Below are 144179 nucleotides of genomic sequence, written 5' to 3' on the forward strand. Positions count from 1 at the left end.
TTCTTATCTTGTCCATTTTAAGAGAATCATCAACAGCTTCCTTAATTGCTCTCCTCGCATTTTTACAATCTTTGTCATACCAAGGATTGGTTTTGCTATTTCTTTTATTATTTGAGACTTCAATTGAGAACTTTTTAATAGAATATGAGAGGGTTGTAGTAAAATTATGATATAGGTCTTTTATGTTGTCTATACTAGATAAAGGAGGAAAATTAGTTTTTAATTCATTTAGAAAGAGGTCCTTTTTATTTTTATCAAATATTAAGTTCTTTTGGTTGTAAGTATTATTTTCTATGGGAACTCTATGCATGACAAAATTGAGGGTTATAAGTAAAGGCCTATGATCGGAGTCAGGCTCGTGGTCGTTTAAGATGTCAAAGTTTATCATTTCGTTGTATAATGGAAGATCAGAAATAACGTAGTCTACCACGCTGCTACCAAGTCCATGGATGCAGGTCATCTTGCTGGAATTGGGCCACTTTTTTAGACCGTTGCAAATTATGAGATCCTGAGCACTACAGAGCTTGATTAGCTCTGACCCAAACAAATTTTCCCCGAGGTCTTCAGAGCTCCTTTTGTATCTACTAGCCAGGGTAGGGTCTTCGTCTAACCAAAGAGGATTAGGGTTGGAACGATTGCTTAAAATAATAGCTTGGTTGTTTGAAGTTCGAGCATTGAAGTCACCTATTAAAAGGATATTACCCTCATTCCTTAGGCTAGAAATATCGTTCTCTAAACTATTGTAAGGGTTAGTTTTATCTAGATTCTTCTTCTTATAGAAGTTAGAATTAAAGGGGGGGAAATAACATATTGCTATGTAGGACTTTTTATTATTAATGTCTCTGATCTCTATCCAACTAAATTGGTTGTGAGGGTCGTTTTTATAAATCCTAACATAGGGGGAGATGTTCTTCTTAATGTAACAAGCTATTCCCCCAATGCCTCTACGAGAGGATCGCTTGTTCCACGTAGACCATAGCGTGAAGCCATCTATGTTAGGGACCTTAGATTCTTCGTGCTCCCAAGTTTCAACAAGCAAAATAATATCAACATCATTTGAGATCCAACTTAGCTTGGGGCCTTTGTTCCATGGGAAGCCCCGACAGTTCCAAGAAAGGATCCGGAGCATGTTTAATTGCTATTGATTACTATTTTTTTGGTTTTTGTCTCGAATAAAGGCTTTTCTATTTCTGATTATTGCCCATTTTCCTTCCTTTCTAGCTTCTTTTACCTTTTGAACCTCCTTTCTTAATTCTGCTTGATATTCTGGAATGAGATCTTCATTTATGAATATTCCCGTTCCTTTTAGACTTGAGGTTTTACTAAGTATGTTGTGCTTATGGTCAGTAGAGCTCACCTTTATGCGGATTAATCTTCCTTTATTCTCGGTTAATTTCCCCAACCTTGTTGCTTCTGTGAGACACACTGTTTCAATTTGTAATCTATTATGTAATTCTGTCTAGACTAAGGCTAAAGTATCCTCATCTTCTTCCTCTTTTAAACCGAAGATTATAAGGTTTAAGGTCCTTTTGTTACGTTCGTGGTCTAATTCTATTAATTTTTTTCATTTCGTCTTTAATTGGTTTAATATCTAACTTATCTACCGCACTATTTAGGGTGAGGTGGTTGTTAACTTTTTCTTCTAATTCTTTAATCATGTCTTTCATTTTAAGACCCTCTAAGGTATCAGCGTCTCCTTGCTGGGATGGTTGGTTAGTATCTTGGTTTTGTTTTTCTATAACATGCAATCTAGTCTCCATTGCCTCCATTTTATTCTTCTGGAATGAGATCTTCATTTTTGAATATTCCCATTCCTTTCAGACTTGAGGTTTTACTAAGTATGTTGTGCTTATGGTCAGTAGAGCTCACCTTTATGCGGATTAATCTTCCTGGAATGAGATCTTCATTTATGAATATTCTCGTTCCTTTCAGACTTGAGGTTTTACTAAGTATGTTGTGCTTATCTTCATGTATGACAATAATAACTTGGAGGAAGTGTATTCTTACAAGTACCTAGGAATTGATATCCATCACAAGCTCAACTGGAACCATAGCATTGAGAAAAGGATCAATGGGGGATGGAAAGCTTATTTTGGTCTTGAAAATAATTGTAAAACTGCAAACCTCGTAATGTGGGATAAAAAGAAGTTCCTCTTTGAAACTTTAGTCATTCCTGTTATCTTATATGGCTGTGAAGTTTGGGGCTGCAGCATCTCCAGAGAATCATGGAGAAAGATTGAGCAAATCCAGAAGCGTTTTATAATTTATAACCTGAAAATTAAAAGTAATACACCCTATCCTATTCTCCTTATAGAAGCAGGTCTTTCTCCTATTGAGAGCCTAGCTATGCTCAGGTTTCTGGTGTACAAGCACAAGCTCAATAACATAGACAATCATAGACTTCCTAAGCTAGCTTTAAATTCCAGCCAAAACCACCTAAGGCTTAACCGAGGATGGCATAAGGACACAAGGGCCTGGTTAAACTATTGGGAGATCAATGAGAATGATGCTTTGCAAAACATAAATAACATTAAAGATATTGTTACTTCTAAGTTCAAAGAAAAATTGTGGTGTGAGAAAGATTTAGCGTCTAAAAGAAAATTAAGTTATTATAAGAGGGTCATCAACCCCACCCTTGAAGATCAAAAGTATCTCTCTATTTTAACTAGCTCAAAGAAGAAAATTAATATAGCAAAGATTAGAACGAATTCTCATGAGCTCCATAGTGAAACTGGCCGTTGGGCAGTTCCTAAAACGCCATGGATAGAAAGGATCTGCCATATTTGTGAGAATAGGAGCATCGAGGATGAAAACCACTTCCTCTTAGAGTGCCCTGCATACAACCACATTAGATCTCAATTTCACAACCTTTGTTACAATACTGACCTTCCTAGCCTTTTACAATGCCAAAATTATAGTGAACTCGGGAGGCTTCTCTCCAAGCTTTTTGAGCATAGGAATAAAATCTTAAATCAAAATAAATAATTTGTCTTTTTAGGTCCATAGATCATATATTTTAAATTTTAAATTTTGAATTTATTAAATCAAAATAAATAATATATTTTAAATTTTAAATTTTGTTATTTTTTATTAGTTTTGAATATATGCGTGTTAATTTTTTATTTATAACATAATATTTTTGTTAATTTTTTTTTTTAAACATATATCTAAATTATAAATTTATATATTATACACAATGACAATAGAAGTGATATATATATATATATATATAATATTTCAATAAAATATAAAATAAATATATATAAATTAATTAATTAATTATATAATTATTAAAAAATCGTCACATATATATAATATTTCAATAAAATATAAAATTTAAATAATTATATATATTTATATATTTATAAATAGATATAATAAAAATATATATATATTTTAATAAAATATAAAAGTAAATGTATAAAAAAAACAATAAAATATAAAAGAAATAGATATAAATTAATTAATTAATTATATAATTATTAAAAATGGTCTTATATATAATATTTCAATAAAATATAAAATTTAAATAATTATATATATTTATATATTTATAAATAGATATAATACAAAAAGAATATTTTAATAAAATATAAAAATTAAATGTATAAAAAAAACATATATAATATAAATATATATTTTAAATTTTAAATTTTGTTATTTTTTTTAGTTTTAAATATATATGTGTGTTAATTTTTTATTTATAACATAATATATGTGTTAATTTTTTATTTAAAACATATATATTTATATTATAAATTTATATAGTATAAACGATGACAATAGAAGTGTAATATATATATATATATATATATATATATATATATATATATATATATATTTGTTTTTTAATAGAAGTGTAATATATATATATATTTGTTTTTTTTGTTTTTTTTGTTTTTGTTTTTTTTTTTTTTTTTCGTCCATGTAAAGACTAAAGCTGACCCCAAGGGCTTTCGGGGAGAATTGACCCTGTAAACTCCCGAACGGCGAGGCGCTGACTTGACGAATTGGGCTAACTCTTGGGGCTATATTTGTTTTTTATTATATTGAATGTTTGTATGTTTAAATTTTTTATTTATACCATACATATAAATGTTAATTTTTTATTTATATTATACATATTTAAATTATATAAGTTTATATATTTATCAATTGTTATAGTGAAAGTGTAATATTTGAATAAAATATAAAAATTAAATATATAAAAGAAACACATGTATATTGAAAAAATATTTTAATATTTAAATTTTGTTGTCATTTATTTTTTATGTGTGTATTTATTATCGTGCACATTTAAATTATATAAATTTATAGATATATAACAATTATAATAAAAGTGTAATATTCCAATAATATATAAAAGTTAAATATATACGAGAAAGATATATATATTAAAAAATATTTTAATCTTTAAATTTTGTTGTCATTTAATATTTTTGGATGCATATAAAGAGAGAGTTTTCTGACCATTTCTCATAACAGCTACTTTTATTATTTTAATATTATTCTTTGACGGCTAATTAGTATACTTCTATTAAAGCCTCCAAGGCACTCATTTGTAATCATTCAATTCTCGTAACAACTACTTTTAATATTTTAATATTATTCTTTAATGGCTAATTAGTATACTTCCTTCTATTAAAGCCTCCAAGGCACTCATTTGTAATCATTCAATTCTGGTAACAACTACTTTTATTATTTTAATATTATTCTTTGATGGCTAGTTAGCATACTTCCTTCTATTAAAGCCTCCAAGGCACTCATTTGTAATCATTCAATTCTCTGGTCCTTGATAATGGGTGGAGTGTCCATCTCAAACATTGGACAAATCCCAGAATTAAAATATACAAAATTAAATATATCAACATGTTATTATCAATGAACATATTTACTCAATTAAATATTTGAAAAGAACAACATACATGTGGAGCGACAATAGGCCTTACTAGTGAATATGAAGTTGGTTGTCAGGTTATCCAGACCTCACAGACTACAACAGAGTGTTGGGGATGACTCTCTACCCAACTTTAGATAAGTTGCAGCCAATATTTTTTTGTAGTTGTCACCCTCGATCAACTTACTATTGTCGATGTCATTTGTCTCCTAGCATTCCTCATTTGTCTCCTAGCATTCCTTTCCTTAGAATTGTTTCTCATCTCCCCTTTTTGCCACTAAATAAAACCAACTATTCTAAAAATGGCGAGGGGATTGGAAAGGCTACATGTGCCCAATTCATGTACCATCATGCCAAAAAAATTTATTTTTATTTTTATATATATTTATTCAAAATTTTATTTATTATTACCTTTTCTTTGTTATTTGTTATTTTTTTGTCATTTGTTATTTTATTTATTATTATTTTTTCTTCATTATTTGTTATTTGATTTATTATTATCTTTTCTTTCTTATTTGTTATTTTATTTATTTATATATTATTATTATTTCATTTATTTTATTATTGTTATTATTATTAATTAGTACGAGGTATTACATACTTCTCCCTCTTTAAGGAACTAAGGAACTTCCTCTCGAAGTTAATATATTCATTTATTATTGTATTTATTTATTTATTATCCATGTTTAAACTTCGTGTCAAAGTTAATATATTCATTTATTAGTGTATTTATTTATTTATTTATTTATTACCCCATGTTTGTTATTGGGCCGAGAGACGCTCTACAGCCCGGTTTATTTATTTATTTATTTATTACCCCATGTTTGTTATTGGGCGGAGAAGCGCTCTACAACCCTATTTATTTATTTATTTATTACCCCATATTTTTTATTGTGTCGAGAGGCGCTCTACAGCCAAGTAGGGGTAGATCTCACATAAAAACGTAAATGTAAATGTAAATGTAGGTGTAAACGAATGTAAACAACGCAGTATAGGGTAGATCTCACACATAGAGGCGCTCTACAACCCCGTATGGGGTAGATCTCATGTAAACATGTAAACGTATCTCACACATAGAGGCGCTCTACAACCCCGTATGGGGTAGATCTCATGTAAACATGTAAACGTAAATCTAACACAGTATGGGTAGATCTCATGTAAACCTAAACTTAAATGTAACACGGTATGGGGTAGATGGGGTAGATCTCATGTAAACATGTAAACATAAATGGATGGGGTATCTCATGTAAACATGTAAACGTAAATGTAAACGTAAACGTAAACATAAACATTTAACATGTAATGTTAATATAAATCTAAAATATAAAGAGGTTTATGAAGATTCAAAAAATAGGTATCTTAAATAAATCAAATTTAAATAAACTGCAAGTATGGTAAATAAATAAAAAAATAAATAAATCCTCTTTTTATATTTACTTTGTAAATCTCTTTATATTTACAAAATCCCTAAGAATAAATTTTATTTAGGTGAATCCTATGGGCCAAATACCATTTTAATACTATGCGCCAAATACCATATTTATAAAAGAGGTATGGTAAATAAATAAAAATATAAATAAATGAGACCTTCGATCGGGGTGAGTGCCCGAGGATGCAGGACAGATATGGTTGTCAGGATAACTGAATGCTGGGTACAACCCACCGCAACCCACACACTCATGGCGATGGGTGCGGTGGCCTCCCGCATGATAATGTATAGAGGGGCATGGAGAAGTGGCAGCCAGTGCTAGGGTAGTGACGGAGGTGGGAAGGACAGGACAGGAGGATGGATGGGACAGAGAGGGAAGGAAGGGGATTATGAAGGAATGAAGGGTGATGGGGAGAGCATAGCTGCAGAGGAGAGACGGAGAAACGACGAGGAATATCAACCTAGAGACCTGCAACGACACCTTCGAAGCGACACCGGGTATGTTATCTGGCTCTACTCATCTTTTGCAATGTTGTCTATGAGTTTCCATGGAGGGGGAATGAGGGATATGACCAGAGAGGGGTGTCGGGAAATAGGTGGGAGAGACCTGGGCATGCTGGGAAGGAAGGGGACGAGGGTCGAACCTGTAAGTGGCAAAGAGAGAGACCATCAGGGATGGGACCATGAGGAATCACCCGCAATTAAGCTGGCATGCCTGATAACCAGTGAGGAAGGAGAGCAGGTAGATAAGCAGGTGCGAGGGAGGGTAATTGGGAGTGGCAGAGAGGAGCGGATGGTTGTAGTGGTTATCTGGTTCGAGGGGAGGGCGGTCAGTGCCGAAAGTTTCACTTGAACTGGTCACTAGGCCACTACCCCCGGGCACAGAGCAGAGAGAGGAAAACAACAAAAAGGCAAAGAGGCTATTGCTTGGCAGGGGAGAGGCGCTGATAATCCTGGCAGAGGAGAGGCATTGCAGCCGTGGGCAGAGGGTCACCAGGGTAGAGACGAGTGTGGCAGGAAAGGCGAGGAGAGGGGAAGCAGCAGCATTGTGGAAAGTCCAGAACTTAATGTCTGTGATCTAATCTGAAATGTATGTGAACAGGTTCACACAACAAGAGAAATGGCAAGACCAGCCCATGGAAGAGGACAAGGCAGAAGGGGAAGGGAGCTGCCTCGTGCAGTTGACCCGGGCACCTTGGATCCCAGACATGGAAGAAATCCAGTAGAAAGGCTTATCAATGAAGTGACAACAATGTACAGGGTAGGGACGGATGCAGGCATCAAGAAGATCTTAGAAGATTGGGAGGAATAGATAAAAGAGGAGGCGGATTCAGAAGAGGAAATGGAGGCCTGGCGTGAGGTAATCCCGGACCTAGGGAACACTAGGGGGAGACTCACACAATTCAAGCAGACTCTATACTTGTATTGGCTCATGAAGAGCCTCATGGGGAAGGCAATGGAGCAGCTATCAATGGGAATGGGAATGACCCTCCAAGACATGCCAAATTACAAGAAATACATGCATGCCATCCAATTCCAGTTGTGCAAGCAGGACATTCGCTTAGATCGTATTCAAAGGCATATCCCTTGTATTATCGAGCTAGCAGAAGCACCAGGAGACTCAGCTGAAGACCCGGCCCCGGTTGACTCAACCTCAGAGGATCAAAAGGAATAGTCAGGTTCCTGAATGTTTTTTGGTTTTTAGTGGATAGCATTTACTTTTATTAATGTATGCTTATGATAGACAGAAACTCAGACTCTTATCATGATATAGATGTATATATATCTTGGGTAGATCGCCTTAAACTATATTATTTTTGGATTACATATAACGAGGATAGGTGACCAACAGACTTGGTTCCCACTGGGCAAGTTGAGGCCACCTATCTCATCTATGGTATAAACTTGTCTTTTATAAATAGAAAACAGAAGGTCCTACCAAGCTTTACAAATATATATATATATATATATATATATATATATATATATATATATATATATATATATATATATATATATATATATATATATATATATATAAAGGAGTGGTATGATAAATAAATAAAACCTTTTTTATATTTACTCCATAACCCACTTTATCTTTACAACACTCAAAAAGAGGTTTTATTTAGGTGAAGCCTATAGGCCAAAAATAAAAATAAAGATGGCACATGGTATTGACCCATGGTATTGAGAACCAATGGTATTGACCCATGGTATTCACGTGGAATGTAGCCTATTTAAAAGGGGAAATTAAACCAACATAGATTCATCTTTACTATGGATCTACTAAAAGCAGAGAGGGATCAAATATCTTGATTTACAAACTGGCATTGGTAGATCCGGAGTAAAAATAGATCTATGTTAGTTTATTATTTTTGAATATATATATATATGTGTGTGTTAATTTTTTATTTACAACATATATACTTATATTATAAATTTATATATTTATAAACCATAACAATAAAAGTATAATATTTCAATAAAATAAAATTATATATATATATATATATATATATATATATATATATATATATATATTAATTAATAAATTATATATATAATTATTAAAAAATGGGCTTTTATATATATATATATATATATATATATAATATTTCAATAAAATAAGTTAAATAATTATATATATATATATTTATAAATAGTTATAATATAAAAGGAATATTTTAATAAAATATACCAATTAATTATATATATATATATATATATATATATTAAATTTTAAATTTTGTTATTATTTATTAGTTTTGATATATATGCATGTTAGTTTTTTATTTATAACATAATATATGTGTTAATTTCTTATTTGAAACATATATATTTAAATTATAAATTTATATATTATAAACGATCACAATAGAAGTGTAATATCTCAATAATATATATATATGTTTTTTATTATATTGAATATTTATATGTTTAAATTTTTTTATTTATAGCCTAATTAATTTTTTATTTATATCATACATATTTAAATTATATAAGTTTATATATTTATAAATTGTTATAGTAAAAATATAATATTTCAATAAAATATAAAAATTAAATATATAAAAGAAACATATATCTGTTGAAAAAATATTTTAATATTTAAATTTTGGTGTCATTTATTTTTTATGTGTGTATTTATTATCGTGCACATTTAAAGTATATAAATTTATATATTTATAACAATTATAATAAAAGTATAATATTCCAATAATATATACAAAGAAAATATGTATATTAAAAAATGTTTTAATATTTAAATTTTGTTGTCATTTATTATTTTTGGATACATACAAAGAGAGAGTTTTCTGACCTTTTCTCATAACAGCTACTTTTATTATTTTAATATTATTCTTTGATGGCTAGTTACTATACTTCCTTCTATTAAAGCCTCTAAGGCACTCATTTGTAATCATTCAATTCTCGTAATTTGAAAAGAACAACATACATGTGGAGCAACAATAGGCTTTACTAGTGAATATGAAGCTGTCACGCTATCCAGATCTCACAAACTGCAACAAAGTGTTGGGGATGACTCTCTACCCAACCTTAGATAAGTTGCAGCTAATATTTTTTGTAGTTGTCACCCTCCAGCCCACAATCAACTTCACGCTCCGACCCGCAATCGACCCCGCAATCAACTTATTATTGTCGGTGCCATTTGTCTCCTAGCATTCTTTCCTTAAAATGACTAAATGAATGAATGTTTCTCATCTTCCTTTTTTTCCATTAAATAGAACAAAAATGGTGAAGGGATTGGAAAAGCATCTGCATGTGCGCAGTCCATGCGCCATCATGCCATTATATATATATATATATATATATATATCAAAATTTTATTTATTATTACTTTTTCTTTGTTATTTGTTATTTTATTTATTTGTCATTTGTTATTTTATTTTTTATTATTTTTTCTACATTATTTGTTTTTTGATTTATTATTATCTTCTTCTTTTTTGTAAGCTGGGGCGGAACTCCCTGATTTACATGTCCATTATGTACCCTTCTACGGGAGAGGGGTAGCCCAAGATTTGAACCCAAGACTTCCGGTTCGGTGAGACTTCATTTCCACGGCCCTTACCACTTGAGCTACCCCATTTGATTTATTATTATCTTTTCTTTCTTATTTGTTATTTTATTTATTTATATATTATTATTATTTCATTTATTTTATTATTGTTATTATTATTGATTAGTACGAGGTATTATAGAATGTTATTTTATTTATTTATATATTATTATGCAATTTATATTATTATTATTATTATTATTATTATTATTATCTTTTTAAAGCTGAATTTCAGAGTATCCACAGTAATATTCATACTTGTCAACCTTTCAAATCCCAAGGATCCATCATCATGCCTCGTTGAGAAGATAAATAGTGTTAAGATATTTTGATTGACGTCTGCTTTAAAAAAATTTATATTGTTGTTTTTATTTTAAATTAATTTTTTATTTTATTTATAATAATTATTAACCATGTTTTAAAGTTTTATTATAATCTTTATAATAAATTGTATTTTATTATTTTATTTTTATTAAAAGATTTTTTAATGAATAGTTTTTTATTTTTATTATTATTAATAGATGGTGTATAATGTTATTGTAATGATTAATTAGTTTAATTAATTAATGGATTCTATTAAAAAATTTAAATTATTATTATATACTTAATTCTAATTAATTAATTAATTAGTTAGTTAATAATTATGATAATTATTTTTATTTTATTATTGATAGAAGATAAATTATCAATAATAAAATAAAAATTAATTATCATAATTATTAACTAACTAATTAATTAATTAATGAGAATTAAGATATCATAATAACTTAAATTTTTTAATAGAATCCATTAATTAATTAAACTAATTAATCATTACAATAACATTATACACGATCTATTAATAATAATTAAAATAAAAAACTATTCATTAAAAGATCTTTTAATAAAAATAAAATACAATTTATTATAAAGAATATAATAAAAGATTAGTAATTATTAAAAATAAAATTAAAAATTAATTAAAAATAAAAACAGAAATATTAAAAATTTTAAAGCCAACCTCATCTCCTTGAAATCAAAATATCTTAAACACTATTTATCTTCTCACTGAGCTCTTCTTCTATCATCATTCAGTAATTGTCCTGATGATGGATCCCTGTTGGGATTTGAAACGTTGACAAGTATGAATATTACTGTGGATACTCTGAGATTCAACTTAAAAGAAATGAACCACATATGCCTGAAATCCAATATTGTTATTATTATTTATTAGTACAAGGTATTACATACTTCCCCCTCTTTAAGAAACTTCGTCTCGAAGTTAATATATTCATTTATTATTGTATTTATTTATTTATTTATTACCCCATGTTTAAACTTCGTCTCAAAGTTAATATATTCATTTATTATTGTATTTATTTATTTATTTATTACCCTATGTTTGTTATTGTGCCGAGAGATGCTCTGCAGCCCGGTTTATTTATTTATTTATTTATTACCCCATGTTTGTTATTGCGCCGAGAGGCGCTCTACAGCCCACTACAGCCCGTGCAAATCTCACATAAAAACGTAAATGTAAATGTAAATGTAAACAACCCTAAGTAGATCTCACACATAGAGGCCCTCTACAACCCATGCACTCTACAACCCGGTATGGGTAGATCTCATGTAAACATGTAAATGTAAACTTAAATGTAACCCGGTATGCTAGTATGGAGTAGATGTATGAGGTACGGGTAGATCTCACATAAAAACGTAAATGTAAATGTAAATGTAAACAACCCTAAGTAGATCTCACACATAGAGGCCCTCTACAACCCGGTATGGATAGATCTCATGTAAACATGTAAATGTAAACTTAAATGTAACCCGGTATGCTAGTATGGGGTAGATGTATGAGGTAGATCTCATGTAAACATGTAAACCCGGTATGGGTAGATCTCATGTAAACATGTAAATGTAAACTTAAATGTAACCCGGTATGCTAGTATGGGGTAGATGTATGAGGTAGATCTCATGTAAACATGTAAGCGTAAATGTAAAGTAAACATAAACATTTAACATGTAATGTTAATATAAATTTAAAATATAAAGAGGTTTTATGAACACTCAAAAAATAGGTATAGTAAATAAATAAAATTTAAATAAATTCGAAGTATGGTAAATAAATATAAATATAAATAAACTAGAAGTATGGTAAACAAATAAAACTTATTTTTATATTTACTTCATAAATCTCTTTATATTTACAAAAACCCTTAGGTGAATCCTATGAGCCAAATACCATTTTAATACCATGGCTAAATACCATGGGCCAAATACCATATTTATAAAAGAGGTATGGTAAATAAATAAAAATATAAATAAACGAGAGGTATGATAAATAAATAAAACATTTTTATATTTACTCCATAATCAACTTTATATTTACAACACTGAAAAAGAAGTTTTATTTAAGTGAAGCCTATGGGCCAAATTATTATTTTTTTTTCTAAGTTATACGAATTCTATTAATGAAAAAAAGATATCATACGCTGAGGCTTTAACCTGTACTTAACCATGCCAGAGGAATGGCAACAACCAACAAAGTCTAGATCTGAACTACCCAGAAGGGAAACTAGTCCGTAACAAAAAAGAGTTCAGAGAATTAGCTTGCTGCCCATGCAGGGGAAACTAGCAAAGCATCTAGTTTGTTATCATTGTATCTAATGAGACTAAAAACCAACTAAAGATCTGAAAACTCATAGTTTTTTTCACCAAAACCCCATTGAAACAAAAAAACTAAAAAACAGAGTCCCAAAAAACCTGAGACACGTAGCATGCTGAGTGGCAGACTGTGTGGCGGACGCGTGGCGCGTTGAGTGGTAGCAAGGTGGCAGACAATGAGGCAGACATGCGGCATCAAGGTGGCAAACTAGGAACGTGGCGGAGACGGAGGGTGTTCCTCCACGATGAAGCACCTGTACTCCTCCATGTCGCCACCTGCCAGAAGCGAGGTCTCTGTGTTGCCAGCCTGCAATGCCGGGTGTTCTTCCTCGACGAGATAGCAGTAAGGGTCCATTACCTCGTCTGTATGTTGAGCCTCATTCACCTCCTTCCCTGCACATCTCGTCTTCTGCTCCTGGTTCCGCTCCCCTACTCCTTGGATGCTCGTCTGAGCCAGTTCTGGTATGGCTTTGGTGTGGCTGCACCCTGCTGTGGTGCACCCACCACCAGCAATGTCCGATACTCCAATTGCCCTGGTGGTGCCACCCCCCCGACGTTCCCTGCTCCTCATTTATATTGGTGCGTCCACCAACCTCTATGGCCTATTCCTCAATGATCTGCTCTGCCTCGTGAAAGAGAATGGTTATGGTGGCTGTGATGAGGGGCTTGTTCAGGGTGGAGCGGAAGGTGAATTGGGCATTCTGGGAATGCAGTGGAGGAAGGGGTGGAGTGCCTCTGGGAGATGAGGAAGAAATGGAAGGGAAGCTACTGGGAGGCGAGGTAGGGGCCACCGAGTGGAGGTGACCTCTTCCACTGCGTGTATTTGGGTAACTCCCAGGGATTTGCTCAGCCAGAGAGGAAGTGGTATTGGTATCCGAAGCAGGAGAGTGTTGGGGGTGACTCAGGCTCCCTCGGCTCCCGCCCCTGCGACTGCGCATACGGTGTCGCATTCTTGCCATACTGTCTGCAGGCGTATGCGAATTTCTTCCGGAATTGGGCACAATGGGGTGCAACGACACAATTGAGCTTGCAGACTGCTCAGCAGAGGGATGAGTAGCCAGGGCCGAAGGGAAGATAAAATGACAATCCATGCTATGGGTGAAGTGGATGCCCGGGCCGAAATCAATGTAGCAAAGGAGGTGGCAGCGTTTCCCTGTGGTTGTGCGGGAGCTGGGTACAGTCGCGGCTTGAGGGCAGAGGCATTGCAGTGGCAGAGGTTGCAGAGGTTGATGGGCAGAAGCAGAGGTGAGGTTCTCCTGAGAATGCATGTTTGCACAGAGCCGAGGTTGGTGATAGTTAACAGGTTGGAGGCAGTGCTCGCATGAGGTGCATTTATGGCTATTGTAAATGCCATTTTTGGACCACTGTGCCAACCTGCGGGAGGCCATGTGGTCTCGCCACACACCAACCCAGTTGGTTTCCACCTTACTGTCCTTGATTATCACCCGCATCCGGGAATGGGCCAAATTATTATTAATACCATGCAAAAAAAAACATTATTAACCCTAATATTAATATTAATAAAAATAAATATGGCACATGGTATTGACCCATGGTATTGAGAACCAATGATATTGACCCATGGTATTCACATGGAATGTAGCCTATTTAAAAGGGGAAATTAAACCAACATAGTTCCATCTTTACCATGGATCTACTAAGTGCAAAGAGGGATCAAATATTTTGATTTGCAAACTAGCATAGAGTGAAAAAAATTGATTCCTCTGGGAGCTTTGTAGATCAGGAGTAAAAATGAATCTATGTTAGTTTATTATTTTTGAATATATATGTATGTGTTAATTTTTTATTTACAACATATATACTTATATTGTAAATTTATATATTTATAAACAGTAACAATAAAAGTGTAATGTTTCAATAAAATATAAAAGAAATATATATAAATCAATCGATTAATTATATAATCTTTAAAAAGAATGGTATTTTATTATTTATTTATATATATAAAGAGAGATATAGTAAAAACTATAATAATTTTTTATTTATAACATAATATATGTGTTAATTTTTTATTTATAAAATAATATATGTGTTAATATTTTATTTGTAACATATATATTTAAATTATAAATTTATATATTATAAACAGTGACAATAGGAATGTAATATTTCAATAATATATATATATATATATAAATTAATTTTATATATATATATATATTATTATTATATTGAATGTATATATGTTTTAATTTTTTATTTATAGCATACATATATATAGGTTAATTTTATATTTATATCATATATATTTAAATTATATAATTTTGTATATTTATAAATTGTTATAGTAAAAGTGTAATATTTCAATAAAATATAAAAACTAAATATATAAAAGAAATACATGTATATTGAAAAAAGATTTTAACATTTAAATTTTGTTGTCATTTATTTTTTATGTGTGTATTTATTTTCTATTTATATCGTGCACACTTAAATTATATAAATTTATGTATTTATAAACAATTATAATAGAAGTATAATATTCCAATAATATATAAAAGTTAAATATATATCGGAAAAATATGTATATTAAAAAATGTTTTAATCTTTAAATTTTTTTGTCATTTAGTATTTTTGGATACATATAAAAAGAGAGTTTTCTGACCGTTTCTCATAATAGCTACTTTTATTATTTTAATATTATTCTTTGACCGCTAGTTAGTATACTTCCTTCTATTAAAACCTCCTAGGCACTCATTTGTAATCATTCAATTCTCTGGTCCATGATAATGGGTGGAGTGTCCACCTGAAACATTGGACAGGATCCCATGATTAAAATATAAAAAATTAAATATATCAACATGTTATTATCAATCAACATATCTACTCAATTAATTACCATAGGATTTTCAAAAGATTTGAAAAGAACAACATACATGTGGAGCGACAATAGGCCTTACTAGTGAATATGAAGTTGTCACGCCATCCAGATCTCGTAGACTACAACAAAGTGTTGGGATGACTCTCCACCCAACCTTAGATAAGTTGCAACCAATTTTTTTGTAGTTGTCACCCTCCAGCCCGCAGTCAACTTACTATTGTCGATACGCTTTGTCTCCTATCATTCCCTTCCTTAGAATGAGTGAATGAATGAATGTTTCTCATCTCCCTTTTTTGCCATTAAATAGAACCAACTATTCTAAAAATAGTGAGGGGATTGGAAATGAATCTGCATGTGCACAATCCATGCACCATCATGCCAAAAAAAAATTTATTTTTAATTTATATATATTTATTCAAAATTTTATTTATTATTACATTTTTTTGTTATTTGTTATTTTATTTATTATTATTTTTTCTTCATTATTTGTTATTTGAATTATTATTATCTTTTCTTTGTTCTTTGTTGTTTTATTTATTTATATATTATTATTATTTCATTTAATTTATTATTTTTATTTTATTGATTAGTATGAGGTATTACATACTTCCCCTCTTTAAGGAACTTCATCTCGAAGTTAATATATTCATTTATTATTATATTTATTTATTTATTTATTACCCCATGTTTGTGTGACGCCCTTTGTTGAACTAGCATACCAACAGGCATCGAAAGTTACATCACAACACCAGGGAAATCCTAAAGAATCTCAAGTCTCTTTCTCAACTTTCAGAACCAGACATATAACATCATCCGTTTATACCATAGCCTCAAGACTCGCCTAAGGCTTAGACCTCATCTACCCCAAGGCAAACATCTAGTCCTAGTATTCAATGACTCTGTGCATCTCGCAAGACTATCTCAACTCCCTCCACAACCAACTAAAGTACACAGCCTCAAACATTGAAGTCCTCACACCACTTCTAGACTTTGGCGTCCTAATCTAATACCGGGCACTCAGTCTCCTCAAGATGGTCTCATAGCTTCTTAAGAGTTATCCATCAAGAGTTACATAACACAAAATAACTCTTGCATATGTAGTGTTGATTATGTCCACAACCCATATGGTTTACACATTCTCCATTATAGGTATGGTCTCCCACGAGATCGTCAAATAAACTGACCCTTTCAGCCCATTTGTAAAATTCTTGTCAATCACCACTTCTCAACATGCAACCCATGCATTACTTATAACCATAACATCATAGAAAATAATCCACATGCCAACTCTGACATAACATCATGAGAACATAACATCACTATTATCACAATATTTTGAATAGTAAAACTTCATGTTCATGCATGTCATAAAATATGCATGGAATAAGCACATGCTTCGCATCATCATAAGTTATAACATCAACATATTTGTATCGAATATATTATGACATCACATAATATTTGGAACCACATATCAATATAACCCCATGCCACAATATCATAAATATGACAATCATCTCAATTCTAGAGTAATACTACACTATAAACACTCTTATCATGATTCATCATAAAAAACAATTTCATTAATAAAATTTTTACCATGATAAAATAAATTATGGTCATGAAATTTCTCATACCAAAATCAAATCTACATTTCCTCTATTCAAGCCTCAAAATGTGTTGAAGTCACCTCCCAAGTCAAAAATATTCCTTGTTCTGAACACTTTCTGAAGATTCTTTGACATCCATTTGTAGGTCAATTAAACACACTGAAATGGCTTTTGAGGCAGTTTGAATCATAACCCAAACAATATTGTAAAGTGAGGTATCTATAATGTAGCTATGTAGATATAGATATAGATATAGATAAGATGACTAAAAAAAATGTATATCTATCATTTACTCCATGTCACTAAATCTTTGACTTTGGATTCATGTGTTAGTGTTGGTCTACTAGTCTTATGCTCAAATGACATCAACCTTCCTGGAGGAGAATGGGATTTTAGTTGTCATATCCCATAGGGGATTCGATCAATTGTCTTCGGCAAAGGGTTTCTCGAATAGAGATCTTAGGGGATGTCCATGGCAAGGTCTTATAGGTTCAAATAGTGTTTTTCTTGTACTTGATTGTGATATAGAAAATTACACTATATAAGGATTTATAGTTGGGAGCCATAATCCCAACATAAGCTCTTGGAAGGCCAAGCTCCTTATCTATGACCAGAGGTCAGGCTCCTAACTAACTGTAATACAGATAATATAATGAAATGGACTTGACATTCTAAATGAGAGTGAAGGGAATAATGGATTGGTTTGATTGATCATATCCAACCAAATTACCTAACTTGAATCCATAATTTTGTAGCATGTTTGATTTGTATTACGACTTTTCCTTATCATGGGAGTCAAAAGGTGTAGGATCAATGTTGTTTTTATAAGCATGTATAACTAATACTAATCTAATTAACATATTTCTCAATATTTTCCTTTATCTAATGGAAACTACACAATTGTGATGTCAAGGAAACACTCAGGTGGGATAGTCAGCATGTAAGTTTAAGCACGAGTAAAACCCCAAATTAATGTGAAATTGTGTTCTTGGAGCTTAATCGTTATGATACTTGGATTTATAAAATAAACTTGACCCATTATAAATTATGCTAATTTAAGGTTTATCGTGAGTTTACAAATTAACACCGTAAGATTTGCCAATAAATATCGCATGAAAACCAAACAGATTTGATAACCCAAAATGAGAATAACAGTGATTAAATCCCTAAGTTGAAAGGTAATTGAACAAATAAAGGGATTTAAAGCTCCAAAAAGAACGAACCCAGATTTGGTCTAGTAAATTCACGTTGGAATTTTATCCATTTGATAGGGAATAATTTGATTCAAAAGTCAAAATTATGGGGAATGATCCCAACGTTAGAAACAAAGGATCTTCCAACCTTCTACCATAATATAGACACCCACTCATAGTACTAAACCATTGTATAATTAAATCATTCCTTCATAGAATAAACTATTAGATCTAGGATCGAAGCATCTTAGATTCATGGTTTCCTTTTTAACCCACAATTTCTCCACATTTGAATTGTCCTCCTTGGAAGATCTCAGGTTGCACAATTAGACCTGTAACCATGCAAAACTGAAAATTTTATTAATTGAAACCTATACACTTAATTTAAGTTTAGAATGATAGATCTGGCCTTTTGGTAACCTTTTGGTTCTCTCTCTAAAACCTTTTAAGCTTCTTATGTTCTTCTAGGATTATGCACTTTCTCTCACCTCTCCTTAGAACATTACTTGTTCTTCTGCTTTCCAAATTTAACTAGAATTTGTTTACAGTTGCTTGGTTGTAAAGTTCTTCTACCACATTCTCCTTTCACTTGTCGCTACCTACAAAATTATCAATTTCAAATCATAAATACCATTTACTTAACTGTCAAACCTCAATAAAAATGCATCTTCCAAAAAACTTACAAGTTCTTAATTGCGATTCTTGAAAAGTAATTTTGCTATCGATCTCCTCAAACTTACTTCAAAAATATTACCAATAATTCTACCCAATTCTGCTCCTTAGATGGAATTGCCTTAAATTTATAGGACCTTTACCATATCCTATCCTTCCTTTATGATATGTTCCTTATCTAGGTATCCATCTTTGAAGCTTCTATGCTCTTCTTTATTCGAATCTCCTATTGCAAAAACAATGTATTTTGCAATATTTTGTAAAGAACAACCTCTTATGTATCTCTAAAGAGCATGACTTCTCTTTCTATTACAAATTTCTTTGTCATTGTGACTTGATTTGCATTTTGTATTTAACCTATTAAAACTAACTCACCCTGTATGTGGGAACCTCATCAATCTCTGATTTATTTGTTTAAAGAATAACTTGTTCTGCAATTATCTAGAATTAATCATAAGAAAATACTCAAATAAACCTATGACAAAAAATAGATTTCACCTTCAATTCATTTTTTAAATAAAACGAACTTTCACCTTTAACTGTGGATCAATGCTTTTGGTCTCCTCTTCAAGAGAACTACTATCTCTCCCATTATAGTCAAATCCCAACATGGAGGTGGTGGTTATCAATGTCAAACTTGAAGAATTGGGCTAATGGCACTCTATTCAAAATTTCACTCATATTTAATTAAGTTCGAACTTCAAACTCCTCATGAAGTTCAGAGAATTTCTCCAAACTAGGTGTCTTTTGATCTAGATTTCTTTTGATCATGATACTTCTTTTGAGCACTTTCGACCTAGAGGTCAGATACCTTTTATGCTCACAATAATTTTGGAGGTCATTATGAGGTCGAATACCTTTGAACTCAGATTAACTTTTTAGGCAGATAGATTTTGATGCGAACTCCAAAATTTGGAATCTTTCTCCTTACTATAACTCTCAATTAATTTCAATCTAGATACTTCACAACCCAAATTACTCTTGGGATCTAGATATCCAATTCATAATTGGTTATTCAACCTTTGTTTCAATCGTATAACTTATTCAACCTTATTGATATCAAACTATGATAGAAATTGCCATATTTTTTTCCTTTGGTGAATCTTTTAAAACTTGGAAAATTTGGTTGGTTCTAGAGACCCTTCAAACTACATTGCAACAACATTTGACCAAACTTTCTTGTCGACCAAGGATTGGATGTCGACCAAGCTCCGAAATTCTCAAAACAATTGTTCATGGATTAAATTGGTTGTTTCTTCTTAACACACAAGGATATTCAACTTGTAACACCACCCAACATCTTTGTATATCCCATCAATTACAACTGAAATCACCCATGTTGAGATTTATGTCTACAGTGAAGAGGAAGTATTCCCTACTAGAATTAATCTATGCACATAACTGAGGCGCCTCTTTCAAATGCCCTTGGGGTTGGAACTCATCACATTGCCAAAACTGTTAACAGAGGTTTGGTCCATGGTAACAAGCAGGGCATATATACAATTTCAATTTCTAATGAATTAATCACTAGACGGAATTTCAACTTCTTTATTTTTTGCTTCAACTAATTAGCTTGTGACCCTCATCCTCTGGTGTGAATGGATCTTAGTGGTCCAAGGCTGAGTGTTTCCTATAAATGAAAAACTCTCCTTCTATTTCTACATAGACACTTTGTAAATAAACAATTTTTTTAATTCATAAACATAAATACATAAAGACTATAACGATTCATTTTATTAAAAAAATCAAGGGAAGTCGATTTGGCTTGGAACTCAACAATTCCTCGACCTCAATGAACATAGAATATACCATACAATCTTATGGTGTGCTATTAATAACAAAGGATTCATATATGTATAGGCACTAATGCTTCAGAAGACGATACTCACAAATCTTATATTCGATACTAAAAACAAAGGCACATATTTCAAATGCCTTTGGGGTTACATCACATCTTCAAAACCCAATTTTTATAATTTTAATGGAATATCTCTGCATTATGGGTCTTGTGGATATTTGATTTAGTTATAGAATGATTTGTACTTGGGTCATATCTCATCCCAAAAGGGTCATCAACAAAATAACTAGAATGGTCATCAACAAAATAACTAAAGGAACTACTGAAAATGATAATTAATCCATGATATGTGAACAATAATTTATCTAGAGAGACTTGGTTCCTAGATCTGAATTAGTTCTTAGAGAATAGCCCCCCATTAAAACATGAGCAATAGTTTTCATAATAAATCTAGAAAGACAATATTAAATCCAAAAGTTTAACAATGTTTTTCAAGCATATCTAGAACAATAAAAATAGATTTCAATAGGTCTTGCAGTAATTTTTAATCCCCAAAGGTACTAAGAGTTTGAATCACTTTGATACCAAATGTAATGACCCATAATTAAAATATACAAAATTAAACACATTAACCACGTTATTATCAATCAACATATCTACTCAATTAATTATCATAGGATTTTCAAAAGATTTGAAAAGAACAACATACATGCGGAGTGATGATATGTCTTACTAGTGAATATGAAGTTGCCATGCTATCCAGATCTTGCAGACCATAATAAAGTGTTGAGGATGACTCTCCAACCAATCTTAGACGAGTTTCAACAAATATTTCCCTGTGCCTCCCAACATTCCCTTCCTCAAAGAATGAGCGAATGAATGAATGCTTCTCATCTCTCTTTTTCGCCATTAAATAGAACCAACTATTCTAAAAATGGTAAGGGGATTGGAAATAGACCCGCATGTGCACAATCCATGTGTCATCATGCCAAATTTTATTTCTTTTTATTTTATATATTTTTATTTTAAAAATTATTTATTATTATGTTTTCTTTGTTATTTGTTGTTTTATTTATTATTATCTTTTCTTCATTATTTTATTTTATTTTTTTCTTTTCTTCGTCATTTTTTATTTTATTTATTTATATATTATTAGTATTTCATTTATTTTATTATTATTATTTATTGGTATGGGGCATTACATCCACACAGTTTTATCTAGAAAACTCTCTCTCAATATGAACAGCGGTAGAAATCTATACTCTCTCATACATATATATAATTAAGCTAAAAATACATCTATATCTTCACATCATATATAAAAAAGAGTTACAACAATTCTTAGCATTATATATAAAAGAGTTTAAACAATTTTTAGCTTATATATATATATATATATATATATATATATATATATCGAACTTAATGCCAAATTTTAATTATCAAAAAAAATTCAAACTTTTAAGTCGTCAAACTCAAACATGAACCAGGAGACTTAGGTTAAAATACAAGCAGTACTTGAATAAGGAGGGGGGCCTACCTACTTAGGTGAGATGCTAATTAAATTTATAGCATCGCACTTAAATCATCAACACATTGCATGCACAAGAAATAAAACAAGAACCAAAAGGATTTTATTTAACAAGAATCAATATTACAATAGTCTTTCTTGCTCTCTCTCTTTGTTGCCTACCCAGACTCAAGTAGAGTAGGGTACTTACACAATACTCAATCTCTCAAATTTATCATCAAAATCAAGAGACAAGCATGAGAATCTTTGATTCTCAATTTGTTCTCCTTTTTTACAATAGCGTTGACGATCCTGGATACCGCCAACATGCGGGGGATCTCCCTAATGTGAGGTCCCAATTAGACCTCACATTGTTTGGTGTAGGAGTCCCATATAGCTGTATGGTCTGGCCACCATTGTAAAGGTTTTAAAGATATGGCTTGGTTACAAAACATACACAAGAGATAACAAACACCTCCTTGGGGTAGCAAGTATGTAATCTTTGTGTGACACCAAATGTAAGATGCACAGGGAACTTTAGCAGCTAGTAAAGGGAAATGAGCCTCTGGTTATGGAAGTAATAGTACTATCCTAAGGGAGACCCTAGAGAGAAGGTAAAGGCTTGTTGATTAGATGAAAATTACTTCACATGATAAATAACAATGATGAAATCATAACAACACTCATTCAACAATATATATATCTAATCAATGAAATAGCTCATTAGTCTTAGTATGTAATTAAGCCAACATATACCGCACACATAACAAGAATAGTCCTACTACATCCACGATACATGCATGAAGAAGTGCTAGATAATAGATATTATGATTATAAACGAAAGATTCCAAGTGCGTTGTTACATAGGTGAAACACATGATCCAGTAGTGGAACATGAAGCCATAACTTGCTTCTCAAAAGAATGAGCTATCTCCTATGCACTACAAGAGAAGCCAAGGCAAGACTCCAAGAATCAAAGCCCCTTGCTTGAGTTATGAGGAGCTTTTTATAACAAAAGACAATGACTTATGAGTTTCCTCATGACCCTTCAACACCTATGACCTATGGGCTTCTATACAACTTTTCATATTCTATACATGACCTTTTACATTTCATATGTGCCTTTTCACATTCCACATGTGTCTCTTGGACTCCATTACATACAACTTATTACAAAAGAAAAATTACATATAAGGCAGTGATTATATGAGACCAAACTGCTAATAGGACAAAATGTTATCGAATTGACAAGTCATTTTCGTCCTCATGGAGCTCATTGGTAATGTACGTGTGCCATGCTTTGAACTCCATAGAGATGACTTTTATTGAACGAGCAATTTCGTTGCATACCGCATCTTCACCTCTAGTGATTTTGTTAATATTCCATAGCCATGACAATTTCATGTGGGCCTTAGTTGTTGCAATGGCGTATTGTAGAATAATGTCTTTGGTGATCTCCAAGCCTTCTTGTTCTGATGCTTTCTTGATTTGTTCTATGTACTACCTGATTTCTTGAAAGATGATTTCCTTGCCTCTTATTTCTTCAAGTGATCCTACTGAAGACATCTAATTTTTTTGTGTTAAATAATTAAATCCATTATGCATTCGACTATAAGCGGAAATAGTGTTAGTTGATTGTTCTCCAAGATGGATGTAGTTTTGATCATTGAGTCTCAGTTGTACTATGTTTATCTCAATGGCAATATTTTCCTTTCTAACCAGATGTTGCGAAGCATTCAAATATTTGGCAGCCCATTCCTGGAGGTTGTTAGCAACTTTGTTTGTCACTTTCACGAGTTGTAATACTTCTTGTGCTTTCTTCATAATTCCAACAAGGGGGGCCACTACTTGTTGTAGAAGAATCATTTCATCATACAATTGTGCCATGGTGTTCTCCATTGGCCCCAATTCCTCCTGTATGGTTGACTTCCATTCTGTCGTGTTGAAGTTGTGAGAAGATAGTCATTGATTTTTCGTAGCAAGATGTTCCGCTTTTTTCTTTACCACAGCCAACTCTTTCCTTAATCATGCATTCGCATTTAATAGATACTCTGAGTTGTCCTGTGTTGTTGTAGCAAACGCTACATTGGTCGCCATGATTGTCCTAGGATTCCTCCTAGTATTAGTAGTTATCACCTTTTATGTGGATACTGAGACTGGATTCTGAGGATCATTTGGGAAGTATCTATGCCTTTGTTGCATGATCATTTTCTTCAACTAATCAAACATGACATTACACACATCCATGACTTTGTCTTCAGGTGGAGGTGTGATTTCCATTTCATCAAATGTGATATGAACACCCATAAGAGGAGGTTCTTCCAGAGAACCTGTTCCATCATCTATGGGATGGATGGTATCATCTTCCTCCAACTCTTCCTTTATTTTTTAGGTTAATTGTTCTTCCTCCAACCTCTATTTTTCTTCCTCCTCCTATGACTGTCTCTGTCATTCTTCTTCTACTCTCCTTCTTTCATCTACTTCTTCTTGCTTCTTTTTTAGCAAATCTTCTTGCTTCCTCTTATCATCTTATTCTTGTTGCATATTTGCCTCTAATTCTCTCCTTTCCTCTTCATCTTGGATAGCTCCATTATTTAAAGGATCATCTTTCCACTTCTTGCTACTCTCTCATGTCAACTCATTCTTGATCCTTTTCCTAGGAGTTATACTCTTTGCTTGAGGAGTTGCTTGTGGTGCCTCTTATACCTGTATATCTTGGCGGGAACCAGCTTCAATTCTTGGATGGGTCCTTCTTACGGCATTGTATCAGTTCTTTACCTTTTCATCTTGTGTTGTAGACACTAATGAATAATCCCAAGTGAAACCAATCCTTTCATAATGTTTCTTGCACACTCTTAAGGGGTCATATCCGTGAAAATCCTTGACTACAAAGTGAAAGAATTCCAACTCCTATATTTTTTCCTTCGTTGCCTTATGGCTCTTCAACTCATACAATCTTATCCTCAAAGGAAAAGTGGACAAGGGTATTTATTCCTTCTATGAAGGACTCCTTACAACCCTTTTCTCAACTGATAAGCCACTTCTTGTAGGACCACCTTATTAGTTACATATCACGGCATGATATGAGGATAAATTTGACATCCAAACCATCGTATGCATGTACCTTCAGGCATAGCAAACTAATTTGTGATATCATGTAATGACTCCTTCACTCAGTTAGTCATGTAAGGAGGATTGATCTCATATATCATTTGAAATACGACTGCGAAGAAATGCTCTGCTAATTTGTCGTATGCCCCTCTGAAACCCAAATCTAACAACACCCTATAGTGGAAGTAAATTTGAAACTTATCTAGCGGGGTCCAGTTCCAATACATTCTTGGGAATGCATATCGCGCACAGATCAATTCCAATATAAATGCATACATATAGAATTCTAGTTCCTAGTTTGACCTTAGAGATGCTTTATCCTGCCCAACATGACACTACAACTCAAAAGAAAGTATATCTTCCCAATTGAAGACTTTTCCACGGGTAACTACCATGTTGCATATATACCCAGTTCTCTTCAAATACTTCAATGCTCTTTCACCCATGTAGCCTACAACACACAGCAATGAGATATTAATACACATCCTTGAGAATCCTAGTAGGGTAAATTGTAGATGGGCGGTGTTGGAACTTAGCAAGATCTCAACACCAAGATTTAATGATGTCACTTGTGTCGAGATCATCCCATCTAGTGTAAAATTTGTTGTTGGCATACTTTGTGGGATTTTGCTTCTTTTAATAGGTTTGCATGTCTTCTTCATAATAGGTGGAAATTTGACCACCGCTTTCACTTCGAAGCACCAAATTTGAATCATCCACGCATCTAAGAATCCATTTAATCACTTCTACATAGGAAATGACTAGGAATGTACATGCAATATTGTGTATTCTGGACCTCTTGATATTAATTTACACTTCCAAATATTTCAAGTTTTCAGAGAACAGTTTTTCCATGAATGTTTCTTTGATGCCTTTCCACGTGACCTGAGTAGACTTGTCTATGAAGCATTATGTATCTAAATATATCGGAATGGTAAGCTTTGTAATTTCTATTACTTCTTTGGTGATTTCTTTTGAGGCTTCTTTGGAGGCCACTCAACATGTAGCGGGAGGAATTGTTCCAACAGATTAACAAGTAACAATACTAGCAGCTTGAAAACCTGTATGTGGAAGCATACTCATGTCACCAATGATTAGATTTATGAAATCCTCTATCTATTACGAGAAATAACTTCGAAAATCATATTCATATAGCCATGAAATGTAACTAAGAACATAATCCTATCAATGACGGGACATAGTTACTTGTACAGGCAAGAAATCTTCATAAAAACAAGGAGGGTGTACTATCAAATCACTAAGGAAGTTCAAGGGTCATTTTAGGATTTGAGGTGCACCCATGCGCTCAAGCAAGAGGAAGAGATCATCAAGGGTGTAGGGTGCACTAACAAATCATGAAGGAAAATCATTCAGGCCTTCAAGGTGTGCTCATGCGCTCAAGGAGACTAAGACAGCACAAGGGTGCACTCCGAAGAGATGAATGGGTCAAGCTTCGGGGTGCACTCTGAAGGAGGGAGCATACTGAAGAGATGAAGTTGAAAACATTCAAGCCTTCAAGGTGTGCTCATGCTCTCAAGAAGGGCGTAGTTCTTCGTGACAAAGGAGTGCGCTCTTAAGGAAAACTTCTCTTTATAGGGAGCATTTATACTAGGATAGTCAGGCTTCAACTTCCATAAATGTGCTCTACCTTGAAATGGCTCTAGGACAAGTTCAATGTCAAGATATAATGATAGAAATTTTGAGAGAAAAGATCTACAAGTTTTTATAGATTTTGTCGCAATCATGAATGCAATATCAAGAGTTGAAGAATATGTAGAGTCACAACCTGCGACAGTAGTTTGACACTTGTAGAAGCAAGAACGAATTGAAATGTTGGTAAATAAACTGAAAAGAATTGAAACGTCAGCAATGAAAGAAAGATCTACAGCAAAAACATCAAGGCAACCAATAAAATTGACATGCAAAACTTACTTGGAATGAAGATCAACAAAGATCTTCTTAATCCAAAGATGTGCGCCCAACCCAGATGAGGATGATTATGAGAAAGAATGATTAACAAGGTTGATTATCAATATATTTCATGCAAATCCATTCAGTGCATGCTTACCACTTGTCGATGAGTGAATGATTTAGTTAAGTGAAGTGAAGTGGGCTCCTATTTTCTAGGAGTGCGCCCACATGCAAGAAGAAAGCGCATCCATGAGTTTTGAAAGGGTGCATGTCTTCATGTTGAAGGAGTGCGCTCAAGGAGGGTGCACTAGCTGAGGATGAAAGAGTGTGCTCCAAGGAGGGCGCAGCTATTTAGCCCAAAGGAGTGTGCTCAAAAAGAGAGCAACTTTTCGTGATATTGAAGTGTGCTTTTGCTTTAAAGTGATTTTCTTGCTTTTGTTTTCTTTTTTGTGCTTTTGTGTCACAAATAAGGCTAGTTTCTAAGTCAATAAAATTTATGACTTCACCTAAGCTTGGACAAGATAACCCAAGTGCTTCTAAAGGTAAGGTGATGACACTTAGAAAACATTTAATTAGGAGGATGTGACACTTAGAGAAAACATAAGAATGGAAAATCAAACAATGTGATGACACTAAGTAGCTTGGAACGAAAGTTCACGTAGGCTACAAAATTGAGTTAGGAAAAAAATTTGGAGGGTCATTGTCACAGTGACAACAAATAGTATAACCAAAATATAAAGAACTCTTACATTTGTTGACTCACTCAGTCAATGCAATAGGAAATAGGTTGGGTCAAATCTAATGTGGTCGTGCTCTCCTCTTTAGATGAAAACCTACCCTCTGTTGTTTCCTATATTAGGTGATTGACAGTGATAGGTTGTGTGCATTATAGTTGATTGCGCTTGTACTGCTAGAGTTTTCCACAGTGTGTGAAGGGTAAGACATTGCAATAATTCACAGTTGATGTATTGAGGTGTTGTTACATAAATAATCACTCGTGTTGCAGCATCAATACTCCAATGTATTGAAACATCAAAATACACATGTTACAACATCAATGAGTTGTTGTAGAAACATGAAGGTGATGTAGCAACAACATGTTGGCAATATTGCAGTAACAACATGCTAGAGGTATTGTAGTTGTACAATCCAAGGTGTTGTCACAACTGGACTTCCTCACATCCTTTGATGTCACCTCCAAGAGTACCTATGTGATTTTTTCTTAAATATTCCTCATAGATTCTCATTAGTTAGCATAAAATTAATATTCTTTGCTTAATGCAAATAATGAACACTAAAAGTGACATAAAAATGCATCATTGTGAGCAAAATGTGGTATGGGAATGGGGAAAATGTATCTAAAAGGTAGTGAGTGTGTGTTGAAATCATGCCAATTTTGGCACCCATCATAGCTCATATAGTTGCATATGACATGCCAACTAATAATAAAAATGGTTGCATAAGCTACAACTACAATTAAGTTTTCTAGTTGTACGATTGCTTCCTAAGGTTTGTTGAGTTGTATACCAACCATCAATGAGCTATATGTAGCCCAAAACACTCTATAACTCTATAAGCATATCATAACAACCATGGCATATCACATTTGGATTTTTCATCACTCTTATTAGTCAAATTCATGAGATGAACTAGTTTAAGAAATCCCTACCATATTTCAATGGCTGAATAATCGTGACATGAATCTCCAATTTCCTAAATCAACATATGATAGAGGATAAAGATATAATTTGATGTGTATTTTCTATTATATTATTTCAATGTGAAGGAAAACTCCAATATGACAAATATAAATAAATTCTTAGCTCAATAATTAACACAATATCCATTAAAATTTTCAAAGCAACCAATTAATCCACAAAGAAATCATTAAAAACACACATAATAGCTTCAACAGAATGCAAATGCAAAACAAAACACACAAATAAATCAATGCACATGGAGATATTATTACTTAAGAATCCAAATTGGGAAAACCAATTATAAGTTGGCTTCACCTAGGCTCTTTATCATTCAACAAGCAAGTTACAGGCTCTCTAGTTCATCGTCATGCTCCTCATAGAAGTATAGGCAGAACTTTCCTCACTCTTAGCCGAATAACCCCTCTTAATTCATGGGAAAATGAAAATAGGAAGATGGATCAATTGGGGGTAATTGGAAGGTCAAGAGTCCCCAACCCTCTAGTTTCCCCAATCTCGTTTCTCCTCCATTGTTTTTTATTTATTGTATTGGAGAATAGGTCTAATACTTTTATTTTTTTAATACATGATATTTAAAAATAAATAAATAAAAAATTTCCATGCAAGATTACATTTCATATGATTTCCTTATGATTTTATATTAATTCAAGGGTCTACACTAAGTGTCTGGCATGGGACCCTTCACACCAACAACCTAGTCTCCTTGTTCATCGCTTCAAGCCTTGTTGGTGTTGATCATCATGGAGACTATCTTGATGACCAATTTTATTTGTTATATCATATTTGGACCACAAATAGATAAATTGGATGTAGACTTCAATGTGTTTTATGAATTAATCACAAGTCATAAGGAGAGCTTTCATTCTCTAGTCGCTCTTGCCCCCAAAATATATATGTTGGTTATGCTCAAGCTGTAGTTAAGCATAAGGAAATAGTTAAGTGCGACAAGACATGGCAATCAGAAATTTAAATGTGGAGTACAACCTTCAAGCACATGTCAAAGAAGAAACGCTTAGTAGGAATGTTTTCTTCTAAGTCTATCACCTTAAATTCATTGCATGGTAGTTTAGTCACTGGTTCAGTTTATTAGTCATCATATCTTGGTTGTTTTACTACTTCAATCAGTTTCCATTTGCTCTATTTAGAGCCTAAATTATTTGTAAATGGTAAGTAAATTTCAAGTGTATAAATATAGAACTTTTACCCTAGATTGAAGTCATTCGAGGATTAAAACAATTAAAGGGAAAATATGGTGAAATATTGGGGTTCAAACATTAAAATATTGTAGCTTCTTTTCATAATTATTATGGGTTGGTATATGTTTGAGTTGTGACCCTTATTTGGAATTAAGTAAGGTTGAATTATATGATTGATGTCATGGATTGGAAAAGTTGCTCAGTTGTTTATTTCTGACTATCACATAAGTCGAAAAGTTGGTATTGCAAAGGAATCTGATTCCAAATATAAACCATGTCCCATTCGAAATGTAATGTTGTTGTATTTCACTACCAAAATTATTACCCATATCACTCAGTGTTGAGTTGTCATAGTAAAAAATTGTGATTTTCTATAGTAAAATATGGGAATAGATTAAAAATTATTGAGGGTATTCATTATAAAATGTATATGGAATGTTTGAAGAATGAATGAAATTTAAAATAAATATATAAAATGGTTATAAAGATAAAACCCTAAGTACAAAGATTTACTATTGAGGCATATCTAGTATTGTTTGCCAAAAGTGAGTGACTCGTTATAAAGATTAAGATCATTATACAGTCCCTTCCCTTCCTTTTCCATTTCACGAGTATGATTTATGTATGATTATAAATACTTGTACTTTCCTTTCACTATCATCATCTCACTTTCCATGTATATAGATATTTCACTACTCGTTCCCTTCATGAATTCACTTTAAATTATTAAAATTGGAAATAAAATGAAATGCAATGATACTATAAAAATTTATTGAAAATGCATATGTGAGTCAAAAATGGAATTATGTGACACAGTCTAGTGAGTATATAGTGATCATAAACGATGAATAATTTCATGTGATGTTTTTTCTCCATGTTCTCTTGTATTATATCCATGTTTATGATTGATTGATATGCATTCATCTGAGCCATATTTCATAGATTAAACATAATTACATAATTTGTAATTAGTTTATTGTTTTGTGTATGATTCTTTTTATAATTGATGTTGTGATTTAGATTGTTTTAAATGAGGTTTTTTTCAGCAGGAATAATCGGGGTAACAGAGGAGCAAGAGGTAGAAGGTCTAATATGATTTGGAAAGAAGGCTAAAACAAGAGAATAAATATATTATAATACAATGAGAAGCCTTGTAGCTTCCTTTCATAATGATTTTGGGTTGGTTTATGTTTGAGTCATGACCCATGTTTGGAATAAAGTAAGGTTGAATCATATGATTGATGTCATGGATTGGAAGAGTTGATTTTTTGTTTATTTTTTACTATCACATAAGTTGAAAAGTTGGAATTACAAAAGGACTTCAGTTACAAAGAGAAACATTGTCCCATTCGAAATGAAATATTGTTGCTAAAAATTTGAGATTTAATCTAGTAAAAAGTGGGAATAATTTAAAAATTATTTAGGGTATTCATTATAAAATTTATGTGGAATGTTTGAAGAATAAATGAAGTTTAAATAAAAATATAAAATGGATCTAAAGAGAAAATCGTGAGTACAACGATTTCCTGTTGAGATATATGTAATACTATTTGCCAAATTTTAAAATAATGTCAAAAGTGTGTGAGTGACTTGTTATAAAGATTAAGAACATTATATCGTCCCTTCCCTTCCTTTTTCATTTCACAAGTATGAATTATGTATGATTATCAATACTTGTACTTTTCTCTCATTATCATCATCTCACTTTCCATGTAAATGCATATTTCACTACTTGTTCCCTTCATGAATTCACTTTACCTATGAAGATTGGAAATAAAATGACATGTAGGGATATTATAAAAATTTATTGAAAATGCATATGTCAGTAATAAAAGGAATTATGTGACACCATTTAGTGAATACATAGTGATCATAAAGGATGAATGCTTTCATGTGAGCGCTTTTTTCCAAGTTTTCCTTTATCATATCCATGTTTATGCTTTATTAATATGCACTCATATGAGCCATATTTAATACATTAAATAGAATTTGCAATTAGTTTATTGTTTTGTGTATGATACTTCTTGTGATTTATGTTGTGATTTGGATTGTTTTGGATGATCTTTTTCAACAAGATTCCCTCAAATAATAGAGGAGGAAGAGGAAGGACTAATATGACTTGGCAAGAAAGCCAAAACAAGAGAATCAAATTCTCTATACATTTTGATGCAAACTCATAAGAATTTAATAAAATTCTTCAAACTGGTCAAATTATCCTTAGAGATCAAGTTTCCTTGCCTCCCCCACCAACACAACCAAGTAATGAATTATAGCCTCATCCAAGCATTGTTGATATCCCTACCTCTACCAAGCCACCTGGAAATGATGGTTGGAACCCTGATCCTACTTAGTTTACTAATTCTATTTTTATATGTTGACCTTTTATACATGTTCATGTTGTTGAGAAATGTTGTCATTAATGTTGAAGTTAAGGGGAGATCCTTTGGTGTAATCCAAGGTGGGAGCATGAAGCCAAACCCCATAATTCATTCTAAGTAGAAACGGGAGAAAACAGCAAAATTTGGATGCAAAAAGAAAGGAAGGGATTGAAACCTCAAAATTCAGAGGCAAGCCTCAAAAGTTTTAGGGGAAACCTTAAATTTTAGAAAACAAGGTCGAAAACATAAAATTTAATTATAATGCAAATTTTCCAAAAATCCGATGTTTCTTGATCACCACTGTAAGTTATATAAAACCAAATTTTGTGTTAATTTTTGGTCCATTTATCGGTTCCTTGGTGTATATAAGATTTTATAGCATAGAATTCACTAGAATCATCAATATTCGATTGTGTTAGAGCCCTTAGTCAAGGCCCTAGTCATGGAAGTGTTGAGGTTCAATGCCTAAGGGTTAAGCAACCCTCGACATTTTGGAATATCATCAATTATAATAGGCATAACATTCTATTTTTCTTGGTATCTAGTATATATGGCTCTTGGTCAAAAAGCCCAATCATGCAGTATTAAGGTGTAGCACCTAAGGGATTAATGCCCTTTGGCATATTTCCATATCGATGATTTGGCAAGTGCGTAATGTTTTATTTTTGTAATACTTCAGTATATAGCAACCCCCAGACAAGGTGTCGGGTCACATGATAGGATTTTTAATATTATTGCATTTACTTCCCTCTTGCTTTTCCTAGGCCTTAAAAATCATTTCATTGTCTACCTTGTAGCTCTAAAGTTCATCCATCAAAATCCTAAAATTTTCCATCCAATCAAGAGGGGTCTCCATTACCTTTCTCTCATATGACTCTCCCTTATTGTTTGAAGTGCTCTCAAAGTTGTATTATAAAATTCTGCTAGACATTTCCTTTCTTTCTATTGTTGACAAGTCCTATTATACACTGAAACAACACATAGTTGTTAGTTTAAGACAATAGTAAAATTTCAACATATCTATTTGCCTTGGTTACACTTATGCTAGCGAGAAATTGATGTTTGATTGTTGCTACACATTATATCTATATGGTTAACACTAATCAAATGAAATTCCATTCAACAAAATTACTGCATCAAACCCTTAACCTTAATAACATCTAAATCAATCTTTCTCTCTTAATCCCATTCAGGCCAAGTGTTGAACCTTGGCTCTGATACCACTTTGTAACATACCCATATTCTTAACACCTTATTAAGGTTGCAGGTTACCTCATGGAGATGGGATTATCAAAATTCATCTTGCTTCAAATTCCTTAAAATCCATTTCTAATATTATCATCTTCTTTTGCTCATCAAGAACTTTGCAACAATATAAATTGCATTCAAATGCAAGTTTTGGACACAAAGTTATGCCCATCAAAAAAATTGTCCTCTGAGAGCCATGTTAGCAGTTTGTACCACTGTCACATGGCATACATGTGCCATACCCCCTTCTCTATCATATCACCATGTAAACCACCACTTTTCAAGCTACATCAAGCTTCTTATCATGTTTGAAAATATTAGGAAGAAAGTCTAATAATAGAGGTCATCCCACGGGGTGTAGAGTAGATGGTGATAGGGTGTTATGTTAAGGAACTATATGGTGTAAAGGTCATTAGTTTCAAACTTAGTGGTTTGTAACACCCTCCTCCCACATCTACCCAAGCAACTGGCTAGTCGAGATAAACATGCGACGAGAGGCCACTATGATATGATTCGACCTCCTAAGTCACATTAAGGAAGTAGAGCCGATGGAAACACACCATACAAACATCCAACATCATCAACATAATCCTCAGAGGACAAGTCAGCCACTCAGACAGCCTGTCCCTGGGTCCCACTATTGTTTTAGGTCTCTTGGGCCATATTCGCTCTCATGTTATGGGCAAAGGAGCGACCAACAACCTAAAGTCACTCTCACGGGCCTGCTTGCCAATGACTGTGGACCAAAATTGTTAGTGTTGTGCCAGCGACCCTAAGATTTAAGCCACTTTTTCAGGCTCAGATCCCGGGACACTTCCCAGAACTAATCCATCTCTTCAAATTAATAAAGTAACATGGAAATGAAATTACTAAAAAAAATACATGTTCAAGACCTTGATTGGATCCCTACTAGCCATGAAAGGCATTTTGTCACACATATCATCGACATGTAACCTACATGTGTAAACAACATTATTAAGTGTAGGGATCTCATACTTATCTTAGAATCACTATGAACCATTGTTTCATCATGCCATTTGTTGCATTATCATCTATTAGGTCATAGACATGTTATCCATTCGCATACATGTAAAAACATGTTGAAAGCCATACATAACTGTTGTCATAAAATGTGCATGTAACTAGAATAATAGGAACAGAAATACAATAAACATGATAGTCATCAAATCCATAAATAAATCAGTACCTTTACACATGGAAACCAAGGGAAAGAATTTCTCATTAATGAATGTAATGAACCAACTGGAGATGGGACTACCACGTTCCACCCGACCGTGGAATGGCTGAGCCAAATCTATCTTCAACCATTCACCCTCGTGCCATATTCCAAGCATTAATGTGGGATCTCATAAAACACATCAATCAAAACTCATCTAGGGATTCTAGAGGCCATCCACCTCAACCCATCAAATAGTGATTCCACCTCACAGTCAGACATCACAAAACCATCATCATATCCATATTTATCCAAGCCTTCCAGGGCTCAAGAGCATTTGTCCAACCAAGTCTCCTGGACTAGTAACTCAACCCACAACTTTTACAGGCTCCAGAGCATTTGTCCAACTAAGGCTCCAGGACTAGTAACTCAAACCACCAAGGGCTCTATAGCGTTTTTCCAACCAAGGCTCCAAGACTAGTAACTCAACCTAAGATGGTACAGGGCTCCAGGGAGTTTTTCCAACTAAGGCTCCAGGACTAGTAACTTAACCCAACCTAGGGAAACACAAGAACCAACCAAAAACAAGCAATGAAAGTAAACCCACAATCACCATAGCTATCCAGGAAATGGCAAGGCTAGGCAATCCACTGTCGATCCAGGCAATCCTCCATCCCAATGACATATCACAACCAAGAAACCACATGCATATGCCATGCATGCCAAAACTAGTGAACAAATCATACATGCAACTTGGTACCTGCAAGAAAATATGATGTAGTTGCTGATGTCGATGCCTTCTTGCACTTTCCTGCTCTTCCTTTGCCTTCTTGCTCCAAAAATCCAAGTATGCTACACCCTCCAAGAGTGATCCAAGAAAAATATAAATATCCAAGAGTATGAGAGAGAGATAATAACGAGAGAGAGAGCTCCAACATTGAACTAACAAAAGGTTACCCATTGATCCTCAGAAGCCTTTTTATGAATGAGGCCTCTATTTTCTTCATTTTCCATTATTTCCTTCATTTTCGTCCTCACATGAAACATGTGACCTTTCACCTCCTTTTTCTCCTACTTTCCATTATTTTCGTAAATAAATGTGCCAAAATGCCTTTTAATTCCTTAGCCATTTCCTTTGCCAATTTCCTTAGCCATAAACAACCAAATGAACACCCCCTAGGATGTCTTGCCAAAAATTCATCTTGGAATGAGTGTCCCATTCATCTGTGGTTATTGTTTTTAACTTTATTACATGGAATTTTTACTAGGGTTGTTACAGAACCCTCCCCCTTTGGGGACACCGCCCTCGGTGTTCAATCACACATATACCTCAGCAACCTGCTAAAAGAAGACATGATGCTTATGGAGCTTTATAACACAACTTGGTGCAGTATTTACAATGAAATATCTGCTCAAGACAAAACATCATGACAACATGACAACATACTGCATAGTGGAGCTTTATAACACAGCTCATTACAGTATTTACAATGATCATCCTGTTGAGTGCCAACTCATATGACATCATGACATCATGATAACATAACCACATGATAGCATAGTAACATAACAACATAATCATAATAACATGATACCCATACCGCATAGTGGAGCTTTATAACACAGCTCGTTACGGTATTTACATCCATACACGGGTGCACATATAGCAACATCATCAAAAAATATATATACCAAAACATATGCCAAATCATATACCAAAACATATATCAAACATATACTAACATCATATCTAGGCATATATAAAAACATCATATAGCATGTATCAACTATCATAAAGCATATACGAATCACCATAAAGCATATACTAAACCAACATAAGCAAATACTAAACCACCATAAATCATATACCAATCCATCATAAGCAAATACTAAACCCCCATAAGCAATCACCAAACCACCGTAAGCCATCAGCAAACCACCATATCAAAGTTGATTTGCCTCAACAGGTAAATAAGGAAGGATACATAGGCTGCATATACTCTACCAGCTCCCATGTAGCTTCATTAGGCCCAAATTGCTTCCATTGCACTTTAACTTAATCGATTTATCGGTTTTGGAGCATGAGCACCTTTTTCTGTAATATATACTGAGGTTGCGGCTGGAATTCTCCATATGTTTCTGCCCGCAATACAGACCAGTCAATTACATGATTAGCATCTTTAACATACTTCTTAAGCAATGAGACATGGAAAACATCGTCGACTTTCACTGTCTGAGCCAGTGCAAGTCGATAGGCTACTGGCTGAATCCTCTCAATGATACTGAAAGGTCCACAAAACCATGGTGCCAGCTTGGCACATGAGCCAATCTGCAAGGAGCTCTTCTTCAGTTTGATGCACAAGTACACCTGTTCCCCAACTTGGAATTCCTTGAAAAACATGTTCTTGTCTACATAGCTCTTCTGCCTATCTTGTGTTTCCTTGAGATTCTTCTTGATCACCTGCATCTCCTATTCCATGTCTGCCAACATATCTGGTCCAATCAATACCCTACTAACCGGATCACCAACTAATAGGTTTGTTACAATTTTGCCCATACAATGCCTCAAAAGGACTCGTCCTCAGTGACTCCTGATAGCCCTTGTTGTATGCAAACTCGACTAAAGGGAAATACTCTTCCCACTTCCTTTGTTGATGCATTACATATATCCTCAACATTTCCTCTAATATCCTGTTGACCCTCTCTGTATGTCCATCCGCCTACGGATGATAAGTTGTGTTGAACGCCAACTTGGTGCCCAGACCTGCAAATAACTCCTTCCAAAATTTGCAAGTGAAATTTGCGTCCCTGTCTGACACAATCTTCTTTGGGACACCATGTAGTCTAACCACATCTCGGATGAATACTTGTGCCACATCATTAGCTGAGAACGTAGACGTCACAAGAAAAAAGTGTGCAACCTTTGTTAACCTATCCAAAATGGTCATGATGGAATCATGTTGCTTCACTGTCTTTGGAAACCCTGTTATGAAATCCATGGAAATGACCTCCCATTTCCACTCCAGAATCGTGATCGGTTGTAGCAGTCCACTTGGATGTTTGCACTCTGCCTTCACTCGCTAACAATCGAAACATCTCGCCACAAACTCTGCTACATCCCTTTTTAGATTTGGCCAATAGTAATATCTCTTCACCGTTGTGAGTATCTTCTAATAACTTGGGTGACCTAAATAAGGTTTTGCATTAAACTCCCTCAAGATCACCTTCTTGAGCTTATTGTTATCCACTACATATATCTTGTCTCGGAACCTGACCAATCCCTCTGATGTAAGACAATAGTCCATGCCCTGTGCACATGTACCTGTACCTGTGCATGTACCTGTACTGCCACCTGTACCTGTACCACTACATGTACCTATACATGTACATGTACTATCACCCTGCTGCAACCTGTGCACAATCTCCATATACCTGACATCTTTTTTTATAGCATGCAAGATCCTATCCTATAAATCCGTCCCATAAGAGCTCATAGTTGCCAAGTGATGTATTTGTATCCATCTACTGAGAGCATCTGCCACCCTATTCTCTTTACCTTTGATGTACCTGATCTCGAAGTCAAACTCGTTGATCGTGGCCAACCATCTAGCCTGCCTGGAATTTAGATTCAGCTGGTCAAACAAATACCTCAACCCAATGTGATCACTCATAAGCACAAATCGCCTACCAAGAAGATAGTGCCTCCACATCTTCAGTGCATGTATAATCGCTTCCAACTCGAGATCATGTGTCAAGTAGTTCTTCTCGTGTTCGTTTAGTTTCCGGGATTCATAACATACCACATGTCCATCCTGCATAAGGACTCCACCAAGTCCTCTCTTGACAGCATATGTACATACTGCAAACTCTTTGTCTCGATCTGCAATCTATAGCACTGTTGCATGTGTTAGCAATTGCTTAAGCTGCTCAAATCGAGCCTCACACTCTTATGTCTATTCGAACTTCTTACCTTTCCTCTGCAAGGATGTAATGGGATAAGCAGTCTATGAGAACTTCCTGATGAACCACTTATAATAACCTGCCAAACCCATGAAAGATCTCACTTCATCCACATTCTTAGGAGCTACCCACTCCATGATCACCCTTATCTTCTCTGGATCTACTGCAATGCCTTCCTTAGAGACAACATGTCCCAAGTAGTGCACCTCGGTCTGAAAGAAACTGCACTTGTTGAGTTTAGCATACAACTAATGTTCCCTCAACAACCTCAACACTGTTGCTAAATGCTCAGCATGTTCTTCCTCATTTTTAGAATATACCAATATATCATCAATGAACACAATAACAAACTTATCCAAATATGGACGCAACACACTATTCATCAAACACATGAATGTAGCTAGAGAATTCGTTAAGCCAAATGGAACAACAACAAACCCATAATGCCCATACCTGGTGTTATCACTCAGATTTTCCTTTGAAGTTATTGGAAGAAGGAAAGGATCCGAGGTAACCACAAACCAATCTTTTAAGTACAGAATCTAGCCAATCTGTACTCAGAGAGGGCTCTCTCTTTATGATTTAACTTTGTTTGAAAGATTTTAGGCTAGTTATAAATGTTCAAGGAGGTTGTTTTGTTTGAGAATGGTGGAGTTCTGAAACAAATGGGAAAACTAGGCATTTATTCCATTGGGCTATGGAGTTAAACAGGGATACTTCACTGGAATAAGTCAAATTGCTGAGGTAGGATTTCAACAGGCAAGATAACAGAGTAAAAACAAACTTTGGGGATCGAATGGATGGTTATTCTTCTCAAAACTAGAGGGCAATCAAGAATCCTCAAGTTAAGATAAGAAAGAATAAAGGAAGATAGGTCAACTAGCAGAGGGCAATTAAGAATCCTATACCAGGGACTTATTAGAGGAAAACTACAGGGATAGAGGAGCAATTAAGAATTCCTTTATCAAAATAGTTTAGAAGAAAACATATAAATGGTAGACTGTTGATAGCAGAGAGCTATAAAGCTAATTTTGATATACTTTGACTATTTTACCATTTAGATTTCAGATGCATGAAACATTGAAACATATTGAAAACACATAAAATCACAAGGATAGAATACTTATTTGCAATTAGACTGCACGAGAATCTAATGAAATGTCCTCAACTTTCATTCCTTTTCCAGCAAAAATCCAGATTTGATTACAACAACTTTCTTAACTTTATAGCATAGACTTACAGAGATGTTATAGAATCCACCCTCAATACTTCGAATGGAGAAGTATTTATACAAAAATTACATCAAAATATCTCATAACTACATGAGATTTATTCTAGGAACTACAAAATATCTTTTACAAAAATATAGAGACAGATGTAAAACTGATTGTTGTTGTCCCTTTATTCATGGAAGAGCTGGAGTTTGAAACTCGAATTTGCCTCTTGCTGTTGCTCTAGTAATTGTGTGTTGGATCCTTGTTTACTTTTCCCTACTGATACTCTTTACCTGTTCCTGATACTCTTTACCTGTTTACCAGACTTTACCTCAGTGAATATTTTCTTTTACCTCAGAGTTACCATAGTAACTTACAGGATTAAGAGGATATCAGTCCACCATTCTTCATTGGGTATCTTCATCCTGATCAATTTTCTGTATATTTCATTAGCCTCAGTATGCTTTGCAAAATTGGGTTGAGCTGTGAACAAGTGTTTCACTTCATGCTCAATATAGAAAAGGTTTTCTAAGCCATCATATAACACTTTTCCTGTGGGTAGTGCTTTCACTGTTGAAGAGCTGGCTTGATTTCTGGCCTGTTGGTGCAGTATGTCAATGTAGTCTTCATGCTTCATCAGCTTATCGTTTATGACCAATAAGTTTGGAAGTCCTTTCTCTCTCAGAATGTTATATTTTATCATAAACTCATCAATGTCTTCTTGGATACTTTGACATCTTCTTTCCAGGTTAAGCATCAAGTTCTTTTTGGTCAGAACTCTCTTGATTTCAAGGATGGTACCAGTCCGGTCTTCTATATCCTTTTGTTCCAGTTCTTCCCTGCTTTGGCTATTCAAGAAATTGATTAGTTGGATTGCCTCTTCAGGTTTCTCCCCCAATTCTTCTCTGGTCTTTTGTATGGCCTCTGTAGCTAGTTTCATTAAATCAATTTGTTCAAAGATAATCTGAATAGAAGACCAAATATCATTAATGGAATTAATGATATTGGTCCATAAAATCTCTCTGATATCTCTTAAAGGCCTTTTAAATGTTAAGTCCTTTTCTAATGTTTTTATTTGGTCAGTCATCCTTCTATTCTTTCTCTCCTCTTCAGTGTAATTTATCTGTGATATCTCATAATTGTACTCCAAGCTAGTAACCTTTTCTTTTAATTTTTGTATCTCAGTTGCTTGGATTTTCATTTCTTCAATGGACTTGACTAAGTCCTCTGTTTGATGTGTTGAGGTTGTTGCCGCTTTAGAAGTACCTGCTGTTGCTGTTACTGGAAGAGCTATTGTTAGAGGAACGTTGGGTGCGAAAGCTGATGCAATAGTAGATGGCACTGCTGTAGAAACTATGGGCACTACAGTCTGAGGCATGGTGGTCGACTCACCTTGTTTACACTGCAAAGATTTTTCCAACTCTTGTTATGTTTCTTTCAGTTGTTCATTTAACTTAAGGACCAAGTCCATAAGTTCCTCCTCATTCTATTTCTCAATGACTTCTGCAGTTTGTGGATGTATGAGGGGAGGGAGCTTGAGTTGTTTTCTGAGTGCAACAATATCTTCATTCTTCTTTTTTATCAAACTCTCAACTGCCTTAATATCTTTGGGATTATAACCTAACTCAATCACTAGGTCTTCCAATGACTTTATTCTAGTGTCCTTAGCCTGAGAAGAGGCTTTTTCTAACTGTAATTATGTTGTAGTATTGCTCAAAGAATTTTGCAGTTGATGTGCAATGATGGCTTTACTGGTTAAAGTGGAGTAGACCATCTCACCTGTTTGCTTGTGGAGCTCAATTTGATCAATTGGGTGGATGTCTTTAGCAAGAACTTCAAAATTGGTCTTCAAGTAATCAGCCATGGACTGTGGTTGTTGTATCGTTGGCTTCAAGAAGCTCATCTGCATTTTTCCCTCTTTGATGTCAAAAGCTGACATCAACCTTGTCTGATTTGTGGGAGCCATTTTCATATATTTGGCATAGGTTTGAGCTTTGAGCTGCTCATTCCTAGTCTTGATTTCTTTATACCTTTCCTTCAAATCCTGGCTTTGTTCTGATGCTGCTCTGAATGATGACACTTCCACACTTGGTTGCCTGCTTAATGCCTGAGTTTGGGAGGCAGATGGTGTCTCTCCTACTACTGTGGTTTGTATTGTGTCACTTTTGGTTTCTTCATACTCCTGCTCGGACAGAGGATTCACTCTTGTCCTTTTAACATATACCTAGTCTAGTGGCACTGTTGAGGGACTAGCCTCACTCCTGCTTCTTTTTTGATTTCGTTCCTCATTGAGAGGAGTCTGCAATACTAGAGGATTGCCCATGTTTGTTTCAGTTTGAGTCAATTCCTCATAAATTCTTTGTGACCCTGAATCTTTCCTCAGTTCTGAAGTCTCTGGTTGTCCTGATGACTATGCACTCGGCTCCTATGCTGGTCTCTGTGAAGATTCTGCAGGCACCTGTTCAAAGGAATCAAGATCAAGTCTTTTTTCCAAATATTTCATGACATTTTCTACCTCAACTTGTTCACTATCTTGTTCTATAAGTGTTCCCTCCACCCACTCATTTTGATTTGCATATTGTTCTATCTCTGGAATTCTATGATGGAAGTAGGGGGATAGCTTGTGCTTTTGTCTTCTTTCACAGATGAAGCTGTGAGGATCATAAGGCCAAATAAAACTCTTTTTCAAATGCATTCTCTCAAGGATTTCTTCTGCCTCTTTTCCTGCTTTTCTGTTGTTGCAAACAAATGGGCCTAAGTGATCCTTTATCCTTAACTGAGCTTTCTTCTTGGCTTTCATAAAGTGGATTTGATCAGAATTGATCATTTTCCTGTAGTACTCCAGGGCAAATAATCTCATGGGGACATATTTAGGCAGTTTGAAGGGAGGCAGCTCACACCCATAAATCCTGATCTCGGTATGGTTCTGGTACAAGTACCAGTCCCCAATCTTGTATTGCTTGGATAATTGAAGAATTCTCTTAATATCATCACTGATTCTAGGAGGGGAACTTCCTATCAACATAGTAGTTACAGGATGGACAAACTGATCAATAAAATCTATATAAGAATAAGGAGAAGAAGGAGAATAATGAAAAATCGAAGTCCAGAAGATGACTGACCTAGGGTTCCCTCTGGTGTCAAGATTTTGTACAAATAAAGGGAATTTGTCAGCTTGGTAGTAAAGGAAAAGATGATACAAGACTGAAGAATATTTGAATACCCTCTCATTCTCTAGTCTCATGAACTGGTCATGCATTTTGTCAGCAATGAATGCAGCATAGTCATATTTAGCTGCAGGAGGTTGATCAGGGGTAAAAATAGTCATGAAGGCTAAGGTCAATTCATCTACATACTCACTGGTGGTAAAACCCATAATACAGGCAATCATGGTAACAATATCTTTGCCCAAATCGGTGAAAAAGCATGACATGTAGGGAGGGGGGTCTTTTGGCATGTGCTCCTTATCAATGAAAGTCTGACAAACTCTGCTAATTTCAGAACTAGACATCTTGGTAGATTTCTCAAGTAATTCTGCAATGGAAAGGGGAGTGAGGTTCTGGCCAGGCTGTATTTGCAGCATTTCATTAATAGACTCAGCTGTAATGGTGAAAAGGATTCTTTGGTCCAAGAACATGACAGCTCTTAGATTGGGATTGTAATTTGCATGGCATTGGTGGACAATATCTGGGAAAATGTGGATAGTGGGGAATTGATATTTGGGGAGGTTGGACTCCCAAAGACCTATATTATCAGAGTGGTTCAGGTAATTGTCTCGGTACCTGTAGTAGAATTTCAAGAGGCTATCATCAAAAGTAAGGTCTTTGATCTGAAAATCTTTATCGGCCAAGGGGAGGTAGTCCAAATCCCTGTGGGGAGTAGTGATTGGAGCAATGTTTAGGGAAACAGGAGCTTCCATCCTTGGTTCTTATGTTTTCAAGGAAGAAAGTTGGGGGTTTTCAAGGAATTTCAGGAAAACAGGTGCTTGGGGAAGCTGGGGACTAAGAAAATAGCTTAATTGTACTGAATAATTTGGATTTATATCAATTTAGTGGAAGTTCAGTACAAAACAGGGTTTCTGAGAGGGAAATGCGGTAAATACCTGTTTTTGGTCGATTGTATGGACAAATGGCTACAATGAAGGCGTTCAGGGTGCACACAGTAGTCCACAGTGGTCTGGAGTTCAGTAATTGATGGCAGCTGATGGTTGGAAATCAGTTGTTGGACTGGACGTACTCAGTGTGTGCATGGAAGGCAGAAGTCACTTTCTCGAGAAAAAAGGGAAAACAATGAACATTTTTGTTTTTATGCACAAAGTCAATGATTTTTGGCGGGTGAATGAAAATGACAGTTGGTGGCAACTAATTGATGGTACACGTTGTCGTTTAGTGGAGGCAGTAAACGGGAACAGTAATGGTTTTGGTCGCACTGCTTTTGGGAGGTTGGTGGTTTTGGTGGAGGGTCACGCGATGCCATAGATAGAGTGACACGTAGCACCGGCGAAAATTCAAAACCGCTTGTATCGCGCAGTTAACGCTCGGCCCAAAGGTCTATGCAATATGGGCAAGAACCGTTGGATGTGGGGGGGTTGATCGGACGATAGTCGACAGCGGGAAGTGGTGGGGATTTAATGGAGGGGCCCGATGATAATTAAAATGACTTTAATTACATCGGGGGTGATATGATTGGCGGAGAGGTTATTAATTAATCCAGGTGATTAATTAATCCCTTTTTAATGCATCGGGGGTTTGGCTCAAAATTAATCGCGATTCGATTAATTAATCCAACTGAGTTAACATTATTATATTTTATCTTTCAAACCATCAGGAGGGGATATTTACTTTTTGTGGGATTTAATTAATTAATACGGGAAAGGGTTATTGTTTTTGGGAGTTAAATAATAATAAAAAATAAAAAATAATATGAATATGGAAAGGAAAAAGCGCCAAGTAAATGTTTCCGAAAATACATTTCATCATCCAACATTATGACTTAGGCTAAAATGTGATTGGCAGGTATTTATGTAGAACCTTTATTTTCCTAAGTAAAATAGTGATTTTACTTAGGAAAAGCATTTGAAGGGAATGAGTGAATTATGAAGGGGTTTTAGCACTTAGGCCTTGCAAGTTATTGGGCCGAGGGTCTGGTCCCTCCAGAAGTCAGAGAAATGCTCTGAGCCCCTTTAACTTTCAGGTTGTTGGTGCCTTTAGTACTTATGGGAAATTAGTAAAATTTAGGGAAAAATGAGTGAGGAGGTTAATTAGTTTGACTTTTGTCTCTGATGTAAATGTCTTCATTGTCATCCATACTTTGTCAAAGTGATGAAAGCAAAATATTTAAGCTTTTAACTTAACCATTCATCATACATAATTCTGCAACCAATCATCTACTTACCCACCTACACATCCTACCATTTTTACTTCTTTTATTAGGGTGCACTTAAACTGGCAAACCCTTATCAAACTTTTCTTTTTCTTTTACAATGGAAATCTATCTAAGTCTATCCTTATTACATCCAAGGGCTCATATTAAACTGGTGAGCATCCTTTTATTCATTCTACCTATCTAGTTATCTGCCAAGATTGAACAGTTTGGTCAGATTTTATTCTCTATATCTATAGACATGAAATTCAAAACATGGATAACCAATATTAAGCTATTTGGTTACCATGGATTGTGGCATAAGTAACAAGTTGCACACAATATTTATTCAAAAAGTGAAATAGAAGTGGCATTTGGACTTGTGCACTTTCATGGTCTTTTTTCTTTTTCTTGGGGTTCATTTTCTTTCATTTTTTTTGACCTTTTCATTCTTTTTTCCCTTTGATTTTGTTTTAGGGCATACCCTCTTTACATTTTTTAATTTTTTGATTTTTTACAAATATGGAAAACATTTGCAACAAGCAAAGGTATGTACATATTTCAGAGCTAAACCAAGTCAATCATTGTATATGACACCTATTGGTATAGGAACATAACACCTGGTCCTGAATGCAGTCTTGTATATATCCTCCTCTTTGATGCATACCTGATGGTATCTACATCTCAAGTCAAGCTTCGAGAACACTGCTGCTCCCTTCAACTGATCGAATAAGTCATCAATACTCGGCAAATGATATATGTTCTTGATAGTCACTTTGTTCAACTACCTGTAATCAATGCATAATCTAAGGGTACCATATTTCTTCCTCAAAAACAAGACCGGTGCACCCCACGGTGATACACTTGGCCGAAAGTATCTCGTGTCCAACATTTTCTTCAGCTACAAATTTAACTCAACCAACTCAGGTGTGCTCATCATGTAAGTTGCTTTCGATGTTGGAGCTGCCCCTGGCACTAACTCAATAGAAAATTCTACCTCCCTATGCGATGGAAACTTTGTGATGTCCTCAGGAAATACATCCCTGAACTACTGTAAAACTGGGTATTTGTTCAACACATCTGCATCCTCAACCTCCTTACCCTTATCACTATAAATATGTACTACAAATAGCTTGCACCCTTTCCTGTGGCTACACTTTTCTTGCATAGTTGTCACCATCCTAACTGATGTGGCTTTCTTCTTACCTTGCAAGACTCTTGGTTCCCCATTGTCATCAACACACTCAATATCTTTGTCATAGCAGTCAACCTTGGTTCTATGTAGATACAACCAATCCATGCCTAATAACATATTGTATGAACCCAACGGTAATACATTCAAATTTGTTGTTGTAGGCATACCATTTAAGTCAAATGCGCAAGCTCTTACCCAATGATGAACTCGCTTCTTCGTACTTATAGCCAACTGCACTAACGAAGACATTGCATGCAATTCCTTACTCAAACCACACTTATCCACCAAGTCATGACCAACATAGCTATAATTAGATCCAAGGTCAATCAAAATAGGATTAACTTGATCACGGAGCTTACCGTCCATCTCAATGATAGATGCCTGATGCTCTGCCTGCCTGTTTTCCACGGCTGCATAGTTACGAGGAATACTCTGGCCTACATCTCCAACAGTCTACGCCTCTTATGCACTGTATATCTGAGGTTTACAATTCTAATGATATGGATAACATCTCCTAAGGTTATCTTTGCAACAAGTCCAACAACGCATGGGCTCCTTACTCTACTCCTAAGGTCGATGTCCCTATCCTCTATCTGATGCATTGAACTTCTTAGGCAATGCAACATTCTCCTTGTTATGTGTACCTGTGGCCTTGCTGGCTTTTTATCCCATTTTCCTTTGTTCTTTACATTACCTCTCCAGTCTATCTTAGTCTCAGTTTTGTGCTTTGATTGTTCATAACAATGCTTTATCTTTCGAATGGCCTCCTCTAATGATCTAGGCTCATCGAACTCGATCCTATATTTGAATGCAACTGGTAATCCACTAATGAAACTCTGAAACTTAGCCTTCTCTTCCTTGAGGTAAGGCACATACCTCAATAGCTCAAAGAACTTACTGGTGTACTCGTCATCTGTCATGGATCCCATCTTTAGTTCATATAATTCTTTTTCCATGTCATCGAAGTATCTCTATGAAAAATACTTCTTCTTGAATAGCCGCTCAAATTCACTCCAAGTTAGATCTTCCTTGTTTATATCCCTGATATTCTTCACGTCTTCCCACCAGATCTCTGCTTTACCTTTAGACCAAAAGTAGCCACTCTAGCTTTCATGTTCTCCGAGTAGTCATGCAACCTGAAAAAAAATTTCATACCAAGCAACCATGCCTCTGCATCCTGTGATCTCTTTATCTCTCCATCAAAAGTAGGTGGATTTTCTTTCTTAAACTCATTCAGCAAGTATCCCCTATCATTCCTCCTGTAAGGATGATACCGATGACGATCATAGTGCCTATCTAAATCAGAACTAGAATCATACATGTGTATATCCCTTCTCCTCTCTGGAGTGTCCAAAAATCTTCCATCCCTAACTGTATCATCTCTATTTTATCGACGACCACCATGTGATATACTACCATATGCCCCATTAGATTTATCTTCCTGCTCATGATTGATCCATAGTGGTCCTTGTCGCTGCAAAACCGACAAGCTCTGAAGTATTACTGCATTCACATATGTTAACTTTTCCTGTGACTGTATGAATCTGTCATTATCTGCCTTACAACTCCTTATCTCCTTCTTTAGGCTTCTCAGTGTCGTTGCCAAGTCGGAAGAGATCCCAACACCATACTGCTCTTTAGATCCGTTGGGAGAATCTTTGTATTCAACCATCTTGCTAGCCATTTGATATTTCTTCCTGCAAGGAATAATATGTCAGATAAACCAAATCACAACAAACCAATGTACCTTAGTATATCTTTGGGAGGATACCATGTTTGCAAGATCACCAAATCAACGTGATACATATATAACATAATCATAACAGCATATAGACATACACCAATAAATGTATCAACACATGAACATAACTCTAACTAGGATCCAGCCATCAATGCAAGGTTATATCAACAATGCATGTTATGACCTCATGCATGACAACAACCATTACTCAGTTGCACCCATTTCCACATGCAACCAATAGTATGCATAAGCAATGCCAAATCAACTACACCTACGCATAAACGCATGTAGTCGAACATAAGCGATCAAATCTTGTAATCAACCTACAAGACTGATACATGTAGTCCAAATATTCAAGAATGTAACCTAACATACAAGGATGTAAGTAGGCACCATAAAATCAACATGTAAGCAACATACAATCCATACATAGTCAGTCACATACTTATGACAATGAATTTCATGAAATCAATACCAAATTTTCCATGATAACCATACTACAACCCTAATCAATCATTAATAAAATGTAACAAGTATATAAGTATAAGAGACACACATGGACCTGACATGCATGCATGACCAACACATAGCCCATCCAGTGCGAGGGGTAAACCATGCTCTGATACCACTCTGTAGGACCCTCCTCCCACATCTACCCAAGCAACTAGCCAACTGGGGTAAACATGCGACGAGAGGCCACTATGATAATATTTGACCTCCTAAGTCACATTAAGGAAGTGGAGTCGACGCAAACACACCATACAAACATCCAACATCATCAACAGAACCCTCAGAGCACAAGTCGGCCACTCAGACAGCCTATCCCTAGGTCCCAATGTTGTTTTAGGTCTCTTGGTCCATAGTCGCTCTCATGCTATGGGCAAGGGACCAACCAACAATCTAAAGTCACTCTCACAGGCCTACCTGCCAGTGACTGTGGACCAAAATTGTCAGTGTTGTGCCAGCAACCCCAGGATTTAAGCCAATTTTTCAGGATTAGAGCCTAATACATTGCCCATAACTGATCCATCTCTTCAAATCACTAAAGTAACATGGAAATGAAAGTACTAAAGAAAATACTTGTTCAATACCTTGACTGGATCCCTATTAACCATTATAGGCATTTCATCAAACATATCATCGACATGTAACCTACAAGTGTAAACAATAGAATTAAGTGTAGGGATCTCATACTTATCTAAGAATCACTATGAACTAGTTCCCTCATGCCATTTGCTGCATTATCATCTATTAGGTCATATACACATTATCCATTCACATACAAGTAAAATCATGTTGAAAGCCATACATAATTGTTGTCATAAAATGTGCATATAGCCAGCATAATAAGAACAGAAATACAATAAACATGATAACCATCAAATCCATAAATACATCAGTAACTTTACACATGGAAATCAGGGGAAAGGATTTCTCATTAATGAATGTAATGAACCAACCAGAGATGGGACTACCATGTTCCACCCAACCGTAGAATGACTGAGCCAAATCTCTCTTCATCCATTCACCCCTGTGCCATATTCCGAGCATGAATGTGGGATCTCATAAAAAACATCAATCAAAAATCATCCAGGGCTTCCAAAGGCCATCCACCTCAACCCATCAAACAATGATTCCACCTCACAGTCGGACATCACAAAACCATCATCAGATCAGTCTCTATCCAAGCCTTCCAGGGCTCTAGAGCGTTTGTCCAACCAAGGCTCCAGGACTAGTAACTCAACCCACAGCTTTTACCGGGCTCCAAAGCATTTTTCCAACCAAGGCTCCAAGACTAGTAACTCAACCCACCAAGGGCTCCAAAGCATTTTTCCAACCAAGGCTCCAGGACTAGTAACTCAACCCAAGCTGGTACAGGGCTCCAGAGCGTTTGTCCAACCAAGGCTCCAGGACTAGTAACTCAACCCAAGCTAAGGAAACACGAGAACCAACCAAAAACAAGCAATGAAAGTAAACCCACAATCACCATGGCTATCCAAGAAATGGCAAGGCTAGGCAATCCAATTTTGATCCAAGCAATCCTCCATGCCAATGACAGATCACAACCAAGAAACCACATGCATGCCAAAACTAGTGAAGAAATCATACATGCAACTCGGTACCTACAATCAAATATGATGTAGTTGTTGATTTCGATGCCTTCTTGCTCTTTCCTGCTCTTCCTTTGCCTTCTTGCTCAAAATATCCAAGTATGCCACGCCCTCCAAGAGTGCTCCAAGAAAACTCTAAGCATCCAAGAGTATGAGAGAGAGATAATAATGAGAGAGAGAGCTCCAACACTGAACTAAAAAAAGGTTACCCATTGATCTTCATAAACTTTTTTATGAATGAGGCCTCTATTTTCTTCATTTTCCATTATTTCCTTCATTTTCCTCCTCACATGCAACCTGTGACCTTTCACCTCCTTTTTCTCCTACTTTCCATTATTTTCATAAATAAATGTGCCAAAATGCCTTTTAATGCCTTAGACATTGCCTTTTCCAATTTCCTTAGCCCTAAACAACCAAATGAACACCCCTTAGGATGTCTTGCCCAACATTTAGCTTGTAATAAGTGTCCCATTCATCCATGGTTACTGTTTTTAACTTTATTACATGGAATTTTCTCGAGGTTTGTTACATGGTCAAAAATATAGTCATGGTAAGGGCCAGTGTGGCCCAGGTCATGTGTGATCCCTAGGTGATTTTGATGGCTTAGATTCCCCTGGGTTGCGGCTACTCAAGCCACAAGTTAGGCATGCTATTCATGTCAAGACTCACATAACCTAACAAATAAATAAAAAATAGAGGTCATACCTTCAGACATCCTGACACCTAACCTCCTACCTGTTGACCTCCAAAAACGTCTAGAGGCCAATATCTCAATACACCAAAGGATGATGCTCCAAAAGTTGATATTTGATATCCCAATAAATTAAAACCAACCAATAGAAACATTCTCTGCTATTCGACAAACTTGTCAGGATCTATTAGTATCAGAAGTTGCAACTGGAGGTTGTTTGAGTATTTCCTAACACCCAATAGTATGACATCCCAATATCCAATATCCATGTCACCTTTAACTCGGATAACACCTCGCCTCCCCCTCAATGCCATTGTGCACCTTCATCCATGTCATCCTTCCATGTTGACATGCTATGATAGTTATCAAGGGCCTACTTCATGTCACATCATTATGACATGTCACTTTGTCATGTTAACATGTTATGTTAATTCCATGTCACCTAAACCTACCTCATGACATGTCCATTACCTTATCGGATGTCATCAATATCGGGAGGAAATATCAATAGTTGTGTTATGCAACCAGCTCACAAAATAGAAGAAGAAATAGATCAACGACTTCAAAATAATCATCTTTGAGGGGGAAACCTCCTTTTCATTACACAAATTAAGAATTCTTGGATGGTTCAAATGACAAAACCTCCTTTCTATATATAGGAGTCTAAGGGGTCACAATATAATCAGAGCTGACATAACAATAATAATGTAAGGGCACAACAATAACAATAGTGGGCTTCTATGGGGCACAATAATAACAATATGGGGACTACATGGGCACAACAATAACAATAAGGGGGCTACACTAATAACAATGAGGGAATACACTAGTGTTATAGGGACCTAACATGTCCCTCTCCTTCAAAAAAGTGTTGTCCTCAACGCTTGAGTAGTTCTAAATTCTTCTCTATAAAATTATCATCCTCCCATGTGGAATCTTCCGCGAGTAAGTTCTTCCACTTGATGAGATACTCTTAAATTTATCAATTTCATAGCTATCGAGTTCTTGTTTCCATGATTGCTTCATGTTCCAATATGATTTTTCCTTCCTCATCAAGTTCTGGCAATATTGTTTGAACTAGGAGCTTGTCACCTATAACCTTCTTTAAGCATGAAACATGGAAAACTGGGTGCACTCGGGAAGATGTAGGAAGCTCCAATTTGTATGTCATAGTACCAATATTTTGCAACACCTTGTAAGGACCATAATACTTTGGTGATAATTTATTATCCTTCTTAGCTTGCTTGAGGGGCATTTGTTTGTATGGTTGTAGCCGTAAAAATACCCAGTCGCCTACATCAAAACTTCTTTCATTGCGATGTTGATATGCCTATTGTTTCATTCTATTATGCGCCAAAGTGAGGTTATCCTTTAAGAGTTGGAGAACTTTTTGTTGATGCTCAATGTGATATTCCACTACTTGAACCTTAAAATTTTCTCGTAAAGATGATGTGATGGATAGTGGATGATATCCATAAAGTGCCATAAATGGGGTCATTTTTGCTGCAATATGGAAGGAAGTGTTATACCACCATTTAGCCAGAGGTAACCACTTGACCCATTGTGTTTGATAATATACAAAGAAACGAATATGTCCTTCCAAACATTTGTTCACTATCTCAGTTTTTCCATCTGATTGAGGATGATAAGATGAGCTATGAGATAATTGAGTACCCAGACAAGAAAATAATTTCGTCCAAAAATTTCCAGTGAAAATAGGATCTCTGTTGCTTACAATAATCTTTGGGTTTCCATGTAGCTTTTGAATTGTTTCCATAAATGCAGTAGCAACTGTACTGGCTTTAAATGGATGAGATAATGCACAAAACTGTTCATACTTGGTAAGTCTATCAATTACCACCATGATGACACTCTTTCCTTCAAACTTGGGTAAACATGTGATAAAATCCATTGAAACCTCCTCCCAAAGTTGACTTGGAATGGATAAAGGTTGTAACATACCCGGGGTCTTAATTGTCTCAACTTTATTTTGTTGGCAAACCAAATATTCCACCATAAACTTTTGAATATCAGATTTAAAGTCATCCCAAAAAATTTCCTTCTTAACCCTGTGGTAAGTTTTTAAAAATCCTGAGTACCCTCCTAAGGGAGAGGTGTCCAATTCTAGAAGAATCTTTTGTCTGAGTTGGGAATTCTTACAAAGGTACAAGCGATATTTTTACCATAATGAATGATTATTCCAGCTAAATGTATTAGATGTAATAGGACCTTGTTGTAACTTTTGAATGAGTGCCCACACTTCTTCGTCATTCTTCCATTCATCCCTTGCTTCGGTTATCCAATCTGGTTATATACTAGAAATGGCACAAAGCAATGATTGCATATCCTCATCTTTTCTTGAGAGTGCATCTGCAACAACATTTTGCTTCCCTTTTTTGTAGATGATTTCAAAGTCATAAGCCAACATCTTTGTGGCCCATTTTTGCTTCTCTTCTGAAGATAATCTTTTCTCTAAAAAGTATTTAAGGCTATCATGATCTATTTTTATCTTGAAGTGCCTTCCCATTATGTAAGGTCTCCATTTATTAAGTGCATGTAGTATTTCCAACATTTTCTTCTCATAAATAGCTTTGTGTAAATACTTTCCTTTGATTGGACGACTTTCAAAAGCAATGGGTGTTCCTTCTTGCATTAAAACAACAAAAATTTCATTTCCTGAGGCATCACATTCCACAATAAAGGTTTTTGTGAAGTCTAGTGTAGCTAAGACCGGTGCTTGGCACATTGCCTCTTTAAGATTCTCAAAGGTCTTAGTTGCTCCTAGAGTCCAAGAAAATGCACATTTCTTTAGTAATGTTTGAGGCGATGCTTTTCTCCCATAATTCTTAACAAACTTTCAATAATACCTTATCAACTCGAGAAATCCTCGCAGACGCTTTATGGATGTGGGTATTTTCCATTCCTTAATTGATTTAATTTTGTTATGGTCTACCTTAACACCCTCATGAGATACAATATGACCTAGATATTCCACCTCGTGTACTCCAAAGAAACATTTGGAGATTTTTTCATATAATTGTTTCTCCTCCAATAGCTTGAGCACCCTGTCAACATGTTTAACATGATCCTTCCAAGACTTGTTGTATATTAGTATATCATCAAAAAATACTAGCACAAATTTCTAAGGAAGGGTTTGAAAATGGAATTCATCAAACCTTGAAATGTAGAAGGTGCATTGGTAAGGCCAAAAGTCATGACCAAAAATTCATAATGACCCTCATGAGTTCTAAATGTTTTTTTTTTCAGAACGTCTTTAGTCTTCATTCTTATTTAATGATATCCTAAACAAAAATCCAACTTGGTGAAGTAAATTTATCCATGTAATTCATCCAATAATTCATCAATGACAAGAATGGGAAATTTATCTTTAATAGTTAGCTTGTTTATCTCCCTATAATCTGGACACATGCACCATGATCCATCCTTCTTGTGCACCAATACTACTGGAGCAGAGAAAGAACTTTGACTAGGTTGAATTATACCAGCCTCTAGCATTTATGCAACCATATGTTCAATTTCACTCCTTTGGGCATAGGGATATCTGTAAGTTCTGATGTTTGGAGGAATAATTCCACGAATCAAATGAATAGCATGTTCATGATCACAAATAGGTGGGAGGCATTTGGGAGTCTCAAATACCTTGGAATGATTTTCCAAGACTTTTTGGAGGTTTGGAGAAATATATGATTTCGATGTTTGAGCCTCTAGTGAACATAATTGTGCAATTACGCCCCATTTTTCTTTCTTTAGAAGCTTTTTTATTCCATTAGAGCTGATTATCTTTCTTGGTTTCCCTATGATACCCCTTAATTCAACTTCCTTTCCTTCCCAAAAAAATTCAAGAAAAGTTCTTGAAAATTAAAAGTTATCGTACCCAAAGATTGTAACCATTGGACTCCTAGTACAACATCAGCACCACCAATGTGAATGTAAATCATTAGACTATTCAATATATATTCTCCCATGGATAACTTGATATTATGGCACTTTCCCAAGCAATTTATGGTTCCTCCATTTGAAACCATCACTTGACACTATGGTGCTGGATATGGGAAGCAATTTAATTCCTTGGCTATCTTACAATGAATAAAATTATGGGTACTACCCGAATCAATCAACGTTATTACCCTTTTCTTCTTGATATGTGCTTTTATCTTGACAGTTTTAGAAGTGGTAATTCCTGCCAATGTATTACAAGATATGGTCAGATTCATTTCTTCTTTCTCCGGGGTTGGTTCCTGGTGTATATCTTCTTCTTTTCACGTTTCTTGTTCCTTTTCTTCCTCCTCTTCACATTCGATTTAAAATAATTTCTTCTCATCACACTTATGACCTTTAGTGTATTTGTTATCACAACTGTAACAAAGCCCTTTTTCTCTTTTTTCTTCCAATTGTTTTGGTGTCATCATTATAGGTTGTGGAAGGCTAGGAGCAACCACACTTCCATATTTATAGTTGTGAGTGGTAGGATTCCTGGTTTCCATAATTTTGCTTTTAATTTTTCTTGCCAAGCTGAATGCCTTCTCCAATGAACCAGGTTCCCAAAGGCAAACCTCATGTTGGATGTTATCCTTAGAAGTCCCTATCAAGACATCAATCATATGCTCCTCTAGAATATCATTTACCCTTATATTCAATTTTTGGAAGTCCTCAATGTGCTCCACTATTGAACCCTTTCGTTTGAGATTTATCAATTGGCTAAAGAAGGTGTTTCCCTTTGTATACTCATAGTGTGTTACCATTTCCTTCGTAAAAATTGACCAAGTGACAATTTGTTTAGGAGAGAAAATCCATCGATACCATACAAACTGATTGGGTTCTAAATATAAAGTTGCAATGTGTACCTTTTGTGTATTTTGCACATTATGGAGATCAAAATATTGCTCCATCTGTAGTATCCATGTTACAGGATCCTTGCCATCAAACTTCCTCATATCAATCTTTGGACTATGGTGGGTATTCAATCCACTGTTATAGTCTATGAAATCATGATTAACATTTCTTTTGTTCTCATCGTGAGTTTCCTCTACTACCTTTTCGCCATTAGGAAGCCTTTCTTGTAGCAACTTTGCCAAACCTCCCTTCAAACCTTCCATGTCTTTCTTCAAATCTTCAATATTGCCTTTTGCTTCATTAATTCCATTCTTCAAATCATCCATCTTAGCTTCCATGTCATTCTTCAAACCATCCATCTTAGCTTCTATTACTTTTTGTTAGAGTGAAATTTGTTGCACTTGGTCTCGTAATTTTGATATATCATGTTGCATTTCTTCCTCTTCTTCATGAGTCATAGTAGAGCTTTCACATTGCTTACTAGGTGTTTCCATTTTATTTCTTCGGGGCATCAATTAATGATAATTATGCTTCACTATTCCCTTTGAATCACTTCAAACTAATTTTCAAACAAAACTTATGAAAAATTTTAAAAATACTACACACCTTATTTATTTATTTTGCTTTGTAGGAGCTCGATATTGCATCTGATGTATCTCTGAAATTTCAGATCTCCAAGGTCTGAAATTGCATCTTGTAGTATGCCTTTGAGTCCTCTTTTCAATTCCATAATTCTGATTGAGATTGGATTCTCCAAGAATTATTTATGGCCAATCTCCCAAGATGGCCTGATTATAGACTAGTTCAGTAGAGCGAACTTGTATGAAGTGCCACGTGTCACTGTTTTGACCTTCGGCTCAAAAAAACGGTACCCAAAAAATTTTAGTCTTTTCTCTTTCTATCTCTTTTTATGAAATTTTAATTTGATGCTCAAAGAAAAGTTATGACGATTTTCCTAAGGTCACTTGTTTGAGATGGAATTCGGGAGCCTGCGAAAACCATAACTTCCTCAAATCATATCTCTGAAAATATAGCGAGACAAGATCTAAAATTAGTACACAAGGTTCACCAAGATTTTTTTTCAAATGGGTTTTAATTTCATCTTCTGAAGCTTCGTAGAAAAAAAAATTATAGCGAAAATTCCACGACGACCTGTTTGAAGCAGTGTAACCCTAGAATCCAAAGCTCTGATACCAAATGTTATGCAACCAGCTCACAAAAAAGAAGAAGAAATAGATCGATGACTTAAAAATAAGTCTCTTCGAGGGGGAAAACTCCTTTTCATTACACAAATGAATAATTCTTAGATGATTCAAATGAAAAAACCTCCTTTCTATATATAAGAGTCTGGGGTCACAATATAATCAGAGCTGACATAACAATAATAATGTAAGGGCACAACAATAATACTAGTGGGCTTCTATGGGGAACAACAATAACAATATGGGGACTACATGGGCACAACAATAACAATAAGGGGGCTACACTAATAACAATGAGGGAATACACTAGTGTTATAGGGACCTGTCAAGTTGGTTCTCGGCCTTGTCATTCCTTACCTCTAAAAGCTTGACACCTAATACCCAATATCTCATCACTTGTCGTAACTCCACTTTTCTATCTCTTGACCTTTCAAGTTCCATTGGTATTGGTGGTTTCATTGGTTTTTAGTCATTATATCTCGAAACATCGATCACTTGATAGCTTGATAACCCACCTTCCTATCATTTGTGAGATCATGAATTTATGTTAACCAATGGGAATTTTGGATCTGGTCAGTATCGGTGATTTGCTTAATAGTTTCCATCATGATATCCATAAAGATAATATCCAAATTTTCAATAGCCCCTTTCAGTTAGGCTCTTGTTCATGGCTCATGTTGGCCATGTAATTGAGGGCCAAGTCCAAGATCTTTGATCCCTAAAATTTCTATTTCTGCCTCTATTATAAAATTCCCAAAAGATAAAAGGGGTCAAACCCCAAGTTTCAATACTCCCAACCCAAATTCTAGTAGTTGATAAGTTTATACATGGCACATGACAATTAGTTAATGGGGATATCTCTTTATCCACCGGCGAATATATCATAATTCATTAGTATCAGGATTTTGGGGCAATAATTGTTGATGAATCTTTTGACACTTGGGACTCAATAGCCTCCTTTTAGCTAGGGTCCTGGTCATAGCTCCTATCAGGCCATGTGACTAGAGGTTGAGGCTAAATAATTCCAATCCCAAGTTTGCAAGACTCCCAAAAGGCTTCCCATGCTTATTTCACAAGTATAGAATTGAATCTCATAAGGCAAGAAATTGCCTAAAAAAAGTTTGATAACTAAGAAATATTCAACAACCTCTAGACCCATAAAAAATAATTGCCTTCAACCAAACAACTTCTCCAAGAAATGGGCAAATCCACACTGAACTTCTCCCTGTTAAATGAGAATTCTTCTAACTCCCTTGGGATTACATCTTAAAACTTCGAAATTATAACACCAACAAATAGGGAGGCCATTATCCTAGATTATCTCCATAGGAAAAAAAAACCCTTAAGCAGAGAAGAAATTTCAAGTCTTCTAATTCAAAATAGTAAAAAAATCACAACTATTATATTCCCCCGCTAGACTAGTAAGGCTAGTCACATTATGGGTACATAAGGATCTATGAAGCCCTATTGGATAAACAATTCCACTTTATAACATCACTCATGGGAAACATATTAACGCAAGAAAATGACTTCTTTGTACAGAGGTCATACATAAGGAAATGATAGCTATCAACCAAGTACAATCAAACATTATTCCATCTCTTCATTACTACATACCTCAATGAACCATCATACAAACTTTAACTCATAATTACAAACATACCTAGTAATCCAGCATTACTACAAATAAAGGGACATTGAATAACAATTCATTTCAGTAGCAAGAAGGTATATGCACTTATCATAGTCACTTAAATTTGCTAGAAGTTGGTAGTAAGAGGTAAGGATGGAGATCTCACACGTTTTTGTTTGTAGACGATATTAGAGCAACTAGGGTTCACCCTAGCCACAACCTACAACGTGTCATCGCCAACTAATTTCCATAGAAACTGAGATTTGAGTGTCATCGGAGATATAACTTCTTATCCTATGTTCATGTTGAGGCCATGGTGCAAAGTGGTTCCAATTTTTTCTTGATCGGGGTTTCATTATATGAGGTTATGATTTCAAAGGCTCACCCTTGTTCCTATGTTCAGAATTTGAAGAACCCATTGATATATAATGGGGGATCTTTCCAACACAATTGTTGGAGTTCATGTTTCCTTTCATCATATAGTTTGAGATCCAACCCTTGCCTCGAGTAGTGTTGTTTCCTTCAAGCAAGTTGTGGTTTAGTATTCTACACTTATTTCCTCTGTTTTGGTTCATGAAGCACCATTTGTATTCATTCCCATTGGCTCGAAATCTAAGGAGGAACCTGAGCTCCACATATCTTACAGCCTGGTTTACCACTTTTTTGGGTTTTGGACATGGCTTGTAGATATTCAAGATTGGATTGCTCATAATTTACTTCCCAAGATCAATCAAGAAGCATTCATCCATCCTTGTGCTAAGGGTTTTTTTGTTATTGAGTTTGACAATGTTGAAGATGGGGATTTGATGTTTAACTCAGGTCCTTGGTTTTGTGGAAATTTCAATTTGTGTATCAAACATTGGTCTCCCTCCTTTGATCTAGTATTTTATGCCTCAACTTCTGCTCCTATTTGGGTGTGGCTTCCGAATATGTTGTTGCATTTAAGGCATTTTCCCTCTCTTTAGGATATTGGGTCTACTTTAGGAAAATTCCAGTTTTCCTTCCAGGAAACTCAAAGCAGAATATTTGCTAATTATGTTATAATTTGCGTGGAAATGGATCCTAGCTTTGGGTTTCCAACTAAACAAAGTTTAATAGGAAATATTGTTACTAGACTCAAAAATTAGATTATGAACATGTTTTATTTCAATGTTGGGCTTATTTTAATACAGGACATACAACTACTCATTGTCCTACCAAGTTAAAAAGTGGAAAAAGGAAATAGTGAAAATATACTTGGTGGATTAGATCCACCGAGGATCATAGGTTAGTCCTTCGAGAAAAATCTCCTCTAGATCCTCCTCCTCCCCAAGTGAATCATGCTTCTAAAGAAAAGCATCAATATCACGTCCCCCAAATTCCACCAAAAGTAGATTTGGATCCTCTGGACTTGGGCCATGAATCACATGGGAAGCATGGCCCTTAGATCTCAAAAAGTTGAGCAAATTAGGCTAATGTTGTTGAATCTCAAGAATAAGAAGAATCCTCAACACTTGATACTACAAATGCAACCAATTCTACAAGCACTCCTCCTAATTCATCAAAAGTCTAAAAAAAAAAGTGAGAACAAAGAAGAAGAAATATCTAGTAACTTCTGAGCCAATAGTGATGTTGGAAACATAATCCCCTTAGGTCATGCAAACTTGCTTCGTTCACTTGAATGGAAGGTGAAAAGCCTCAAGTGAAGGCAAACCATCATAGAAGTCTAAGATACCTCTTCGAAGATGAAAACCAAGGTCAATGAATTGTATCAATATGTACATATTTTGATAATTATGCAATCACATGATTTATCTAAATTTGCCTCTATTATTGTTATGTGTGTTTAACATGACATACGAGCAGGTGTATTCCTACCCTTCCCAAGTTTGAGACACGGTTGTATGTCCTTCTTAGAAATCGAATTGCTTTGTGAACTACGGGTGTGTGGCCTTTTCTCAACCATGGGTTTGTGGTATGATCAACCTAGGTGATCTTCATGGGTAGTATGGTAGTCTAAGCAATTCTAAGCATTTATTCTCTACTTATTATACATTCCAAATAATGATGCAAGAACATAGGTAACGCCTCAACACCTGCACACTTCGCCATTTTTAGCATGTAGCTCTGTCTCTAAGATTGCAAACATGCTTGTCCTCTGAAAAAGACCATAATTTCATTTACCTTCGTAGTTAGGTACTCCATGACAACAACCAAGTAAATTGGGGCATTAGAACCAACGTGTTCTATGTAACAACCATGCTTAAGGAATTTGGAAATTTTGCCAATAGAAAATTGCAAGCCTGCCATTACTAGGTGCATAGAAATTCCTCTAAGATCTGGCCTTCCCTCTGCCTGTTCATTTTTGTCTCTCATGACAAGTTCACTCCATGCATTAACTATCCTTATTTCCTATGCCTGAACTATCTACGTCTTTCCTTGTCTCATATTTATGCATTTATGGGCATTAGAGCTTGGAGTGGAGTTTTTTAGTGTGTACATATATCGTGAGGCTTTAGGAAAAACACCATATTATGAAGAACATTTCTTGCAAGTTCTTAATAGGTATTATCTCTTCTTTAGTAGTGCATGTTGGCAAGCATGTGTTGCAATGGACTGCGTACTGATGATTTTGGACAACCTTCATGTATGACTCTTTGAGGAAAAGTTGTAGCATCTATAACATAGAAGAAGCTTATTCTAAGACATGGTTAAGGGGTTAAAAACATTTTAGCACTTAATATAACCATATAGTGGACCTACTTTTGAGGCGAATTGGGACTCACCTTCACACACTTTGTAGTAGTGAATGCCTACAAGTTGCCCAATATTTGAGATACATCACTAACCCTATAAAATTGGAAATAAGATGATGAACAAGGCGAAGGTGTGATTGTGGTTCATTCCAATGAGATTTAATCCATTTTACATTAATGACATGCTCTAGCATGACCCATGATACTTGTTTGGTATCTATTGATTTAGAGGACAAGTGGTGTGCTTTGGATTCATCATGCGTGGAATTTGTTTTTGTATTTCCCATTTCCATGCATTGGAATTTTAATCGGTCTAGCGAGATTTTGATTTTGCTCGGACCATCATTGCTTCATGAGCATCGACATCTAGATGCAGCCTCTTGGCTATGTTAGCCTCTTTTTCAAAAGATATTGAGTTATTCTTGTTGCTTTAGATGGTTGAAGAATGTATCTCACTACTTCTCCTATTAGATTAAGTAATGCAGAAACTGTTAATAAGACGGGTTAGAGCTCACATCTAGGATCTAGTCCCTGCCTCTAGGTCATAGCATTATCAACAAGTTAAAGACGAGTATCTATTATGCTTCGAGGTTGGAGGAAATCCAATGTGTATGGGGCCAATATCCACAAGGACTGGAAGGAGAGATTATCTCTGTTATAATCCTTTAAATTGTTAGCAATATATGTCCTTGTCTACAGCAAGACAAATCATTATGATCACTTTTGTGACCAACTATCCTATATGGTTATGTTGGATGAGAAAGATAGCTATATGTGTGAAAACACAATGCAACAAGTTACACTCTCTCTCTTTTTTGGTGTATTCTAGAAGTATCGTATTGGATTATGAATACCAACAATTAGGACATCAAGGAAAAGTGTAGGAACTCTCCATTCAAGTTCATAGACTAAAAAATTATTAGTGAAGCCTTGACACATTCGTTCCAAGGAGGATTGGGTATCACTAATGGAGGAAAATAAATCCTAGGTTGCAAGTGAATAGGTCATGCATTACTAGTTGAAGGCACGTTATGAACCAATAGTTGTTTTTCTCCTAATTTACAAAGTGCATTTTCTATAGAAGTTATGACACCCTTCACTTGTTTGTATTGTTGAGAAAATGGCCAGAATGGATGAGTTATTAGAGCTATTGAATACTCTAATAAACTGTGTTGCTAGCAATATAGTCATAATTGAACAATCCATTCTCATAAATGTTTGAACATGTTTACAAGGTTCACATGACAAGATTGAGCTTTTGCAACTTAAATCCCAACTCCAACAAGATGAACTACAACAGAAGAGTCAACATTTTGAATTGGTTATTGTTCAAAATAATTCTCTTTTTGAGTCTAATAAAGACTCTCATAAAAAACCAACACTTGATCAAAACAGTGCGGCCATTTCAAGAGCACATTTACATGAAGCTGCAGAGGTTTAACTTGCAATTCCCAAGCCCATCATCAACCTTGGGAAGAACTTATTAGCAACAAGAACATAATTTGTCTTGGATATAACAAGGATGTTTCCTTTCACATTTCGGACTACTCTAAAGCCGTCAAGTTTTAGAATGCTAGGTTTCTTCAAGGCAACTCATCTTCACATGATTCTCTTCCACATCCACTAATTCGGATTGTCAAATTCCAACATTTTGATCATAAATGATCATTGTAAATGATCCTTATTTGATCTTCACCCTTGTGAGCATTGTGGAAAACATACTCATCATTCAAAAATATATTCCAGACACAACACTACTACGAGAGAAAAGATTCATCTTGGATGGATCACTTATTGATAATGGTCTTCAACAACCAAGAAGATATATCAAGCCTACATCATAGTTCATTCTGAGTATTGACATGTCTTGCAATGGATATCTCTTCATCTTCTCACATTGTATCTGAAAAGGGGGGATTGATAGTTAGCTACTAGCTTCAATGATATATCAAGAGAGCTTGAGCCATAGCCTAAACTAGAGCGAGATGCCATAGTTAGGGTTATATCCAAATAAATTCATGTTCCATGAGCATGATTTGGTTGGTGGCCAACCTTAAACCAACCCTAACAAAATACTTTGGTTTCTACTACACATTTCATCGACTTGTGGTCATCTTTAAACCATCATTAGGGAGAACTTCCACTTCGCATAAGACTTCATCTTCTAGCCAGATTTGGAATTGTTCTAGGAACTGCTTCGAGCCAAGTTCCAGAGTTGGTAGTTAGCCTTAAACCACCATTGGTAGAAAACTTCGGGTTCTGCTACCTCACTTGGTATGTGGTCTTCCTTAAACCACCATTTTAGAGAGAACATTTAGCCATTGGCTACCATGCACTTTTGTATTTCATCTCTCTTCTTGGACTCATATACACCCCTTCAAATTAAGGGGGAATGTTTGAAGTATAATCCTCTTGGGTTATGCAAACTTGGCTCATTCACTTGAATGGAAGGCGAAAAGCCTCAAGTGAAGTCCAACTGTCATAGAAGTCTAAGAGACCTATTGGAAGATGAAAAACAAGGGCCAATGAATTGTATTAATATATACATATTGTGAATAATATGAAATCACATGTTTTAACTAATTTTGCCTCTATTACTTTTGTGTTTGGTTAACAAGTGACAATAATTCACACCCGAAAACCAATATAGCATGTCCTCCTTTTGTTTATGTTTATGTAATTAGTTTGATAAAATATATTCATGTTAGAATTATTGGAATGTATTCCATTTAAGTTTTTGGCAGTCTAAGTCAACCATGTTCTTTCTAAGCATGTTGACATTGTTTGAGTTAGTTCTTCCTGCCTAAAAATGTTTACAAGTTAGATATTAGTGATTTATCTTGATGTAATAGATATGCCCCAAACACAGATTTTTTATTAATTTGAAATTATTATTCTGGTTTAAAAATAAAAATGCTAGAAGTTGAAGAAGGGAGAGTCACTCTCCACCCAACCATAGGTAAAACTACATTGTAGTTTTCTTGTAGTTGGCCACCCCTCAACCAGATATGATTCCTTGGGGAAGCTTCACTCAAGGTTCCACAAGTTTCAGCATAGGGTAGAGGCCATGAAGGCCACTCTCCTTCATATACATGATTCAATATTTTTCTCTTCAATTATTGAGTTTGAGCCTATTAACACAGCAAGGTATGGCCATTCAAGCCCTACATAGCACAAAATGGATCCCTCCACTGATCTAGTAATATCTTGGTGCTTCTCCTATTCCTAGTGCCTTACATGCCTTAGTAAAAAACTATTTAAAATTTCCTCCAGCTCCCCTATTTCTGAAACTAAAGGCTTCCTCATTAATTCCTTGTACAACTTAGTTAATATTTCACTTCCACACATGATGTTTTGACTCAAAAAGATTTTAATCCTCTTATGTTCAGAGACACCTTTTCAACACCCATATGTGAATCAATTTTCTACTCACAAATTCACTGGCATACATTCTTTGGTTCTTACGCATTTCTCTTCTCTGCTAATTGCTCCATGTCTCTCCACTCTCTAGTCTCTTCTCTCAAAATTCTAGTCACCCCCACGTGCACTTCCCTGGCATGAGATTTCAAGATCCCTCCTCTCCTCAAGCTATGGGTTCAACTAGAAGCCTCGAGAATAGTACATGGTCCACACTCTAGAGCAGTTGGGTACCACCTTCCCCATTCTTCTCATAATTTCTAGTAATTTGGGTAGTTTAGCTACTACATTAGAGGTCTTGTAAAGTAATTCAAGGAGATAGAAAACTTCTCAAATCTCCCTTACAACTTACCCCTTAGCCTAGCTTCCCTCTTGAGCATCGAGATCTATGTTTCCCCTATAGAAACATAGATCTCAATCACCCAAAAGGGTATAACACCCTTCTCGAGGAGAGCATGAACATGGAATTCCCCTGATTCCAGAAAGTGAACCATTAAATGTACATAATTGTCAAGATTCTTTTGGACAAAAGAATGAAATGGAAAATTCCATCCAATAACTATTAGAGGTTGAAGTCATACATCCCAACACATGCCCTTATTCATCCTAGTAGTTATGGTGTTAAATAAGGAAGCCACTTGGTGCATGTGTCCTATTTTTAGGGCTCTCAATAGGTTGACAATCAAAGGAAAATTTCCCATCCTATTTATTGATAATCTCGTAGATGAACATCATGGAGAAAAAAAATTCACTAAGCTTGATCTATATTCAAGATACTACCAAATGAGAGTGAAAAAGGTAAACATGTTGAAGATAGATTTCATAACACACAGAGATCGTTATGAGTTTCTAATTATGCCTTTTAGTCTTTGTAATGCTCCATCCACTTTCCAAAGCCTCTTAACAAAAAATTTCACACCCTTCCTAAGCAAGTTTGTGCTGGACGTCTTTGACGATATATTGACCTATAGTAAAGCATGGGAATCATGCATAAAGCATGTTGATAAGTTCTTGCAATTCTTGAGAGACAGTCTATTATTCATGAATGCTACAAATGTACTTTTGGGCCTCTTGAAGCTGAATATTTCGGTGACATTGTAAGTCGGGAAGGATTACAAGTTGATCCCAAGAAAGTGGAGGCTATACAAGATTGTCCATGTCCCAAAACACTGAAGAGCTTGAGAAGCTTCTTTGGACTTGCAGTATAGGAAATTCATGAAGGGGTCACAATATAATCAGAGCTGACATAACAATAATAATGTAAGGGCACAACAATAACAATAGTGGGCTTCTATGGGGCACAATAATAACAATATGGGGACTACATGGGCACAACAATAACAATAAGGGGGCTACACTAATAACAATGAGGGAATGCACTAGTGTTATAGGGACCTAACATGTCCCTCTCCTTCAAAAAAGTGTTGTCCTCAACTCTTGAGTAGTTCTAAATTCTTCTCTATAAAATTATCATCCTCCCATGTGGAATCTTCCGCGAGTAAGTTCTTCCACTTGATGAGATACTCTGAAATTGATCAATTTCATAGCTATCGAGTTCTTGTTTCCATGATTGCTTCAGGTTCCAATATGATTTTTCCTTCCTCATCAAGTTCTGGCAATATTGTTTGAACTAGGAGCTTGTCACCTATAACCTTCTTTAAGCATGAAACATGGAAAACTGGGTGCACTCGGGAAGATGTAGGAAGCTCCAATTTGTATGTCATAGTACCAATATTTTGCAACACCTTGTAAGGACAATAATACTTTGGTGATAATTTATTATCCTTCTTAGCTTGCTTGAGGGGCATTTGTTTGTATGGTTGTAGCCGTAAAAATACCCAGTCGCCTACATCAAAACTTCTTTCATTGCGATGTTGATATGCCTATTGTTTCATTCTATTATGCGCCAAAATGAGGTTATCCTTCAAGAGTTGGAGAACTTTTTGTTGATGCTCAATGTGATATTCCACTACTTGAACCTTAAAATTTTCTCGTAAAGATGATGTGATGGATAGTTGATGATATCCATAAAGTGCCATAAATGGGGTCATTTTTGCTGCAATATGGAAGGAAGTGTTAGACCGCCATTTAGCCAGAGGTAACCACTTGACCCATTGTGTTTGATAATATACAAAGAAACGAATATGTCCTTCCAAACATTTGTTCACTATCTCAGTTTTTCCATCTGATTGAGGATGATAAGATGAGCTATGAGATAATTGAGTACCCAGACAAGAAAATAATTTCGTCCAAAAATTTCCAGTGAAAATAGGATCTCTGTTGCTTACAATAATCTTTGGGTTTCCATGTAGCTTTTGAATTGTTTCCATAAATGCAGTAGCAACTGTACTGGCTTTAAATGGATGAGATAATGCACAAAACTGTTCATACTTGGTAAGTCTATCAATTACCACCATGATGACACTCTTTCCTTCAAACTTGGGTAAACATGTGATAAAATCCATTGAAACCTCCTCCCAAAGTTGACTTGGAATGGATAAAGGTTGTAACATACCCGGGGTCTTAATTGTCTCAACTTTATTTTGTTGGCAAACCAAATATTCCACCATAAACTTTTGAATATCAGATTTAAAGTCATCCCAAAAAATTTCCTTCTTAACCCTGTGGTAAGTTTTTAAAAATCCTGAGTACCCTCCTAAGGGAGAGGTGTCCAATTCTAGAAGAATCTTTTGTCTGAGTTGGGAATTCTTACAAAGGTACAAGCGATATTTTTACCATAATGAATGATTATTCCAGCTAAATGTATTAGATGTAATAGGACCTTGTTGTAACTTTTGAATGAGTGCCCACACTTCTTCGTCATTCTTCCATTCATCCCTTGCTTCGGTTATCCAATCTGGTTATATACTAGAAATGGCACAAAGCAATGATTGCATATCCTCATCTTTTCTTGAGAGTGCATCTGCAACAACATTTTGCTTCCCTTTTTTGTAGATGATTTCAAAGTCATAAGCCAACATCTTTGTGGCCCATTTTTGCTTCTCTTCTGAAGATAATCTTTTCTCTAAAAAGTATTTAAGGCTATCATGATCTATTTTTATCTTGAAGTGCCTTCCCATTATGTAAGGTCTCCATTTATTAAGTGCATGTAGTATTTCCAACATTTTCTTCTCATAAATAGCTTTGTGTAAATACTTTCCTTTGATTGGACGACTTTCAAAAGCAATGGGTGTTCCTTCTTGCATTAAAACAACAAAAATTTCATTTCCTGAGGCATCACATTCCACAATAAAGGTTTTTGTGAAGTCTAGTGTAGCTAAGACCGGTGCTTGGCACATTGCCTCTTTAAGATTCTCAAAGGTCTTAGTTGCTCCTAGAGTCCAAGAAAATGCACATTTCTTTAGTAATGTTTGAGGCGATGCTTTTCTCCCATAATTCTTAACAAACTTTCAATAATACCTTATCAACTCGAGAAATCCTCGCAGACGCTTTATGGATGTGGGTATTTTCCATTCCTTAATTGATTTAATTTTGTTATGGTCTACCTTAACACCCTCATGAGATACAATATGACCTAGATATTCCACCTCGTGTACTCCAAAGAAACATTTGGAGATTTTTTCATATAATTGTTTCTCCTCCAATAGCTTGAGCACCCTGTCAACATGTTTAACATGATCCTTCCAAGACTTGTTGTATATTAGTATATCATCAAAAAATACTAGCACAAATTTCTAAGGAAGGGTTTGAAAATGGAATTCATCAAACCTTGAAATGTAGAAGGTGCATTGGTAAGGCCAAAAGTCATGACCAAAAATTCATAATGACCCTCATGAGTTCTAAATGTTTTTTTTTTCAGAACGTCTTTAGTCTTCATTCTTATTTAATGATATCCTAAACAAAAATCCAACTTGGTGAAGTAAATTTATCCATGTAATTCATCCAATAATTCATCAATGACAAGAATGGGAAATTTATCTTTAATAGTTAGCTTGTTTATCTCCCTATAATCTGGACACATGCACCATGATCCATCCTTCTTGTGCACCAATACTACTGGAGCAGAGAAAGAACTTTGACTAGGTTGAATTATACCAGCCTCTAGCATTTATGCAACCATATGTTCAATTTCACTCCTTTGGGCATAGGGATATCTGTAAGTTCTGATGTTTGGAGGAATAATTCCACGAATCAAATGAATAGCATGTTCATGATCACAAATAGGTGGGAGGCATTTCGGAGTCTCAAATACCTTGGAATGATTTTCCAAGACTTTTTGGAGGTTTGGAGAAATATATGATTTCGATGTTTGAGCCTCTAGTGAACATAATTGTGCAATTACGCCCCATTTTTCTTTCTTTAGAAGCTTTTTTATTCCATTAGAGCTGATTATCTTTCTTGGTTTCCCTATGATACCCCTTAATTCAACTTCCTTTCCTTCCCAAAAAAATTCAAGAAAAGTTCTTGAAAATTAAAAGTTATCGTACCCAAAGATTGTAACCATTGGACTCCTAGTACAACATCAGCACCACCAATGTGAATGTAAATCATTAGACTATTCAATATATATTCTCCCATGGATAACTTGATATTATGGCACTTTCCCAAGCAATTTATGGTTCCTCCATTTGAAACCATCACTTGACACTATGGTGCTGGATATGGGAAGCAATTTAATTCCTTGGCTATCTTACAATGAATAAAATTATGGGTACTACCCGAATCAATCAACATTATTACCCTTTTCTTCTTGATATGTGCTTTTATCTTGACAGTTTTAGAAGTGGTAATTCCTGCCAATGTATTACAAGATATGGTCAGATTCATTTCTTCTTTCTCTGGGGTTGGTTCCTGGTGTATATCTTCTTCTTTTCACGTTTCTTGTTCCTTTTCTTCCTCCTCTTCACATTCGATTTAAAATAATTTCTTCTCATCACACTTATGACCTTTAGTGTATTTGTTATCACAACTGTAACAAAGCCCTTTTTCTCTTTTTTCTTCCAATTGTTTTGGTGTCATCATTATAGGTTGTGGAAGGCTAGGAGCAACCACACTTCCATATTTATAGTTGTGAGTGGTAGGATTCCTGGTTTCCATAATTTTGCTTTTAATTTTTCTTGCCAAGCTGAATGCCTTCTCCAATGAACCAGGTTCCCAAAGGCAAACCTCATGTTGGATGTTATCCTTAGAAGTCCCTATCAAGACATCAATCATATGCTCCTCTAGAATATCATTTACCCTTATATTCAATTTTTGGAAGTCCTCAATGTGCTCCACTATTGAACCCTTTCGTTTGAGATTTATCAATTGGCTAAAGAAGGTGTTTCCCTTTGTATACTCATAATGTGTTATCATTTCCTTCGTAAAAATTGACCAAGTGACAATTTGTTTATGAGAGAAAATCCATCGATACCATACAAACTGATTGGGTTCTAAATATAAAGTTGCAATGTGTACCTTTTGTGTGTTTTGCACATTATGGAGATCAAAATATTGCTCCATCTGTAGTATCCATGTTACAGGATCCTTGCCATCAAACTTCCTCATATCAATCTTTGGAATATGGTGGGTATTCAATCCAATGTTATAGTCTATGAAATCATGATTAACATTTCTTTTGTTCTCATCATGAGTTTCCTCTACTACCTTTTCGCCATTAGGAAGCCTTTCTTGTAGCAACTTTGCCAAACCTCCCTTCAAACCTTCCATGTCTTTCTTCAAATCTTCAATGTTGCCTTTTGCTTCATTAATTCCATTCTTCAAATCATCCATCTTAGCTTCCATGTCATTCTTCAAACCATCCATCTTAGCTTCTATTACTTTTTGTGAGAGTGAAATTTGTTGCACTTGGTCTCGTAATTTTGATATATCATGTTGCATTTCTTCCTCTTCTTCATGAGTCATAGTAGAGCTTTCAGATTGCTTACTAGGTGTTTCCATTTTATTTCTTCGGGGCATCAATTAATGATAATTATGCTTCACTATTCCCTTTGAATCACTTCAAACTAATTTTCAAACAAAACTTATGAAAATTTTTAAAAATACTACACACCTTATTTATTTATTTTGCTTTGTAGGAGCTCGATATTGCATCTGATGTATCTCTGAAATTTCAGATCTCCAAGGTCTGAAATTGCATCTTGTAGTATGCCTTTGAGTCCTCTTTTCAATTCCATAATTCTGATTGAGATTGGATTCTCCAAGAATTATTTATGGCCAATCTCCCAAGATGGCCTGATTATAGACTAGTTCAGTAGAGCGAACTTGTATGAAGTGCCACGTGTCACTGTTTTGACCTTCGGCTCAAAAAAACGGTACCCAAAAAATTTTAGTCTTTTCTCTTTCTATCTCTTTTTATGAAATTTTAATTTGATGCTCAAAGAAAAGTTATGACGATTTTCCTAAGGTCACTTGTTTGAGATGGAATTCGGGAGCCTGCGAAAACCATAACTTCCTCAGATCATATCTCTGAAAATATAGCGAGACAAGATCTAAAATTAGTACACAAGGTTCACCAAGATTTTTTTTCAAATGGGTTTTAATTTCATCTTCTGAAGCTTCGTAGAAAAAAAAATTATAGCGAAAATTCCACGACGACCTGTTTGAAGCAGTGTAACCCTAGAATCCAAAGCTCTGATACCAAATGTTATGCAACCAGCTCACAAAAAAGAAGAAGAAATAGATCGATGACTTAAAAATAAGTCTCTTCGAGGGGGAAAACTCCTTTTCATTACACAAATGAATAATTCTTAGATGATTCAAATGAAAAAACCTCCTTTCTATATATAAGAGTCTGGGGTCACAATATAATCAGAGCTGACATAACAATAATAATGTAAGGGCACAACAATAATACTAGTGGGCTTCTATGGGGAACAACAATAACAATATGGGGACTACATGGGCACAACAATAACAATAAGGGGGCTACACTAATAACAATGAGGGAATACACTAGTGTTATAGGGACCTGTCAAGTTGGTTCTCGGCCTTGTCATTCCTTACCTCTAAAAGCTTGACACCTAATACCCAATATCTCATCACTTGTCGTAACTCCACTTTTCTATCTCTTGACCTTTCAAGTTCCATTGGTATTGGTGGTTTCATTGGTTTTTAGTCATTATATCTCGAAACATCGATCACTTGATAGCTTGATAACCCACCTTCCTATCATTTGTGAGATCATGAATTTATGTTAACCAATGGGAATTTTGGATCTGGTCAGTATCGGTGATTTGCTTAATAGTTTCCATCATGATATCCATAAAGATAATATCCAAATTTTCAATAGCCCCTTTCAGTTAGGCTCTTGTTCATGGCTCATGTTGGCCATGTAACTGAGGGCCAAGTCCAAGATCTTTGATCCCTAAAATTTCTATTTCTGCCTCTATTATAAAATTCCCAAAAGATAAAAGGGGTCAAACCCCAAGTTTCAATACTCCCAACCCAAATTCTAGTAGTTGATAAGTTTATACATGGCACATGACAATTAGTTAATGGGGATATCTCTTTATCCACCGGCGAATATATCATAATTCATTAGTATCAGGATTTTGGGGCAATAATTGTTGATGAATCTTTTGACACTTGGGACTCAATAGCCTCCTTTTAGCTAGGGTCCTGGTCATAGCTCCTATCAGGCCATGTGACTAGAGGTTGAGGCTAAATAATTCCAATCCCAAGTTTGCAAGACTCCCAAAAGGCTTCCCATGCTTATTTCACAAGTATAGAATTGAATCTCATAAGGCAAGAAATTGCCTAAAAAAAGTTTGATAACTAAGAAATATTCAACAACCTCTAGACCCATAAAAAATAATTGCCTTCAACCAAACAACTTCTCCAAGAAATGGGCAAATCCACACTGAACTTCTCCCTGTTAAATGAGAATTCTTCTAACTCCCTTGGGATTACATCTTAAAACTTCGAAATTATAACACCAACAAATAGGGAGGCCATTATCCTAGATTATCTCCATAGGAAAAAAAAACCCTTAAGCAGAGAAGAAATTTCAAGTCTTCTAATTCAAAATAGTAAAAAAATCACAACTATTATATTCCCCCGCTAGACTAGTAAGGCTAGTCACATTATGGGTACATAAGGATCTATGAAGCCCTATTGGATAAACAATTCCACTTTATAACATCACTCATGGGAAACATATTAACGCAAGAAAATGACTTCTTTGTACAGAGGTCATACATAAGGAAATGATAGCTATCAACCAAGTACAATCAAACATTATTCCATCTCTTCATTACTACATACCTCAATGAACCATCATACAAACTTTAACTCATAATTACAAACATACCTAGTAATCCAGCATTACTACAAATAAAGGGACATTGAATAACAATTCATTTCAGTAGCAAGAAGGTATATGCACTTATCATAGTCACTTAAATTTGCTAGAAGTTGGTAGTAAGAGGTAAGGATGGAGATCTCACACGTTTTTGTTTGTAGACGATATTAGAGCAACTAGGGTTCACCCTAGCCACAACCTACAACGTGTCATCGCCAACTAATTTCCATAGAAACTGAGATTTGAGTGTCATCGGAGATATAACTTCTTATCCTATGTTCATGTTGAGGCCATGGTGCAAAGTGGTTCCAATTTTTTCTTGATCGGGGTTTCATTATATGAGGTTATGATTTCAAAGGCTCACCCTTGTTCCTATGTTCAGAATTTGAAGAACCCATTGATATATAATGGGGGATCTTTCCAACACAATTGTTGGAGTTCATGTTTCCTTTCATCATATAGTTTGAGATCCAACCCTTGCCTCGAGTAGTGTTGTTTCCTTCAAGCAAGTTGTGGTTTAGTATTCTACACTTATTTCCTCTGTTTTGGTTCATGAAGCACCATTTGTATTCATTCCCATTGGCTCGAAATCTGAGGAGGAACCTGAGCTCCACATATCTTACAGCCTGGTTTACCACTTTTTTGGGTTTTGGACATGGCTTGTAGATATTCAAGATTGGATTGCTCATAATTTACTTCCCAAGATCAATCAAGAAGCATTCATCCATCCTTGTGCTAAGGGTTTTTTTGTTATTGAGTTTGACAATGTTGAAGATGGGGATTTGATGTTTAACTCAGGTCCTTGGTTTTGTGGAAATTTCAATTTGTGTATCAAACATTGGTCTCCCTCCTTTGATCTAGTATTTTATGCCTCAACTTCTGCTCCTATTTGGGTGTGGCTTCCGAATATGTTGTTGCATTTAAGGCATTTTCCCTCTCTTTAGGATATTGGGTCTACTTTAGGAAAATTCCAGTTTTCCTTCCAGGAAACTCAAAGCAGAATATTTGCTAATTATGTTATAATTTGCGTGGAAATGGATCCTAGCTTTGGGTTTCCAACTAAACAAAGTTTAATAGGAAATATTGTTACTAGACTCAAAAATTAGATTATGAACATGTTTTATTTCAATGTTGGGCTTATTTTAATACAGGACATACAACTACTCATTGTCCTACCAAGTTAAAAAGTGGAAAAGGAAATAGTGAAAATATACTTGGTGGATTAGATCCACCGAGGATCATAGGTTAATCCTTCGAGAAAAATCTCCTCTAGATCCTCCTCCCCAAGTGAATCATGCTTCTAAAGAAAAGCATCAATATCACGTCCCCCAAATTCCACCAAAAGTAGATTTGGATCCTCTGGACTTGGGCCATGAATCACATGGGAAGCATGGCCCTTAGATCTCAAAAAGTTGGGCAAATTAGGCTAATGTTGTTGAATCTCAAGAATAAGAAGAATCCTCAACACTTGATACTACAAATGCAACCAATTCTACAAGCACTCCTCCTAATTCATCAAAAGTCTAAAAAAAAAAGTGAGAACAAAGAAGAAGAAATATCTAGTAACTTCTGAGCCAATAGTGATGTTGGAAACATAATCCCCTTAGGTCATGCAAACTTGCTTCGTTCACTTGAATGGAAGGTGAAAAGCCTCAAGTGAAGGCAAACCATCATAGAAGTCTAAGATACCTCTTCGAAGATGAAAACCAAGGTCAATGAATTGTATCAATATGTACATATTTTGATAATTATGCAATCACATGATTTATCTAAATTTGCCTCTATTATTGTTATGTGTGTTTAACATGACATACGAGCAGGTGTATTCCTACCCTTCCCAAGTTTGAGACACGGTTGTATGTCCTTCTTAGAAATCGAATTGCTTTGTGAACTACGGGTGTGTGGCCTTTTCTCAACCATGGGTTTGTGGTATGATCAACCTAGGTGATCTTCATGGGTAGTATGGTAGTCTAAACAATTCTAAGCATTTATTCTCTACTTATTATACATTCCAAATAATGATGCAAGAACATAGGTAACGCCTCAACACCTGCACACTTCGCCATTTTTAGCATGTAGCTCTGTCTCTAAGATTGCAAACATGCTTGTCCTCTGAAAAAGACCATAATTTCATTTACCTTCGTAGTTAGGTACTCCATGACAACAACCAAGTAAATTGGGGCATTAGAACCAACGTGTTCTATGTAACAACCATGCTTAAGGAATTTGGAAATTTTGCCAATAGAAAATTGCAAGCCTGCCATTACTAGGTGCATAGAAATTCCTCTAAGATCTGGCCTTCCCTCTGCCTGTTCATTTTTGTCTCTCATGACAAGTTCACTCCATGCATTAACTATCTTTATTTCCTATGCCTGAACTATCTACGTCTTTCCTTGTCTCATATTTATGCATTTATGGGCATTAGAGCTTGGAGTGGAGTTTTTTAGTGTGTACATATATCGTGAGGCTTTAGGAAAAACACCATATTATGAAGAACATTTCTTGCAAGTTCTTAATAGGTATTATCTCTTCTTTAGTAGTGCATGTTGGCAAGCATGTGTTGCAATGGACTGCATACTGATGATTTTGGACAACCTTCATGTATGACTCTTTGAGGAAAAGTTGTAGCATCTATAACATAGAAGAAGCTTATTCTAAGACATGGTTAAGGGGTTAAAAACATTTTAGCACTTAATATAACCATATAGTGGACCTACTTTTGAGGCGAATTGGGACTCACCTTCACACACTTTGTAGTAGTGAATGCCTACAAGTTGCCCAATATTTGAGATACATCACTAACCCTATAAAATTGGAAATAAGATGATGAACAAGGCGAAGGTGTGATTGTGGTTCATTCCAATGAGATTTAATCCATTTTACATTAATGACATGCTCTAGCATGACCCACGATACTTGTTTGGTATCTATTGATTTAGAGGACAAGTGGTGTGCTTTGGATTCATCATGTGTCGAATTTGTTTTTGTATTTCCCATTTCCATGCATTGGAATTTTAATCGGTCTAGCGAGATTTTGATTTTGCTCGGACCATCATTGCTTCATGAGCATCGACATCTAGATGCAACCTCTTGGCTATGTTAGCCTCTTTTTCAAAAGATATTGAGTTATTCTTGTTGCTTTAGATGGTTGAAGAATTTATCTCACTACTTCTCCTATTAGATTAAGTAATGCAGAAACTGTTAATAAGACGGGTTAGAGCTCACATCTAGGATCTAGTCCCTGCCTCTAGGTCATAGCATTATCAACAAGTTAAAGACGAGTATCTATTATGCTTCGAGGTTGGAGGAAATCCAATGTGTATGGGGCCAATATCCACAAGGACTGGAAGGAGAGATTATCTCTGTTATAATCCTTTAAATTGTGAGCAATATATGTCCTTGTCTACAGCAAGACAAATCATTATGATCACTTTTGTGACCAACTACCCTATATGGTTATGTTGGATGAGAAAGATAGCTATATGTGTGAAAACACAACGCAACAAGTTACACTCTCTCTCTTTTTTGGTGTATTCTAGAAGTATCGTATTGGATTATGAATACCAACAATTAGGACATCAAGGAAAAGTGTAGGAACTCTCCATTCAAGTTCATAGACTAAAACATTATTAGTGAAGCCTTGACACATTCTACAAATCAAGTTCCAAGGAGGATTGGGTATCACTAATGGAGGAAAATAAATCCTAGGTTGCAAGTGAATAGGTCATGCATTACTAGTTGAAGGCACGTTATGAACCAATAGTTGTTTTTCTCCTAATTCACAAAGTGCATTTTCTATAGAAGTTCTGACACCCTTCACTTGTTTGTATTGTTGAGAAAATGGCCAGAATGGATGAGTTATTAGAGCTATTGAATACTCTAATAAACTGTGTTGCTGGCAATATAGTCATAATTGAACAATCCATTCTCATAAATGTTTGAACATGTTTACAAGGTTCACATGACAAGACTGAGCTTTTGCAACTTAAATCCCAGCTCCAACAAGATGAACTACAACAGAAGAGTCAACATTTTGAATTGGTTATTGTTCAAAATAAGTCTCTTTTTGAGTCTAATAAAGACTCTCATAAAAAACCAACACTTGATCAAAACAGTGCGGCCATTTCAAGAGCACATTTACATGAAGCTGCAGAGGTTTAACTTGCAATTCCCAAGCCCATCATCAACCTTGGGAAGAACTTATTAGCAACAAGAACATAATTTGTCTTGGATATAACAAGGATGTTTCCTTTCACATTTCGGACTACTCTAAAGCCGTCAAGTTTTAGAATGCTAGGTTTCTTCAAGGCAACTCATCTTCACATGATTCTCTTCCACATCCACTAATTCGGATTGTCAAATTCCAACATTTTGATCATAAATGATCATTGTAAATGATCCTTATTTGATCTTCACCCTTGTGAGCATTGTGGAAAACATACTCATCATTCAAAAATATATTCCAGACACAACACTACTACGAGAGAAAAGATTCATCTTGGATGGATCACTTATTTATAATGGTCTTCAACAACCAAGAAGATATATCAAGCCTACATCATAGTTCATTCTTGAGTATTGACATGTCTTGCAATGGATATCTCTTCATCTTCTCACATTGTATCTGAAAAGGGGGGATTGATAGTTAGCTACTAGCTTCAATGATATATCAAGAGAGCTTGAGCCATAGCCTAAACTAGAGCGAGATGCCATAGTTAGGGTTATATCCAAATAAATTCATGTTCCATGAGCATGATTTGGTTGGTGGCCAACCTTAAACCAACCCTAACAAAATACTTTGGTTTCTACTACACATTTCATCGACTTGTGGTCATCTTTAAACCATCATTAGGGAGAACTTCCACTTCGCATAAGACTTCATCTTCTAGCCAGATTTGGAATTGTTCTAGGAACTGCTTCGAGCCAAGTTCCAGAGTTGGTAGTTAGCCTTAAACCACCATTGGTAGAAAACTTCGGGTTCTGCTACCTCACTTGGTACGTGGTCTTCCTTAAACCACCATTTTAGAGAGAACATTTAGCCATTGGCTACCATGCACTTCTGTATTTCATCTCTCTTCTTGGACTCATATACACCCCTTAAAATCAAGGGGGGAATTTTGAAGTATAATCCTCTTAGGTTATGCAAGCTTGGCTCATTCACTTGAATGGAAGGCGAAAAGCCTCAAGTGAAGTCCAACTGTCATAGAAGTCTAAGAGACCTATTGGAAGATGAAAAACAAGGGCCAATGAATTGTATTAATATATACATATTGTGAATAATATGAAATCACATGTTTTAACTAATTTTGCCTCTATTACTTTTGTGTTTGGTTAACAAGTGACAATAATTCACACCCGAAAACCAATATAGCATGTCCTCCTTTTGTTTATGTTTATGTAATTAGTTTGATAAAATATATTCATGTTAGAATTATTGGAATGTATTCCATATAAGTTTTTGGCAGTCTAAGTCAACCATGTTCTTTCTAAGCATGTTGACATTGTTTGAGTTAGTTCTTCCTGCCTAAAAAATGTTTACAAGTTAGATATTAGTGATTTATCTTGATGTAATAGATATGCCCCAAACACAGATTTTTTATTAATTTGAAATTATTATTCTGGTTTAAAAATAAAAATGCTAGAAGTTGAAGAAGGGAGAGTCACTCTCCACCCAACCATAGGTAAAACTACATTGTAGTTTTCTTGTAGTTGGCCACCCCTCAACCAGATATGATTCCTTGGGGAAGCTTCACTCAAGGTTCCACAAGTTTCAGCATAGGGTAGAGGCCATGAAGGCCACTCTCCTTCATATACATGATTCAATATTTTTCTCTTCAATTATTGAGTTTGAGCCTATTAACACAGCAAGGTATGGCCATTCAAGCCCTACATAGCACAAAATGGATCCCTCCACTGATCTAGTAATATCTTGGTGCTTCTCCTATTCCTAGTGCCTTACATGCCTTAGTAAAAAACTATTTAAAATTTCCTCCAGCTCCCCCACTTTCTGTTGAGTCATGGACAGCATTATAAATCCTTTTATCTATTTCTGCGATGCGTTACCATGGAAAATGGTCCTACAACTTAGTGTTTTCTTCTAGTCAAAGTTTCCTTCTCCTCTGAGCTGATGAGGAGGTCATTTTGCGTATAACAGATTCCCCAAAAAGTGTGAGGTAAGAGAGGGAGATGATGGTTGAAATAATTTATATAGACTGAAGAGAGAGAGAGGATTAGAGTTTTGGAACTGCAGGAGACCTGAAAACAACAACATATGTCAGAAATATATAAACATATCATGAGTCGGGCATTCCCATGCTCAGTAGGTGTATTAGAGTGATTCTTAAAAGAGGTACGAACGTCATGTCCGCTGATAGCTACAATGTGGAAGTTGTGTCATAATATGATCAATCTAAAGAGTTGTCTCCGAAAATAATATACGCATCTTGGGAAAGGAAACAAGGTTGAGTGATGTAAGCCTCTACCCAAGGTCTTGGTCACCACCTCTCTGAACAACATATTTCTGCACATGTGAATAAAGGAGTTGAATTTGAACATGTGAGAAATCATTTGATTACTAGTAAATAATGAAAATTGTTAATAGACGCAAGGATTGCCACCGATAGGGATGATGGTCTCCAAGATGTCCAGTACAATCTAGTGAGTGTAAAAAGTTTTTTGTCGATGAACACTCATAGAATCGTTCAACTGGGAGCCAATAGTGAAAACTCCCAATCAAACGCAGGTTAACCTACCACTGAGGAATGCAAGTTCCAGGGTATTGATATGTTTCTGGATATGCTTCCTAGATAGGATGTTGAAGTCGATAGGAAGAGATTTGTCAAAGGTAGGCAATAAGGTGTCCTACATTAGTTGACACAAAATGAGACAAGAATGATTGTTTTGGAGATAGATTATAACAATGGGGAAAATAGATGGAGGGAAATTTCAAGCATATGATGGTATGGTCAATACAGGAAGCAGAGAGTAGATGAATCCCTTGAAAAATAGAAGGCACGACATCAAGGTTACCAGGAATCTTAGACTCATGAACAACAAACAGTGTTAGGATATAGGGATGAAGGAACATCAGAGTATGAAGGCTAAACTCATAGGATGGTAAGGTTCGGTGAGAAGCTGACAAAGAGGATTGCTGAGGGGGTGCCATGTTCAAGGGATTGAAAAGGGTATTGTTTCCAAAAGATCCTTTACAATATAGATATTGAGTCATTTTTCTGTCTAATTTTTCCCCATCTGATTAAGTTTAAAGAGTCCATACAGGTAAAATCGATGGTATTTTCATGTTTAGAGAGTTTGAAAAGATCGTAAAGACAACACCAAGGGATACCTTTGTCATGGTTGATGACCGGGTGTGACAAAGTTTAATAGTATACCCATCATAGTTCCTTTTACATAAGTTAGTCCATTGAGTCCGAATAAAGTGATAAACCTATTCTCAATAAACGTCTACCTCATTTGTTACGAGTCTGAGGAGACAAAGTAAACTTAATGTTCTTTGTGAAACTTTAATGAGTTAGAAAAAGAAAAAATCGATATATCTTCATAAAATTTTAACGATTCAAATGAAGAAAACTCGATATGTCTTTTTCCATTTTAGGGAGCGAAAAAAAGAGATAAAAACAATTTCTCAAGTCTTCTTCGTAGGAGTTTTATGAGCCCAAAGAAGATAACTCGGGGGTTTTATAGTTCAAGAGCAAGAAAATTTCCCAAAAAGTAATGTGCTCATATCTTCTTCGTGGGAGTTTTATGAGCCCGAAGAAGAAAACTTGGGGAGTTTTCAGTTTAAGAAAAAGAAAAAGTCCCAAAAAATAATGTGCTCATCCAAAGTCAAATTTGGTCAACTCTGCATAAAAACACTAAAATATCATCGGAGCATAAGTAAAATTTAACAGAATAACAATATGGTGTGTGTTTAAACAAGATAGGAACTAATAGCTTCAATTTCAACGACTAGCTAAAGTGAGTCATACCTCCAAAGTGATTAGAAGAAGGGTAGTAGGCCCTCATTTTCATTGTTTGATGTTTGTTAGAGTGCTCTGGAGAGAAAAAAGCGCAGAACTTTCCCGAGTGATTGTGAGTAATCCAAGCGACCATGCGACATTCTGTCAATTATAGGTAAGTGGCTTTATCCTTATCCTACATTTAAATACTTAATTCATGTTTGTTGCTGGTCAATTTAGTGTTTTTTAGCAATCCCTAGGTGGTTTGGCCGGCTAAGGCAGTCGCCCAAGTCATGGGGCGCATTAAACACCTTTCCTATGAAGGGGAAAGGCATTAGCACGCCCTATGAGCACAGGAGGGCTGCATTAGCCAGACGAGCGCAAGGATAGCTTGGTTTTCGTGATTTCCCAAGGTTTTATGCCAACTAGAAACTGATCTAAGGGTTGTGTGATGCAGGGATTAGGCTTCTAAGATGAGTCTTTGGAGAGAAATAGCCCATGATGATGAGGAACTACAAATGTTGAATGATCCGGCATGTTTGGCAGCTTTGAGACGATGTGGGTTGCTAAAGTATGCCAAACTTGACCTAATGAAAAGTCAGGACGATCTCTTAAGTTGGATTATCCAATAGTGGGATGAACAACATAGATTGTTTAGGATCGGGGACCATGAGCTCTCAATCAGGTGAGACGGCATATACTTCCTCACTGGTTTATCATGCAGAGGTGCACAAGTAAACTTGACAGGAGGGAGAGCGGATTTGAGGACCACCGTGGAGTTGATCTAAACATATTGCACTGAAGGTAGTCAGCTAGTGAGCAACAGGATTCCAATAGTGAGGATAAAATCAAGACCGATGAGGTCTATTCTATGGATGATCGTGCACCTGGAAGGGTCTAAGAGTCAACATGTGGCTACAAAGGCCCAATTTCTACTAACATTGGGTTGCTTGCAGCCGCAAGTGGTCAACTAGTGTGAGGAAGTCCTCTGTCAGGTGAAAGCAGAGTTGACATCATGTAAGACTTGGGCCCAAATAGATTTTGGGTATGGCACTTTGATCATATCCTTCATACTAGAGAGAGTTCTCGTGATGAGGCCTCGGATTAGTCTTGTTATAGCCAGCCCCAGGGAGCCTAGAGAGGATCGATGGGCAGCCTTAGCACCTCATAGAGGAGGGGGACCGTTTAGACATTTCTTTGAGAATGACTTCTTTGAGTGGCTCAGAGGCCAAATCCCTATGATTGAGGATTATTTGTATGTCGGCATGAACTATACAGGGGATCTGGAACTAATATTGCCACCTGGAACTTAGTGGGGGGCACTATGTAAGAGGACAGATCAAAGTATTTTTTGTCTTTTGAAGTTTATGCAATTTTATTTTTTTTTATGGGTGAAAAAATATTGACATGAACTTTTTGCTTGACACAGATGTGGCACTGGTTCGTCCTACGAGCATGCCTCGCCATGCTAGGAGAGGTGACTAGCTACATGGGGCTAGAGCAGCAACAGAGGATGCGGCAGCCACTAAAAAGGGAGATGTCACACAAATTCTATGTGAGGTTTCTATGAACCTCAAAGGTTTGAGCATGGGTGTGTCACCTCTTCCCATGAGAGAGATACCTATCCACATGTAGCGGCACACAATGGGTGTGCCGAAACGGTTTTTGGTGCCTCTGAAGAGGTTAGCTAGAGTAGTGATCTATTACCATGAGAAGCAAGCCCAGCAGGAGTAGGTTATGGCCAGCGGGTGTTAGAGCGAGGCTTAGCAAAGCCATTTTTGTATTAAAACACCCAACTTTTGGGAATTTTTTATGTAAAAATACTGGGAAAAGAAAAGATATATATATACATACATATATTTTTTGGTGATTTAATGGTGTATATGTTTTGTGATTTTTGTAAATTTTTACTAAGAAAATTTTACACTCATGTATGTAACTATAGAGAATGTGGCAGATGCCAATCCAATACATAATTTGCCAACGAATCAGCTAAAGCATTAGATTCTCTAGGAATGTGTTCATAAGTAATAAACTCGAATTGACGTTATAAAATTCGTACCCTTAAAAAGTAGCGTAACAAGATTGGATTGTGAATGTGATAATGATTAGTCAAGTACATAACAACAAGCTAAGAGTCTAACATGACCACTAGATTGGAGATTTCACAATATGTAGCTTCAGTAAGGAGTTTGATAACGGACCTGTACATAGCAATATTATTGGTGGCATATCCAAGAAAAACCCCCCTGGAACTAAGTAGTTCTAACTCTGGCATATAAAGAATCCAAGCAGCTGATGCAATGTGTCATGTGCGATGACAGGCACCATCTGCATATCCGACTTATGGTAAGGGTGACGAAGACATTTGTGCAACGAGAGACATGTATGAGACAAATACCCATTTAAAATCCAAAAATATCTAGACACACCAAAAGAAGCAAAAATTATATACATAAAATCACAAAGAAAATGCCCAGTAGAACACTAGGTGAAATACTTTTTCAGATAGAGCCCGTTACGGGGCTCAGCGAATGAGATTCCATCGTAGTCCTAAAGTTCATATGTGCCTTTAGAAATAACCTTAGTAATGACATATGGACTGAACCATAATGGTTGAAGTGTTCCTAACCCTAAGAGATTGTGCTTCTGATCATAAAGTAAGACGAGGTCTCCCTCTTGGTCATATCAAGGCTTGACATGTTTTTCGTATTGAGATTTGACTCATCGCTTATGTGCTTCAAGAGCTAGTGCAGCATCTTGATGAGTCTCATCTAGGTGATTTAGTGACATTAAGCGCTCTTCTTCGGCAGTAGTGTCGGGCAGGAGTTCAACAGCTAGTTTGAGGGAGGGAATCTCACACGTAATAGGAAGAACTGCATCTAGTTCATAGGCAAGCTGAAATAGCATGAAGCCTGTAGTAGTTTTGACTGACTATCGGTATGCCCAAAGAGAATGATATAAAATTCGATGCTAGAAGGTTTTATGATTGCCCCCTAATTGGAGGATCATGGCCTTGAGGACGTCATTGACAGCTTCCAACTGGCCATTGGCCTGTGGGTAGTAGGAGGAAGAATGTTCTTGCCAAAATTGAGCAAAGACATTAATCAAACATCATATGGTATGAAAGTGGGAGCCATGGTATGTAGTGATCATGTGGGGTGCATCGAAATAATAGACTACCTGATTAAACAGGAATAGAGCAACAGTTTATCCATCATCCTGAAAACAAGGAATGGCTTCAGCCCATTTCGTGAAGTAGTCTATAGCGACAACAATGTAGTTGTGTCTATCAAAGGAAAGGGGATTACAAGTGATGAAGTCAATGCCCCATTTAGCAAAGGGGTCATTGGAAATAACCAGGTGAAGAGGGGAAAGGGGCACACGCATTTTCTTTGTGTAGATTTGACAAGGATGACATTGTTGGACTGCACTAATACATTCTTTAAACAAGGTTCGTCAGTAGTATTCTACACGCAAATTTTGTTGAGCAATAGCCATGCCAGAAAGATGACCTCCACTTGCACCAGCATGGCAGTCATTAAGAATGTATTCTTCCTCAGCATGTGTAAGACAACGTTGAAGAACTGATTCAACACCATGATGATATAGAGTATCGTTCAGCACTAAGTATTTCTTAGCTTGGTGGAGGATGCGATCACTGTTGTCTGACAATAGATTTGGGATAAAATGTTGTGTTTGGAGGTAGACAAGAATGTCTATGTACAAAGGATTAGTAGATTCAACCAAATAGACATATTCATCAGGCATAGGAACGTGTGCTACTTCATCTGGGTCGACTTTGGGAAGGTACGACAACAATTCAGAAATGACTAGGGATTTTTTAGCCTTGGTAGTGGTGAAAACCAGATCAAATTGTTGGAGGATCACAATCCATTTGGAATATTTTCCTGCAATAACTTAACGAGGTAGAATATGTCTCATGGGATTCTCTAGGGCAATGACAATAGTCTGTTGTAGCAGGATGTAGTGACGGAAGTGATTGACAACGAAAACAACTGCCAAGGATAGTTTCTCCACATGTGAATATCGTAGTTCGAGCTCGACAAGGCCTTTCGAGAGATAGTAAACCACATGCTCACTGTGATCGTCATAAGTTTGAACCAAAAACATGCCAATGGACGATGGTGAGGTTGTCGGGTATAACAGAAAGTCACATGCATAGTGAGGAGGACTGAGTAGTGGGGTTGATATGAGTGCCTATTTCAAGGCATCAAATGATCATTGAGCTTGATTGTCCCACAAGTACGGTACTCAAATCCTTTTTTTAATTCGGCATAATTCATGATGAAACGACATAAAAAGTTTCCTTCCCTTGCAAACTTTGGATTTGTAGGATGGATTGTGGTGCGGGAAATTGAGTAATCATATTTACCTTATCAGGATCAACCCATATCCCGTGTTTAGAGACAATGAAACCAAGTAGGCGTCTAGATTCGAAAAGGAAAAAAAAAATACACACTTGTGCGGATTCAAACAGATGTTATAGAACCTACATCTAAGAAATATTGCTCGAAGATGAGCTAGGTGTTGGGCTCATTTCCTGGAATGAGTCGAAAGATCATCCAAGTAATCTTGAACAATATGTATGATATCGTGAAAGGCATAGTCCATAGCCCTCTAAAAGGTTGCACCCGCATTCTTAAGACCGAATGGGAGTTTCTGATACACAAATGTTCCCCAAGGATAGATGAAGGTGGTTTTGTGTTGGTCATTAGGTTTTATAGCAATCTGGTTATACCTTGAGAATCCATCCATGAAGGAGAAGGATTCACAACTAGCGCAATCATCGATTATTTGGTCAATGAACAGAGTTAGATAGTTGTCTTTTGGACATGTGACATTCAAATTGTGGTATTCGACACAGATGTGGATGGTAACTTGTCTTTTGTCTACAGGAACCAGATTAGAAACCCATTCAGTCAAGGGAACGAGGTAGATGAAACCAGCATTTAAAAATTTTTTGACTTCATTCTTAATAGTTGTTATCTTGTGAGGGTGGACGGATCGAAGTCTTTATCGAACCACCCTGGCATTGTCATAGGTATTGATCTCATGCTTGACAATATAAGGATATATGTTGGGCATTTCCTCGTAATACCAAGCGAAAACATCGCAGAATTCCTTAAAAAGGCAGGTGAAGCTCACAATTTCCTCAGGACTGCAGTTAGCTCCAATCTGAATGTTTTCCACGATACTTGTTTTGACCGAGATATCGATGAGCATATTCTTTGAAAGATTTCCCAAGTTACCTTCTGAATCCATAGTTTGGATAGTCATATAAGCCGAAGGAACAATCTCAGGTGGGTCAAAAGGCAGGATTTGTAGAGGTGTCACGTCTGAATCAGATATTGAAGCGTGGTGATGAGAATTGTCCCAAGGTCGCTCTTCTAAAGACATGATCTCTCGAATAGCTTCATCCATAGGTAGGACTTCATTGAGGAGATCATTAGAAGGAGTGGTGATGGGAGAGGAAGAGGCACCATCGGTCATAACCAAAGCAGCAAAGGAATCAGGCACAGATTGAATGGCTTGATAAGCCAATTCAACTAGTGAAAGCAACATATGTTCTCCATAAGAGTCAATGTCTGAAGGGGTTGGGAGGATCCAAGGATCGGTAGGGTCATGAGGAATGGTAGAGACAATAGAAACTGTATGTGGAACCTTAGATGGTGGGAGAGGAAATCAACCCAAAAGGGAGGAACCCTTCAGAAGACCAGTACCTACGCTGACATAGGTGTTAGGTATACCACCCACTAAGGGCAGGGTTCTACTAGGTAATGGGGAATAATTTGGAGTACAGAAGGATAGTTGGTCCACTGTGACTATTTTCCCATCCAAAGGGAAGAGGATGAGTCGAAAGGCCGAAGAAACAATGGTAATCTTCGTGTAAGTCCAACTGTGGCCCAAAAGCATATTATAGTCGATATGACGATCCACGACTTCAATATCCACCGTTACCATTTTCCCACTCATAGTGATGGGGTAGTTGGCAAGGTATCTTTTCAAGATGAAAATGTGGCCATCAAATGCTTTGAGGGAATTCGACGACAGTGTAAGAGTGGGAGAACCCAGGGTGAGCCAACATGAAGTGGACATTACACAGGTTGAAGCACCTTTGTCAATGACCGTTCAATGGATAGCTTTGCCTTTCGATATAACTTGCACCTGAAATGCAAGCTAGTGGGAAAGGCGAGGATCACTTTTTTCCATGTCAAAAATTTCTAGAGTGGAATCTTGAGGGTCAATTCCACCAATTTGCTAAAGCTAAGCTTTTTTTTGTGTTGGACATGTTTGTAATACTTCGAGGGAAGACATGGCTAACGGTGCTTGCGCCAAATCTTGTACAATACTATAGTTTTGGACAGCACGTGCAAAGGTATTGTGTGTCGTGCGATGAAGTGTCCTTTTGGGGGGACGGATCACAAGGTTGGTGACAGGCATTTCGATATGAAGATCATTAGGCGACGGTGGATTTGAACTCGAGGCAGTGTCTAAAGCGTTACTGACTAGAGTTCCATAATTCTTGGCTCGCGTTTGTAGATCAACCGTTTCAAAGGTGTAAACAATTGAAGATCCTTCACCAGAGGAAGGAGGATGTGAATCGTCATTGCCCCATTACTGAGGTTGTTGTGGGTTTGATATAAGGTGTTGCAACTGCTGATTAGGGAAAGGATTGTTGAGGACTGTAGGGGTCCGGCAAGTGTCCTTTTGTGCAAGAAGCTCTGTGCATTCTTGAAGGTGATGATATTTGTAAGTCACGTGGTCCTCTGTACAGATATTACAAGGGAACTTGATAGTTTTTTCCTTCCTGGTATCATATTTTGCAGCATCTTTATGTTTAGGGTTGTTCCACATAGCGGGTTGCTCCTCAAAAGGAGAGGTATTTTTCTTATTCTTCTTGTTCTTACCATTGGGTTTTTGTGTAGACTGCACAGAGTTTACTGTCACGGTTGGAAGAGAACTTGATTGGGAAGTAGGAGAAGTATCGACATATAACTTAGCAGCTTGCCCACTGAGTTGTTTTACAGCAGCCCCAAAGGTAGCGCCAATAAGGTCGTCAGCGTGCACACCGGGTTGTTGAGTAGCATGAGCATTGGAAGTTCGAGGGGAATTAGGGATATATCATAGAGTGTGCCACATTGAGAGTAGAAAAAATCTAAATGTTTGGAAGGACAAATGGATTGGTATTCTGTGACCACACCACCTAGGGAAACGTCCTTGGAAATGGGGAGAAGAAGTGGCTTGCAAAACCAATATGCTAACAAGTAACCCGGAATGGGGGCCTTGACAAGCCTCCGCCTGTGTCTCCATTCATGGATATGATCAGAGATGTGGGTATAGGTTTATTGGCGTAGAGTAGTGAGGAGTTCTGTTCCAGTTTCATAGTGGATAGGAAGTCGGAAGTGCTTTAAGAATTCCATTGCCAAGGAACCAAAGGTATTGACTGAAGCGCGTGGTAACCCAATGTACCAATTGGCAGCATTTCCAAAAAGGGTGCAGGGGAAGACTTTTAACAAGATAATATCATAAACCATAGAGTTCAATACACACCATAAATGGTAGGTGGTGACATGCATAGCCGGATCATCCTCTTCTTTCCCTTCGAATTTGGGAATGTCAACAGGTATCTTGTGCGGGATTGGAGGCCAATGCAAGTTTTAATTGATGGGATCATTAGACAACTTATATAGATCAAGGATATCAAGTGTTTCCAAAAAAGGAAAAGGTGTAGGTGCCCCCGAATATGACCAAGGTGGTGTAGGATGACTTGAAGGACCAAGAGGTCCCCCCATCAAGTTGTTTCCAACAAGATACGTTGGATTCATCGGATAATAACTTCATGGTTGTAGTGGTGCAGTCATATAAGGTGGCGGGCTATATGGGATATTAGGTTGGGTGGAAAAAGACAGATTTCCCCCTGGCTAGAAAGTGCCCCCATGACTCAATTGTGGTTGAGGGGAGGGGGGGGTGCCTAAATGGATGTAGCAAGACCGGGATGAGGGATACCGCTAGCCACATAGTTGGCAGTAGGCACATGACTGACACTATAATAGTTTCCACTTGGAGGAAGTAAGTCTATCAACGAAGAACCAGGTTGTCCTATTGGCAGAAGGGGAACAGTAATGTCCCCAACAAGTATATGCATGTTGGGAATATTGCCCCCAGGCATCTGAACCTGGGGGTTAGAACTTAGCAGTGGGTTCCAACCAAAAGGGTTACTAAAGGCATTCATCCTAACAACACTACTAGGAGTGATAATCGATGGTCCAAGAGCTGACACGAAAGGGGTGGAGATCGGGATGTGCTGGACTCCACTCATAACTGGTGTAACAAGGTTTCTTGGACTAGGCATAGTCTAAATAGCAAGGTGACCAATCAACTGTGTAGTACTGACCATAAGCAGGGGAAGTGACGGTGGAGCGAAATTGTCCACAAACGACCACGATCCATTAGTCATCACAGGAATATTGGATGTGGGTACTAATGAAGACATGACAGGTACAGGTGCTACCTGAACCAACACTGGACCAAGAGGATCAGTGAGGGGAGGATTGTAAGGAGGTACAACTCATTAGTAAAAAAAGGTCCTCAAGCAGTATGGTGTCTTGGGAAGTGTTATGTGATTCAGTGTTGGAAACTAGAGACTGATTTCCCGAAGAGGGCGAATCTGACTCACCAATGCTTGACAGGTCCCCCAGGGTCAATGCAGGAAGACCTCATTTTCATCTAAATAGATGACGAGTGCCAAATGTAACCATGGTGACAGATATATTTTATCAAAAAAAAAGTGATATTTGTTATAGTCTTAGTGTCAACAATCCAACACCTAAAAATCAAAAAATACTCTAAAGGTAATCAAAAAGAAGCCATGGAACATAACTCTATCTGATAGCCACCACTAGATAGAGATGAAACCCAGTATCACAGTGGATAAAAGAGAGAGGTGTCCAAATGTACAATTACGATTACTCCTGAGCTTCACCTGAACCTCGATAAGAAGGGGCCAAGCACTCTCGTGAAGACAAGCACCTTCCCAAAAATCCAAAGATGGAGTAGGTTGTTGGCATTATGATACAGGCGTTGTCCTTGATGGCAACTCACACATATGACAGTTCACAGTGCAACAGGTTAACTTACAAATCAGACTCTATAGATTGAAGAAAGAGAGTGATTTAAGAAGTATATGCTGGTTCACTTTGTCCAAGCAGCGTATACAAGCAGGTTAACAAAACAAAAGGAGCGTATACATATACACGCACTTTCACAGAAGGAAAAGCGCGTATGGGATGGAAAATCAAGGTTTTGGTTTAAGATATTGGTCCAAGGTATTTGGTCCGAGGTATTGGTCCGAGTTATTTGGTCTGAGGTATTGGTCCAAGGTATTGGTCTGAGGTATTGGTCTGAGGTATTTGGTCCAAGGTATTAGTCCTAAGTGGTTTTTGGTCTGAGGTATTAAGAAAGGCCTAAAACTATATAAGGAGGAAAAGATCATTAGGCCAAGGTGTGCAAGTAATGAATATCTTATGAAGAGTGAGATCAAAAGCAAATATGCATGTTATGGGTTTCTAGTGCTTTACTTGATCTGAACTAAGGATGAACCTTAGCAGTTGATGGGGGATGAGATCTAATGATGGATTGGGATCATGAGACCTAAAATGAATTATTATTATTATATGGTTTGATCATGGATAGTCTAGATCTGAATGCTAATGTGTGATTTACACTGTAAATGTTCTGATCTGGGTATGATTGAAGTCTAGAATAGTTGTGAAGTTTTAAGTTAGTATTTTCAGATCTGTATGTTGGTTCGCTTTGATAAAAGCACGTATACACACTGGTTCGGCACATTGAAGTAGCATATACATTATGAAATATGATGTTTGAAGTTGCAGTTGGTTCTGATTGTTGATGCAAAGTTTTGGGTTCCGCTCTGTGTTCTAGTGATAGTGTTATGAATTTTCAAATTGATTGATTGTGATTTGCTTCAGTGATGACGGGTTTTCAGTGATTGGTTGTATAGCAGTGGTGATTGATTTTGAGCTTCAATGTTGCTGATGGGTCCAGTATGAAAATTTGATGAAACGAGGCCTTCAGATTGTGGTGTTGTATTCCAGGAGTATCCAGTCTGAAAATTTATGAAACGTGGTCCCTGGAGGAAGAGAGAAGGTTGTAGCCTTCTGTAGGCCGGCACCTACGTACTGGTAAACATATTGGCCAGTACAAGAGCCATGGGGTTGGAGCTCCCTTCTAGTAGCAGCTGGAAAACGAGTGAAGGTTGGAGCCTTTTGTAGGCTAGTGCCTACGTACTAGTAAACGAATCGGCTAGTACAAGAGCTAGGGGGTTGTAGCTCCCTTCCAGTAGAAGATGGAGAATGAGAGAAGGTTGTAGCCTTCTGCAGGTGGGTGCCTGCATACTGGTATGAGTTTGCACCAGTACAATATTGTAAACAAGTTTTTCTTATATTAAAAGAAGACAGCAGCAGGTGGTTTTTGTCCCGCATTGGGTTTCCACCTTAAATCTTGGTGTTCATGTGTGTTGCTTATGTGTGATGGTTTATTCTATTATTACTACACATGGTTACTGTTTATATGGTTAATGAGGTAATGATGCATTGATTAAAGATCAACATATGATGAATTAACTAAATCATAAGTTTGTTGGATATACGTTGGTTGATTTAAAGACAGTTGCGTGTACACGCGTGTTGCTTTCATTAAAGTAGCATATATAAATCTAAGTATGAGTGAAAAAGTTGTTGATTTGATAATACTGATTCACCCCCCCTATAAGTATTATTTCCAACATAGGTTCGTCTATTTAGGTACCAGGGAGCCCACCGCAGTCACCTTGTGTTCATCCCTAAAAATTTTGGCCACTAAGATTACCTCAAATAACATACATCAGGGGGGGTGATGATCATAGACAGTACATTGTGTAGGCAGGATACCTAAGTACCTGACCTAGCTCCGATATCCCCGAGGGGATCCCCAGTACACAGAATACCCATCGAAAATTCAATCGATGGCGGGCTACCTTCTCTCACACTCTGATGTTGTCTCGCGCTTAACTCCTTTGTGAGGGGAGCGGTCCCGGATGATATGAGTGCAGCAGGATTTTACTCTCATTAATGACACTAGTCTCAGTTTTGTGATCTTGGGCAGTTTACTCACCACTGCCTAGCCCAAGACCCTAGCTTAAATTAATCTGTGTGTAAGCTCAAAAAGAGAGTTGCTGATTACTTTTATTAAGCGTTGATTTTATGTGAACTTGTATTAGTGTCTCCGGAGGGGTGTTGATGTATGGAGTTTAATGAGACTCTGACTCAAGCCATGCAAGAAAAATGCTTTAATTTTTTGGTTCGATGAAAGAGAGATTCTTACAAGGAGAGATTATACATCATTTCAGCAATACACATCCAAATGCAGTCAAAACACATGCAAAAAATGCAGACATACAATGCTCTAACAACTAACCCAATATAATCAGAAACAAACCAGCTAAAACAAAAAGCTAAAGTAATTTTTTCATTTTCCTTTTTTGAAAATTAAATGCAATTAAGTTATTCTCTAAAAATAAAAATGACCATGCAAGCATCCAACCAAGCAAACTTCACAGTTACAAACCCCCAGGCCAAACCACAGATAACCTATTAACCCAAGAATCCAGAGAATGGGTGGATATCAAAATAATGGTTTAGTAACGCATCCCATAAGGATAATCATAGCATTAGAAGAAGGACGAACGCTTTATGCTAGAGTCTGGGAAGCATTATAACGCTCTGGATTACACAAGGAATTGTGTTACAAAGGATCAGGGTGCAAAAAGGGTCCAGTTAGGGTCTGATCAGAAGTTGTGAGTAGCAGAAGAGGTCGGGAAGCACACAAGGTGATTAGAATATGAATCCATAATAGAAAGAATGCCTAGAGAGAAATAGAGATCTAGGAACAATGAGATCAAATTCGGGAACTAAGAGCGTTCCCCTGTGGAGTCGCCAATTCTGTTGTATGGATTAATGCACGGGTGGTTGTGGACAGAAAATCCCTCTCGGGTCTCGCGGGACCTAAGGTAGATGGAATTAGGTGACCTGCAATTGTTCAAAGATACATGCACATATTCATGTTAATCTAGAATCGTCAAAGTAAAAGACAAGAGTTACCTCTCAATCTCTAGCGTAGTTTCACCAGAGATCTCAGTGTGACAAAGGGAGGATTGCTTCACCCGCTCCTAGAATAGAATTTGCACGTAGACAAGACAAGAAGTAACTTTCACAACATATAGACCTTGACGATTAAAAGCATTAACATACAGGAATATATAAAACTAGCATGCATCTAAGAGAACCATCAATCTCGAAATTGTATCAACATATATAGAAAAGAAGTCTAAACATCATCAAGTAGATAGAAAAAGAGTAGATCTATATTATCAGATGAGAGAAGAATTATTACAACCATGGTTGTTGAATCAAGTCTTACCTTAGCTCCTTGGCTCTTTTCCCTCTCTCTGTCTCAACTCTTCGACAGCATAACAATACTAATCTCAAAATTCTGATCCTTGTTACAATGGCCAAGCCTCTAATTTATAGATGAGGAGAGGCTCTCTCCTTGCTAATTACTCCATGAGTTCCAATGAGGAAAAAGATTGGATGTTGCCTCAATTTATTTCTCTTTCCATTCACTTTAATCTTTGTTAGGATTAGCAATGTCCTTAGTTAGGACTGAGGCAGATGTTTTCTTCTTTCCAAGTTGACATTTGAGTGAAAAGTGGAGTGTCAGTCAGTTAAATCGTGCTTTGACCTCCGAAATCCCATAAATACCCAGTAATGCTTCCCTTTAGGAAAAATAGAGTGTTAACCTAGGTACTAACGCTTTCTGTTGAGTCATAGATAGTGTTATAACTCCCTTTATCTATTTCTGGGGTGCATTACCCTGGAAAATGGGCCTTCAACTTAGTGTTTTCTTCTAGTCAAAGTGTCCTTCTCCTCTGAGCTGATGAGGAAGTCATTTTTTGTATAAAAAACATATATCCAAGATTTTGTAGCATCCTATGAGTCTTTACAAAGAAACAGGGAATAGACAATAAAGTGACCAAGGGCATTGCAACCTATACCAATCCCAACATAGATCTAGACAAACATTTCAATGGATTTTATTGTGGGACTTCCAAAAGTGGACAACAAAACCATGTTGTGGTGGTGGTAGATCGTCTTTCAAAATTGCTCATTTTTGTGCCCTAGCTCATCCTTTCACTCATTCCTTGGTTCCTCAAGCCTTCATGAATCAAATGTTTAGGCCACATGGTATGCCCACTTCCATTGTTTCAGATCGAGACACCACTTTCACTAGAAAAAATTGGTAGGAGCTATTTAAACTTCAATGCACATGGTTGAATATGATGTTATGTATCCAGATCAAAATAACACATAAACATAAGAAAATATAGATCAATGAATTGATAATAAGTCACTTCAAAGGGGAAACCTCCTTTTACATCACATAAATGAACAATTCTTGGATTATTCAAATGACAAGACCTCCTTGGTATATAGGAGCCTAAAGGGTCAAAATATAATTAGGGCCTACATAACAATAATAATACAAGGGCATAATAATAAAAGTATGAGGGACACACTAGTATTATAGGGACCTAAAATTCCCATCTCCTTCAAAAAAGTGTTGTCCTCAATGCTTGAGTAGTTTTGGATGCTTCTGTATAAAATACTCATCCTCCCATGTGGAATCTTCAGCAAGTTCTTCCACATAATGACATACTCTAAAATTGATCGATTTTGTAGCTTGCATATTCTTGTTTCCACGATTGTTTCAGGCTCTAATATGATTTTTCCTTCCTCTTCAAGTTCCGGAAATATAGTTTGAACTGGGAGCTTGTCACCTATAACCTTCTTTAAGCATGAAAAATGGAAAATTAGGTGTACTCGTGAAGATGCAAGCAACTCCAATTTGTATGCCATGGTACCAATCTTTTGCAACACCTTATAGGGACATAGTACTTGGGCGATAATTTATTATCCTTCTTAGCTTGCTTAAGGGACATTTGTTTGTAAGGTTGTAGGTGAAAATATACCTAATCACCCACATCAAAGCTTCTTTCACTGCAATGTCGATCATCCTGTTGTTTCATTGGATTATGCGCTAGAGTTAGGTTATCCTTTCAGATTTGGAGAACTTGTTGTTGATGCTCGATGTGATCTTCCAATGCTTGAACCTTAGAATTGTTTCTTAAAGACGATGTTATGGTTGGTGGATGATATCCATAATGCGCCATAAATGGGGTCATTTTTGTTGCAGTATGGAAGGAAGTGTTATATCACCATTCTGCCAGAGGTAACCACTTGACCCATTATGTTTCTTTATCAGATATAAAGCAACTAAGATATCCTACTAAACATTTGTTCACTATCTTAGTTATCACATCAAATTGAGGATGATAATATGAGTTATGAGCTAATTTAGTACTAATAGAAGAAAATAATTATGTCCAAAAATTTCCAGTGAAAATGGTAACTTTGTCACTTACAATAATCTTTGGGTTTCCATGTAGCTTTTGAATTGTTTCCATAAATGCAGTAGTGACTGTATTTGATCCAGGAAATTTTCGTGAGCGTTTTAAAAAAAAAATCCCCATCATACAGGACCTTTTACTGATGCTTACATTTGCTTTGTAAAATCATGAGAAATGCATATTCTAACAACACTTTAGCAAACCATCAACATGAAATAAGGAACAAATAAGAATCCATAATTATGAACAACAGTAACTCATCGATATGATAACGTAGTTCATTTAGTGTGGACTATGTCTCTGGGCCCAGTGTCAAGAGTGGGGAGGTTGCTTCATTAAGTGTTGTAGGAAGATGATCAGTACATGAGGCAAACTTTATCAATACAACGAAGAACTCCCTTAACTACAGTGGCATGTCTCTCTCCCAAGAGACATTCTTCTATAAGAACTCTCATTCATAAAATATATCCTTCAGTATGACAAACTAGCAATCTCTCATGTAAAGTGGCATACAAATATCCTCTCACAAAGTGGCTCAATGGATCTCATAATCAAAACATCATCTCAACAAAATCAAATAAGGACATGGAAATAATGTACCTTATACCTCAAAGTCTGGGGATGGCTTGAAAATCGACTACATGGATGAAGGAACTTCTCGTGCCATCGTGTTCCTTGGGAAAATCCGTGAAATATGATTGTAAACTCGACCCCTTTCTGACTCGGTCAAATCTGAGCTCCCCAAGAATCTCAAAGATTCCTCACAAGATTCTCTTCTTAGACACGGGAAAATAAATTGTTTCTCAAATGAAGAAATGGACTACACCATTAGACTCTTGGCAAAAAAGTCAGTTCATTTGAGTATAAACTCAGCATAGTTCTAACACCTTCAAAATTATGCCCCCAAGGAATCTTAAAGATTCCTCATAGAGAATATTCTTTGAAGTATTCCCTAAAATATGCTCTAAAAATATTCCTAGAACCTTCTTAAGATTCATGACTTCATTGGTCTGCTTGCACCCTCATCTCTCATGTATTCTCCATGGTCCCCTTTGAACCATTTGAATGGCATTTTATAACAAGTGTGAGGGTGAATAAGACAAAGTGTGTGGTTGGCACAATGGTTGGCATAGTCATATTAAGTTACTTATTGTTGGGGAGGTTTTGGGTTCAAAACCCATGGACTCCCAATTTTTCTTTAATATGGTATTAAATGCCAAATATCGTATTAAATGCCAAATTTGGTTTTAATATAGTTTTCAAACCATATACTATATGGTATACGTATGGCTATATTGTAACGACTCCTCAAACCATGAAAATAAGACAAAAATGAAGGCTGCACCATGCCAAGGCCACTTTCCTAATTTGAGGTTCCATGTGGCACCATGTGATTGGGCCATGTGGCAAGCTCTCATTGGTTCACATTATATGCCACATTTTTCCTCTACTTGCCATGTGTCGACTTGTGGTGTTTCCACATCACCTGCTTGTGGGTCCACCTGGTTTTCTGACTGGGTTGCCACATTAGCACTATGGGTTCCACTAGGGCTGATGAATTTTTGCCATGTGTCATATGTACATCCTGCCACGTAGAAAATGTTGACTTTGACTTTGACTTTTGCCTAGTTTGACAAAAACTTTGACTAGCCATAACTTTTGCATACAAACTCGGATTGAGGTGATGTTTGCATTGTTGGAAAGATTGTGACGAGATATTCGACATGAACCTAGTTTCATTGCAATCTAAGGAATTTTTTTTTGAGCTTTTCTAGAGCCACCTCGATCAGTATTGGCTTTGAAAGGATGAGATAGTGCACAAAAGTGTGCATACTTGGCAAGTCTATCAACTACCACCATGAGGACACTCTTTCCTTTGAAATTGGGTAAACCTGGGATAAAATCCATTGAGACTTCCTCTCATAGTTGACTTGGAATGGATAATGGTTGTAAAAGACCCTGGGTCTTAATTGTCTCAACTTTATTTTGTTGGAAAACCAAACATTTTTCCACAAACTTCTAAATATAATATTTAAGGCCATCTCAAGAAAATTCCTTCTTAACCCTATGGTAAGTTTTAAAAAATACTAAGTATCGTCCTATGGGAGAGGTGTGCATTTCCAAAAGAACCTTTTGTTTAAGTTGGGAGCTCTTACATAGATATAAATTATCTTTGCACCATAGTGAATCATTTTTCCAGATAAATGTATTAGATGCACTGGGATCTTGCTGCAACTTTAGAATGAGTGTCCACACCTCTTCATCATTCTTCCATTCACCCCTTGCTTCATTTATCCAATTGTTGACAGTGCTCGACCTGCCAACATTCAAGGGGTCTCCCCGATATGTGGTCCCAATTATATCTCACATTGTTTGGGATAGGATCCCCATTCGGAATATGGCATGGTTGTTAGTTTCTTAAATATTTTCCTTGGCTCTAACTGTCAGTGAGAGGGAGGAATGTAAATGTGCCTTTGGAAATCAAGTGAGTGTGCTTGGTTAGTGTTTGGTTGTAGGTGTGTCAAGGTTCTTCTACTACTGAGGGAGAAAAGAAAGTGAGCCTCTAAGAGAGAGGTAATAGTACCACCCTAGTAGAGACACACATAACCAAGAAGGATCTGTCTAATACCCAGTGGAATAGTCCACAAATATGTGATGGTCAATACAACCGATCAACAAGAGAGATCTGTCTAATATCTAGTTGAATAGTTCATAAGGATGTGATGGGAATAGTAACCATTACATCAAATTCTCAATATGATAAGTACTAAAATAACTGAAATGGTTCAACTACTTTAGCACAAATGAAAACAAACATGAATTACAAACATCCACATAATAATTTTACAAATATTCATAATCCATGCATGAAGAATGTGTTTGCCATGAGTCTTCTTATATTAAGTAAAATTTTCAAGACACATGTATACAATGAACACCACTAGCTCCAATAATGGAGCGTTGAAGCCACTCCTTGCTCCCTAAAAGAACTATTTTGTCTCTCTAAAGCCTTGTGGTAGGAGCCAAAGTGAAAATTCCTTTGCTCATACAATTAGGGTGTACTTATAACCAATAAGGTGATGCTTCACCATCCTTTTGACTCTTTGACTACCCTCGTGGCTCTTTGACTTCCTATGACTTTTTGACTTTTCATGACTCTTCATATTCTGAATGTGTCCTTTGGACTTACACTTTACAATACATTTTGACTAGATAATTACATAACCCACAATGATGATGTAGCATATGACAACTCATGACATGACACTACTGACATGGACTGCTTGATGACATGGCAATGCCAAGCCACTTATGTTGTTGCTTGCTACATGTCTTCTTGAGGATGCTCTTCTATCCACCTCCTTATGGCTTAGAGGTAAGGAGTATTTAATGAAATCAAGTCTTGAGTTGTGGCCGCAAACCAGTGTCCCTCTTATCTTCTCTTTATTGATCAACTTGCATAATCAGATACACGGTGTCTCTCAGCATGTTTCCCTTCTCCATCTCCTTCTTGATCACCTTGTCATGGTATGATAGAGTACCTGCATCTGCAATTTGCTCATGACGAGAGGACATCAGTACGAAAAACCCCTAGTCTAAGATGGTACATGTTGATTGACTGACTGAATTAGAACCAGATTGCAGGCTGAGAGAGGCTCAGTGACTGTGCAATTGCACAGCTCAGGAGCTCAGGGGTGAAGCTTGAGCATTGAGACTGCGCAATGCGCAGTCCAGGCTGGACTAAGGAAGGAAACTGCGCAATCTAGGAGGTCAGTGAGATAGGCTGAGTGGGCACTAGTTCAGACCATTGCATGGTTCTGGGAGGCAAAGCGAGCTGGTTGACTACACAATTACACATCCCAAGAGCTCAAGGTCTAATATTGAGCTCAGAGACTATGCAATGCACAGTTGAGGCCAGGATGGGGGCTGGATTGCGCAATTCTAGGGGTCAAGGTTGGAGCTTGAGCACTGGAAGTGTGCAGTGCGCAGTCCTGGGAAGAAGGAAATGTGCATTGCGCAGTGTCAATGGACAATGATGTAGCTTGAGGATTGGAAATACGTATTGCGCAGTTGGTGAAGGCCGGATGAGGCTTAGTTGGTAGGAAATTTCTGAAAATTAGCTAAGTGTGGGACTTGTGAACTGATGTGATTAGTGACATGACTTGACTATGACCACACACTTAGAACACTTGATGAAACAACATCATAGATCATCTATGACACATTAATCACACATTTCCCTCAATGTGACAACCTTGTGATGACTTACAACATGTGCAACACTAAAGATACACTTTGTGAAGACCGTGACGACACTTGTGTGAAAATGCTTAAAAATTTGGGAATGAGTGCGACAGATGTTTACATGGTTAGATCAACTCATTCACATAAATATAACCCCTTGAAACCACGAGAACAAGCTTCTACACATTATGTGACAGCTAACATGCAAAAAGACAACATTTTTCCTTTCTTGCAAAAGTGACCAAAACACTTAAAGAAAACACTTGGAATGGACTTCAACGTTTGCGACGACAACATCCAAGACCAATGTAGGTTTAGAAAATTGGTGCAAGCCAACATTTTGGAGGGTGTTGTAACAGCAACATACTAGTGGAATTCCAGCTTCTCTGTCTCGGTCAACTCGTTTGTGCAGGGTCTCAGTTCCTCAGGGAGTATTGATTCATCATGAAGATCACTTTGGCTTCCCCACTCACCCTATGAATAAGCATGGTCCCCTTTGTGCCTTTCATGGTTGAACACAAGCATAAGATTCAACAATGTCACAATTTTTTGAATTTGAAAGTTTAGTGAAGTTCGGGAGCTTTAGATTTTCAGAGTATAGTTTTTCATCTCTGGTGTTTCTCCACTGCCAATAGGTCTGGATAGTACCCCGGCAGAGTCACTACAGGAACAAAAACATTGCTCCATTTCCAGTGAGCTTGGACAGTACCCCGATGGAGTTTCTTGCTTCACCTCTCTACGCAGGATGCATTTCTCTTCTTTCACATTTATTTATATATTTAAAGAGGATTGTGCATCGACACACATTCATTTTGTGGGTGGAAGAGGGATCCCAACTTATTGAAAGCATGAGAGTTTGTTCCTTTAGAGAAGCATATAAAGACCTCTGATTTAGTTTTTCTCATTTATATTTTCCTCTTTTCCTCATCTACTGATTGGATAATCGTGAGAATGCTAAAACATAAGAACCAAATGTGGAATAAGGTTTCCAGAATAGACACAAGGATCATGGTTTGACAAAAAATCTCCTTACGGATAGATCGTATTTTCCGTCGGAACTTCATCGACCAAAAGATGTGACCCAAAAAGAAGAAGGAGGACGAAATTTAGCCAAATGTATGGTGTCACAATACTCTTTTCAATTCAACCACACACAAAGAAGCTGGAAAACACATTCACACACGACCCCCATTTACACAACAAAAATAAAACAAGACCAACAAACAAACAAGAAAGAAAAGAAATTATGTACATAGGGTAGGGAACAACCTAAAATCATCATTGAAAATAGTTTTTTAAGTCTTTTCCATTAACAAGAAGAGAGTCAATCTTCACGTCTAGTGATTGCAGACGAAATGTGTGTTGGCCAAGATTTTCGTGTACAATAAATGGTTTGGTCCACAAAGATTGAAACTTCGTGTGTTTTCCTTTTTCCTCGTGGGATTTGCTCTACTTCAAGGCTACATCACCCAGATTGAATTCATTCTTCCCCGTAGACTTCTTATTGAACCACCTCTTGATACGACTCTGGTGAAGTGAAAAAAATTATTTTTCTTTTCGCCTTTCTTTTGCATCTTGCGAAGAGTGTTTATCCTACTCTGAACTAATAATCATGGCTTGCCCTAGGATTCTTGTGAAAGTTGAAGGGTAGGCAAGTAGATTTTGAGGGCTAGGATGGCTTCTTTTCCATACACCAGGAAGTAAGGGGAGGTGTTCAGAGAAGTTTTTGGCATGACTCTTTTAGCCCATAAAGTATTCACCAAAGTGGAGTGCTAGTTCCTTTTTTAGAGAAAATGGTCTTCTTGATAATGTGCATGAGGTTTTTGTTTGTAGACTCAGCAATACCATTTCCACACGGAGAGTATTTTGATGAGTGTTTCAATACAATTCCATTTTCCAATGCAAAATAATATAAGTTTAACGATGAGAAATATGTTACATTGTGAAAAACAAGTGAAGTTGGAATGTTGAACCTAGAGATAATGTTTACTTAAGGAAGTTGATGACTTCCTAATCATTCACTTGTTTGAGTGTAACTGCTTATGTCCACCACATAAAGTATATTGTGGCAGTGAAGATGTAGTAGTGATGGTTTGACGAGTGTGGAAAAATTTCACCAATCACATCTAAGCCCCATTGTTGAAATGGTTCTTCCACTGCAATAGGTTGAGATGGGGAGACTAATCTCTTTCCTATGCCAGCACACCTTTGATAGCCCGGACACTTGCGCGCATAAGCGTGAGCATCTTTGAATAATGTGGGACAATAGAAACGGGCCTGCATAACGTTGTGCACATTTTTTTACCCGCAAAGTGTCCCCCGGATGGTCCATCGTGGATATCACACAATACTTTCTTTGAGTCGTGCGCTTCCAAGCATTTGAGGAAAACTTTGTCATGGTGATTTCTCAAAAGAACCCCATGCACCAACTAATAAGGTAATGCTTTGAGTTTGAGTGTCCTCTTCTATCGTGTGGATAAGTGAGAGGGTAAGGTGTCATGCTCGATATACTGGTGCACATCTTTGTACCAAGAGTTCACAATGGTATTGAGGGAAGCTCGCTCAACATTGTACATTTCAATTTCATGCTCCCAACTGAATGAATCTTATTCTTTTGCATATACTACTTTTGTTGCTAGCTAGAAAGACTGTGGCCCTTGATTATATGAACTGGATTGAATTCTAAGTCATACTCCTATAAAATCGTCATCCAGTTCGCTCTTCTCTCACCTAGGTCCTGCTTAACAAACAATGATTTGACTGTTGTGCGTGGCACAAATATAATGAAATGGTTGTTTAAGAGATAGGGTCGGAAGTGTTTCACTACCTTGTAAACTGCATAAGCTTGTTTGTTAATGGGTGGGTAGTTGAATTCAAGTCCTTGAAGGCTAGCGCTCATGAAAGATATTGGCCGCTAACTATTTTGATCATCCTTCTGAGTAAGCACTGCAGCAAGAGAAGTATCAGAAGAAAAGGTGTATAGCATAAAATCTTTGCTAAAATATAGGCTATACAAAGCAGGTGCTTCTGCAATGGATTTCTTAATATGGGAGAATGCATCATTTTCTCTTTTATCCCATTTGTATACCGCATCCTTCTTCACCATCTCCTACATGGGTTTAACAATATGAGAATAATCAGAGATAAACTTGCGAAGGAAATTTACCTTTCTGTTACAGGTTTATTTGGGCATATCACTCCCGACGATCAGATCAGTGCAAACAGGGTCTATTAAACCCTAATTCAGTTGTTACATGCCCTAGACATGCCACCTCATTGAGTGCTTTCATCCATGAGAGTTTCCTGACTTCAAACCCTGCTGAAGTGCTTCCTTGGGTCACCAGCGCACCCCTGGTCAAGGGTAAGTGCTCTGCAGAGCAGGTAGCCCCATTCAAGTTGCGTTGCAAAGCACCTAAGCCCACTCAAGCCTATGTTGGCGAGAATCCTCAAAATTTTCATTGGATCCTGAGTATATTCCTCCTTTCTAGAGCCTTCTAGAAGGAACCCAGCTCCTATCCTATCAATATGAGCTCGACTTAGGATAGCCTTGGATCATCTAATCCTCTATCCTCTCATCCTTTTGAACATAGAAAATAATCATCCAATTATGGAAAACCATTCAATGCCATATTAATGAAAAAACCACTTGCATTCATCTATAAATTGGCCTCCCATCATAGAGCCAAGGGGCTTGGATATTATAGAAAAATAATGTTGGTTTAGAGACTTGAAATCATTGTCAAAGTAATGTTATGTTGTTGGATTGATGTTGCTATTGGTGTGATGAGGGCTTGGACTAAGCTGGATGAGTGACACAAGATCGAACCACATTGGGTGTAACTTCTCCTTCTATCAATTAATAAAGTTGTTTGTTCCTTTTCCAATACTTTTGTCTATATCTATGATGAATGTATGTTCAAATGTTGTCGATTCCATTTGTTTACAATAAATAGATCATATGCTTTGATTGTTGTCGTCTTCTGTTTATGTTGGCAGGTACCAATTGAGCGAATTTAGTTTGAGCGGGAGCGACAGGAGCAACTCAAAGGAGATCAAAGGAAGCGAAGGATCACAAGTAGGTTCTTTTATCTTATCTGTTTATTGTAGGAAAAGGTTAAACATATTTACTTCAGTTGTTCTAAGTGTAACTACCCACTTAGGGAAGATATACTTATCCATAGGTATAAATTCTGTATAACAAATTGGCGACTCCACTGGGGAACGACCATCGTTCCTGGTAGTTATCCCTTGTCTTAGCAGCACTAGTAGACTTTGCTTGAGTTCATTTACCTATATTTAGTCATTTTGAAGCTTGTTTGGTCAAAATGTGTGCTTATTTGTGTGTTGATAGTGCTCTCTGGCATCAACGCACTGTTGTTCTTGACACAGTGCGCTGCAAAGTAGCCTTAGCCTAGAGACAGTGCTCTGCAACGCACTGTCTCCCACTCAGGGTTGTGTTGGTCCCTATCAAGCCAAAAACCCATCTTTTTGCTTGATTTTTTCCAAACTGTTTCACATCTTGTTTGTTGAATGGTCAATGTTTCTCTGTCCCTGAAGTCCAAATTAGCATTTCTTTTCCATGCCCACTTTGGCTTTGTTTTTTCAATGTTTCTTTATGTTTTCTTTATCATTGTCGAATCAATCCCAAAGTTAGCTTACATTGATTAGTCTTTACTTTTCTGAAAAAGAAATTGTCGTAAAGTCTTTGTTTCTTGTGAAAAGCATTGATTGATTGTTTGTGCATTTAGTTTCTTTATGTTCATCTAAACATTAAAGGAATGAAAATAAAAACATGCATAATGCATTTAGAAGTTTGTGTGTGCTTGTAGGAATGGTATAGGGAAAGTTGCATTAGATGTGTTTTATGCTCTTTGTTTAAAAATTAAGATTGCTCTATCCCTTTTAGTTACGATTTTCATTGTTTAAATCAAATGAAAAAAATGTTTCCCATCTTAGCTTCATTCTAGGAGTTTCAAAAACATCACGCGGTGAACCTGAAAAGCAAAATTTTAAACAATATCAACTAAAATTTATCTCAATTAACCTAATGGAGCATTGTAACTTAACGTATAACATTTAGAGGTCTAGGCTAGAGACGTGTTCCAGCGTCGTTAAACATAGCAGTTGTCGCTAACGGTCTGCGATACATTCCAAGTGTGATACCTCATTCCACATACGTAAGTATATCGTAGCTCATCCACGTACTTTCAGGTATATTGGGCGGTGTTATAGTACAAAAAGTATAAGGGAATGCTCTCACTGTGCAGTTTTGCATTAGACAGCGCTAACACGGATTGGGCCTCCACGTACTTTCAGGTATATTTGGGAGGACTACATTAGGTTTCTATCCATCCATAGGTAACCGAGTCGGCCACCTTGTATACTGTGATACACCGAAAACAACATTTGGGGAGATTACCTGCACGTATGTTAAGTCCTTGGCTCCTCCGAGGCGGTATATTGCAGTTCATAGTTACTTGGTAATTCTTTTGCCTAGATTACCCTCTTTTTGTTTATTTCTTTTTATAATAAAATCAATCAGCAATCGTGGAAGAAAATCAACCTTTACCCTGTCGTTCACGTAGGATAGCGAGTAAACCGCCTTTACCACCTGAAGCTACACTTAGTCGACGAAAGCGATCTCGTTTAACTGAGTCCAATACATCGCAAACTTCTCGTTCTTCATCTAATTTACTAGAGTCTCCTATACCGGTACATACTGTGATTCTAGTTACTCCTGCTATTACTTGTTTATCTGCTACTGAAGTGGAACCTTTACAATTACCTAAGGACATTGAAAGTGAACTTAGTGAAACGGTAACTGAAGTTGTCCAACAAGAAGTTGATCCTCAACTAGAAGTTGTTCAAGAAATTCATCCTGAACCCATTGTTCTTTTACAAAACACTTGGATCCCGAAGTTGAACAACTAGAAGTTGTTCCCGTACTGGAAGATGATCGACCGGTTTATCCTCAGACATCTGTAACTGTTGAGACTTCTCCTTTACTGCATAGTCAAACACCGGAAATTTATTACGGACCTGACGGTGAAATCCTTCCACCCGGTTTGATTGCTATTGAAGAGGAATTTGAAGAAGAAACTTCACCTAGAACTCCAACTCGTTTGGACCAGGGATTTATATTTATCCTTCTTTTCCTCGGTTAACTTATACTGCTCTTCTTGATCCTATTTACTTTCAAACTCTTGTAGATTCATTAGGACATTTATTGGGTCATTTGACTATGGCTGAAACAACATCCCATACTGTATCATCTGTTACAGCTGCGATAGCATCTATTGTCGCTACTTCTTCGATGTTTACCACAACACCTGAGTCACATCTGTATGGTGGTCCATCCATCCCACTGGGTTACCAATCATTATCTGGAACTCACTCCGATGTTTCTTCTAGTCCATGGTCTTCACCCATGTCGTCCACAGGAATTTTACCTAGTTCTTCACTTACGGATACTGAACAGTTTGATCCATCAAGTCAATATCAAGTTGGTCCATCTGGTTACCATCCAATGTATCCACTTAACACTGGATTACCTCCATATGGAGAACAATATGCCCAATCTGCTTATTCTCCATACTCTAGGGGGCCACCATATGGCAATATACCATCATCTTTAGGTCCAACTTATTCTGGAATGATTGTTTGTCAATGGCAGCCTACAATGCCTGTTCAACCAAGGCTTGTGTATTCATCACAACCAATACAACTTGTTTCATCCATACCTACTATGCTTGTCATTATGACTTTACCACAGTCGCAAGCTCAGTTGATTGTATCTCAACCTTTGCAAGTTGGTCCTTCAACCTCTTACCCTCAAGTTTCAGGTCTATAAACTCAGTCTTCTCAGGCCATTTTACAACAACCGTTTGTGTCTAGAATCCAACAACCTCAGGCTAGTTTACCATTAACTGGGATGACTCAGACTTATACAGGTCCAATTTATCCACAACCTGGTCAAACTTATACTGGTGGGCAACAACCGTTGTATCAACAATCGTGGCAGCCACAATACCAACAACAGCACTTCCAACAGTACCAAACTTATCCTAGATTTGGTCAACAAGCCTATGCTGGGTTTGGTCAATAGCAAGCCTATGTTGGTTTTGGTCAACAGCAAATTTATCCTAGTTCCAAACAACAACCTTGTACTGGATATGATCAACAAACCTACCCCTATCAAGGTTACTAGTAGCAGATTCCTTATGCTGGTATGCAAAGTCCTATTGCCCAGGCAATTCCATCTTACCCTGGTTACGCTCAACCCGACCTAAACCGACAGTTGCCTTTTGTCGCAACACTTGAATTACTGGATTTAAATCGGCTTACCAATGATCCCATTCTTTATTCAGCTTGGTGGCCGGTGATTCCACACAAATTGCCTTCTGATATTCCTAAGTTCAATGGAAACCCTAGAGAAGATCCGTCCAATCACATTATGACTTTTCATTTATGGTGTTCATCCAACTCCCTAAATGATGATTCAGTAAGACTACGTCTTTTCTAGTGAACGCTCACTGGTCCGGCTGCAAAGTGGTATATTGAATTACCACGAGCTTCATTTGACAACTTCACATCCTTAGCCACTACATTTTTAACCCATTTCCAGTTACCCATCAGATATGAAACTGGAACGAAATTGTTGACCAACTTTAAACAGACCACTGCTACTCACATTTCTGATCATATTCATGAGTGGCGTCGTCGTCGTCGAATGGTCAAAAATTTTGTTCCTGATCAGCTTTTAGCTGAGTGGTTTATTAAATCCTTGTTGCCATCTATCACTGAGGATGTGGCTAAAGGAGGAGTTGTTACTGAAGAGCAAGTAATTGCTCGTGCCCAATACTTAGACTTGATTTACACCCAGTCTAGCACGCTCTATGATAATATTCCAAATGCACCTAGACCAGATTTTACTGTTCCACCACCTCCATCCAATAAGGACTCTCATGTCAGTGACGGTGTGATAGGTTCTTCAAGCACTCAAATAGCAAGTAGACCATCTAGTCAAACACTTTCTATTTCAAATCAAACCTCTAATACACTTGATAATACACTTGCTTCCGAAATAAATGTCGTGTCATCTGACAAAGGTAAAAATGAAAAGCAACCTGGAAGCAAGAAAAAGGGGAAAACCAAAAAGAAACAAAATTCTCCCCCTCAAGAGAAATCATATGATTCCTCTTCTCCGGCTAGGAAACCTCATTACCCATGTTTAATTTGTAATGAGGAGCACTTTACGTGAGACTGTCCTCACCACTCTGAAGTCTCAAAACTTCTTAAGACTTCTAGTACATCCGTTGTGTTGACATACCCTTTTCCAAACCCAGAGACTAATTTGGTTGCTACAGATCATGCTTCCACTTCACAAGTGCTTATGTTATCCGCCACTAAGCCTAAGGCTGATGTTTTGGTGACTACATGAAGTAAAGATTACAGTAATCCACCATCGTTGTCGAATAACCAGGCTATAGATCAACCCAATACTTCGACTTCAACTTCGTCTGGATCATTCCACTACCTATTGCACCAGAGTTAACAATAAAACCACCTAAGGGAGTTGTTCATAAATCTACATTCAACCCTCGAGCTCGAGCAACGCAAAATTATAACATAGTAGAAGATTTGGCTCAGTCACCTTCTGCTATGTCGACACTTGAGGTGCTTCAAAATTGTCCCTCCCAAAAGCATGCTTTATTGTTAGCAATTGGTGGAATTGATCCAACGGATTCGAATCTCGTAGTTTTTAACCATGTGGGTTATACACCACAATTAACAACATAGTTAGCATTCTTGATCCAAGTAAATGCTTTGAATCACCTCATTCACTGAACCATTGTTGATGAAGGTGCATCTACCTATATCATGTCAATGAATTATTGGAAAACACTTGGCTCACCGCCTTTGTCATGATCACCTACGACGTTAAAAGCTTTTGACGGTCGCACTTATACACCTTGTGGAATTTTAAGTAACCTGTAGATAGAACTAGGGGGGGAAATTGTAACTGTTGAAGTTGAGGTCGTTGACGGACCCCTTGAATACAATATTTTACTAGGAAGATCGTGGGTTTACGCTATGGTTGTTGTGGTTTCGACATACTTTCGTATGATCGCTTTCCCTCATAAAGGCAGAATCACAGTAATTGATCAACTCGCCTTCTTCGCCTCTAGTTCACAGGAAACTGGAAGCATTCCGTTAGTTCACGGACCTCCGCTATCTCTTTAGAACATTGGAGTAGGTCTCTTCAAAGATTCTTCCCTAATGGGCACCTTTTCACTACCGTCACCATCACAAACGGCGGAAGTTGCAAAAGTTGAGACTTGTAACATGATATCTTCCACTTCATCTGACTCATGGAAGATTTCCAATAATTCTGAAGTTGATATGCGTAATGAAACCATGCCGCTAAGCCCAATTGAGCTCGCATAGCAATCAATCTTTTTGGCTTGCGCAGCAAATCCAAATCCATCATCACCGATTGTATGGGTTGATCGTTTGTTAGAATATGGTACTTCCTCTGATCCTTTTTCACGTACATTTTCTACTGATGAAGGAATCATCCAATCAATGATGACAGAAGAAGAACCATGGGCAGATTATCATCATCGATCCCATCTTCCAAATCACATAGAAGATATTCCAAATGAACTAAATCACCCTTCAATCGTTGATTTCCTTTCAAATTATGTATTTATAGACACAGTCGATTCCGAACGAAACTTATCGAATATCGAAGAAACCATTTCTATTGATATTTCGACCAAACTTGGAATTGTAGAAAACATCCATGTTGGCAAATCTTGTTCCCCATAGGAACTTAAAACTTAGCGTGCTCTTTTTCATGAATTCCGTGATATATTTGCTTGGTCATATGAGGAAGTGTCAGGTATTGATTCTAGTATAGTTGAACACGAGATTAAAATGTATCTTGATGTCAAGCCGGTACGACAGCGCCTCCATCTTGTTCATCCGAAGAAGGCTACTGCCATAAAAGCAGAAGTTGAAAAACTTTTGCATGCTGGTTTCATATACCCTGTTCCTCTTACCGATTGGGTTTCCAATATTGTTCCTGTCATGAAGAAACAAGGAACAATACGAGTGTGTGTTGATTATAGGGATGTTAATCATGCTTGTCCAAAAGACAACTATCCCACTCCCTTTATCGACCAAATAATTAATGACTGTGGCGGATGTACAATATTTTCATTTATGGATGGATTTTCCGGCTATAATCATATCAATATCCGCCCAGAAGACCAATCTAAAACTGCCTTTATTTGTCCCTGGGGCACATTCGCATATAGGAAACTCCCTTTTGGTTTGAAGAACATTGGGGCAAATTTTCAGAGGGCAATGAATTATGCCTTCCATGACATCAAACACATCGTTCAACCCTATCTAGATGACTTACCTGCTTATTTACGGAAACGGGCTGATCACCCGCAACATTTGAGAACCATCTTTTTACGATGTCGACACTACAAAATTCGACTCAATCCACATAAATGTGTGTTTTGTGTTGGTTTTGGTCATTTGTTTAGTTTCGTAGTGTCCAAATAAGGAATTTGACTCGACCCCTTGAAGGTTAAGGCAATTCTTGATCTGACTCCACCTTCCAATTTACTTCAGTTATAGAGACTCCAAGGGAAGGCTAACTTTCTAAGGAGATTCATTCCCAACTATGCCGAAATGGCTAAAGGATTCACTCGTCTTTTGAAAAAGGGAATTCCCTTCCATTGGGACTAGGTTGCGCAAGCTTCCTTTGATGCTCTCAAAGATACCCTGATCCGAGCGTCATTAATGTATTCCCCTAATTATCAGAACGACTATTTCTTGTATCTCGCCGCTACAGATACAACCATTGCTACGGTTTTAGTCCAAGAAGAAGATGGGATTGAACATCCAATCTATTATTTGAGTCATAATCTCAATGATACAGAAGTCAAGTATTCTTACGTTGAGAAGCTAGCTTTGGATTCTGTTCAAGCTATACAGAGATTTCGTCATTATATCTTGCTCCGAAAGACCACTGTCATTTCGAATTGCAACCCTATGACATACATCTTGTCACATCAATTGTTGGGGGGAATATTCAAAATGGATCGTCATTTTGCAGGAATTTTTTTTGGAATTCATCAAATCCAAGTTAAAGAAATCTCTAGTTTTTGCCAAGCTTCTTTGTGACCTTCCCTCTACTGCCATCGACTCAACAATGGAACCATCAATTCTGGATGAGTCTCTGCTTCTAATCTCGTCATCTGACCCGTGGTATGGAGATATACTGATCTATCTCCAAACCTAAACTTTCTGGTCTGATACCTCTCACTTGCAACAACGACGTATTCGATATCAAGCCAAATATTATCTAATCATTGGCGACACCCTTTACCGTCGCGGTATCGATACAATTTTTCGTAGCTGCCTCACACATGAGGAAGCCGAGAAAGTTCTAAATGATTGCCATTCTAGTGCATGTGGTGGACATTTATCTGGTTATGCTACCGCACAGAAAATTCTCTATGCTGGTTACTTCTAGCCTACCATATTTAACGATTGCATTACTACTATCAGAAGTTGTCATGCATGCCATATTTTTTACTGTAAAACTTGATTACCACCTACACCACTGCATCATGTCGTCGTTGTTGGACCATTTACAAAATGGAGCATTGATTTCATGACATGTAATCCTCACTCGGCCGGGGCGTAGAAATTCCCACTGTAGATCAACAGATTATGCAATATACTAAAGCAAAATACAAGATCTACTTCTACAACAAACTTGCGGAAGCTTAATCGATTTTGAGCAAGATCATTAGAACACATATAACAAATGAAGAGAAATCAATCACACATGGACACAGAAGAGTACTCTAGGTAAAACCTTAGCTAAAAACCCCGATATCTGTATTATCATACAAGTGGAAATATGTTCAGATTACACAAAGCATTAGCTCACAAGCTATCATGCTCTCAGTACAATCCAATAATACAGCTCACAGACTGAATAGACACAACATATGCCTTCCCTCAGCCCTCCAAGCCTCCTATTTCCTTGTGCAGTTTCTCTTGGGGTCCAATGCTGCCACCTGTGTGAATTGGCCTCATCACACACTCATCAAACTCAAAAGTAACTGCGCAATCTCCAAGGAATGAATTCCTTCTGCATGCAAGAGATATCCTCCATGGAATATTCCTACAACTGATAGTATATTGTCCCATCATTTGATCTCAACTGGGTCTCTGTCTGAACTGACATGCATGAGTTATTTATGAGAGAATATTCAGTTATCTGAAGTGCAGCAGTTACATGCATGCATGCATTAACTAACTGAACTCACAATTAGTTCAACAAACTATTTGAACTAATCTAACTGGACTTAACTCAGTTAACTGAGCTAACTAATTACAACTCAAAGTACAACTCATCATGATCTCCTTTAATCAAGGGATAACTTCCTCAACCAATGGAGAAACTGTTGCAAGTATTCACATAGACTTCATGTTTGATTTCCTACAACTAATTAACTCAAGATGAATTAATTAATTATTTTACAAACAACTGCTAAGATCAAATTCAAATTTTAATTTCGAATTTTAATTCTCAATTTTAGTTTAGGGACTAACTAAAATTGGAATGTATCCCGAAATGCTATTTATAGCAGTGCTATTTTTTAGCACTTCTATTTTTAGCATTTCTTGTTGCTATTTTCAACATGGGGGCCGTGGGTATATTATTGTCGTCGTTGATTATTTTACGAAATGGGTCGAGGCGATGCCTACATTAAACAAGAGTGGTGAGACAGGTGCACTTTTTTTCTTCAACCATGTGGCTGCATGGTTTGGTGTACCACAAGCTGTAGTAACAGATCATGGTTTGCATTTTCACAATCACATGATGACTGAATTAACTGCCAAGTTAGGACTGTCACATGATAGTTCTACTCCTTATTATCCACAGGCTAGTGGACAAGTTGAATCCATCAACAAAGTCCTTAAGCGAATGCTTCAACGAATGATAGGAGTTCACAAATGAAACTGCCATTTCATCTTGTATTCAGCTTTATGGGCTTACCAAACCTCAGTAAGAAACACAATTGGATTCACACCTTTCCAATTGGTGTATGGTCTTGAGGCAATCTTGCCAATACAATGTGAGATTTCATCACTAAAACTCGCAATTGAATTTTTACCTGACACTTCTGATGAGGAAGTATGTTTCTTAGAACTCATCCATCTAAATGAAACATGTCGTGAAGCCACATTGACCAACGAAGCACATAAGAAACGAATTAAGGTGCAATATGACCGCAATGTCAAGCCTCGCATATTCTCAGAAGGAGACCTGGTCTTGCTTTATGATTAGGAAGCCGATAAATTAGGAACAGGAAAATTTGAACCACTATGGATGGGCCCCTACATTGTCAAGCGTGTTTTGGAAAAAGGTGCTTACGAGTTGGTTGATTATGATGGAATTCCATTGTTGCAGCCCCGAAACAGGTTGTATCTTAAACGTTACTATGCTTGATTATGTGTAGTAAAAACATTGTATATATGCTTTGATTGCGTGTGTGTGTCACAGTGTGACTTTTAGAGTTTTTATGTGGTTAGTAATCCGCTTTGCATTTGTTGCAAATGTCGAAATCTTTGGAACCATTTGTTGGTTATGCCGATGGTGCTAGTCATAGTATGTAGAACCTATCCTCTGCAGCATGGGCCATATTCGCTCCAAGTGGCGAGTTAGTGAGTTTTCAAGGGATTTGTATTGGTCGTTCAATGAGGAAATATCCCCGAGTATAGCGCATTGATCGAACTCCTCTCTGATGCCATTTCACTTGGCATTAGCCGAATCATCATTAGGCTAAACTCACAACTTGTCGTACTACAACTTACGAATGTTTATACCGTCTGAAATCCAACTATTCATCGTATATTCCTTAGAGCTCGTCTCTTGGAAAGACATTTTGATTACATTCAATATCAACACATTTATGTTGGGTTGTGTTATATTCTTTCCACGACTAGCCCACGTAGTTAACCGGGGGGTTAGGGGGGGCGGAGCCCTCTCTTCGTTGCGCCGATTGCATAGTGGGGGCGGTCATAGGGGGTTTGAGGGGTGCAGGTAACCCCACTCTATGGGGTCCGAGGCAGCACCCCGGAAAATTTTGGTTTTGGAACCTATGTTAGGTTGGGCGGACCCACCTATGGTTTTGTGCATGATTTTCGCACATGTTTTTGGACACAATGGTTTTCGATCCATGGTTTTGGACGCGATGGTTTTTAGTCCATAGTATTGGATGCTTCAGCATGTATAAATATGTATTATAACATTGAAAGGAACATAATGAAAAATCAAGCAGGTAGTCCATGTTTTAGGATCCAGGGGAAAATCTGTGTATATGTGTTTTATGTGTTATGCTCTCGCATTGTTTATTTTATGTGTTTTAGAATTCGTATGCAGGTAATTTATGTACGGGGTTAAAACCTACATTTGGTATGAGAGCTATTTTTGGCTTCAAGGGGATGCCTTTGCTACTAAGGGGTTTCGCTCAGGCCTATGGTAGACCCTGTTTAGTGGGAAATCTGCGAGATCGATTCTAGTGGTGAAAGAAGATGGCGAACAGTGGAAAGATAGAGATCGAGAAATTTAATGGTCAGAGTATTGAGTTGTGGAAACTCAAGATGGAGGATCTGTTGGTGGATAAAGATCAGTGGATCGCGGTAGATCCAGGTACTAAACCAACGGGAGTGTCCGATGAAGAATGGAAGAAGTTGGATCGGAAGGCAAAGAGCACAATACAATTATGTGTCTCAGATTCAGTATTGCTGAATGTATCAGGGGAAGCTACGGTGAAGGCTTTGTGGGACAAGTTAGGGACATTGTACCAATCTAAGTCTTTGGTGAATACACTGTTCCTGTGGAAAAAGCTATATAACCTGAGGATGAAAGATGGAGACTCGGTGACAGAGCATCTGAACGCATTTAATATTGTGGTAAGTCAATTAGCATCTGTTGATATTAAAATTTCAGATGAAGATAAGTGCATCAGTTTGTTGTGTTCTCTACCAAATTCGTGGGATAGTCTGGTTATTGCAATAGGTAGCAATGCAACTGCCTTGCAGTTTGATTAAATAGTCTCTTCCTTGCTGACGGAGGAGATGAGACGGAAAAATATGGAGAGCCAGAATGGTGATGCCTTGTCTGTACAAGGACGGTCCCAGAACAGAAACAAAAAAAGTCATCGAGTGGGAGATCTAAATCTAGAAGGAGATCTAATTCTCCAGGAAAACCTGTAAAGGTGGTGTGCTAGAAATGCGGAAAGGAATGGCACTACAAAAGAGACTGTAAATTTAAACCTCCTAATAAAGGAAAGGGATCTGATGATGCTCCTTCTGCAGAGGCAAAAACCACCTCAGATGAAAGTGGGGATGTGTACTTGGCTTCTTCAAGTACACATGGAGAGCTAGAATGGTGATGCCTTGTCTGTACAAGGACAGTCCCAGAACAGAAACAAAAATAAGTCATCGAGTGGAAGATCTAAATCTAGAAGGAGATCTAAATCTCCAGGAAAACCTGTAAAGGTGGTGTGCTAGAAATGCGGAAAGGAAGGGCACTACAAAAGAGACTGTAAATTTAAAGCTCCTAATAAAGGAAAGGGATCTGATGATGCTCCTTCTGCAGAGGCAAAAACCACCTCAGATGAAGGTGGAGACGTGTACTTGGCTTCTTCAAGTACACATGTAGATCATGAGACATGGTTGATTAACTCAGGTGCATCCTTTCACTTCACTCCCCATAGAGAGTGGTTCTATGAGTATGAGAAATACGATGGTGGTGATGTCTTCTCAGGGGATGATGGGAAGGCTAGTATCGTTGGTCGCGGAAAAGTAAAGTTGAAGTTACAAAGTGGAAGGGTTAGAACACTTCCGGGTGTTCTGCATATTCTTGCATTGGCCAGAAATCTGATTAGTTGGATGATGCAGGTGTAAAAACAGTGTTCGAGAAGGATACCTGCAAGATGGTTCGGGGAGCACTGGTATTGATTGCGGGGAGTTCGGATTGGAACTTTGTACAAGCTGCAAGGTAGCATGGTTGTTGATGGGTGCAACAACTCTATGGTTCCTGAAAGTGGAGCAGAAAATCTAGTGGTCTCTGGAGAGAAGACCATGTTGTGGCATCAAAGGCTTAGACATATTGGAGAGAAAGGCCTTCAAATACTTCATGGTAAAGGTATGGTAGAAGGTATAAGTAATAGCTCTCTGAATTTTGATTTCTATGAAAATTGTGTATATGGGAAGCAGAATCGAGTGAGTTCCCCTCTGGTGGTAAGAGGGCGAAATATATATTAAAGCTTGTGCATATTGATGTGTTTGGACCTGTGAAGGTTTCATCACTGGGTAAGTCTGTGTACTATGTATCATTTATAGATGACTTCTCAAGGAATACATGGATATATTTCCTTAAGAAGAAATCCAAAGCCTTTGACAGGTTTAAAGAATTCAGGTCTCTGGTGGAAAACCAGGCAAAGAAGAAGATAAAGCTGTTGAGGACAGATAACGGTGGAGAGTTTTGCAATAAAGAATTTGAAGAATTTTGTAAGAAGTGTGGTATAGCATGGTAGAAGACTACTCCATATACACCTCAGCAAAATGGAGTTGCAGAAAGAATGAACAAGACGTTGATGGAAAGGGCAAGAAGCATGCCCAGTGGCGCTGGGTTAGGACAAGAATTCTGGGCAGAGGTGATGGAGACAGCATGTTACCTGGTCAACAGATCACCTTCATCAGCATTGGAGGATAAAACTCCACAAGAGGTATGGACTGGTAAGAAACCCTCTCTTTCACATCTGAGGGTATTTGGATGTGATGCATATGTACATGTTCCAAAGGAGAAACAAACCAAGTTGGATAGTAAATCTGAAAAGTGCATCTTTATTGGGTATAAGGATGGTTTAAAGGGTTATAAGCTTCAGAACTCAGTAACAAGGAAGGTTGTGTACAACCGAGATGTGGTGTTCAGAGAGGTGAAAGATGTTATTAAACATGAAGTCCAACCAAAGGAATCTGAGAAGATAGAGTTTGAGCTAAAGGAGGAAGAATCAGACTCTACAGCAGAGGAGGAATCAGAAGATGAAGAGCCACAAACTCTGGGTGTGAGAAGAACAGTTCGAGAAAGAAGGCAGCCAGAAAGGTATAGTCCATCTAACAATGTAAACTTTGAAACGTGAACTATAAACTCAAAACAGGAACTCTGGCCAAAAAACCCCGTAAAAACATCAAAAACAATGCTAAAAACGAAAAGTGTTGATGCTGGAATAACATCTTTTTTTCTAGAGTAAATTTTCAACATGTTTTAAAAATGGCGTGAAAACCAATTTTTTGTGCAAAAATTGTCCAAAAAACACCCTCAAAACGAAAAGTGTTGACGCTGAAATAACACTTTTTTTTAAGGGTAAAATTTTCAACATTTCAAAATAATGGTGTAAAATATTTTATCATGACCCCGAAAAACATTAAAAAAAAATAAAAAATAAAAAATAAAAAAATAAAACAATGAAAAAACACAAAAAAAAAATAACAAACATAAGTTAAAATATATACCAAAAACGCCCACGGGGCTTTGGATTGACGGTGAATGGGTGCGCTGTTAAGGCACTCCTTGCGATAGGTCACTGGTTCAATTCCTCGTGGGTACTTAGTTTAGTCTTAACGTAGAAAAAAAAAAATATATATATATATATATATATATATATACCAAAAACAAAACATAAAATAAAAAACAAAAACAAAAAAAAATCAAATTAAAAAAAATAAAAATATATATATATATATATATATCATTCATAAAAATGTAAAAAAAAACCAAAAAACAAAATTAACGATAAGAATTAAAAAACTAAAAAAAAAAAATTATAAACAAATAAATAGTAAAAAAAACATATTTCAAAAAAATGGAAAATATATATATATATATCTTGTAAACCATTAAAAAAAATGGCAAAAAAAAAAAATTAAGTAGGTAAAAATAGAAAAATTTAAAAAGCATTAACAAAAAACTAAAAAAAAAAAAATTAAAATTAAAAACAAACTAGATTTAAAAATAAATAGAAAATTAACAAAAAAAAATAAAAACTACTAAAATTAAGATCAAAATGTTGATTACTTAAAAAAACAAATATAAAGATATATATAAAAAAGGCAAAAAAATAAAATAAAAAATGTTAAAAAATAATAATAATAATAAAATAAAATAATTTTTTTAAACAATTTTTTTTTATTTAAACAAAAAAAATATTCATTAAAAAAAAAATTAAACAAACCTAATTTTTTTATTTAAAATTTCAAAATTTTAAAAAATTATTAAAAATATATAAATATATATATATAATTTCAAAATTTTAAAAAATTATTAAAAATATATATATAACCTAATTTTTTTAACGTATTTTCTTTTATTTAAAAAATAAATAAAATAAAAAAATTCAATCTCGTGGCCCCTCTGCTCGCCCATGGTGGCGTGGCCCTAGGCGGAGGGCCTGCGACAGCCAATACAACCGATCAAAAAGATAGATATGTCTAATATCCAACAGAATAGTCCACAAGGATGTGAAAGCAATAGTAATCATTACAACACATTCTCAATATGATAAGTACTAAAATAACTGAAATAGTTCAACTACTTTAACATAGATAAAAACAAACATGAATTACAAACATCCACATAATAAGCTTACAATTATTCATAATCCATGCATGAAAAATGTGTTGGACATGAGGATTCTTATATTAATTAAATGTTCCAAGACACATGTATACAATGAACACCACTAGCTCCAATAATGGAGTGTTGGAGCCACTCCTTGCTCCCCAAAGGGACTAGTTTGTCTCTCTAATGCCTTGCAGGAGGAGCCAAGGTGAAAATCCCTTTGCTCATATAATGAGGGTGTATATATAACCAATGAGGTGATGCTTCACCCTCCTTGTGACTCTTTTACTACCCTCATGACTCTTTGACTTCCTATGAATTTTCGACTTTACATGACTCTTGATATTCTGAATGTGTCCTTTGGACTTACACTTTACAATACATTTTGAATAGATAACTACATAACCCACAATGATCATGTGATATATGACAACACATGACATGACACTACTGACATGGACAGCTCAATGACATGGCAATGTCAAGCCACTTATGCTGTTTCTTGCTACATGTCTTCTTGAGGATTCTCTTTTATCTACCTCCTTATGGCTTAGAGGTAAAGAGTATTTAATGATATCAATTCTTGAGTTGTGGCTGAAAACTAGTGTCCCTTTTGTCTTCTCTTGATTAATCAGCTTGCATAATCAACTACAAAAGTTTCTTTCATCATTTTTCCCTTCTCCATCTCCTTCTTGATCATCTTGTCATGGTATTATAGAGTACCTGCATCTACAATTCACTCATTACAAGACGACATCAGTCTGAAAAACCCCTAGTCTAAGATGGAACATATTGTTGATCCACTAACTGAACTAAAACCGGATTGTAGGCTGAGAGAGAGGCTTAGTGATTGTGTAATTGTGAAGTTCACAAGCTCATGGTGAAGCTTGAGCCTTGAGACCGCGAAATGCGCAATCCAGGCTGGACCTAGGAAGGAAACTATGCATTTTAGGAGGTCAATGAGATAGGCTGAGGGGATGGGCACTGGTTCAACCCATTGTGCAGTTCTGGGAGGCAAAGGAGGTTAGGTGACTGTGAAATTGCGCATCTCAAGAGATCAAGGTCTTATATTGAGCTCAGAGACTGTGTAATGCGCAGTTGAGGCTAGGATGGGAGCTAGATTGTGCAATTCTAAGGGCTAGGGTTGGAGCTTGAGCACTGGAACTGCGTAGTGCATAGTCTTGGGAGGCAGGAACTGTGCATTGCGTAGTTTCAAGGGATAAGGTTGCAAATTGAGGGTTTGAACTACGCAATGCGTAGTTCGGGAATGCCAAATGAGGCTAAGTTGCTGGGAAATTTTTGAAAATTGGTCAAGTGTGTGATTTGTGAACTAATGTGATCAGTGACATGACTTGACTATGACCACACACTTATAAACTTGATTACACAATAACATAGATCATTTGTCACACATGAACCACACATTTCCCTCAGTGAAACAACCTTGCGGGTACTTACGACAAGTGCGACACTAAAGATACACTTTGAGACAATCGTGACGACACATGTGTGATAGTGCTTAAAACTTTAGGAATGAGTGTGATAGATGTTTAAATGACTAGATCAACTCATTCACACAAATATAACCCCTTGAAACCACCAGAACAAGCTTCTACACATTATGCAACAATTAACATGCGAAAAGATGACATTTTGCCTTTCTTGCAAAAGGGACCAAAACACTTAAACAAAACACCTGGAATGGACTTCAATGTCTGCGTCGATAACATCCATGACCAAGGTAGGCTCCAAAATTTGGTGCAGGTGAACATTTTGGAGGGTGTTGCAGCAGCGACAAAACCAATCAAGTTAGATAATAGAAATGGCATAGAGCAATGCCTCCATATCATCATCCCTTCTTGAAAGTGCATCTGCAACAACATTTTACTTCCATTTTTTGTAGCTGATTTCAAAGTCATAACCCGACATCTTTGTGACCCGTTTTTGCTGCTCTTATGAAGATAATCTTTGTTCCAAGAAGTATTTAAGACTATCATGATCTGTTTTTACCTTGGAGTGTCTTCCCATAGGTAAGGGCACCATTACTTCAGGGCATGTAGTATTGCCAACACTTCCTTCTCATAAATAAGTTTTTGTAAATACTTTCTCTTGATTGGACGAATTTTAAAAGCAATAGTTCTACCTTGTTGCATTAAAATAGCGCCAATTCCATTTCAAGAGGCATCACATTCCATAATAAATGTTTTTGTGAAGTCTGGTGTAGTTAAGACCAGAGCTCGACACATTGCCTCGTTAAGATGTCCAAACGCCTTAGTTGCTTCTAGAGTCCAAAAAAATGTATATTTTTTCGATAATGTTGTTAGAGGTGTTGTTATTTTCCCATAAATATTAACAAACTTGCGATAATATCCAGTCAACCCGAGAAATCCTCGGAGATGCCTTAAGGTGTCATAATTTTCCATTCCTTGATGGATTTAATTTTTTTAGGGTCTACCTTAACACCCTCATGAGATACAATATGACCCAAATATTTCACTCCCTTTACCCCAAAGAAACTTTGGGAGGGTTTCACATACAATTGTTTCTCCTCCAATAGTTTGAGCACCCTGTTAACATGTTGAACATGATCTTTCCAAGACTTGTTGTAGATTAATATATCATTAAAAAATACTAACACAAAATTTCTAAGGGTGGGTTTGAAAGTGGAATTCATCAAACCTTAAAATGTGGAAGGTACATTAGTAAGGCCAAAAGGCATGACAAAAAATTCATAATGACCTTCATGATTTCAAAATGTTGTTTTCAGAATGTCTTTTGTCTTCATTCTAATTTGATGATATCCTAAACGAAGATCCATCTTGGCAAAGTTAATTGCTCCATGTAGTTCATCCAACAATTCTTCAATGATAGGAATGGGAAATTTATCTTTAGTAGTGAGCTTATTGAGCTCTATATAATCAGAACATGTACTCCATGATACATCCTTCTTGTGCACCAATACTACTGGAGAAAAGAAAGAACTTTGGCTAGGTTGAATTATACCTGCCTCTAACATTTCTACAACCATACGTTCAATTTCACTCTTCTGGGCATAGGTATATCTATAAGGTCTAATTTTTGGAGGAACGCTTATTAGAATCAAGTGAATAGCATGATCATGATCATGAATAGGTGGGAGACCTTTGGGAGTCTCAAATACATTACAATGATTATCAAGGACTCTTTGGAGATCTTGAGAAATGGATGACCTAAATGTTTGAACATCTAGTGAGCATAATTGTGCAATTACCCCTCATTGTTCCTTCTTCAAAATATTTTTCATGCCATTAGAGCTTATTGATTTCCCAGGTTTCCATATGATAACCCTTAATTCAATTTCCTTTCCTTCCCAAAAAAATTTCAAGAAAAGTTCTTGAAAATTAAAAGTTGTTGTCCCCAAAGATTGTAACCATTGGACTCGTAATACAACATCAACACCCCCAATTGTAATGACATGAATCGGACTATTCAATACATATTCCCCCATGGTTATATTGATATTATGGCACTTCCTTGGGCAATTTATAGTTCCTCCATCTGCAACCATCACTTGACACTCTAGTGTTGGATATAGAAATCAATTCAAATCCTTGGTTATCTTACAATGAATAAAATTATGGGTACTACCTGAATCAATCAACATTAATACATTTTTCTTCTTGATATATCCTTCTATCTTGAGAGTTTTAGGAGTGGTAATTCTCGCCAACTCATTACAAGATATGGTTAGATTCATTTCTTCTTTTTCAACTCCTGGGCTTGGTTCCTAGTGTATATCTTCTTCTTTTGATGTTTCTTCTTCATTTTCTTTCTCCTCTTCACAATCTATGTAAAATAATTTCTTCTCAACACACTTATGACCTTTAGTGTATTTGTTATCACAATTGTAATAAAGCCCTTTTGCTCTTTTTTCCTCGAATTGTTGTGGTGTCAACATTGTGGGTTGTGGGAGGCTTGGAGCAGCAACACTCCCATCTTTATAATTGTGAGTTGTAGACCTACTTGTTGCCATAATTTTGCTTTCAACTTTTCTTGTCACCTTGAATGTATTCTCTAATGACTTAGGTTCCCAAAGGTGAACCTCGTGTTGAATGCTATCCTTTAAAGTCCCTACAAAGATATTCGTTAAATGCTCCTCTAGAATATCAATTACCTTGATATTCAATCGTTGGAAGTCCTCAATGTGCTCCCCAGCTAAACTATTTTGTTTGAGATTTATCAATTGGATAAAGAAGGTACTACTCTTTTTATCCTCATAATGTGTTATTAATTCCTCAGTAAAAATTGTGTAAGTGACAAGAGATTTACAAGAACAAAGCCATCAATACCACACAAACTTATTGGGTTGTAAATATAAATATGTAATGTGTACCTTTTGTGTGTGTTGCACATCGTGTAGAACAAATAACTGCTACATTTGTAGTATCCATGTTACTGGATCCTTACCATCAAACTTCCTCCTATCGATCTTTGGAATATGGTTGGCCTTTAACCAAAGTTAGAGTCTCTGAAATCATGATTCGTGTTTCTTTTGTTCTCATCAAGAGTTTCATGGAATACCTTGTCACCACTATGAAGTATTTATTGTAGCAACTTTGTCAAACCTTCCTTCAAACCTTCCATTCCCCCTTTTATTTATGCTTTTAAACATTCAACATTGTTTCCATTTCATTTTTGGTTTCTCTTTGTGAGAGTGAAATTTGTTGCACTTGGTCTCGTAATTTTGATATAACATGTTGCATTTCTTCCTCTTATTCATGCATCATATTAGATATTTATAAGGGCTTAATGGGTGTATCAATTTTTTGTTTGCGAATCATTTTGGAACAACATAATTATATCTATGCTTCACTATGCCCTTTGAATCACTTCAAACTGATTTTTCAAACAAAAGTTATGCAAATTTAAAAATACACGCCTTTTAAGAGCTTGATTTTTGGCTTGTCAATATGGCTGACCTTGAAATTGTTGTATCTCTGTGATTTCAACCACCCAATGTCTAAAACTATATCATTTTGTTTCTCTTTGTGTCTTCTTTCCAACCTCGCAAGTCAGACCGAGATTGGATTCTTCAAGATAAAGTTATGCCAAATATCCCACGATGAGGTGATTATGGACTGGTTCAGTAGAGCGAACTTGTACACGATCACGTGTTATTGTTTCAACCTTCAGTCCTAAAACTCATACCCAAAAGACTACAATCTATGCACTTTCAGTCACTTTTTATGGAATTCAAATTTGATTCTTGAAGAGAAAGTGATGATGATTTCCCTGAGACACGTGTTTGAGACTGAATTTTGTAGCATAAAAAAACTCTTAACTTCCTTGGACCATATCTCCAAAAATATGTCGAACCAAGGTTTGGAATTTTAATCAGATGTTCATAAAGATTTCTCTTCCACATGATAATAATTTCACTGTTTGAATATTCACAGAAAAATAGTTATAATGAAAATGCCACGATGACCTGTTTGAAGCAGCGAAACCAGAGGATCAAGAGCTCTCATACCAAAATTTATGTATTCAGATCAAAATAACACAGAAACATAAGAAAATATAGATCAACGACTTGATAATAATCCACTTAGAGGGGGAAGCCTCCTTTTACATCACATAATGAGAACAATAATTGGATGATTCAAATGACAAGACCTCTTTGGTATGTATAGGAGTCTAAAAGGTCAAAATATAATTAGGGCCTACTTAACAATAATAATGTAAAGGCACAACAATAACAATATGGGGTTATACTAGTATTATAGGGACCTAACATATGAGCATCCACTTCGAGGGGGAAGCCTCCTTTTACATCACATAATAAGAAAAATAATTGGATGATTCAAATGACAAGACCTCTTTGGTATATATAGGAGTCTAAAGGGTCAAAATATAATTAGGACCTACTTAACAATAATAATGCAAGGGCACAACAATAACAATATGGGGGTTATAGTAGTATTATAGGGACCTAACATATGAGAATTGCATATCATCCTCAAACGGAGGGTCAAACATAAGTACTCAACAAGTGCTTTGGAACCTATTTTAGATGCTTTGATTCTTAAAAGCCTCACTAGTGGTCAAAATGGCTTCCCCTAGTTGAATGGTGGTACAATACATCTTATCATGGAGCTACCAAAATGAAAACATATGCAAAAGTCTATGGTCAAAACCCTCGTCCATGGAATCATGTATACCACGCAAATCCAAAGTTCATCTAATAGATAAAATACTTCACATTAAAGAAGCTAATATTCACATCCTCAAGGAAAACTTGGCTATGGTGCACAATCAAATGATATATCAAGTTGATTGACATATATTTGAACATTCTTTTGTTGAAGGGAACCAAGTATTCATTCACCTATAACCTTATAAGTAAACATCACTCATATATAAAGTTTCCTAGAAGCTAGCTCCTAAGCTCTATGGGCCTTATTAGATCATACAATGCATTGGTTAGGTTGCCTATAAACATGCTCTTCTAGCGCACTCCAAGATTTATATTGTCTTTTATTTATCTTGTTTGAAGAAGGTTGTGGGATCAAATTGCAAAGTGCAAACCAACATGCCAAAACTTGATGAAGAAGGTTCCATTTGGATCTAGCTATAAGCAATATTGGATACTAGAAAGTGCCAATTGCATCAACTTATCTAGGAAGTATTGATCTAGTGGAAAAATATGCAACAAAAGATGCCACATGGGAACCATAAGTGATTCTCCAACAATTTCCTCACCTTCATCTTTGAGGACAATGTTTCTTTCGAAGGGGGAGGGCATGTTAGAATCCTATCCTAAACCCCTTACTTAGATACATTATTAATATATGTGGCCCATTAAATAGTTAGTTAATAATCACTCGTTGTAAAAAGGGTCCTCTTTGTTAATAAGGCCCAAATTAGTTAGTAGGCTCTCATTATAAGTGGGACCATAGGTAATTAATATTCTTTATAGACAAAAATATATTGAGTAGAAGGTTATATAATGTTTTGTCAAGAATTGTAATTGTATTTAGAGCATTGCTCTTGGTGATTTCCCCCTTAAAGGCGCAACTAGACATAGCTCTCTATTTTCTATTATCAAAGAGATATTACTTGGGGTTTATCTCTCTTTTTTCTCATTTTCTCGAGTTTTGCATTATATCCATGTGAATTACATTACATTTTCAACTTTAGTGGTTCATGATGACAATGTTGTTTGTAACTGCAATTATTATGGCCTTGCCTAAGGTACCCCGTAATATAATTTTGAAAATTTATCCTAAACTAATGATAACTGTCTTGACACAATTCCTATTGATATTATTGTTTCAGCATATCAAGATATGCTTTGCTTCATAAAAGTCTCACTAGTGGTCAAAACAACTTCCCCTTGTTGAATGGTGGTACAATACCACTTATCATGCATCTACCAAAATGACATCATATGAAGCAGTTTATGGCCAAAACCCCCATCCACAACATCCTATGTACCACACACATCAAAGGTTCATCCAATATATAGAATACTTCACATTAGAGAAGTTATTATTTACATGGACAATTTGGCTATGGTGCACAATCAAATGAAATATCAAGTTGATTGGCATATATCTTAACATAATTTTGGTGAAGGGAACCAAGTGTTCCTTCACCTATAACCTTATAAGCAAACATCACTCAAATGTAAAGTTCCCTAAAAGCTAGCTCGTAAGTTCTATGGGCCTTATTAGATCATGCAATGCACTGGTCAAGTTGCCTACAAACTAGCTCTTCTAGCCCACTCCAAGAATCATCATGACTTTCATTTATCTTGTTTGAAGAAGGTTGTGGGATCAAATTGCAAAGTGTAGACCAACACACCAGAACTTGATGAATAAGGTTCCATTTGGATCTAGCTAGAAGCAATATGGGATACTAGAAAGTGTCAGTTGCATCAACAGATTATTAAGGAAGTATTGATCTAGTGGAAAGATATGCAACCAAAAGATTCCACATGAGAACCATAAGTGATTCTCCAACAATTTCTCCAACAATTTCCTCACATTCAACTTTGAGGACAATGTTGTTTTTCAAGGGGGAAGGCATGTTACGATCCTATCCTAAACTCCTTACTTAGATACATCATTAATGTATGTGGCCCATTAAATAGTTAGTTAATAGTCACTCATTGTAAAAAGGATCCTCTTTGTTAATAAGGCCCAAATTAGTTAGTAGTTATCATTATAAGTGGGATCATGTGTAGTTAATATTCTTTATAGACAAATATATATTTGGTAGAAGGTTATGTAATGTTTTGTCAGTGATTTTAATTGTATTTAGAGCATTGCTCTTGGATATTTCCCCCTTGAAGACACAATTGGACATAGCTCTCTATTTTCTATTATTAAAGAGATATTTCTTGGGGTTTGTCTCTTTTTTTTCTCGTGTTCTCAAATTTTGCACTATATTCATGTGAATTACACTACATTTTCAAATTTAATGATTAATAATGATAATGTTATTTGTAACTCCAATTATGATGGTCCTGCCTAAGGTACCCTATAATATCATTTTGAAATTTTATCCTGAACTAATGATAATCTTCTTAACACAATTCCTATTGATATTATTGTTTATGTATATGAAGATATTTACAAACATATAAAAAACACATAATGCTTAAGTACTTTGTTTGTTGTGTATGTTTGGAGGTTGTGATTAAGGCTTAGGTTAAGGAGGTACGAAATTTGCATGGTTGGCATTACCTCACCACCCAAAGGCATATATGAAATCAAATGAATCCATATTAGTTGGTGTAACAGCCCTAGTGAAAATTCCATGTAAAATATATATAAGGCCACGGTGATGGGACATGTATTCCAAGTTGAATGGTGGAGGAAACATCCTAATGAGTGTTGATTTAGTTTATTATGGCTAAGGAAATTGGCAAAGGCAATGACAAAGGCTTTGGAAAGGCATGAAGCATTTATTGGCATTTTATTTATGAAAATAATGGAAATTATGAGAAAATGAAGGTGAAGGGTCACAGGTTGCATGTGAGGAGGAAAATGAAGGAAAATGAAGAAAATAGAGGCCTCATTCACAAAAAGGCTTATGAGGATCAGTGGGAAAGACTTGGTTAGTTCAATTTTGGAGCTCTTTCATTATTCTCTCTCTCTCTCTCTCTCTCTCTCTCTCTCTCTCTCTCTCATACTCTTGGAGACTTAGAGTTTTCTTGGAGCACTCTTGGTGGGTGTGGCATACTTGGATTCTTGGATCAAGAAGGCAAAGGAAGAGCAGGAAAGTGCAATAGGGCATCGAGATCAACAACTACAACAATTTTTCTTGCAGGTATCGAGTTGCATGTATGTTTTCCTCACTAGTTTTGGCATGCATGGAACATGCATGTGGTTTCTTGGTTATGATATGTCACTGGCATGGAGGATTGCCTGGATTGACAATGGATTTTCCTAACCTTTCCATTTCCTGGATAGTCATGGTGATTGTGGGTTTACTTTCATTGTTCGTTTTGGTTGGTTCTCATGTTTCCTTAGCTTGGGTTGAGTTATTAGTTCTTGGAAGCCTTGGTTGGACAAACGCTTTGGAAGCCCTGTAACGACTTGGGTTGAGTTACTAGTCCTAGAAGCCTTAATTGGACAAATGCTCTGTAGAAATTTGAATAATATAACACTTATTCATAGAGATTATCCTGATTATACACTATTTGCGGAATGCATGCATAATACATAACCTCCTCTACGTTGATCATCAATTTGCGGAATCAAAAACAATCGCATGCGCACATTGAAACATCAATCACACATATCAACACAGTATGTAATGGGGAAAGCATACAGCTGAAAACCCCAAACTATCTGTATATTATAATGATAGAGAACATGTAACAATACATAGTACAAAACTCCTCACAAGCACTCAGTACTATCTCCACCTGCTACACACAAACTAGCTCAGATCTAAATCAAGTCACAGGTTCAAATCTCCTCCACTATTTGCCTGCCTCTACTGCGCAATCCAAGATGAGAATAGGAATGATCCAAGCTCATTTTCCCTTGGTTTGTACTGCGCAATCCTCATTGGCAATCTCAATCAATGATTGTGCAAATCTCATGCACAGCTATAGTCACAACTGATAGTAGACTCACCCTTTCACCCACCTCTAACACTTGTCTCCACTGAACTGTCCATGCACTGAGTTAACTGATGTATTCTTTAGTTGATTTATGAGTTAATAATTAGTGAATTAATTAATAATTAATTCACATCACTCATCACTAGTGTATTTGGCATTTAGACTAAATACAACTAGTTCAACTAAGTCAAACTGAACACAACTCCATCAACTCCTCAATCAACTCCACCAAACTCAATCACTTGAGTTCTAACTGAAGTCCATCATGCAATAGCTCAACTAACCCATAAGAAAAGTGTACTTCCTTCTGGCAGTTGCATGTGCCACATCCGTAGCTCGAACTGAAGTGTTGCAAGAGGATAAGATAATGTTTATAGTCCAAATATTATTAAGAGCTAATAATATTCGACTGTTCTATTTTTAGACTGGAGGTCTAAAAATAGACTCCGCCCATATGTATAGAGGTCCATCTATTTTTACCAACATGACCAATCATCCATAAATAGCATCCTGCAACTCATAGACCATGATCCATATGTCTAAAAATAGACTTTGCGCCAAAAATAGCCTGCGGGCCCACTTAGTGAAGGTGACTTCTTTTCACTAAGCTCCATCATCTTGTTGCATTTTCAACATGCTCTGGAAGACTTGTAATAGCTTGGGTTGAGTTACTAATCTCGGAAGCCTTGGTTGGACAAACGCTTTGAAAGCCCTTGGTGGGTTGAGTTACTAGTCCTGGAAGCCCTGGTTGGAAAAACGCTTTGAAAACGCGGTAAAAGCTATGGGTTGAGTTACTAGTCCTAGAATCCTTGGTTGGACAAACGCTCTGGAGCCCGATGGCAGTCGTGGGTTGATTTACTAGTCCTAGGAGCTGGGTTGGAACAAAAACTCTAGAGACCTAGAAGGTTGGGATAGAGACCGATCGAATGATGGTTTTGGTGATGTTCGGCCATGAGGTGGAATCACTGTTTGATGGGTTGAGGTGGATGGCCTCTGAAATCCCTGGATGGTTTTTGATTGATGTGTTCTATGAGATCCCACATTCATGCTTGGAATATGGCATGGGGTTGAATGGTTGAAGAGAGATTTGGCTCAGCCATTCTATGGTCGGGTGGAACGTGGAAGTCCCATCCCGGGTTTGGATTTTGCATCATTAATGAAAGGTTATTTCTCCTAGTATTTCTATGAGTATTATGATGGATTATATGTGGTGTATATGGTTGTGATTTCATTGGTATTTCTATCCCTATTATGTTGGTTATTTACATGTTTTATGATAGCAGTCATTAGTGGCTCTCATCATGTTCTTACTTGTTATTGAATGATCAATGTATTTATGACCTAATGGATGAAATGGTAGCTAATGTGATAAGGAGACAATGCTTCATAGAGAATCTCAGATAAGTATGAGACCCCTATGCTCAGATCTGTTATTTACACCTATAGGTTGCATATTTACTAAGAGTTCGACAAAATGTTTGTCATGGTTAGTAGGGGTCCAATCAAAGTCTGAACAAGTATTTGCTTTAGTACTGTCATTTCCATGTTATTTTACTGATTTGAAGAGATGGTTCAATTCTGGGCAGTGACCTAGGCTCTGGGCCTAAAAAAGTGGCTCAAATCCCGGAGTCGCTGGCATAGCACTGACAAATTGGGTCTTTGGTCACTGGCAGGCAAGCTTATGAGAGCAACTATAGGGTTACAATCGCATGCATGCCTTGTCATGGGAGCGACTTTGGGTTTAATTCATTTAAATGTTAGGTTAACTCAGGGGTTGGGCACTTGGAGTGGTGGATTAGTTCATGGGGGTCCTGAAGCACTTGAGGGAGGTCTGTGTGTTGTGTTTCTGTCGATTCCATTTCCTTAAGGTCACCTAGGAGGTTGAATCATATCACAGTGGCTTCTCGTCGCATGTTTACCCTGACTAACCAATTGCTTGGATAGATGTGGGAGGAGGGTGCTACAGTTGGACTCTTTGTTGTGTCGTATTATCTGACAAATTTTTAGCTCAATTAGAATGATAACACATGGAATGTCAATGGTGATTCTTGCTTAAAATGAAATGTTATCATTAAGCTTCTACCTAAGACACAACAAACGATTATCCTTTGGTCACTCATGTGCTCAAAATTCCAATTCAAGGAAAGAAATTGTTACATCTTCATTTTTCTTCTCATGTAACAAAGCATCCCACTCTCCAACATGTAGGCAAGAATAAGATACTCTTAAAGACTCATCGTCATTCAATAATATCCTTAATATGAATTTATCATATCACTTGCGTGAATTAAATTTGGATGAAATAAATATAAATCATAATTTTAGTTATCAAGTAAACAAAAAAATTAAACTCACGATTAAACATATATTTTTAAATTAATCTTGAGAAAAAATCAACATATTCATTAAAATTTAAAATAAAAATATTTTACACTCCCATTTTTTTCACAATCATCAAATGCTTCTTTATTAACAAATTGTAGCAAGTACCTTCCTAGACACATAAGGTGTTGTAATTATTGTATGAAGATGTATGACATTAAGATTATTACTTTATAAAATATGATTCTTCATACTTTATTGATTCCATCTTTAATTTGAAAAATGTGATTCCTTCCGTGCTTTATTGATTCTATCTTTAAGGTTACTCCATCATAATATTAAATAATATCACAACACCAAGATGGATGAACATGGGCATTTTTATTTTTAATTATTTGGTTTAATAATAGATAGATATGTATGTGCATATAAGTTATTGTGAATGGTTTGCCTATACAAGGGATGGTTTGGCTATACCATAATTGAACAGAGTGGTTAATAGATGCTATTTTAGTACTTGTATATAAGAAAATGTGCCACCGTTGAAGTGGTGGGTAACATGGCTAAAGACTCTGGGTAAGCCTTAGATTAGGATGGGTGGGATGGGTGGGGTCGGTAGGGTTAGGGGAGTAGGTTATGATATTTCTTAACCCCACATAGGAAAGGACATGAGAATACATATCATAGCACTAATGATGACCCACATTCCATTTTACACGTGTTAAAATGCTTGTAATTTTTAAACTTTGATGAGTTTCAAGATGGAATTTAATTATTCTCTCATCATAGACATCACCATGGTGATGCTTTTTTAAATGTTTTCATATCTCAAATGATGAAATAACTTTAATAAATTTATTTTTTAAAATTTTAGTTTAGCTATTAGATTTCCTCTATAGTGTTTTTTTATAATTTTTTAATAATTTAATTTGATTATTGGAAACTTAAGTAAATAGAAAAATGGAGAAGAAGCACATAAAGTAATATTGGTTATGTATTATGGTTTACTTATAGGGTTAGTTTGATTGATAAGATGTTTTTATCTTGTTTTGAAAAGATTAGTTTAAAAACATTATTGTTTGGTCTTCTAGGTCATCAGTAAATTTTAACCTTTATGATTAGCAATCGATTTGTCGTTTATCTAAAAATTATTTAGTTGGAAAAATGTAAAATTTCTTTATCTCGAAGTCGTATTTCACAGTCCTTCAAAATAATGTATTTTTCATTAAGCGGTATTTTTCGTCTTGATGGAATAGTTTTGCCTTTAAGAGATATGATTATGAATAATAATTTTTATTTTTTATTTTTATTATAAATGATTTATTATTTTTTTAATATAAATAGAGATGAAATGAAATGTTTTTTACTATTGTTTTTTAGTAAATAAGAGTAAGAGTACTGTGTTTTAAAGAAGAATAAGAGTATTGTTGCCTGGGAGAAGAATAAGAGTATTGTTAATCTTTTTTTAAAGTAAATAAGAATAAGAGTATTGTTTTTTGGGAGAAGAATAAGAGTTAGTTTAAATTTTTGAAATATTTGTTGTTTGAGTTAAATATTTTTTTTTATAGTAATAAATTATTTTTAAGATTATGGTTTAGTTATTGATGTATGAGTTTTGTTTTTTTTTTTTTTATTTTTTATTTATAATAATATAAATTAGCTTTTAATTATTTTTATTATGAGAATGGTGATTAACGTTTACTAAGATTGAAATGGTTTATTTTTATCAAAAAAAATTGTCACTTATCCCTAGTTTAATATTGGCAATTTAATTTTTGTTATTGTTTAAACTTATTTATTTGTAAGGTGATTGGTTGAGGTCTTATTATGGGTTGTTTAGTAACTTCCATTTCTATTAGTCACTATTTTTTATTTATTTTAGTTTTATTTCCTTTTTATTTAACTTTTTTTCTTCTTTTTTCTATTATTTCAATTCAATTTTCATGAATTATATTTTTTTGTCTTTATTTTCAATTTAAGATGACTTATTATTATATTAAAAAAACACACACACACACATATATATATATTAGTAAAAAATCATATATATATCTATACAAGTGTATATAGATTAATATAAACAATATTAGTTAATCATATTTCTTAATTTTTGGTGATGAAATTGAACAATATAGTATTGTATTAGTCATTTTATTTTTGTGATTAAACTTTTGTCTTTATTATTTTTTTAGTTTAATTAAGCTATATTTAAGCTAAGCCGCAGGTACTAGCTACTATGTAGCCCTTGTTAAACTTTAAGAATGGAAGAGACTACTCAAAATTCTTTAACATTTTATTTCTATACTCAAAAAACATTAAGAAAAGTGTTCCAACATCTAAAATAAAATAACTTTGAATACTATCGCTTACAACTTGATAATTTATAGGTGAAAATAAAAGTTATATGCAAATCGCTTTAAAACTAACTAATAGCCTAACAATCATATATGAACAAGTGATTTTAGCTTTTATTTTTAAATGTAGTAACTAGTGAATTTTTATTAGCAAAATTGTGTTTAAACACGTAGCAAAGACACGTAAAGAGGTTTGATTTTTATACAAACTTTTTAAACTATTGCTAAGTCAAATTACAAAAAAACAAGGGGTATTGTGGTATACACACGATAAAAGACTCACAGAATCAAACAGAATTTTGCCAGCATTCAAAAACTACACTATAGGGGAGTCTTGAAGGAAACCCATGGGAACTGCAAATTGCATTAGAGAAATAACCAACTTTAAATTCAGGAGGAGAGCATTAGAGGGGTAGACAAAATTTATCGAGGAGGAAGGAGACTGAGTTCCCTTAGTGCCATCATGCTATAGCTCCTCCAATTGTCTTCGTATGTTGTCAATTTCATCTTCCAACCTTTGAATCAATTAATTATGCTCAATCAAAATCTCCATAGTGGAGGTCAATTTCACTACCAACTTGATTGAGCAGATATGGAGCTTACGAACTTTTCCCTGCTGCTTGAATATTTTGTGAACATAAGCTCACGACTCCTTCCATCTCAGAGCCTACCTTAAAACCATGACCTCTTGAAACTAGATCTTATGAGACTTAGTCTACTACTACTTGAGAATGGGAGTAGATTCTTATAAATTGCTTGCTCAAAATGGTACAAAAACAAAACATTTCTAAGATTTAATTGAAACCAACCCCACTAGAACCAAGGGAGCCTAAAAAATGATGGGTACTAGACTTTGAGAATTTCTTACTTTGATCCTTTCTCTTATTTCTTACTTCGATCCTTTCTACTTCTTGTCAAATAATATCAATAAATATAAATAATATTATAATTATGAATTAAAAATTGGATACTTAATTTATTAAAAAAAGGGATGTGTAAACATATATGATAATTTATCATTTAGAATTAAGTTTTGATGCATTTTACTATTTAAACAAGATACATGTTCAATATCGTTTGGCTTTTTCACCATAGTTGAAATTGTCGAAAGGATAACACTTTGTTACCTTGTGATATTTTGAAAATTTATGCTTATTATATATATTGAAGTTTTGATCTCATTTATTTATTGTTCCATAATAGTTTGGTGTTGCAAAATTAAGAATAAAGGATGTTGGTTACACAATTATTGAAAATCATTAAAGTTCAAGATATTTTTTCTAACAAAACCTAGGAGAATTTATATTATAAAAATTGCAACTGAAGTAAAACAACATGATTACAAAAACGATCGCCCTTAAATTTCCAAATGGATAGCTCCTTAATTTTTAAAAACACAAAATATAAATGTCCACAAAAACTACATCCCAATGTTTCTCACATGTACACATTATAAAAAATATTCCTAAAATCATGATTGTTTTGCATAACATGGGATTTGATGGAAAAATGTGATGACTATTTACCTCATTGGGCCCTAGGTTGGATGGACAAAATTTTTGATTTTTAATGTCCATATCTTTTAGGATTTAGTGCATTGTATTATCCTTCTCAAACTTAGGGTGAATAAAGTTGGTCGACATCCTATAGTTGGAGGTTGTTAGCTAAGAAAATTTCCTAATTTAAGAACCATTCTTGAGTGAGTGACACTCTAATCCCAATGTGTCCATTCATTGATTTTGAGCTATTGCATCTAGAATTTTGAGCATTGCAATGATGTTCATTCTCATGAACTTTTGTTGTTCGTGAGAAGATTGAGGTTATGTTGCATTGGGTGGTTTCCTCACGTTGATGAAGGCCTTTGCAAATTTCTTAAACTTGCCTATAATTCATGGAGCCTATACAAGTAATGGGATAGGTTTGTCAATTTTGGGTAGGGATTCTCAAACTATATAATAAAATTAGTAGTTCGAAGCACCAAAAATGTCACATTGTGCTCTCAACCAGATAGAGACATTGTAAAAACCACACTATGTGCCCAACCCAACAAAAGCATTAGGCTACTTGGCACACGTGTTCACCTAGAATGTTTTTATATCGAAGGGGATAGTCTCCTTGGAATAAATATCCAAAAACCACTAGGAAGAGTAATCCAGAAAGTGACCCCCAAAATAACAAAGAAATATAGAGTAATTTCATAGAAGATTAAACGTGTAAGCTTTAGTGAATAGAGTAATTCCAGTAGCCAAAGCACATATCCCAAATTCCAAGAACCATGAAATTCCAAAATCCAGAACAAATTGAAGACAATTCTTGTAAAAGTAAGTTTTATATGATGATCCATACATTGCGAGAGGTTCCTACTAAACCATTGTCGAGAAGAGTAATTTTACTCCAATCAACATTTCTCAATCCCAACTATAATTCCATTATCCCATCTCATTGGTGATAAAGTTTAATCCAACATTTAAAGGAAAAATCAAATTTAAATTTGGGCATGCAAATAATTAAAGCACATGGCCCTTTCATATCTACAAACCTTGTATGTAATCCATTGAGGCTTGATGTTGGAACAAGTAGAGATCTATGTGACTAAATGTGCTTCCATTTAATTTATAAGACAAGCTAAGGTGTGAAATGATAATATATATAACCCCCACCTTTCTTAAACACCCCAATTTATAATGAAGTTGTTGTGTTTGCTTGCAAATCTCCTTTATGATTATGTTTTCAAAGAACTTGGTGAAATGATTTTTTTTTAAAGTGACCAACTTCCTTTTGAGAACAAGCCATGCTGGAAACTATCGTACTGTCAAGAGAGGGAGAATTTGCTCAAATTAATTTTGAAAATGGATATGGATTAATTCTCACTCATTTGATAGTTCTCAAAGTTCAATTGTTAAGTCTTGGTTTCCAATCAGGTGTTAAACTCTTCCTATGTTATCCAATGCTATAACCAACATCCATGTGATATTTCTGAGGAATTAAGCCCTAAAGTGGCCAAGTGTTACAACCAAACAATCACCACATGATCAAGTGCTATAACCAAGCATTTATTGGAACCACGAGCCACCAAAAGTTTCAAAAAAAAATAAATTTATTTTTGTCTCAGTGTGATAGACAACAACCGATAGACAATTTTCCATTGATTAATGCCACTGAAGATTTAACAAACCATACTAGGCAGTCAATGTATTGGAACCCTTTTCCCATCACAATTTCTATGTTACTGATAGTACTTGCATTGAAGCTTCAGAACTTTGGTATTGTGCACGCTTTATGGTTTCATCCAATATATTGACACTCCACATTGGAACCTCATGACAATGGGGGTTTAATTTGGCATGAACAAACTTCAGAACCTTTATGCTAAAAGGTTGGACTTCAAAGTTGGAATCATTCCTCGGAACGTCAACTTGTTAACTATGTGGCAATGTATTTTTCCAGTGTATGAAAAGAAACCAATTGGGATTGATCCTTGACATGATAATAATTATTCAACAATTAATCATAAAGAACAAAACACCATTTAATCAATCAACAATGCCACAATTATATTTGCATTGTCATCCTTTGGACTTACTCAGACCTTTCTCACACAATCTGATCTCTTTGATCTCACTCCTTCCTCCTTTCATACACGAAAATACATTTTTATTTAAAATATCAATCTCTTCCTACTTTATCTAACAACCTCCCCAATTTAGCTAGTTTTTTCTATTACATTGCAATGAAAATGACACTCGTCAAACTTTCTACCTATCTAGGTTTCTAGATGGGAAAGCGATGAAAGCGATGAGAGGTAAATCTCTGCATGAATATGACAGAGGACAGGAGGATGTGCAGCAGGAGGACAACACACATGGCGATAGGCAGTAGCATGTGATGGACAACTGGCCTGTACTTGTCACCAGAACTGAGGGCATCATGAATGAGGACGACAGTAAACGGAGGTATAGGGAAACATCGAGCCGAGAAAGAGGTTTTATTGTTACTGTTTGTGTGCTTGTCTTCTTCCCTCAGTTGCACGTGCCTGCCGATGGTCTCAACATCTATTGTTAACTATGGAGGTTTCAACCAGTAGACAGGGACAGGTAAAATGGTCAACCAACGAGATTCTGTTGATTTGGAACCTGAGCTTGAAGACATCATGTCGGTATGGGATTTGGATGTCACTGAGCAGAATATAGAGAATTTTATTTCTCTAAGTGAGCTTCTGCCTGGGAAGATAAGACGCTCGGTAGCGGGTTGGAGTTAGGAAAGTTGTTTAGGGTTTCTGGAGGAGAACCTATGCGGTTCAAAGGAGGAGTTTTGGGGGAATGACAAGGAACCAGAGGTGAGGTAGGAACAAGCATTTTTCTCGATAGACTGTGTAACAGAGGTGGCGATGGGAATCCAAGTAAGTGTAAAAAACCCTAGTGTCTTTAATACTTTTGGTTTATTTACAGGAGGGATGGAAGACATTGTTATCAATTGAGGTTTTAGGGGCAACGAGGGTTTGAAGTCGTTTCAGGAAGAGGATTTGGTAACATGGAAGCAGTTAGGGGGAAGAGGTTGGATAGTGCTATTGCATGTAGGAGTCCCCTGAACCAGAGGACAGGAGTTCCCATATCCCAACAAGGAAACCCCAACCCAGAGGAGATATCAGAAGAAGCACCTATCCAAGGTTTCAAGGGACACCTAGAAGAGTCAGTGGAGGTTTTGGGAGACTTCAGAGAGCAATTTAGAGGAGGAATTTATACGCTTAACTCAGCAGGGCGTGAAGCTGTAAACTAGACTTTCATAAGCCAGGAGGCAGGGGACTTTTCTTTCCTCGTGGGAGAGGTGGAACAACCCTCAGAAGTCAGAGTTTTAACCCAACGAAGTCGTATAGCGGAGAGGCAGTTAGGACTGCTCTTCGAAGAAGGTATCAATGAGAGGGAGACTAGACCAGAGGCAGGGGAAGCAGGGAGGAACAGGAATTCAAGGGCGAAGAGGAAGAAAGGTAAGCTGATAAAGAAAAAGGAGGTAAGCCTGAATTTGGTCCTTGGAGTTGACATTCAGATAGACAGAGCTATGGAAGTGGCAGAGGTAACCTTGGTCAGAGAGCCAAGGGAAAAAAATATTCAGCAAATTACATTACTGAATGGACTTCCAAAGCATGGAAGGAGGCGCTAGACCAACAGTTTGAAGTGACCACTCTTGCTAGGGGTTGGTTCATGATAAAATTCAGTAAAAGAGAAACCCTTGAATGGGTTTTGAGACGCAACTGGTGTTTTGGCAGAGCGCCAATTTTGTTTAAAAGATGGAACCCCTTGTTTGATGCCCAGAGAGAGAAGGTGGTGGAGATGTCGGTCTAGGTACGTCTCCTAGGACTACCTCCACAGTTCTGGATGGAGGAGGTGTTCAGGGCCATCGGAAATACAATAGGTCTATTTCTGGAAGAAAACATGTCATTTCTTGAAACAAGGGACAAGAGACTAGCACGAATTCTGGTAAGATTGAATCCAAGGGAAGGACTGGTAGAGGAAATTCACCTTAAATATAAAGAATTATTGTTCACTCAAATCATAGATTATGAAAAACTTCCTTTCCGCTGTCACAGATGCCACAATTATGGGCATCTTGCTAGAGATTTCCCACTGGGGTTCAAAAGGAGAAGAAGGCACAAAGGAGAAACAGGAATTGGAGATCGGCCTCAGAGAGAAGAGGAGGAAAACGTACAAGCAGAGGAATGGGGGAATAGGGAGGAAGGAAATCAAGGGCAGATGGAATCCGAGGGAACTAAGGAAGTGCAGAGGGAGGAAGTGGTAGAGTAGGAGCAGGAGCAACCTGGGGAGACGAGTCAGGCAAAGCCAATGGAGAGTGGAGAAGTTGTATCTGCGCCACAGTTGGAGGGTATTGTTCTTGATCCCATCCCTTATATTCATAAATCCTTGTCGTTGCTCAATTCGATATTGAGGCTTGGTCCTTTTAGGCCTCCACATTTGGAAAAATTGCATGTTGAGTCTGTGTCTGATGCCCTGGACAATATCATTACCTCCATACCTGAGATTCATTTAAACATCCCTTGGCCTCTAGCCTTGGGCCCCCTTTTTCTTTAGAAAAATCTAAAGAGAAATCTCATTATAACCTTCGGCCTCGGGAGAAGAAGGTCATTCCTTTGGGAGTTGTGGGAGGGTTGGGAGTTCATCTGATTTCGGTTGGACCCCGAAAGACTAGAGGAAGGAAGTCCAACCTATCAAAGGCTCGACAAAGAGCAAAAATTGATATAGCAGACGGGAAACAATTATCACTAACAGGGGTGCTTAGAGCAGTGCAGGCCCCATCCCAAGTGTCCTAATGATTGTGTTGTCTTTTAATTGTCGAGGTTTTGCTAGTGCCTCTAAAAAACTAGCACTAAAGGCTCTGTTTAAATGTTACTGTCCTGATGTTATAATGCTTCAAGAAACCCTTGGAGTAGGAGAGGAGATCAAATTGGCACTGAATAAAATGCTTCCGGGCTGGACATTCATGACTATGGATGCCAAAGGAAGATCTAGGGGATTGGCTCTGGGAGTCAAAGAGGGAAGCCTGAAGTTATTAAATTCGTGGGGAACAGAGCTGGTATTGGGAGCTGAGGTCTACTCCCAAGAGTTATGCTCAAAATTATTTCTTTTGAATATTTATGGGCCTTGTCAGGACAGGGTGTCATTCTGGAATAATCTTTTCTCAAAATCCGTTATGAATAACCCGAACTTGGTGGGGGGGGGGGGATCTGAACTTCTCCTTGGGCCTATCAGAAACATGGGGTCCAACAGCTCAAGTTGATTCTCTAGCAGATTTCTTCCTGAACAAGATCTTCTCTGGCAAGATTTTAGATATAAATTCGATAAAATCCAGACTGACTTGGAGGAACAGGAGAGTGGGGGAGGCAAGGGTAGCCAAGAGGCTGGATCATTTTCTTCTAAAAGAGGACTTGGCATCCAGAATCCCTTGTTTTAGACACTGGGTGGGGGAAGGAGGAGACTCGGACCACCTTCCTATTCTGTTGGAAATGAAAGGACCTAATAAAAAACCGGGGTCTCCATTCAAATTTAATCTGGCATGGCTCAAGGAAGCCTCATATAATAATTTGGTTAAAGCCACTTGGAGGTCGTTGGTTGGTGAATAGGGGGTGTATCTGGCTCAATCCTTTATGGAGAACTTAAAGTGCATGAAAAAGGCAACCATAGAATGGGAAAAAGTAAAGAAGATCAAAGAGGAAGCTGATTTAAGCAGGATAGGGGAGGAGTTAGATCATCTAGAGAGCCCGAAAGTGGATGGTTATGAGACAATCGAGAAGAGGGAAAGGATCAAATAACTAGAGACAGAATGAAGGAAAATCATAAATGATAGAGAAGAGCAGTGGAGGCTAAAAAGTAGAGCAATATGGTTGGCAGCAGGGGATGAAAATTCAAAATTCTTTCAGAACTATGCAAAAGGGAGGAAAAATTCAAATACAATATGGGGATTAAAAATGATCTCCTCATGGCCACGATGTCAAGAGGGGAGGTAGAATGGATTTTAAAGTCAATGCAAAGGGATAAGAGCCCGAGGTCGGATGGGTGGACAATGGAATTCTTCCAACATTTCTTTGATATTATAGGGGATGAACTCACTGGGGTGGTAGAGGAATCTCAGGACAAAGGATTGGTATATGAACCTTTCAATTCCACTTTCTTGGCTTTAATCCCTAAATCGGAGGACCCCTCGTCCTTTGAGGAATTTAGGCCTATCTCTTTATGCAATTGCATATATAAAATTATAGCAAAAGTCATTGCAGTCTGCCTGAAGCCTATTCTCTCAAGGAACATATCCAAGGAGGAATTTGGATTTCTGGATGGCAGACAAATCCATGAAGCTATAGGGGTTGCACAGGAGACTCTGCACAGTATCAAGAGGAGTCAGAAAAAAGGTGTGATCGTAAAAATCGATCTTTCCAAAGCATATGACAAAATCAGTTGGCTTTACATTAGGATGCTAATGACCCATCTAGGCTTTAGCATTGGTTTTATAAATTGGGTAATGGGATGTATTTCAAATGTTAGTTTTGTTGTCCTGATCAACGGGGCAACCACATCTTTCTTCAATAGCCAAAGAGGACTCAGACAAGGATTCCCTTTATCTCCCCTCCTTTTTCTATTAGCAGCAGAGGGCCTTAGTCAAATGATCCTAGAAGCAAGGAGAAGAGGAGATATAAAAGGTATTGAAGTGGTTGTAAACCTACATATCACTCATTTATTGTTTGTTGATGATATTCTCCTTTTCAGTGATGGAAGTAGGAGTGATATTCAACAGATTAAATTGATCCTCGATCTGTTCCTAGTAGGTACAAGTATGTGTATCAATGCTCAAAAATCATCTTTGATTCTAGAGGGGTTCTCAAGGTCCAAAATCATGAGGATTACTGTGGCTCTCCCATTTGAAACAAAGATGATGAAGGACAACTTCAAATACCCAGGGTTCCACTCCTATTTGAAACAAAGATGATGAAGGACAACTTCAAATACCTTGATTAATCCTAACACAGGAAATAAGATTGATACTGGCTTGCGGAAAAAAATGAAAATCAGTAAAACACTGGAGTTACAAATGGTTGTCAAGAGCGGGAAGGTTGGTGATGATTAAGTTGGTTCTTATGGCCATACATGTTTACTGTACTGCATTATTCCCAAAGGAATTCTCTCACGAATAAGGAAATTATGCAGCAGGTTTCTGTGGGCCGGATCAAAGGAGGATTCAGTGCTTCCATGGGTGGCCTGGGAGAAAGTAGCTAGACCAAAGGAATGGTGGGGAGGGGGGGGGCTTAAAAGATCTTACAACCTTTGCATCCTCACTTGCAGCAAAACTGGGATGGAGGCTTATATCAATGGAGAACCTATGGACGACTGTCATCAAAATAAAATACATTGATCTGACTCCCATGGATGAATGGTTAAGGAACCCTGATAAGAGGTATCCACAAGCCTCAGTTGTTTGGAAGGAAACTTTGGAATCGTTTAGGATCATTGAACAAGGGTTAGCTTGACACGTTGGGAATGGAGAGAAGATCAGACTAGGTATGGACCCTTGGGTAGGATGCAATGAGGGATATGCCTTATCAAGAGAGGTCATAACTCATTTACACATGCAAGGATTTGTTTTCTTAAACCAGATTGAGAAGGAAGGCCAGTCGACGATATGGAAACAAGCATGGAAAACAACAAAGGATATGCAAATGGAGCCCCAATGGATAGAGGAATGGCAGAACTTCATTAGATAACTTCAGAGAAGAAATGGCTTACTAAGGGACTTCCCAGACATGCTGAGATGGGTACATGCCCCAACTGGAAAATATTCCCCAAAGTTTGGCTACAGTCACCTAATGACAAGAAGGGAGTGGGATGCACCAAAGTGGTGGTTGAAACCCATCTGGAAATTAAAAGGTCCTACAAAAGCAAGACTATCTTAAGGAATAAAGTCCCAACATGGGATAATCTCTAGAAAAGAAATAAGATGGGTCCAGGGTGGTGCACCCTTTGCAAAAGAAAGGAGGAATCAGTACAACACCTATTCTTAAAGTGTTCGTTCAGTAAAAGTACATGGGAAGAAACATTGAGGTTATTGGGAAAGAATCAGGTCTGGGATGGAGAAAACATTGGTGAAGCCTGGCAAAGATGGTGGGATGAGACCCAGGAGGAAAATATGAAAAATATTCCTTTAATAATCTCTTGGGGTATCTGGTTGGCTTGGAATAGGAGTATTTTCAAGGATTTGGCTCCCGCTCATGTACCCATTGTTGTAGAATGTGCCTCAATTTATGGCCTTATCCCATTACCAAATATTGTTAAGAGTATTAGGAAAGTAAGAGAAGAACAGATCAGGGGAGACATACCGTGGGCTTATTTTGACGGTGCGTCTGATCCATAGAACATCTGTGGGGTAGGTTTTGTCATTCACATCAACAATAAAAAAGAAGAAGCTTAAAAGCATCGGTGGGCCTTGGCTTAGGATCAAATAATTACACTGACCTTCAATCCTTAAAGTTGTTACTTTGTTGGCTTATTCAAATGGGGATGGGATCGGTCGAGATTTTTTGAGACTCACAAAATGTTGTGAAATGGTTTAATGAAGAGCATAGTTG

This window comes from Pinus tabuliformis, chromosome J (genome assembly GCF_031772625.1).
Source record: "Pinus tabuliformis cultivar Carrire ecotype Pingquan chromosome J, CPIR1, whole genome shotgun sequence".
In the NCBI taxonomy this organism is placed as follows: domain Eukaryota; kingdom Viridiplantae; phylum Streptophyta; class Pinopsida; order Pinales; family Pinaceae; genus Pinus; species Pinus tabuliformis.